Below are 144,179 nucleotides of genomic sequence, written 5' to 3' on the forward strand. Positions count from 1 at the left end.
AGTAAACACCTGCCTATTAAACTGTGAATAAAAAGAGCCCTTTTCAGAAATGGCGGGGGGGGGGGGAAAGAAAGGGAAGCACGCAAACAATACCGTTCCTTTCCAAGTCATCATTCAAAAACCCAGGACAATCAAAATAATTCATACAATTTTGCACACCGCCCCAGTACTTAGAACATTTCTCCCCCCCACTCCGCCAAACTTTCTTACAAAGAGAAAGAGACAAAGGAATGCAATTGTTCCCAAATCTTTTGAATCTTGAGTATTAAAGCGAGAAGACTGTTAAAGCATATAATTTTCAAAGCGTAGTTAAAGCAACAGGCCAGAATATGGGAGAAGCGGGCACCCCCAATTTCCCCACAAAAACTGCTTTTGAAAGCTCGTTTCCTCCCTTTGGGAACCTGTACAAGTGGAAATAACCCCCACCTAGGAAGGAAGAAAACTAAAAGCCTGAACATACATTCTAGAGGTGTTCCTAGTTGTTTGCATCAAAGACAAAAATGAAGACTCGTGGCCTGTTAAAAGCTCATTGATTTCTTGTGGACCAGAAGCACTTCCTGATGTGGACTTTTGCCTGTGGAAGTCTGCACCACAAGAAAAAAAAAAATTGCGCTCATGGTAAAAATGACAGGTTTTTTTTAGGGTGGGGCTAAAGATTCAAAATTCAAAACAGCAACTATTAATTGCATGTTTATTAGAAATCCAGTTAAAACTATTTTGATTAATTCAAAAATAAAAATGGATGAACTCAATCCAGTGATACCAGTTTTTCCAAATCTGAGTCATTTACACCTCCAGCATCCCCCCACAACCCCTTGCCTCTTAGCGTGCCCCCCCCAGGATGGTACCACCCACTTTGGGGACTTCTAGACTAGATTAAGGTCACCAGATGTCCCCGTTTCCCAGGGACAGTCCCCAGATTTACAGATCAGTCCCCATACAAAATCCATTGACGTTGAAAAGTGTCCCCATATTCATTGAAAAAAATCTGGTAACCTTAGACTAGATGGACAAACCTTTGTCAGTTTTTCCTTTGGCATACATAGAAAACCAGTCCTCTGCTAAGTAGCACTGCCCCATCGCCTTCCTAGGCGAAAATGCTGGCTGTATGTGTGTTGCAAGTGCAAGGAAAAGGAAGGTACTTTTTAACATACGTGGTGGTCCTGTAGAAAAGCAAAAGACTTCTGGGAAATGATATACAATGAATGTTTTTTTAAAAAAATGTTTAAAATAACTTTTGTTAAAAAACCAGAAACCTTTTTGCTTGGACTAACAGGTGATGGAATACCAAGGGATCTAAAGAGATTATTTATGTACGCAACAACAGCAGCAAGAATGTTATTTGCCCAGAAATGGAAAAAATAGAAGGCACCAACTAAAGAAGAATGGATAACTAAAATGATAGACTATGCTGAAATGGCAAAGATGACTGTGTAGATCAGAGACCAGGACGAGGAAAAGTTTGAGCAAAAATGGGAAAAAAATTATGGACTATTTAAAAGACCATTGTAAATACATTAAAACACCAGCAGGTTGGATATAACATTTATGTTAACATTGGAAATCAAGGCAAATAAGAGGATATGAGTTTGAAAATAAAAATGAGATGCAAGAAAATAAGGGGAGAAAATTGGAATTCGGAACGGGGAAAGGAGGAAGTTCATACAGTATCTGACATTTTGGAAAAAACATTAAATATGTGAAAAATTGTAACTAAAAAATTTGAAAATAAAATATTTTTAAAAAGAAAAGAAAATGCTTGCTCTTTCCTACTGCAAAGATATCTTGAGTCATCCTTGGGATAGTTACAAGGATAGGCAAACCAGGACTCACTTTACTACTGCAAAATGCATAATCTTACGGGAGGTTATGGAAGGTTTACTTTGCTGTAAACAAAGTATCAGATTAGATCCTAGGGCTTAGTGGAAATGATTTTATTTATTTAACAGGTTTAATAACATCGATAAAACACAAAGGATGTACAAAGGATAGAAAGGTGTTTGAAACACTGCGGGAACATTCATTTATATGGACGCATTTCTCACACTCTCTTGTTTAAAACAACAAGGATCGTTCCTTCACACACACCCAAGTCTCAGGATGCACAAACTGCTAGGAATAGTCACTCCATCCCTTGGAAGCAATACATCAGTGGCTCCAATTTCCAGAAAGAAAGAAGGAAGGAAAAAGGTTCACAGGTCAATTGTTCCTCTTCCTTTGAACTTCTTTGCAGAACGCTCGCTGGCTCGGAACTGAATCTTGCTCCCGTAGATGTAGGAGATGAAGCTATCGATCTCCAGGCTGAAGACGCTGTTGAGCTTCGGGATGACTGGAAAGAGGGGCCAAGAAGATGACAGGCGTCAGCGGCTGCAGTGCAAATGCAGAGCCTTATGTGGTTCTATTGATGTACCACCTTATTTATTTATTTACTGCATTTAGATCTCACCTTTTCCTCCAAGGAGCTCAAGGGGGTATATGTGGTTCCGTCCCCCCATTTAATTCCCACAGTAACCCGATGAGGTAGGTTAGGCTGAGAGGCAATGACCTGCCCTGAGATTACCCAGTAAGCTTCATGGATCAAGTAGGGATTTGAAACCGGGTCTCTTCCAGGTCCCAGTCCAGCACTCTTAACCTACTACAACAGCATTTTCAACTTTATCGAGTCCATGGCTCCCTTGACCAACTACATTCTTTTTGCGGCACCCCTGTGGGGCTCAGGAACCCAGTATTGCCTGCAGAGCTGGCAGCCTCTCACCGCATTTCCAACATCCAACACCCTCCCTTGTGGAGTGTTCCCTCTGCCTCTTCTTTTCTCCCCTTTCCTTGGGAGTCCTCTGGGCTGCTGCCGCCACTGCCGCCTCTGAACTGCCCCCCCTCCGCCCCAAAGAGAGGTGCCTCTCAGAAGCACCATTCACCTGTGGAGCATAATAATAATAATAATAATAATAATAATAATAATAATAAAAAATATATATTTATACCCCGCCCTCCCCAGCCAGAGCCAGGCTCAGGGTGGTTAACACCAATAAAATCACAGTACAAACATAATGGGGGGGGACCCCAATTTAAAATACAGGTTAAAATGCAATTAAAATGCAGCCGATAAATCAAGACCATAAGGGGAGGGAAACATAAGGGTGAGACTGAGTCCAAACCAAAGGCCAGGTGGAACAGCTCTGTCTTTCAGGCCCTGCAGAAAGATGTCAAGTCCTGCAGGGCCCTAGTCTCTTGTGACAGAGTGTTCCACCAAGTTGGGGCCAGTACTGAAAAGGCCCTGGGCTTATAGCCACTGCTGCTGCAATAAACAGCTGTGCAAGCCTTTGGGAGGCAGAGATGCAAGAGGGCATCAGAGGAGGGAGGGAAGGAAAGAGGGACAGAGGCCAGTGTTGCCTGCAGCAACTCTGACCATCATTCAAGGCACCCCAGGGTGCTACGGCACACTGGTTGAAAACCACTGCAGTTCACCACATTGTATGGGGTGCTTAACTCAGAATGAGGGGGGTAGACCCCTGTCTTGAGGGGCTACAAATCAAGACTGAGACATAAGCAGCCTAGGACAGGGAGAAACATTGATAGTTTAAAGCCAAAGGCCTCATTAAAAAGGAATGCTTTTGCTGGTGCCTAAAGTACAGTACAGCATACTCTGAAAACAGATCTTAATTGTGATTTAACAATATCACTTTTTTTAAAAAAAAACACACCAAAATCTCAACTCTGTAGCAACTAGCCAAGACCCTTCCAGGGTGAAATGAGACAAATGGCCATTAGTGAAGGAGGACCTGCGATTCATTGTGCAATTTGACGGGGCCATTAACAAAGCAAGTTACAGTAAGGAGTGTCCGGTACCTTTCATCTTGTCTTCTCTTGTGATAATTTTGAAAACATGTTTCATTTCCTGCAGGACAATGCCCGTGATGCCAACATAGGAGGGACATTTTGATTTAGTCACTATAGCAAAGAAAAGCAGATTATTAGGGCAGGACAGTCAGTTTTCGCATTACACTTATAGCAATACTCTACCTGCCTCTGTGCTTCCCCTTACAGTACAGAATGCAACTGCTTGTGTAATTGACAAGTGTCATCCAGCTGATGTCAGTGTCTGTTTATTTACAACACTCAGCGGATTTGCACCAACAAGGGGTAATTGATCTGGCTTCCAATTGTGAAGTTAATGTAGCATGGAAACCATAGTTTCCCAGTTTGGACATCACAAAGAACTGTGGTTTGACGAAGCAGGATAAAAGTGCAAAAGCTAGGCACATGGCTTATCAGTCCAAGATTGTTTTGCTGGAACCAGGACCAAGTGTTGCCCCCAATTAATTGGGCAGCCTATATATTTTTGTTTAGCAACCAGGCCTTTCCAATATAATGTTGCAGTGTATCCCTAGTGTGTGTTAACTGAGTCTGTGGCTAAAGGGATTAGAAAGACAAAAAGTTAGTTTTGAAGACAGGGATGTATACGTGGAAGGCGAGTCACACATTCAAGTAATAGTAATAAAAATATCATCATTCGGAAGAGATTTCCGAAGGCACGTGGGTTTGCAGGGAGGAGGCAGAAACTGCCTATTCTTATCCCCATATTAATGAATACCTCCTACTGGATCAAAAACCCTTATAGCCCTTGGTCTGATCCAGAATGGCTCTACTTACGTGCAGCCCATTTGAAAACAAAAGAAGTACATCATTTCCTTTGAAGCTATTGATCCCTCCTATGCAAAATATGCAGGTTTTGTCAATCAATCACTTGCTCAGCTGATCAACTCAAAACTCACAGTGTCAACTGAGATCTGCTTAAGTAGGTAACATTTGACTTTCAGCCTTCAGAACTGTCCCAAGTTAAAAGCATCCCTGCATTTAGGATTGGAAGTCAAATACCTGTAATGAGAGCTCCGTGAAGATCAGCTTTCAGCAATTTGGCCTGAATCATCTGTGGCTGCCTGATAAAAATAACATATAATACACTAATTAATGTTAGAATTCTTCAAAGTATTAAAAAAGCAACAATATTAACATTACAGTGCTAAGAAACATTAAGTCATTCAAATACTGAAATACTCAATTTAAAGCAGCCTTGCAAATAAGCCTTTGGCGTCACTAGCCTGCAAGTGGTTGGCAGAGGGATGAATGTCCATGCAGGGTGCAAAGGAGTGGGCTTGCCTTGCCATTCTATGGCAGGCATAAAGGAGAGATGGTGTGATTCATCTCTTCTCTAACAGCCTCTTCACTGTCCCATGCAACCAGGAACTGCATGCAGCTATTACCTTACAAACACAGGGTTGCATTCAACGACCTTTTACTCAGAATAGCTCTATTGAAATTAATTGCCCTATGTTATTCATGCCCTGTAATTTCAATGGGACTGATCAGAGTTATGACTAGCACTGGCTACAACCCATAAGTGCTGGACCTTACCTAAAATAACCCTACAGGCTCTTAAATGTCAGAAAGCATGTAGAGAAAAGCCTCTCCTCCTCCAAGAGGGGAGGTGTTATGGGCAGGACGCAATTTCTGCGTCACACAGGGGACGTTACGCCCACTGCCCCACTCACCTGGCTGGCACACCACGCCCACAGGTAAGCGCCCAACCGGGCGACTTGGAGGGGGCGTGGTTTGCAGTTTAACTTACTGCTGCACCAGCCATTCCGCCTCATTTTCTGCCTTCTCATCGTGAGTCACCCACCCTCCACTCCCTTAGAGCTTAGGGCTTAGTTTTTCTCTTGACCTTGCTATGGACCTTAGGTTGGTCGCCCAGGTTGCCCAGGGGGCCTGGTAGGAATTTTTCCAATTGGCATTAGGCCTTTTGGATTTTTTGCCTACCTCGTAGCAATCGTCACAACTTTCTTGGTATTGGCAGTTTGGTTAGGCAGGGGAATGTGTTGATGGTGTGTGGAAGGGCTAGGTGTGGCCATCGCCTACCCCTTCAAATTTGGGTATTCCGTTAAAGGAACCCGGCGGTCGTGGATCCTGTCCGATGCCTGTGTGGCGGGGGGCCATGGCACGACCCTCGGTGACATCAGGGGAGAGCTTATAGTTGTATTAGCATCAACAGGCTCCACCTTCTGGTGAATAAACCCCCTTTGGGCTCACCCCTCTCCGAGTGGGTGGAGTCAATCTGTCGTGGTCCAATGCCTAAGCCAATACCTTCTCACTTGCTGTATTCAATAAAGTTGTGGCCTTTTCTTGCCCATTAACCTTATACTCTGTGTCTGTGTGTCTTCATTCCACAAAGCGGAGATCGGGTCCTCGAACCACAAAATCACACTGCACAGACTTTTCTCCCCCCAAAATATTTTAAACAGTTGTCTTTAACTGTTTTTGCTGATAATTCCATTGCTTTATTCTTACTTTAAACTGCTTTGAGGTTTATTTATTTGGTGGTGCCCAATAAAAAATAAAATAAAATGATAATAAGTAATTCGATTTGGGGCTAACACAGCGATAGGGGAACCTGTGGTGAAAACACCGAACCGGCATCATCCATGACCACTAGCCAGGCTGTTTGCTGGGGCTGATGGAAGTTGAAGTCCAACAACATCTGGAGGGCCACAGCTTCCCCGTACCCTGATTTCCTGAGAAACGGCACCTGATCACTGCTATGCTCCCAACGTAAGTCTCCAAATGTGATCCAAGCACTACTTAAGCCTAATGAACTTACGCTTCCGGCTTGAGCCCATTGCAGAGTTCTCTGATGTACTGCTCCCACAGCTCATGTAATGGCACAAAGATCTCGTACCTGCAGAACAAGTAAAAAATGACTTTGTTAATTCCCCATGTATCAACAATGCCCTGAAGCATCTATTAAATCTAAGAACGCAAGAAGAGCCCTGCTGGATCAGGCCCCAGTGACCTATCTAGTCCAGCACCCTGTTCTCACAGTGGCCAACTAGATGCCTGCAGGAAACCAGCAAGCACAAGGATTTGAGCTTCTAGCAACTGGTATTCAGAATCATTGCTTCCTCCGACTGTGCCATCACAGTGAGCAGCCATCGATAGCCCTCTCGTCCGAAATGGAAACTATTCAATTTAGGATTTCAGAAACGGTTTCCCTCCTGATTTTATGGATGGAATACTATGAGTGGGACAAAGGCAATTCACAAAAAGATAGCATAAAAAGGATGAAGTTGTGGATGAAGTCTGGGCCTTCCTGTTCGGAAAGCGCTCAAAGTTTTCAATAGCTGCCAGCTGTAAGGGAAACAAGATGGCCATCCAACGGCTTTAATGCTGTTCAAGGGCAGTGATCACATTGGAGAGAAAGTTACGATCTGAGTTGTTTAACCACCAGCTCCCTTTTCAGAAGGAATTCTGGGAATTGTAGCTCCGTGAGGGGAACCGGCATCTCTTAACCTCTATATATCCTTAACGAACCACAGGATTCCCATGATTCTTTGCAGGAAGCTCTGACTTTTTAAAGTGGCGAGACACTGCTTTAATTGTATGTTTAGACGAGGCTCGATAGCGAGTCATTTTTATTGAAGTTTAAGTCAGAGCTAAATTGGATCTGAAACATGGCAAACATTGAGTGTTGCTGAAAGTTTTGGTCTGTTTAATTTTGGGGGCTAAAGACAGCCTTATTCTCCGCTCCTGAAATGCTGAAGGGAATCACCTGAGCTGCTTGTCTTCTGGGTCATAACTGCATCATACATTTAAAACACTTATTATACCACTCAACAGTCATGGCTCTCTCCCCCCACCCCCCAATAATCCAAGGAACTGTTTAGGCTACTGAGAGTTGCTAGGAGACCCCTACTCCCCTCATAGATCTACAATTGGCAGAGTGGCTTAAAAATCCATCCTTCTTCCCAGGGAACTCTGTGTACAACACCAGAAGGTGATGCTATCTGATTATTGCTATCGGAGCACAGCTGGGCCTACACACCAGCTCTGCCGTTTGAAAGTCTTAAAAACAAAAGAAAAGTGCACAAATTTGAAACAAGGCACCTTTTGGAATAAAAAGGTCACAAGTTGCCCTCTAGTGGCCAAGTACCATTGTAGAATTATTTTAAATGAGAAATCTAGTGCTTTGAATATTCTAGGAAGCTGCCCTAAACTGAGTCAGATCATTGGTTCACCTACGCCAGTGCTGTCTACATTGACTGGCAAAAGCTCTCCAGGGTTTCAGGCAGGGAATCTTTTCCAAACCCTACCTGGAGATGCTGGGGAATGAACCACCTGGGTGCTCAGGCATGTTAACTTCAAAGTGAAGCCTGTCGTGCCAAAGGCAAGTTATCTTCCTTGGTTGTGAACCAACATGGCGAAAAGAACCTGTTAACTCATTGCCTGTGTTAAAATCAGAATGGTACAGACCAAACACATTTCCTTACTGACATCCCAATTTCCAAAAAGAAAGAAACCAAGCCTCCTTCTTAAGGAGGCTTGCTATCAGTTGTTAACACAGCACTGTAAATGAGCCCATGCAAGTTACTAGCCTGGCTTAACTGGCCTGTGTTAGACTCTGTCCTGGGATGGAGTCCACCACCCCTCCTCCATCAGTCCCTTGGGCCCAGGCTCCTTGAAAGATCATATATCCATATCCAAATCTGCCTGGGTGTTAAGATCCTCAGGAGTGCAATTTTTCTCGGTCCCAGCAACTTCAGAAACATGGTGGTGACCCGAGAGAAAGAGAGCCTTTTCTGTGGCTGCTCCCCCATTATGTGGAATTCCCTCCCCAAGAGAGGTCAGACTGGCTCCCTCTTTGCTAGCTTTCCGCCAGCAGGCTGAGACCGATGCTGACCGCTGGGCTGCTGTCTAGGTTGGTGATCATTGCTGTCTCCTGCAGGAGCGAAACCCGCAGCTTGACTATTTGCTTCATGGAGAAGTACGTACCTCTGGTGCTCTGGTTTAATGTCAAAGAGCTTCATCTCTCTCCTCTGCTTGGCAGAGAACCCCTTGCCTTTCCTCTTCTTCTGCCTTCCCCTCCTCTTGTGCAGGTGTTCAAGGACCACCGCTTTTCGGGTTAAGTGGTCCTGGATGTCTTCATCGCTCTTCTGAGGCATGCTGCGCTTTAGGAAGGCTTTCACAAAGGCCTCGGCTTCCTTTGACCCTTGAGGCTACAAAAAGAAGAAGAAGAATTCACTGAGTCACTGCGACTAAAGTGTACACTTCTTCACAAAGCATAGGCTATCTGAAGGACCATATTCTCCTGCCTGGCCTCTGAGATCTTTGGGGGAGGCCCTTTTTTGAACCCTACCACCTTCACAGGCATGCTTGGTGGGGATGCAGGAGAAGAGCCTTCTTGGTGGCTGCTCCCAGCCTTTGGAACTCCCTCCCGAGAGAAGCTAGACTGGCTCCCTCCTGGTCCTGCAGACTGTTTTATTCCAAGAGCCCTTTGCGAACTGACTGGTTTTAGTTTTAGTTTTTAAGAAAAGGGCTTTTAATAGCGCTGCACTGTTTTTGTTACCTATATTTTAACAGATTTTTCTTTTTATGTCAGCACCACCCATGAACCAACAGAGGCATTGCCAAGCTTGGGAGGAATCCCTCTCTTTGCCCCTTGTAGCAGGTTTGCAAACACATATAGAAGCAAAACAGTGCAACGAGGACCGAAACATGCTCAGTGATCACAGAATTCTGAGTGACAGGAGGTGAAACGGAATGGAGTATTCTGGTTCATGCTACAGCATTTTGTTGCATATGATAACAACAACATCATCATAATAATTTATTATTTTTACCCCACCCATCTGGCTGGGCTTCCTCAGCCACTCTGGGCGGCTTCCAACAAAATATTAAAATACCGCAATACATCAAACATTAAAAGCTTCCCTAAACAGGGCCTTCAGATGTCTTCTAAAAGTCTGGTGGTTGTTGTTTTCTTTGACATCTGGTGGGAGGGCATTCCACAGGGCGGGCACCACTACCGAGAAGGCTCTCTGCCTGGTTCCCTGTATCTTCGCTTCTTGCAGTGAGGGAACTGCCAGAAGGCCCTTGGCACTGGACCTCAGTGTCCGGGTAGAACGATGGGGGTGGAGACGCTCCTTCAGGCATACTGGGCCGAGGCCGTTTAGGGCTTTAAAGGTCAGCACCAACACTTTAAATTGTGCTCAGAAATGTACTGGGACCCAATGTTGGTCTTTCAAGACCATATGAACATCAGAATCACACCAATGGCCCATCTGGTCCAGCTTCCTGTTCTCATAGTGGCTAACCTGATGTCTGTGGGAAACCCACAAGCAGGATTTGAGCCCAAGAGCCCTCTCCTCTCCTGTGGTTTCCAGCAACTGGTATTCAGAAGCATTGCTTCCTCCCATCAGTAGCCTTCTCCTCCATGAGAGGAGGTCCCTCTTGTATTAACTGGCAGGCTGAGGCTCCTACATCCAGGTCTTTTGCTTTCTATCTATCTATCTATATATATATATATATATATACACACACACACACACACACACACACACACATATAGTCCTGCTTCCGCCTTGCCTTCACACCAGTTCCATGTCTTTTGCCCCAACGCACAGAAAATACCTGTATGTTCAGGAGCGTGGCTGTCTGCTGGGGTAGCTGCCGATATAACACACCTGGAAGAGATTAGGGAGAGGTTTCTATACATCCTTTCCAAACACAAACATCGCAGGCTTCATGTTCAATAACCAAGCAGCGGCATTCAAAACAGGAGCAGACTGGTCTAAACACGTGGGGCGTTTTGTAATCTTCCGTTTCACATATGGAATCCAGAACACTGTTCCGAATAAGACACCCCCAAAACCAGTGTAGTGGTTAGAGTGTGGGACTGGGACGTGGGAAATTGGGGTTCTAGTCCCTACTCAGTCATGAAGCTCCCTGGAGAAAAAGGTGGGGTACAAATGCAATAATAAAAATATATATCTTATGTCATACAACCCTCCTCACTCATGGACTCACGTTGAGGAAATACTAAAATTCCAGACCTGCTTTTCAGCATAGCCCAGATCCTGATGGAGATGCATTTTCTGATGGGTCACGTTCAAAGGGGACACTAAGCCAAATCATGGGTGAGTGGGAACATGCAGGCTCCCAGGAAGGAGACCACAGCCTCTTTAATCCTCCTTGGGTCCTTTTAGCTTAGCATAACACTGGTTGGCAGCCATTCACTCATACAGGAGAAAGTAATGTCCCCTGGATCATCCTTTACAATAGGGTCATAAATCTGCCCCTTGTTCTTAGTAGCACCAAATGAAGCAAGCATCCCCTTTGTTCAATGCTGGGTTCTGGTTCTTAGGCATTCTGATGGAATGCTAGGAGAGTAGGAGTTGGAAATTATTATTATTACTATCACCATAACATTTATTATATTATTTATTTATATCCCTTCTTTCTCCCAGACCAGGAGTCTGGGACTCAACTTGATGCATTTGCTATTTGATACACTGGTTTGCTGTTACTGTTTTATTCTGCAACTCTGTATTACTTTTTCCTCTGTTACTTGGTTTTGTGTTCAGGTAGGTAGCCGTGTTGGTCTGTCGCAGTAGAAATATATATAAAAAATAAAAAATTGTCCAGTACCAAGAACAAACTTAGTTGGTTTCTAAGGTGCTACTGGACATTTTATATATATTTATATATATATTTTACTTGGTTTTTTTGTTTGGCTACATGTTCTTGTATAATAATAATAAATTGTTCTGAGGTGGGGAAGGTTTTTTTTTATTTGCTGGGATCGAGATTTAATTTTGGAGATGTTAATTTTGCAGTTATTGACGTTCATTTTTTGTATCTTTATTTTTTGGATCTTATTATAACTTATTTACTTTTGTTGTGCACATTTTGATACGTTTTTATTTATTGCTTATGACTACTTGTCTCATACTTTTGCAACTATGTAAATTCTTTCATGTTGCAAGCATGGTTGAAAGGCGGCAAACAAATAAATGACAATGGTGATAAACAACACAGTCAAGTCCCTGTTTGGCAACTTGCAAAGGGAAGGATAAATAATAATTGAAGGGAAATAAGGCACATGAAAGTGAGAGAAATCACCTTAGGCCTCTCTCCCGATTGATAGGTCTATTTGGACTCCCTGTAAGTATACCCCCAAAATATGTATATATTATTGCCAGAGGCTTGTGCCTGAATTTAGATTACTTGAATTCCATTCCTCTCTCGCTTAGCTTGCCCCATGCCTGAGCCCTGAGGGGAATCTGCTGCTTTAAGGTCATGTTCACAAGATCAACAGACACGCGTCTTGCGCTACTCGCAGAGAAGGTGGGCGAAAGAGTAACAGAAATTAGTTTCGCTTCACTCCCTGCTCGTCGGGAAGCTGGCAAAAAAGAAAACAAAGCAGACTTCAGGTCAGTCCAGACCAGTTCCAGAGTAAAATAGAATGGGGGTTTAAGCACTCTGCATCACGGGGCGGGTGTGGGTGAACGCGTCGGGGAAAAGGTAGCTCCTCCACCCCAATTCCCAAATGGGTAAAATAGGGCAGCTTTAATGACCGCGAGGCCAGAACCGGAGTCACTCCGGATTAATCATCCCGGAGCAAAACAGTAAGATACGCGCCCCCACGCCGATGGGAAAGGAGCAAAGTGACCTGAGCACACCAAGCACACTTACTCTCCATCTTGCCGGCCGGATCCTTCTCCGCACGGAATAGGCGAAAGCGATTCAGTCCGCTCACGCGCTCCTCTTCCGCCTCCACCGCCCACAAACTGAAACGCGCACGCGCTGCCTTCACCCTCTGGCTGGCTTGATAGAGGGAGAGACGCATCTCCGCTAGCCCCACCCCTAAGAACGACTGTAGAGCTAGAATAGGAGAAGCAAATTCGGATCAGTATTTTATCTACGCACGCGCAGTTATGCCCTTTGCAGATCCTTGATGCGTCGTAGAAACAGAAATAACAGGGGTAAACGAGCAAGATGCAGCGCGCTACATTGCAGGGCTGTCGTTAAGTCAGTCTGAAAAGAATGACGGATTATGCATCTGCCGGACGTTTTGAACTATGTAAACTTCGAGAAATATGCATTAGCAGCACTTTTTTTTGTTAAAGGGGTTTTTGTTTTAAACGCAGGCTTATGGTATATATGGTGATTACGTTGTTTCCTCTCACTTTCTTCACAAAATGAGACCTGAGCGAAAAGGAGGCCGGACTGCTCTATCTGCTTCTTCTACCTCGTTGGGGGTCTCTTGTCTAGTCCCGGTTAAGCAACACTCCTAGACAGCTGCCCCTTTCGTATCTTTGCAGGCATACACAACCTTAGCGTCAAATGAAACCTGGAAGTCTTATCTACAGACAATGTAACTGGTCCCTCCTTTTAGGAACACACATATGGCTGCCTGAACTGGCAAGGAAGAAGATTTTTTGAACAGTGGACGCTGCTCAGAATTTTCTTAATTCTTGTAAGGAATGGACTCCCTTACTCTGTGAAGAAAGGTCGCCGCGTTTGGGACTTTTTCAGTTCAGAGAAAAGGTGAATAAGATGCTGTTTATACATGGCATGCAGAAAGTGGATGGAGAAAAGCTTTTTCTCCCTCATAGCACTGGAACTCGCTGCCGTCCAATGAAGATGAAGGTTGGAAGATTCAGGACAGAGAAAAGAAAACAATTCTTCAAGCATTGCACACTTGAAACCATGCGACTCCACAGGAGGCAATGATGGCCACTGACTTGGATGGGTTTTGAAAAAAAGATAAGGCAGATTCACAGAGGTGAAGTGCATTAATGTTGGAGGCAGTAATGCTTTCAAATAGCAGTTGCCGGAATCCACAGGAGGGGAGGGTGCTTTTGTGCTCGAATCCTGCTAGTGGGTTTCCCCTGGAAGCATCTGGTTGGCCACTGTGAGAACAGGATGCTGGACTAGATGGGCCATTGACCTGATCCAGCAGGCTCTTTACACCACTGCTTGATTTATGATTGGCATACAGAGCGATAGCCCAACAGTGGCTCAAATCTACAGTGGTACCTCTGGTTACGTACTTAATTCGTTCGGGAGGTCCGTTCTTAACCTGAAACTGTTCTTAACCTGAAGCACTACTTTAGTTAATGGGGCCTTTCGCTACCGCCGCACCACCGGAGCACGATTTCTGTTCTCATCCTGAAGCAAAGTTCTTAACCTGAAGCACTATTTTTGGGTTAGCGGAATCTGTAACCTGAAGCGTATGTAACCCGAGGTACCACTGTATATACAGGGCTCTCTTGCTGGGCCTTGATGGTGGTTGGACCTCAGACTTGGGAGCCCAGAGTTCAAATCCTCATTCAACCACGTGGCTCCCCCGGTGACCTTAGGCCAGTTGCTGTCACTCAGCCTAATCCTACCTCACAGGGTTGCTGTAAAATGAGGAGGGGGAGAATCATGTATGCCACCTTGAACCCTTGGAGGAAAGGTGGAATAAAATGTAAAAACTAAAAATATAATAAATATTTCAATGCAACCTCCTGCAGAATTCTGTGGCAACGTCTTCCCACCCCTTGCCAATAAGTGTGGGGGAGAAACTTGTCACAGCCAATTTGATCTCTTTAAAAAAATCAATTTAACCCCTCAAATTTCTGCCACCGTTAAGCGAGGCGCCGTTTTCGTGAACGAAAGATCAAGATAAGTGAGATAGGTCTTTGGAGCCACATGAGGGCCCCTTCATCGGATTTATGTCATAATTCGCAAAGCATTTAAGGCATTAACCGTCAAACCAGCATTGGCGATACTGGGCTGTAAATCCAATGATCCAAGCTAAACTGGTGCCTGGGGGAAGATGGTCTCTTTTGCCAATTTCACGACTTCGTTTTAATTTTCTTGTTTTTTGAGCTCGAGGTAAGAATTCATTGTTGAATGAATGATGATGCATTTCCTCATGTTGAGACTGAGGATTCTGTAACAACACAGGAAAGAGAACTGTGGCGTCCAGCGTTAATGGAAGGAACATCACCCATGGGCACGCACAGGGATCTGGGGGAGTAAGTGAGTGAAGAAAATGTGGGTAGAGAGATAAAAAGATAGGTAGATCAGAGCCGTAGCTGGAGGGCTAGCCAGGGTTTCTGCCCCGGGTGAAGCCTCCAGAGGGGTGCCATCAGGGCTCCCAGCCACCCAGCCAGTGCTGGATTTATGTATAGGCTAAGTAGGCTGAAGCCTAGGGCCTCAAAATCTAGGGGGCAGAATTCATCATGCGAAAGGCTGGGCTGGATGAATCCCTAGCCAGAATTCAGATTTCCGGAAGAAATATCAACAACCTCAGATATGCAGATGACACAACCTTGATGGCAGAAAGTGAGAAGGAAATTAAAGAACCTTTTAATGAGGGTGAAAGAGGAGAGCGCAAAATATGGTCTAAAGCTCAACATCAAAAAAAGGAAGATCATGGCCACTGGTCCCATTACCTCCTGGCAAATAGAAGGGGAAGAAATGGAGGCAGTGAGAGATTTTACTTTCTTGGGCTCCATGACCACTGCAGATGGTGACAGCAGTCACGAAATTAAAAGATGCCTGCTTCTTGGGAGAAAAGCAATGACAAACCTAGACAGCATCTTAAAAAGCAGAGACATCACCTTGCCAACAAAGATCCGTATAGTTAAAGCCATGGTTTTCCCAGTAGTGATGTATGGAAGTGAGAGCTGGACCATCAAGAAGGCTGATTGCTGAAGAATTGATGCTTTTGAATTATGGTGCTGGAGGAGACTCTTGAGAGTTCCATGGACTGCAAGAAGATCAAACCTATCCATTCTGAAGGAAATCAGCCCTGAGTGCTCACTGGAAGGACAGATCGTGAAGCTGAGGCTCCAGTACTTTGGCCACCTCATGAGAAGAGAAGACTCCCTGGAAAAGACCCTGATGCTGGGAAAGATTGAGGGCACAAGGAGAAGGGGATGATGGAGGACGAGATGGTTGGACAGTGTTCTCGAAGATACAAACATGAGTTTGACCAGACTGTGGGAGGCAGTGGAAGACAGGAGTGCCTGGCATGCTCTGGTCCATGGGGTCACGAAGAGTCGGACACGACTAAACGATTAAACAACAACAACAAAAGCTTCACAATGCTAAATGAACATAATTCCAGCTCATAAACAGCTCATAAGAAAAAATAAATAAATCTTACATTGGTATCTCATAAGAAAAATCCACGAGAACCACAGATACACATCACATTTCTATTACTCAGGATCTGAGTGCTTTAAATTTGAAAGTTGGACTAAATAATAGCAATACACTTCTTTGACTCCTATAAACTGCCCTCTAAAAATACAATAATAATTTCTGACTCTAATTTCTCGTCTGTCCTTTACCCCCCAGCTTTCACAGAACTTTAGTTAGGCTGTAACCCATGCATCTTTTCACTAGAGGGCAGGGTAAGATCAGAATTGAAAGTGGGGAAAGTCATTTATACAAATATCATTTTTCTCCTCACAAAAGACGATGCTCTGAATCCGGGCCACAAAATCTCTGTTGATTACTGTGAGCATATATTTTGAAAAGCGTACCATTTTAACAATTAAAGAGAAGCCCACAGGGATGTACCCCCCAAATTTCATAAACCGAAGTTTGGTGTACAGTGGTACCTCAGGTTAAGAACTTAATTCGTTCTGGAGGTCCGTTCTTAACCTGAAACTGTTCTTAACCTGAAGCACCACTTTAGCTAATGGGGCCTCCTGCTGCCGCCGCGCTGCCACCGCGTGATTTCTGTGCTCATCCTGAAGCCAAGTTCTTAACCCAAGGTACTATTTCTGGGTTAGTGGAGTCCGTAACTGAAGTGTCTGTAACCTGAATCGTCTGTAACCCGAGGTACCACTGTATTTGGTAACAAGTCATAGGAACATAGGAAGCTGCCTTATGCCGAGTCAGATGGTTCGTCCACCATCCCAGTATCATATACAGTGACAGGCAATGGCTGTCCAGGGTTTATGACCAAGAATCTTTCTCAGCACCACCAGGAAATGCCTGACTGGGATCGAACCTGGGACTTTCTGCATACAAAGCAGACCTTTCTACCACTGACAAGCAGCCCTTCGCATAAAATCCCCTTGAAAGTTGACACTTAAAACTTTATTATGAATCAGCAGCTTTCTGCTGGTTGAAAGAATGGCTACTTCTTGAGGATACAGATATTTTAGATTTGGAAGGTTTTAATAATGCATAGGGACAGGACATAAGAAAAGTGTTCTGGATTAGGCCAATGGCCCATCTAGTACAGCATCCCATTCTCGCAGTGGACAACAGGATGCCCCAAAGGGAATCCACAAGCAGGACCTGAGCACAAGAGCTGAGTGTGAGAAATGGAGATATAAAACCTAGGAGTCAAATGGCGCCTTAAATCTAGGCTATGGTCACCACAATGATAAGTCTAGCCACTTATCTTTGTGAGTGAAATATTACAAAGCAAATGGTCTGTATGGCAGGGCGGCATCAAAAGACACACAGTGGTGCTGCACTGCCCCACAGACCAGCTGGCTGGTACTGCATCACAACCACACCAGTCAGATAGAGATGTTAGGTGCCAAACCTGGTGACCAGACACCTCCACTTCCTCGCAAAAGGCTGGTTGCCTGTCGCAAACCATGCCTGGAGCCCAGTTCCCCTGTCAGTTGCTACCAGGCATTTGGTAACTTGCCTAATGCCCTGCCTAAACTTATTTTTCTTCCTTTCTACTAATGCTGTAGAATCAAACAGTTTTTCCCCTACCTACATTTCATGTCAGTAATTCTCAAGGCTGGGAAGGATCCAGCAAACTGTGCCAGTTATGGGCTTATCTCTTTTATTAATGCAGAGTTGGAAAGCCTGACAGTGGTCCAAGCTGAGAGGCTGCAGACTGTAATATTTACTCTAAAACATAAAAATAAAGCGGGTTTTGATAGCGAAAGAGGCTGACAATATCAGACATTAACAATTATCAATGCCCCATGCTGCACTCTCGGACCCGGTCTCCTGGAAGTAAGCCTCGCTGAATTCAATTAAACTTCCTTTTGAGTAGACACATTTACTAGGATTGTGCTGGCTTCTGCTCTGATGGATTTCCATTCTTTGGCCCAGCCTAATGTGATGCAGCAGCAACCGCTGTGATTAATGTAGAGAAGGCTGTTGATACTGTTCATCGGCATTTTCTTGTAGCCTCCCCCTCCCAATAAGCCTTTGGGTTCATCAAATGGATTAACCTTTATATACCTCTGCTTACAATTTCACATGGTTGCCAGTTGCATAATCTCTCAGCCAGTTCTCTCCATGGCTACTAACCGCAATGGCTATTTTCCTGCCTCCACTGTTGGAGATGCATCTGAATACCAGTTGCTAGAAACTACAGGAGGGCTCTTGTGCTCAGGTCCACCACAGGCAGGTTCGCCACAGGCATTGGGTTGGCCAGTGGGAGAACAGAATGCAGGACCAGATGGACGACTGGCTTGATCTAACAGGCTCATCTTATGTTCTTGGGTCCAGTGCTTTTGCAATATGGACCCATATTGGTTGCCCCCTCCGCTACTTTTCAGTCAGGCATGTGTTTTCGGGCAAAGGGCAAAGATTTGAAAATTGGTATCATTGAGTACAAAGTTACATACAGTTGTACCTTGGTAGTCAAACGGAATCTGTTCCAGAAGTCTGTTCGACTTCCAAAATGTTTGACTCCCAAAGCACGGCTTCTGATTGGCTGCAGGAAACTCCTACAGCCAATCAGAAGCCGTGGAAGCCCTGGTGGGCATTCAGCTTCCAAAAGAACGTTCGAAAACCGAAACACTCCTGGTTTTCGATTGTTTGAGAGCCAGAATGTTCAACTCCCAAGGCATTCGGGAGCTGAGGTACGACTGTACTGATTTCAATGGATGGTCCCAACTTATGGAATTTGGTCTTTTGTACGATTAGACAATTCATTGGGGTTATCCATTCCATGGGATCCTGAACTGGAATCTGTGGGCCACTAGTGGTCTGTGAGCTTCATTCAGGTGGTCCATGGAGTGTCTGGGGATTGGAAGGTGGGAGGCAGCACACCCATTATGTTAAATATTCACATTGAATTTACGCATTGTATTTTATTCCTTCTTTTATTTCTTGCATTGTGTTTTATTGCATAATACATTACAAATAAAAGAAGCAATAAAAATACATCGGCCAGCCAGTTTTTGCCCTTGATCTGCCTCCAATGCTTCAGATTCCATCTAGTGTGCTTCTGCCATGACTCTCCACATTCTGTTTGGCATTTCCTGCTTAAATTTCAAATGTCTAGCAACCAATATTTAAGGAAAGAGTAAGGAATGTGAGCCTCCACTGTATTTTTTTTAAAGTTTGGAACGTCCTCTGTTTTAATTGCCTAGTCTTAAGTGGACCTGGTGTAGATAACTGTAGTCATCCCATTTCGGAAACTTCAGTGCTTCCTTTGAAAATAATAGAAGTTGGGGTGGAGAAAATCTTGCCTTAGTTTTGTGAAAGGGATCAGTTATATTCTTTTCCTTTTGTACTTCCAAAAAGTTTTGGTATTTAAGCAGAGGTCACCTTCCCTTCTTTCCTCCTTCACCTTTGAGGAAGAATGTCCTCTTGTCTTTCAATTTGATTACAGCCCATTTGCTAAACACTTCTCTCTGAATGTCTGACCTAGATTTGCAAGTGACATAACAAGAAGCCATTCTCTCCTCTCCCTCTCTCCCTGCTGGTGCCAGGAGCAATTGGTCCCAAATAAAATATTATTTAATAAAGCAATTAGTTCCAGCTGAATTTCCCCAATGGGAGGGGAAATATGCTCCCATTTTAAGTTGAATACGATGAAGGCAGGTTAAGGTCAAGAGGGAAGGCTGTAACATTGTCTCCAAAGGGCATCTAGCAAAACATTTTAAAATTTAATGTCTCCATAAGGGCACTTGGCTTCCTTCTCGTCCGCTTGTCAGTACCTTTTCTCAATCATGTTATGCAATGGAACAAAACCTCAGACAAGAAGCTCTCAGTGTAAAAGTTGAGCTTCCTCCAAACTCTGCAGGCAGCAGTGGTGTAGTGGCAAGGCCATGACAGCTAAACTGGTGTCAAACCAGCATAAATTTGTAGTGTATCTAGGTCTGATGTAATTGCATTGCATAGAATATATGTGGCTTGTGTTTTGTGAGCAATTGCTTGTTTTGCAAGTTCTGCCCCCCTACCAAGAACCACAACATTCAGTTTCTGGTTATCATAAATTGCCCATTACTTGGGATGTCAATTTTGCTTTTGTCCCTTGATGTCACAAGTTCAAGAGCAGCTGGAGCCTCTTCCATTGCGGGATGATTTACTTAATCCCTTAAGTCACTGGTCTGACCTTATAAATCATTCTAATTATTGCAGCTAAATAGACTGTAGAATGAGATGGGTTGAAATGATGGCATTTAGTCTCGCAATACTGTGCATTCATTATAGAAAAAAAAAGAATTATATTAGCCAACTTCGAGGCTAATTGTAATGCAAGAAGATAGAAATTTAATGGAAAGCTTTTGGTAAGGAATTGCCAACTAATACAAATTAGGAGATGCCTTCCGTTGTATGTTCTTAGACAAGAAGACGTAACGGTCTTTGAGACAATGAAAAATGTGACGAGTTGTCAATATCTCCATGCATTATGTACGTTTCGTTTAAAAAGCCAGTTCTCAGCAAAATTGCTGGGGTTTGGGGGCCACAGGGGAAGTGGTAGTGAATACCAGGGCCTTTTCCAGGGTAAAACAATTCAGGACCCTGGACAGCTATCAGTTCTAGCTGAAGTTGCAACGTTGTCTCAGTAAAGGCATACAGCAGGTGTGGGCAACCTTTGGCTCGCCAGACATTGCTGAATTACAACTCTCATCATCCCTGGCCATTGGCCATGATTGCTGGGGTTGATGGGAGCTATAGTTTAGCAACATTTGGAGGTTCCTACTGCTGACTTAGAGTAATCCTAACATGATTTGGCCTTCCAGTAGCTTGGCCTTCAAGGGAGATCTGCTTGCCATTTTTGAAGGGACTATGGCCTTTTCTGCCATTGTATCCATCTGTATGGAGGTGGAGCAGGAAAGACTGTGGTGGAATCAATAAGGATGATAAAAGAATCATGTCCTTAGGCTGGGCCAGTATACAAAGGGATGCTGAGCAGGGTGGCTTGTGCATTGGGGTAACGCTGAGACCCTGAGGCAGGGAAAAGGCAGTAACTATACCACCATCACTCTTCAACTGAATTGAATTGAATTTATTACAGTCCCTGACTAGACTCACATACCATATTAAACAAAACTAAGACACAATAAAATTAAGTTTGAATTAACAATCAGTATAACTATAGACAATACAATTATGGCAGCAGTTAAAATATGGTTTAAGTCTTAGTTTTGCAATATTATCTAAAATTTGCTTCTAAGGCCACAGTCTTTATAATAGCACAGCTTGTTCTCTAAGTTTTATGGCAACTGCTCAAAATTTGGCCACTTTTAACATGATCTCCATCCTTGTCCTCTATCAAAGATTTTAGACATTGAGGTTCGGGCCCACTTGGAATTTTTTGTATAACAGGGGTGATAAAAACCGTGTATATCCCTGTAAATCACTGCAGATCACTGCAGATGGTGACAGCAGTGGAAGACAGAAGTGCCTGGCGTGCTCTGGTCAATGGGGTCGCGAAGAGTCGGACACGACTAAACGACTAAACAACAACAACATCCCTGTAAAAATGGCATTGTAGCAGGACATGAGAGACGGTTTCCACTTCTATCAAGTCACAGGGGCAGACTTGTTCCAAGTATGGTTTACCCGCGTATCTCCACTGCAACAAGGTGGATGGCAGCACTTTGAATCTAGCGAGGGTAAATGACCATCTATATTTAGGTATTTGTGATTTTGACAAATATGCCACTGGGGTAAACCCTCTCCCATTATCTTTGATTGCTGGGTGCTTATTCATCTCGCTCACGTGACGCTGAAGTTCTACATCCCAGATTCGTTGGAGAATTGTTACTCTGGCTTTCTCATAGCCGATGGCTAGATCACTCTTCAATGAATGGGAAATAATTTGGCGCCATAAACCCCATGTACCCCAAGTGGATATCTCTTCCCAAGTATGCTAGGTTTCACAGATACATACATATGCAGCAATTAGCACTTGCAGATATAGATCACAATTTTTTGACTTTAATTCTGGAAAGTTTAAATTAGCACATGTGGGAATGGTGTTTGCAAGTTAGTCTTCAAGATGAATATTGTAATTTTCACTTCTTTCTTGAGAATATTATCACTGAGCGGTGTGAGATTCCAGGGATTCCAGACACTTATGGGTCTGTGTTTCAGTTGGAAATGAGGCACAGTAGAGCCTGTGCTGTTTTTATGATATATGGCTTATTTACACCTATAAACAGCCTAAACATTTGCATACTGAGAGGGTCCTTTTCCTCCCATTGCTGCAGTCTTGGATTCCAAAGAGCCCCCAAATATTGTGTCTGACCCTCTATGCAGCACAAAGCAGACCACCCGCTTTTTGCTTTCACTGCTAACAGACTCAAAGGGTCTCCCGCCACACCTGGCAACCTGCAACTCTAAACATGACTCTGCAGACTCTGACAGATCTGGAAGGGCGTCCAGCAGAGAGTAACTGTTTTGATAATCACCCATTACCTTTCTTTTATTCTACATGATGACACTTCTGCCAGGTGATTTCCTGAGCAGAGAAAAACTGGTTTGGCCTGGTTTTTTTTTTTGATACTGCTAAATTCAACATCTAGCACGTTCTCGTAATACCCCAAGTATTGGTTAAGTTCTAACGTTTACTAAATCTAGGAATTATGAGGAGGATCTGGCACCCAGGAATTTAGGGGATCCTTGCCCCCCCACCATTTATAAAAAAATATTTATAGATTTTCATCAAAATGTAGCACAACATACTGACATCAAGAGATCGAAGGATCTGCCAATTTTGGTTATCTTCCCTTCTTAAATTCAGTTCTTGATATTTTTGCTGGGATTTGTGATTTATTTATTTATTTTAAAAATATTCGTGAAACGTCATCAGCATTTCACTGTGAAATATCCCGAATAAACACATTTTTATATGCAGGTTTGACCAAAGAGGTCCAAAGTTCATCCCCCAGCATTTCCAGGCAGGGCTAGAAAAGATTCCTGCCCGAAACTCTGGAGAGTCACTGCCAGTCATGGTGGACAATACTGAGCTAGATGGACCAATGGATCTGACTCAGTATAAATCAGCTTCCCAGGTTCCTTGGTCTACTTTTCTCTCCCATTCGCTGTTTTGTATGGGTGGTTAAACCTTTCTTTAGATCCTCAAGCTCTGCAGCATTTGAATTACCCACTTCATTGAACCCCAATTAGGTGGGAATGAGCAGTGTAAATGATTTACCAGTGGGAATCATTCATGGAAGTGCCATGGTTTATATTGGGTTGAAAGCATTTCGAGACTTTCTAAACATTTGCTAAGCGACTCTTGTGATTACATCAGGCCCTTTTGAGATGAGCACAAAGTATTCTTTTCAAACTTTCTGGGCCTTGTTTGGACCCAACCCCTTTACAGTAAAGCAGAATTCTTAACAGGGCAGGGATGCCAACTTGAATATAATATTTTTTTCGGGGGGGGGGCAGGTAAGCCCTGCCTTGCATAATCAATCAAATGATGCGGTGCACACACACCATTTGAACAGCAATGCCAATCAACTTTGGGGGGCCCAGCCCCCTCAAATATTTTATAGGGAGGGCTGAAGCCCTGTCAGCCCCTAGGAGTTGGCTCCATTGTAACAGGGTAGGATTAGACCTACATCAAAAAACCTAAGAACATGGCCACTAGTCCCATCACCTCCTAGCAAACAGAAGGGGAAGAAATGGAGGCAGTGAGAGATTTTACTTTCTTGAGCTCCATGATCACTGCAGTTGGTGACAGCAGTCACGAAATTAAAAGATGCCTGCTTCTTGGGAGAAAAGCAATGACAAACCTAGACAGCATCTTAAAAAGCAGAGACATCACCTTGCCAACAAAGGTCTGTATAGTTAAAGCATGGTTTTCCCAGTAATGATGTATGGAAGTGAGAGCTGGACCATAAAGAAGGCTGATTGACGAAGAATTGATGCTTTTGAATTGTGGTGCTGGAGGAGACTCTTGAGAGTCCCATGGACTGCAAGAAGATCAAACCTATCCATTCTAAAGGAATTCAGCCCTGAGTGCTCACTGGAAGGACAGATCGTGAAGCTGAGGCTCCAGTACTTTGGCCACCTCATGAGAAGAAAAGACTCCCTGGAAAAGACCCTGATGTTGGGAAAGATTGGGGGCACAAGGAGAAGGGATGACAGAGGACGAGATGGTTGGACAGTGTCTTCGAAGCTACAAACATGAGTCTGACCAAACTGCGGGAGGAAGTGGAAGACAGGAGTGCCTGGTATGCTCTGGTCCATGGGGTCACGAAGAGTCGGACACGACTAAACAACCCCCCTGCTTGGCAGGGGGTTGGACTCGATGGCCCTTGTGGTCTATTCCAACTCTATGATTCTATGATTCTATGGTTCTAAGGATTAGACCTTGGTTTTGAAAGGCTTGATAAGGTAGGAAAGAGACAAGGGTGGGTGGTGGAGGCATAGGCTGAGCTGGGAGACAGGAGGTGCCATTAGTTCTTTAAATTTCCCCGGAGACCCTCCAAAATTTTTTTATTATGAAAACCTGTATCTCCATACATATGCCACTATTTATAACTCTATACATCTGTAAAACACATTCTTATTACACAGCCCACAAATTAGTATAAGTCTGTGGTTTTCTGGAGAATTCTCCCGCAAAGGTGTCTTTGTGCTTTGTTCCTCTTGCCAATCTTAACTGGTGAGTCAATTTTTCCGTAAGGGCAATAGGTTGTGCTCTCTTGTACCAAGCATACAAGTCTGCAACTTTTACGTCCCTCCAGAATGTGCCCGTGCCTTCGTCTCCTCAAGTCTCCTCCAGCTCCACCTCCAGCTCCACCTCCAGCTGAAGATGCTCAAGGATGGTTAATAATGGTGGGGATGGTGACGGTGATGCTTCTATGAATTTCGTCACTGTGCTTATTAGTAGCATCCACTCGTCCTTCTGCTCATTCACTTACTTGGGTTGGTGGTGGGAAGGCAAAATCAGGATTGTGGCCATACACTTCCCTTGTGAACTAGGTGCACTGCCTAGTGGATTCTGTGAACAGACCTTACACAAACTGCACACGTGTGTACTTTTTGCAAGGTTTCCAATGGAATGTCAAGCATGTGTGTTGGGTCTATTCACTGCAACGCACTGAATGCATGTATACTAGGGCCTAGGGGAGAAGCTACTGCTGTGATCCTGCTCCGTGTGTGTGTGTGTGTGTGTGTGTGTGTGTTTGTGTGTGTCAGTCTGCATTGACTGTCTAAAAAGGGTTACAACTGCTGTGCTGCACCATCCTTCACTATGCCAATTACTGTATATTCCTCGTCTCCCCTTCAAGCTAGCTCATAAGCAGGAAGTGGCTGTGTAAGGATGTAATCTCAGCAGGCCTACTTAAGGGAACCAACTAATTTCAAATACCAAGTTTTATTGTGCTCTCTCTTCCCATTTGCGGCTGTCAGATGCTGTGCTGCATCCAGGTAAACAGCTCCTGCGCTCCCTGTTTCATGATTTAATTGGCTTTTCCATTGTAAGCAACAAATCAGGTGGCTGCTTTGTCTCCAGCTCTGCAAATGCCACCGGTGGCGGTGGTGGTAGCAGCAGCAGCAGCAGCAACAGCAGATGATCGCCGAATGGAGTGAGACGCGCAGTGTGAGACACATGGCCTTTTCATGGCAGTGAGCATGAGCTGTACACTTCCTGGCACCACACCGCTGCAGCGAGGTTTAAATTATCCCTGGGTAATGATCCCTAAACTTGCTGGAATCACCCATGCGCATTTATGATCGTGTTGACAAATTCTTCTTCTTTTTTTGCAAAACAGAAAACCGCTGGATGTTTCCTTTGCAAAAGTTTGCCTCTGTACAAGCTCTGGGCCGTTGCACAAGAAAATGAGACACCCTAAAGAGACTGATAATAACCACATCTTTTTAAAACAGGGTTTGAGTTTTTGGATGAATGAAGTCACTGAAAGCCTGTTAAATCTCAGTGCCTACAATTCCAGGAGTCCTGGGATTGTTTCCATCTTTGAAGGTTGTAGTCTTAGGCATACTTATCTGGGAGCAAGCCTAGTAGGACTTACTTCTGAGTAAAGGTAAGTAGCATTGCATTGCATGACAGGGAAGAGCAATGGCACTGAACCAAGATCCCAATCCGTACCCCTATCCAATTTTTTTTCATGCACTACCAACACAGCTACTGTATATAAATATATGCGTTCTACTGAGTCAGACTCTTGGCTTGTGTTTGCATTACTGTTTACTTTGGCTCCAGAGTGTTTCTTCCGCTGGTGTTTGAAGCCAAGGACGCTTGATATTAGTCACAATCTATCCTGTAATTTCTTGAGAAATACTGCTGGTTGATGTGTCTTCCATTCGATTTTGAAACCACAGCTATGGTTAAGCTGAGGTGTCTACACTCCAGACAGCCATTGCACACATGACAGCTTCAGTGGAGTTTGGCCTGGAGAAACAAATTAAGTAAAGGGTGTTGGGTGAAGACATCCCCATCCCTTCTCTGGCGTGTACAGCAATGTAAAAATGTGTCTTGAAGTACAGCAGGGGTGGTGGGAAACTGACCTTGCTGTGTTTCAAGCCACTAATCTGTATGTAACCTTGGCCTACATTGCCCAGGGCTGCTTTCTCTGACACCTCTGCAAGTTCTCAGGGCCAAATGAAATGTTATGTTAAATGCATGACTGTATCCAACATACCTTTAAAAACTAAATTAAATTACTGAAGCTATGAAGGGATGTCCAAACAGGGTAGGACATGTGACATGCAAGATTATTTTTATTTATATACATATATTTTAAAAATATGATCTGTTGATGCTGCAGCCTGAACAATAAGATGCGATTAGCAACTTCCCTTCCACAGAAGCAGTATTGGTTTGTGAGTGCGTGATTTTCATCAGGAAATGTGATGCAGTATAGGAATGATTTAAATAAATGCATAAAGAAGACAAGGGGGAAACTTTGGGTGGATTTTGAAAGCCCTTTCGCGACGAGTGATCATGTAAACAAGCCGCGTAAGAAGCGCTGTTAATTTTAATGGACCTATTTGATTCATTGCTAGGTAAAGTAACATCTGGTTTTGCCAGTACCGGTAAAAATAAATGAAATAAACTAAAACCTGCATGTTGAAATACTGTAACTAAAGCTGAACTATCAATATGGAACAAATCTGGCAAAATTTGGTAGTGTATGTGATGTTACCTTGATCCAAGGCTAAGCATCCTTCTTTGATTCATGTTAGCTGGCATTCCCTCAGAATCCTACACTGCTTGTCCCCGCAGAGTGCTTATGGCCTCCTGTTGTTCCAACAGGTTGATCAATAGCTGCAACAGGCAATGCTTGTTCTCAGGCAATGCTTGTTCTGGATCGTTGCCCAGAATAGTTATTCCTCCAGCTGACTTCAAACAGACAAACACACAGGGGCAGGAGCTACTGAGTACCGTTTGCCCACAGGCCTCAATTATCCTGAACTGAAGTGTTAGCCAGAAGGGGGATAACATCCCCTGCAGTAGACGGTGGTGTGGTCCTTCAGCCCCTGCTGAGCAAGGCACTGCATGTTCAGCAAACGCCCTTATTATTCCGCTAACTCAGCAATAACTGGGAGTAAGACTATGGTCTTCAGGCAATTAATTACCGTAGCCAGTTCAGTTCAGATCTTTTTGATCACTTTTTGATGAATCAGGTAGCCAAGATACTTTCATATAAGTATACTTAACAGTGCAATCTTGTACAGGTCTACTCAGAAGTAAGTCCCATTGATTGCAACAGGGTTTACTTCTAGGCAAGCAGGTATAGGATTGCCCTCCCAAAGCTTCATCAGAGATTGAGAAACCCAGGCTGGATCTATACTGATAAAAAAACACACAACCTGCTATAGAAAAAAGCTCTATAAAAGTTCTCAGTGCAAAATCCCATTGGTGATGGATCACTGCCCTACAGGACCACCTGGTGTCTCATGTTTATGACGCAGTTATAACGATATAATTGACAAGTGTTTGGAGCTGCGGTCCAACAACATCCAGAGGACTGCAGGTTCTCCAGCCATGAATTGGACAGCTTTGCCTAGCCCAACTTGGGAATAAGCACCATTGAACAAAGTGGAATTTACTTCTGAGTAAAAGGGCATACTGGTACACAGTCAGAACTCTACTGATTTCCATGGGAGGACTGCATGTTCAACTCTCCTACTGAAATCAGTGGGATATAAAAGTACTTAAGGGATATGTGTTCTCACCATTGCCCTTTCTGGCTGACAAAACCCCTTAAACCCTCAAGCCTGCTTTTTAATTTTTATCCACTGTCTTTCATTACGGCTGCTAGTGTTTTATTGTATTGTCATTAGGTTTAAGCTAATTTATTTTCTATAATGCTGTTGTTCACATTATCGTTGAAAGAGGCCATGGGATCTGTTTTGATGAAGGGCATTTTAAGTAAATGAATAAAAATAAATTAAGGTGGCCACCCTGTATCCACTTACCTGAATTAAACTTGCTTCTGAGTGGACAGGAATAGGAGCATGCTATAGGCATTGGTTGCAGCTTGTCCATTACTTTTTCCTTTTTTAACTGCGCTGCATCATACTTTTTGAATTAATATTCTCACAGTTACCCTCCACCAATCTTCTCTTGGCTAAAAGCATTAATTAAGACATTAACATTTTTGATCCCATCAAATTTTTCAGTTCCTTTTTTATTAAATAGAAGTACTGAGGGACTTGCAATAATAACTGCCTGAATTTCAGGGATAATGAAAAATGAACTTGACGAACCTCTGGTTGAGCCTGAAATATATTGGGTCCTTGAGATGCTGTGGATACGAGCTTGCATGTTAACCACTAGTCTGCACCACCTCCTGCATGAAGAACTCCATTGTGCCCTCCTCTCTTAATCTTCTCTTTTCCAGGCTAAGCATGCCCTGCTCTTGCAATCATTCCTCACAAGTAGAGGTGCAGTGGTATAGGATCGTGTGTGTGTTTGTGTGTGTGTGTAGGTTATTCTTTCTGTAGCAAGGTCCCTTTCTCCAGCATCCTAGAGCCACCCACTTAACATGAAAGGGGAGCTTCTTAGCCAATGAGAATATGTCTTCTACCTTTCATGCCAATAGGAGCCAATCGGAGTGAAAAGAGGCGAGTTGGCCACTGAGGATGGGCTCCTAAGGTCCCTCTGGAGCAGGTGCAGGGGAAGAACTCCAAGGAGTTGTTGTTCTGCATGCTCGAAAACAAAGCATTTGGGAACATTGGTGGCATTAGACAAAGAGGATAAAGTTAACCCTTTCTCATCCAGCTGCTACCCTCTCAGGGTGTCCCTCCCCCAGTTTTTGAAGAGGGCATGCAGAGGGCTAACTCTTCCTTCTGCAGCTGCCCCCATACAAGGCATTTAGGCTTGGGATGGGGGAGGTCCCATTTGCACTAATGGAAGCTCACCTCCCAGCTGATGTTGGCAGGATTGGGATGAGCAGGGGCAGGGTGTGAGCTGAAGCCAGCCTGCTGGCCAGAGGTTCTCTGCCCCTACCATAGACAGAAGGCCAAAGCCAAAAAGATCTCTCTAGTTGTCACCCACTTCACCACTAACAGTGAGGCAACAGAGACAAACACACACACGTAAGATGGGAGGAGTCCAGGAAGGAACACATTCAGCTTCTAGAGGTTCCACACCTGTTTAAGCATTAACATTCATTTATCATTGTGTTTTGAAACCCTCTAACAGAGTGCATCTAACAGAGGAGCTTGCTGGTCAAACATTATTGTTTTTTTGTATGACAATGTCCTCATCAGTTTCCACAAAGAATGAGCTAGGTTGCAAGAGTTACAACTAAACAATGGTGCTGTATAGGGTAATGGGTGGGCCTTTCCTCCACATACCTGCTGCTAGGTAGGATAACAAAAGCCAGAGTGGTGTGTGCAAGCTAAGCAGGAAGCCGGCTGGAAGCAAGAGACAGCAGAAACATGCTCGCTCTGTGCAGGATCAAAAGTGGTGCCAAATAGAGAAGCCAGATCTCTTGGGGTGTTGAGGCTGGGAGCATCTCCATTTTAAACTCAGGTTTTATATATCTGCTAATAAAACCATATATTCTAAAGACATCACAGTCTCTGCTCACTTTCGTTTCATGGAAACAGAACCCCTGGAATCTCTCATGACTTGGAAACCGGGGTGGCATGCAACGTCACGTTCATAATTCCCAATTTGCAAACATTTTAAGAACAGTTGCAAGGCTGGGATAAGATTAGAGAATGGAGTTGGTGACGTCATGCGTGCTAGCCAATGCATGCTCAGCATAACTGGCTTTTCCTCGACATGCTAGAAAACGGTGGCACCATTCCCCCTCTCCACAGCTGAGCTCTCCAGGACAGACCCCCCCCACATGTAAGTGCATTGCAGGGCAGTGAAGTTGCTTCCCATCTACTTCTCTCGCTTTTTAAAGGACATCTATGTCATTGTCCTGAGTATCTTATGCCCCAAGGCACATAGGGCTCTGCTGGTTAAGAAGAGGCCATTGCTTTGTGCTTAGAATGCTTAGAAGAAGTCAATGTAGATTCCAGAGCACTGGTGCAATGTGCTTAAAATAGACACTCTCATCAAGATGCAGGCTGTTGGGTTGCCTGCTATGTCCTTTAACCCTGCGCTGCTCGGTGCTGTGGCACAGCCAGAGTTTGTGACCTGTTTTGATGCACACTGTCCGTACAAGTTAGAAACCGTCCACAGCACCCAGATGGCACTTTGATTTAATGTAGCACATCAAAGGTTCAGCTAACCCATTGTTAGATTCCGAAAGGCTTCAGAACTGAAGGAGATTAGGTTTGGGGAGGATACACACACACACACACACACACACACACACACACACACACACAACCACAAAGCCTTTGTACAGCTAGGCCAGTGTCCATTTCTAATCCACCATGACAGCCTGCACTGGAAAGAACATAGACTTCTACTGAAGGAGTAAGGCTTGCCCCAGGCCTCTGTCGATCAAAGTCACGGCAGATGCACTATGCCCAACTCTCGTCCTTTGCAAACAATGGTCAGTAAAAAAAAAGTAGGACTCTCAAAGCACCACGGGGGGGGGGGGGGAGGATTTCAAAGCTCCTCTGCCTATGACATGCACCCACTTGACCACTTTAGCACTATTTTAAGTGTTGCATAAGAACTCAATCATAACTGGATCTTTAAGTATGGCAGTACCTACATTTCGGAACTCCCTGCCTATTGATATCACGAGGGTGCCTTCACTGTAAACTTTTTGGTGCCAGCTCAAAACATTTTTGTTTAGACAAGCCTACCCAAATGTTTAGGAAGTAGATGCAAGTTTTAATCTATTGTTATTTTTAACTTTTCAAAAGTCTTAAATGATTGTTGTTAATTCTTCTTATTGGTAATTTTATTGTTGTATCTTCTTTTTCTGTAAATTGCTTCGAGGGCTTTTTTTTTTTTTACATTCAAATGGTATATAAATGTTATGAAGTAATAAGAAGTAAATCTAATCCAAATCAGGAAATTCACTGCTACACTTGACGAGCTGTGAAAAGCTGGAATTAACCTCACCGAAAGCAAGTATGTATAGAAAGGATGTTTTCACCACTTGGGGAGGCTCACATCACTCTCTCCCGTCTTTCATCACATGGATAAACTCTTGTGATGGTTAGAGTGCTGGACCAGGACTTGGGAGAGACCAAGATGGAAATCCCCACTTAGCCATGAATCTCACTGGGTGACCTCAATGGCCAGCCGCCATCTCCCAGCCCAGCCCACCTCACAGGGTTGTTGTGAGGATAAAAATGGGTTAGACAGAAACCCACGCACACCGCCTTGAGCTTGTTAGAGGAAAGGCAGGACATAACTGTAATAGATAAATAAAAAAAGAAGGTTGAAGTCAATATGGATGATAGGAAGATCAACTTTTTAGAGTGAGGACTGATTTTGTGAGTTGGGGGGAAAGGGGTACAGCAACATGCAAGACCTGCTTTCCTCAGCTGTGCTAGCCCTAAAGAAAATGAATAATCCAGTTGGGGGGGGGGAGGTAATTATGTCCCCAATAACCTGATGCAATGTTTCATCCCTGTCGTAGTTCCAGAGCGAGGACAGGACATCTTCCGTCATAGACACAGGAAAGCTGCCTCCTGTTGAGTCAGACCATTGGTCCATCTAGCGCAGTTCTCCCAACACTGACTGGCAGCAGCTGTCCAAGTTTTCAGGTAGGCAGCCTTACCTGGAGATGCCTGGGGAGGAATAGGATGGAACATGGGACCTTTGATACGCAAAGCATGTCCTCGGCTACTGAGCCAAGACAGTTCCTTTCATTTTTTAAAATTTTGTAGTTGCTGGATCATCCAGATGAATTCTGATTTCACTGTTGATTAACCCCCCCCCCACCTCTGCTTCTAATTCTTCCCTTTGTGCTCCCCCCAGCCCATTCTTCTAATGTGATTAAAGGATCATGCAGGGGAGATGGGGGGGGGGAGAATAACATCCCTTGGTTTTTACATACGGTTTCTCAGCACACACAAAAGCCTTTAATTGATGTCAAACCTTTGCACAGATAATTGATTGTATGACTAAAATGTAGCGAGTAAATGTAGAGGGAAGACAGGGAGTCAAGGGCAATGTCGCCAGCTCTAGTCATGTGATTCATTTGGACTGAATCGGTGTTTATCCACAGCTCGGAATTTCAGAGGGCAGCTTGGATTTAGAGGGGCCTTGGGAGACAGAATCTTTTTGTTTCAAAATCCTCTACCAAGTTTGCAAGGGCATGGCAAGAATGCATTCCTCTACAGCAGGGACAGATGGGAAATTCGATTCCGTTTGCATTTAAACCCAGTTTGATCCAGTTCACACTTCCGCAAACAATTCATTAACTGAACACAGCCATCCCTCTGGAATCTATCCAAATTTTTCCAATGCAAAGAGCATTTATAAAAATGCATTATGTTAAGGCAGCACGTGCACAAGAACTGAGATGTTGTTGAAAATGACATACACAAATGCATTGTGCTGGGAGAAATGGCTTGCAAAACTGTGCGCTTTTATCAAAATTGCATCCCTCCTGCCCCGAGTTCAGATCTTACAAGCTGCTGTGATAAAGTATAAAATGTACTTAAGAAGGCTAAGGAAACATCAACACAGACATGCACACTCAGTGGAACAGGAGTTTAATTTATTTCAAAGCCCAAATAGTCTAAAGAGTGAAAAGAACCACATGGAAGAGAATGAAGTTGAAGAGAGCCAGTGTGGTGTAGTGGTTTAAGTGTTGGACTAAGACCTGGGACAGACCATGGTTCAAATCCCCGCTTGGCCATGAAGCTCACCTTGGGCCAGTCACTGCCTCTTAGCCTAACCTACCTCACAGGGTTGTTGTTGGGATTAAATGCAGAAGGAAAGACCCATGCACAGCACCTTGAGATCCTTGGAGGAAAAGGTGGGACATAAATGCTATAAATAAAACAGCTAATAATAAAATGAAATCATTCAACGCTCCACCACCAAACAAATTTAATTCATGTTCATTTCACCCATCAATTCCGGGAACTACTAGCTGGTGCAGTTCCAAGATTCAGTGAACTTTGTGAAAGGGAACTAGTTCATTCCAAGCGCTGAGCTCAACTACCAAGTCCAGTACTCAAAATTCCCTCGCTGCAACCACTAGTTTGAAGAGAGGATTCTGAACAGTTGTGGCTCTGAAACAGCTCTCCAGCTCTACGCTATGCTTCCGAGAGAGGAGGAGGCAGTTAATCATAGTGTGAATCTGTCAGTGCTTTGACTGCAAGTTGCTGGCATCCTTTTAAAGCACTGGTCCTGTAGATTCTGCCATCTTCAGATTGCTTTGTTTGTGGAAACAATCAGCCAGGTTGCCCATTGTACAGCGGCAGCCTCAGCAACTCCTTAATTAAGTGCTTTGTTGAGGTATATTAGAGAGATGCATTCTGCCAAGGACTCTCACATCTGTTTCAGGGTTTTCAACCTCTTGAAATGGCACTCAGGGAACTGCGTCTTGGTGGGGGCTTGGAGCTCCCCGGAGGATCCAGACAAAGGAATAAAAAAACACACCCTCATTGCTCTGATATTCAGGCTGCTGTGCCAGCAGGGTAAGATCCATTCATTCCGTTCTTACGATGCAGTGATCAAATAGCGAGCGGACAGATTCTCTGCTGGAAGGCCAAAGGCCACCAGCTGCAGGCAAATATCAGAAGAGATAGTCCAAGTCAGTTTGGAGTGCCTGAAAGTTCACATGATGTGCCCCTCCCCTTAGTGGCACATCTATCATCTATCTATCTATCTATCTATCTATCTATCTATCTATCTATCTATCTATCTATCTATCTATCATCTATCTATATCTATCTATCTATCTATCTATCTATCTATCTATCTATCTATCTATCTATCTATCTATCTATCATCTATCTGTCATCTATCTATCATCTATCTATCTATCTATCTATCTATCTATCTATCTATCTATCTATCTATCTATCATCTATCTATCTATCTATCTGGCTATCTATCTATCTATCATCTATCATCTATCATCTTCTCTCTCTCTCCCCCCCCCCTCTATATATATCACCAATAGTTCACAATCTGACACCTTGACGTGCATATAAAAATCAGCTGCCTGAGATGGCCACTTGGATCTGCATGATGTGGTCCAGCACCTCAATTATGAACTGTAGAATTGGAAGGGACCCTGAAGGTCATCCATTCCAATGGCCCCTGTGATAAAGGAATCTTGCCTACAGCCATCCCTGGGTGGGCTCAAACCACCCACCTTCTAGTTAGCAGCCAGACACACCAAACCATTGCGCCACAGAGACAGAGCTGTATCCTCCTTGGTCAGGGAAGAGCTCCAGAGTCGAAGATGACTGGGTCCCCGGATGTACCTAGTAGTGGCATATGAGAGCTAAGAATATTTCCAATATATTTCACATCTGGCAACCAAGGTGCCCCCTTGGTTTCAAATAGTACATGGGTAGATGAGTCTTCAAAGCTGGGGACACCAATTTTCACAGCCCTCTAGCAGCTATGCACCAGAAGTAATATATTTAGCATTAACTCAGGCAGCATCTCTGCATGTATATTGTGCTCTGGGAGGCTTAGTTTGGCCAGAATTGAGTATATCCTTCCAGAGCGTAGCTGAAGTGAATGGGAAAGGCTGCTCGTGCAGGAGCAATGTGCTCACACAGTATGGGGCTGCATAGAAGACTCTTGCTTATAGGATTATAGGAACATACCAACACCCACTTTTGTACAGGGGAGGTCCCTCACCTCGAATGGAGGGGTTCATGGGATGGTGGGCTCCAAACTTAGCACTGTGTAGGTGTGTGGTTGCTGAATGGTTGGCAGAGCCCCGTGTCGGTTGCTGAGGTCATGTTCCCTCCATCATTCACATCACCTACACCTTCTCCACTGCCTTGCAATGTCCTTCAGCAAGCAGGTCATCTCATCCTGCCCCATGGATTTCTGTTCAGTGACAGATGCTGGTAGATTCCAGAGAACTGGTTTGCGAGCAACTGCTGGTTATGCTTAGAACAGATGTGGGGAAACTTTGGCCCCCCAGATGTTGCTGGGCTGCAACTCCCATCACTCCTGGCCACTGGCCATGTTTTCCAGGACTGATGGGAGTCGTAGTTCTACAACAGCTGGAGGGACACAAGCCCCTCACATCTGGATAGGAACAATGACCAATTCCCTTTATGGACCCATCTGAAAGCAGGGGAGAATGAGCATTAGGTCTAAAGATTAATGGTATTTATGCGTGCATCTTTACATGAGGAAAAAAACCTATAGGAAGCCTCCCTGCTCTAAGAAATCTAGCAGCACAATGTTGGATTTTTCATGGGTTGCTTTTTTTTTTTGGTGGAAATTTATACCTCAATGCAGAAATGTTATTTCAAAATCTCTTTTTTTTAATTCAACTGTTATTCAGCAATATACAATACGGTTTATAAACAAATGTCTTACCTTGTTTCCAATCTTTCTCTTTTTTATATTTAAAAATAAATATTATCGACAGTGAATATCCATTATGGTAAGATGTGCCTTTTTAAAAAATCAATAGTTCCCCCCAAAAGAAATAATTTAATTAAAAAAGAGGGGGAGGGGAAGGGAGGAAGAGAAAGGAAATAATAAAAATAAAAATAAAAAGCCTAACCACAATAATCTACTAAAAAATAGGACCCTTCCTTAGAAGGGCTTTGGCCCCCCCCCATGTCTTTACATATCATCATAAAAGCAACTGTTCAACAGTTCGTGCAAAATTAATTGTCAGAGGAAAGGTTTAGAAAAAAAAGGCGTTGGAAAAGAGAGAAATAATAGCTACCTTGTGTGGAACAGGGCATTGATACCATAGAATCTCGAAACTAGATGCATTATTTCAGGTGACTGACCTTTGTGTAATGTCCCAAAAATATGCTTTACCCCTCCCCTTGTTGAATGTGTTCATGCTTCTTTTCCAGTCTCTTTCTGTCCATCTTTAAGATTCTAGTTCTCATTGAGGGTTCTTTTTCCGTGTGTTTTTGTTTTAAATAGTTTCCTTCTCATTTGGCTGAGGATTATCAGATAAAGAAGTCCATCAGTGGTCTAAGAATAAGTGTACAAGCTTATGGAACATCAACAGGAACGAATAGAGGAAAGGATCTGTCACGTAAATTGGCTCAGTACCTAGGAGGGAACAAGAGGAAGAAAAATGAAGGAGGGAGGGAGAGAGAAAGAAAGAAGAGAAAGGTTTAATTTTTGCAGAAGTTCAGAATCATTGATAACTTTAGTGTTTTGGTGAAGCACTGAGTGGACACAGTGCAGGCATGGGGAACCTTTGACCTGTCAGGTGTTGCTGAACTACAACTCCCATCAGCCTTGGCCATTTCTTCTGGGGCTGATGGGAGTTGTGCTTCAGTAACATCTGGAGGGCCACAGGCTCCCCACATACCCCACAGAGAATGCCTTCAGTTCAGGCAGTTTAGAGCAGAGGTGTGCAACCTGTGGCAGTAGCCGGTTAGATGATGGACCAATAATGCAAGGACCATTTTTAGAAGTTTATGTCCATAAATACAACACATCCCATGTTCATTGTCCAGGCTGGGTGTCATTCCTAATCTGTATATAGGCGAAGGGAACTCTTGGATTGTTCTGTCTAGCCCAGGGGTAGTCAACATTTTTATAGCTACCGCCCACAAATGCATCTTTCTTTATGGTCAAATTTCCTTGCCACCCACCAGTGCTCAATGGAAGGAGGATTCAGCTTGTGCCGTAGAACACCCTACCGCCCACCTGGAATCCTGAAACGCCCACTAGTGGGCGGTAGGGACCAGGTTGACAACCCCTGGTCTAACCACTACAAATCTTTCTGGACTGATCTATGCTCACAACTGAGATAGGGCTGGCTGGCTCCATAGTCAATATTGTTGTCTAATGCATGCTGATTGTGAGCATGAAGATGCTGAACTCCATTCAATGTTTAGAGCTTCAAAGATATTCTTTTAAAAGAAATCTTATTTCCCCCCTGCCTTATTTATTTGAAAATAAATAAAGGCATACTTGGAACATAAATTCTACGGTTGATTACAGCTTGCGTGGATCGAAACAATAAAATATCTTATTGCCTAGATGATGAAAAGGGATAAAAAGCAAGCAAAAAGGTGCACTCTTCTCTGCCTCTATCAATCGATAACACTCATCCCCCTGTCTGCATCCCTGCTATTAGATTTCAGTGCAATCCAATTTGGAGAGCCCCAAAGAGCGTTCCAAGAAGCCACCTTGCAGGAATATGGCTGGCCTCCACTGTTCATACGCAATTGTAATTAAAAGCTCTGCATAAATATTTGTGTAGGGTTGCATCACCATGGATTAGCTGTGTGTGTTAAAAAAAGAAAGGTGAGCTCACACGTCTGAGCTTTTGGTACAAGCGAAATACCAGCCAATGTAAAGGCACATATAAAAGGTAAAGGGACCCCTGACCATTAGGTCCAGTCGTGGCCGACTCTGGGGTTGCGGCGCTCATCTCTCTTTATTGGCCAAGGGAGCCGGCGTACAGCTTCCAGGTCATGTGGCCAGCATGACTAAGCCGCTTCTGGCGAAACCAGAGCAGCGTACGGAAACACTGTTTACCTTCCCGCCGGAGTGGTACCTATTTATCTACTTGCACTTTGACGTGCTTTCAAACTGCTAGGTTGGCAGGAGCAGGGACTGAGCAATGGGAGCTCACCCCTATCACTGGGATTCGAACCGCCGACCTTCTGATCGGCAAGTCCTAGGCTCTGTGGTTTAACCCACAGCGCCACCCGTGTCCCCAAAGGCACATATACTGCTCCCTTAAAGCAGAACAATACTGATGCTGTGTAGATGGATGAAGAGGGGAATCAGAAGAAGCTTCTTCTCCTTTCTAGGGATGGAGAGAAACTGGGTTCTTTTCATGCTTCAATGAGAAATGACACAATTCACACTTTTTGCAAAAAACCCCCTCTGTGCATCAAAACTTGGTTCTCTCTCCAAGATTGCACACCTTCAAATTTTGCAATGTGTTTCTTCAACTGAGTGATGTATACTAAAAAGTGTATGGGGTGGGGGAGTGTGTGTATAAGAATCCATACATTCGTGGCAATAGTAAAAGGTAAAGGTACCCCTGCCCGTACGGGCCAGTCGTGTCCGACTCTAGGGTTGTGCACCCATCTCACTTAAGAGGCCGGGGGCCAGCGCTGTCCGCAGACACTTCCGAGTCACGTGGCCAGCGTGACGAAGCTGCTCTGGTGAGCCAGCACCAGCGCAGCGCATGGAAATGCTGTTTACCTTCCCGCTATAAAGCGGTAACTATTTATCTACTTGCACTTGAGGGTGCTTTCGAACTGCTAGGTGGGCAGGAGCTGGGACCGAAAGACGGGAGCTCACCCTGCCGCGGGGATTCGAACCGCCGACCATGCGATCGGCAAGTCCTAGGCACTGAGGTTTTACCCACAGCGCCACCCACGTCCCATTCATGGCAATAATGTACGAAAATATGCATTGCATCAGCAGATATAGTTTGCAAAAAAGTGCATAATAGGGAGAAAGTGCACAAAAATGCAGATGAATTTTCATGATTCGCTCGCTGATAAGGAAATGTGGAGAACGGAACTTAGAAAGAGAAATGCCTGTGGGAAACCCACAAGCAGGATTCGAACTCAAGAGCACCCTCCCCTCCTGTGGTTTCCATCAACTGGTATTCAGAAGCATTACTGCCTCCAACTGGGGAGGTAGAGCATGGCCATCACAGCTAGTAACCAATAGTAGCTTCATCTGCCATTAAATTGTCGACTCTTCTTTTAAAGCCATCTTTGTTGGTGGCCATCACTGCCTCCTGTGGGAGTCAGTTCCACTGATCCTTCAGTTTGTCTAATCCTGTTTTGTTTTGTTTTTAAAGCAGTCTAAGCTACTGGCCATAGTGATGTATTTGGAAACCCAAAGGTTATTTAATTTAATTTATTAAGCACATTTATATCCCACTTTGAAAGAAAATATATTCACACAGTGGTATGTAATTACATGTAAAATACACATAGTGCTACAGATTCCACCCCCCCCCCCAAATTTGGGAAGCAATCATACAACCTCATGGAGGAGAGGATGTGATAGCTTGCAGAGCCTCTAACCAACATGGCTTGGAGCAAAATTGCTTTCTGACCCCCCAGCAATGCCATGAGTACACACGGAAATCCCTGCAGCATGATGTATTTTTAGAGAGTTCCAGGCCTGAGCTCTGCAAAACGTAAACAGTAGAAGGAGTGCCTCTGTGCATGCGGTGCCTTTCTCTCACTGCTGGGTAATTCGCAAACAGCCCCCGCAGGTCTTAGATTAAATGACCAGACACTGTGCAGCAGATCCACTTAAATCAATAGTTAACTGCAGCCTAAATATAGTTTGAAGACACTCGAACTCAGGACGCAAGGGAGAAACATGCTACAAGGAAGGCATGCTTGGCAAATCTACAACGTGATCAGCTCCCACCTGGAAACCAATGTCCCCACTGTGAAGGACGTGTGGATCCAGAATTGGCCTCCACAGTCACCTACGGACTCATTGTTAAAACCGTGTTTATGGAAGACAATCTTACTCAGCTACGAGTGATCGCCGAAGAAGAAGATACTTTGAGATGCTTAAAATGTCAAGGCTATTATGATAGAAGCTCAAATCATACACCCTTAAAAAGAAAACCACCCTTCACTACAACCTGAACTTATTTCCAAGATGTGCTATTCATTAAATATATATCATCCCTGAAAGACTGATCAAACCTGAGTATGATCCAGGAAAAGTTACACTCCATTTCACACAGGCACACAGGTCCCTCAGTGACTGCAATTCTGGATGATTGGCAGCTGCACATAGGAACTAACAACTCCTCTGACTTGCATTGCAGACGATGCAGAGTGGAATAAAAAATGCTGTCTGTGGTGCAAATCAGGAGCGGATGCAAGCCATTATTTGGGTTTGCCCCCAAGCAAGTATCTATTGCTTTTGCAGCTTAAAATTGTGTGTGCCTGCAATCCAGTGTTCACTTGGGGAGCAAGCCCCACTGCAATTAAAAAGGCTTATATCTGAATAAACATATATGGGGATGCTCTGTTAAGTCCCACTTGTACCAATGGGATTCGAACATTTCAGCTTCTCTGCTACCTGGCTACCCTTCTGCAATAAAATCTGCAACAAATATAAAAATGAATTCATGATGATGGAAAAGCAATTATTTGCAGAATTGCTTTGCAAATTATGTGGCTTGGGAGTTGCCGCAAATCCAGTGGTTCACTAAGCGTCTCCATCAAGACTCTCTTAGAAACACGGTACTGTTGGGGAAGAGTCAAAAGCTCTGAAAGCATCCACTGCCAGGCAGCATGTAGGCAATAGATGGACCAGTGGTCTGGCTTGGGATAAGACCATTTCCTATGCCTGTCAAGTTCAATGAAGACAAAAATCAGCACAGATCACCTAGATTGACCATGGGGCAGGATGTAGCTCAGTGGCAGAACACCTGCTTTGTGTGCAGAAGGTCTCAGGTTCAATCCCTGGCATCTCCAGGTAGGGTTTCTGCCTGATACCCTGGAGAGCCTCTGCCAGCCATTGTAGACAACACTGAACAAGTTCTACTGATGGTCTGGGTATAAGACAGCTTCCTGTGTCCCTATATACCACATTTAACCTTTGCCATTTGGAGTATCTCAAAAGGAGCTGATGGAAGAGCATTTAGTACAGGCACAGCTGCTGCAACCAGTCTGTTTCAGAGCTGATCTAACCCCAGACTGTAGCTTTCTTTGCACTTTGCTGTGACCAGACAATGGCCTCTGCCCCATCTGCTTGACACATCTGCATTCTAAGTTTATTTAAATAAGCTTGAAGCCAGTTCAAATGTCATGGCTTCCAGCCCACTGGATAGAAGCAGCATTCTGAAAGAACTGACAATGACATGGCACAAAATTCCTGGCTGCTTTACAGAAGCACAACTCTCAGGGATGTGCAATCTCCAGCGGCTGTTAGTTAGGATGGCTTCATTACCTCCCAAATCAGAGAGATACTTTGACACTGATTTAGGGCTGAGTGATACCTGATTTTCAACATCACGATATACCACGATGTTTGAAATAAGGATGGAACTATGTAGAAGTGAACAGCAGGGTTGGGTGATATCTGGTTTTGAGCTTTGTGATATATCACCAGCTAAACATTGCAATATACTAATATATGAAATAAGGATGGAATTATGAAGAGGAACTGGCTAGGTTCATGGTTTTTTTTTCTATATTGTGATTTTTGCATAACACCCCCCCTCCCGATTTGCAATAAATTGCCAGGTCAAAAATTATGAAACCAGTACAGTGGTACCTTGGGTTAAGAACTTAATTCATTCTGGAGGTCTGTTCTTAACCTGAAACTGTTCTTAACCTGAAGCACCACTTTAGCTAATGGGGCCTCCTGCTGCCGCTCATCCTGAAGCAAAATTCTTAACCCGAGGTAATATTTCTGGGTTAGCGGAGTCTGTAACCTGAAGCGTACGTAACCCGAGGTACCACTGTATCATGATATGGACCTCAAACTGGTTTTGGACGATATGTTGATATATCGCTCAGCCCTACTCTGAATACCAGTTGCTGGGAAACACAAAGGGGGAGGGTGTGGGATAGTTTCTGCCTCACACTTTAATCAGTCTCGGCTCCCCCCAAAGAATTCTGGGTTCTGTAGTTTGTTATGGGTGCTGAGAGTTGTTCGCAGGCCTCCTATTCCACTCACAGAGCTACATTTCTCAGAGTTCCCTGGGAAGAGGAGTTGATTGTTAAACCACTCAATGCATATTAATCTTTTCCTGCATGCAAACTGCGGAAGTTTAAAAATGCAGGGCAAATGTTGGTTTACAACAGATGGCTTGTAGAATCCCCAGGGATATTTCCCTGTCTTTTGAGAATAATCTCTGATCTGTCTTGTGAGTAGGACAGCACAGTGCTAGATAATTAATCTTTAAAGGGATCAGGTCATAACCCTATAAAACGTTAGGCTTAGCATCATAGTTCAACACTTGGTCAATTTTTTGCAGACCAGTGGGTCAAACTGAGTTGAATTTGCTTCTTCTGTATGCCTGTGTGGATCTCTTAGATGTGTGGTGCAACGATGCTTAATATTTCTACAGCACTTTCCATTGCTTAGAATACTTCATGAGAATGCGAAAAGAGATGGATCAGATCAAAGGCCAGTATTTAGGCCAGTATCCCGTTTCTCACTGGACAGAAAGGTGCCTCTAGAAAGCCCACAAGCAGGACCTGAGGGCAATAACCCACTCCCAGTGTCGCTCATGAACCACAGGTATTCAGAAGCATACTCCTGGAGGTAGCAGGACACAGCCATTTGATAGGCTTATTTGTCACGAATTTGTATAATGCCTGTTGAAAGCTGGGAGCAGTCTTGAGGAATTTGGGGCCAATGTGCCATCATTATGCTGTTGACACTCAGCTCTGTTTCTCCAGAACATCTGAGTTAGGAGAGCTGTGCAGTCCCTGTATCCGTGTTTGGATGCAGAGGTGAGAGGGATGGCGAAAAGGAAGCTGAGCTTGAATCCCGGCAAAACAAGGCCAGTAGTTCCCATGACCAAGACATTGGTACAATTGCCTAACCTGGGTGGGATTCCCTCTCCCTGAAGGAGCAAGTCTGCAATCTGGGGTGGGTGCTTCTGCATCCAGTTTCGTCACTGGAGGCCCAGGTAGCCTCAATGGTTAGAAGTGCAGATTGAAGCAGATGTTTTACGTCACTGTTTTTTAACTGGTAATTTTGCTGTGTTGTTCTTTTTGAGGTCTTAAAAAATAATAATCAAACAGTATGTGCATTTTGTGAAATAATAATAAAGAAAGCTGCCTTAAGTCTGCAGCCATCAGCATGTCTTATGGCAGTGAATTCCACAGGTTAACTACGCATGATGTGAAGAAGTAGTTCCTTCCTTGCCTGTCCTGAATCTCCTAATCGTCAAGAAGTGGAGGAAAACATCTCTATAGACACTTTGCCAAATTTTATAGACCTAGGAGCATAGGAAGCTGCCTTGGACCAAGTCAGATCTTAGCTGATCTATTTCAGTATTGTCGACAGTGACTTACAGCTGCTGTCCATGGTTTAAGACAGGAGTCTGCAGAAGTACAGAGACATTTTATTATTATTATTGGGGGAAGGAAAAACTTCAAAAACAGCCATATGAAGACAGAGTGTGCTTTGTAGCTGCTACAGAATGCCAACTGTTTGGGGTGGGGTGGGGGATGTAAAACCAGTTGAGGGAGGAGGTGGAATGGAGTATCATTTCAGCAGGGCATGGCTGGCTGGGTGGCTGGAAGATCTCTGCCCTGCCTCTCTTCCTTAATAATAATAATAATAATAATAATTTTAAAAAAATTATTTATATCCCGCCCTCCCCAGCCGAAGCCGGGCTCAGGGTGGCTAACAACAATAAAATAATACAACATTCTAAAATCATTTCATTATAAAATTAATTCAAATCAAATTAATGGCAACCACTGGGCTAGAGTTCTGTGAGCATTACCAAAGGAGGGAGTCAGGCTGTGCCCTGACCAAAGGCCTGGTGGAACAGCTCTGTCTTGCAGGCCCTGCGGAAAGGTCTCAAGTCCCACAGGGCCCTAGTCTCTCGTGACAGAGCATTCCACCAGATCGGAGCCATTCCTTCATGGAATTCAGTGCGGCCTCAGGTTTCCAGCCAGTCTCCCTTGTACCTCCGTGTGTTCAGCAAGGGCTGGTGCATCGCATGCCTCCCAACCATCATTCTCTCCCTACTAAGCTTTGTCCTTTTGAAGTCAGAAAAGGTGCCGGACTGAATGGTGACACCCTTTCCTTGCCCAGAGCCATATTCGCAAGATACAGATTCCGCTGTTCTGCTAAAGTGCTCCACTTCCCTGATGACAGCAATTTGCCTCCCCGTTGGTAACAGCCCAGCAATGCAAAAATAACGGTTGCTAAGGACTGTTGTGACAAATAACCCCCCGTTTCACTGACACCCTGGCTTTTACCAATGCAAAAACCAACAGGAGCTGTTTAATATTGATGCACACAGTTGCTTTGTTCCTGCCTTGCTCGCAGGAACGCAGTGGTACATACAGGCATTGTGCACTTGCCACAAGACGCACTCCTTAAATTAAAAACCTATAATCAATTCATCTTCCTCCTAATACAATGCTGTCAGAGATTTGTACGGTGGGGGGGAACAACACAACAGCAACAACACAAACCGGGTCCTTTCAAAATACTCACAATTGCTGTGCTTTTCTTCTCTACTTCCAGACCTTTTTGGCCCTTGTTAATAAAAACGTTGGCTTTGCTTCACAGAAAAGAAAGAAGGAAAAAGACTCCAGCATGGAACCAACTCCAGTGTCAGAGACATCTTGCCTATGTATATTTGTGGCTGAGATTCGCAGGTGAGCAGGGTGCTCTTGTCCTGCAGGCTTCCCACAGGCATCTGACTGGCTACTTTGAGAACAGGATGGTGGACTAGACAGGCCAGCAGGCTCTTCTTATATTCTTAACTAAGGTTGATTCATGGCAGATGAAAGGAAGGACTTCTTTACATAGCACATAGTTAGACTATGGAACTCACTCCCACAGGAGGCAGAGATGGATTTAAAAGAGGAATGGACCAATTCATGGAGGAGAGGATTATCAATGACTACTAGCCACCATGCTCTGCCTCCACAGTTAGAGGCAGCAAGGCTTCTGAATACCAGTTGCTGGGAACCACAGAAGGGGAGAGGGCTCTTGAGTTCAAATCCTGCTTGCTGTTTTTTCACAGGCAGCTGTTTGGCCACTGCTGGACTAGATGGTCTGATCCAGCAGGCTCTTTTTATGTTCTTATGCTTTGATCTTTACCTGGGAGTAAGTCCCATTGAACTCAAGGGGGCTTGTGCCTGGGAAGGCATATACAGTGGTACCTCGGGTTACAGACGCTTCAGGTTACAGACTCTGCTAACCCAGAAATAGTACCTCAGGTTAGGAACTTTGCTTCAGGATGAGAACAGAAATTGTGCTCTGGCGGCGCGGCGGCAGCGGGAGGCCCTATTAGCTAAAGTGGTACCTCAGGTTAAGAACAGTTTCAGGTTAAGAATGGACCTCCAGAACGAATTAAGTTCTTAACCCGAGGTACCACTGTATAAAACTGCCCTGTTAAACACCTATTTACTGTTGCAGTTCCTGCTACCGTTGCTGTATTATGAAAGGAGCTGTCCAGCAGATCAGGAAGAAGGTTTTTTTTAAAAAACAGGACTTTTCCAGCTAAAGCAAGGATGAGAAACCTGTGGCCCTCCAAATATTGTTGTGCTCCAACTCCCATCAACTTCAGCCAGAGTGATCAAATGTTGGGAATCCAAACCATATCTTAAGGGTCACAGGGTTCTCTACCCCTGAGCTAAGCAGGAAAGCAGAACTAGGAAATGGGAAAGAAGGGGTGTTGCATTAGCAGTAGCTAAGCCTCACCTGAACATTTTTTTTAGTTGCCTCACCGCTTTCTAGAGCATCAGCATAGCCATGATACAGAGCATGATTCTGAAGTCATCTTCCCACATAGAACTCAGTATTGGAGACCTTGTGTTGCCAGATAGCCACTGAACTTCCTGGTTTGGGTATCCACTTGGCCTCAATGCTGCTCCTGTTGCCCCAGGGATTTTGGGCAGCGAGAGCAGTGAGGGTATCCTAAATTGGCAGCTTTCTTGAGGGCAGCACATTTCAAGGTAGTGGCCTTAGAGACGGATGCTGTTGTCCACTGTCGTTAGCCCATGGACAATTATGATCCTGGGGCTTCAGATTCCAAGCTGCTAACATACTATCAGTGACTACTATAGGTATATGAAAGCGACTGTGCTAGCAAAACTTTTGTTTTTTGGGGTAGACTCACAGCATTGATGGATGTATTTACAAGCAAATCTTGGGTTTGTGAACTCTCAGCAGGAACAGTCTCTTTTCTCAGACATTTCACAGTTAATGACTATATTGGTTGTATCTTCCAATTATTTTTTTTAAAGGAGAGAAGGTTTCACAGGGTGTCTCTCCCACCTACTACACATAATTATATATCTGTAAGTCGTCCCACACACATCTGGATTAGAGGAAAGACCTGCCCCATCAGATAATGACAAACCCTAAAGGCATAAATGTTATTCTATTACTGCAAACACCCCACAAAAGGAGCCTTATAACTTAATTTGTTTCTGTTGCAAACTGTTAGGAAGACCCCCTATGCCACTTACAGAACTACTCTTTGATTGCTATACAGATTGATATAGCAATCTGTGATAGGAATAGGAGTCTCCTAGCAACTCTCAGAACCCGTAACAAACTACAGTTCCCAGGATCCTTTGGGAGATGCTATGGCTGTTTAAAGTGGCATGCTACTGCTTTAAATGTAGGCCATTCTCCAGGTGCCTCTGTGGAAATAGGTAGCAAGAATTCAAGTAAGACTCCGGCTACCTCCAGGCTTTTGCAAGGGGGAAGTTAAGTGCAGGTTAGAAATCTAGGTTTGGATAATTAAAGTGGATCTGCTGCCCTGCTGCAACAAATCCATGTTATTTGTTTGTTTTTGTTTTTAAATGGTACCTTTGTGGTTAGGAAAATGAACTGAAATCACCATACAAACAAATCTTGATGAATTCACGACGAATGCTCATTGTCGTATAATCTCTCCCAGGGCCAGATTAAAACCTTTAGAGGGCCTAAACACTGAAAAGATGGTGGTGCCCCTCCATACATAATTCTAAATAAAAACAACACGAAACTGTAAAATGGAAAGAATTTTTTTTTTTAAAAAAATGAGACAAATCTACCATGCATGCTGAAATTAAAACGGCTTCTTTCTAGTTTTCTGATGGCAAAATTCTTGAAAAGTTCATTGAAGCTGACTCGACAAAGCAAGCTCGCTTCCAGACACAGTGGAGAAAGTGAATCAAGTCTGTCCTTACACATTGTTGTTATCTGAAGATTTTTTCATTTCAGCCAAGAAAAAGAGTGATCTGCGGAGCATTTAGTAATAATCAACATTAGAAGAATGATGACTACTTTGATGATTAAAAATAAAATAAAATGTCAAATTCTTCTTTTTTAATTAAAAAAAATCCTCAATTAGTTGGGTGCTCCTGTTTTGCTGGTGCCTTAAACACATGCCTAGTCTACCTATTCGGTAATCCAGCACTGACCTCTGCACAAACAAATCAGGATCAATGCTCAGTAAAGCCTGAATAGAGTCTAACCTCTCTGTAAACTTGGAGGAGCCCTAAACTACAACCTTTGCAGGTTTCATGTAGCACCCAGGGTTGCTGGAAAGATGAAACATACAGAAGCCAATCCCCTATTTTGGGAAAGATAAAATCCAACTCTCATGCAGATCCACCTCCATCTTTAAGAGGCAAATATTCTGTGTACCTGTGTAACTTTGGGGACTCCTCTTTTTGCATTCCTGTCTGTACATCAGCCATCTGAGAACAATGTTCCAGGCATGCATCAGACGAGATGAACTCTAATCTAGGAAAACAGCCACCACAATAAATCTACTAGTCCTTAAGGGACTCTTTTTTTTTAAAAAAAGAGTGTGTGTTCATAGCAGGGACTCCACATTCCAGGCACGTCTGAACCCTTATTTTAAGAATTAAGCACTGACACATATAGCTCTCGACCATCACAAACTTTCCAAATGAAGAAGTTCAACCACCTATCTGTTTCCTCTGGTGGACTCTAAGGACATTTTTCATACTCTAGGAATTAATTAACATCCCATTACAAAAAAACAACAACCCCTTGATTCAAGGGAGTCCTTAATAAGCCTGGCTTTAAAAACTCTAGTGATGCATGTTTAATAAAAAGTTCCTTTTGCATGTTTCTTGCCTAGTGACATTTAAGAACCCTGGTTTCAATTACGGCAAATATCCTTTGTGTTATTTAATATACCTAGGATAAGTAGACTAGCTGCTGGACCCAGATCTCTTCTACATCAGGAAACAAGGCTGTAGCCCTTAGTTGTTAAAATGGGCAAAGTTAGTGCACACCCTCCCACATTTCTCTGATGAAAAGAAGAATGTCCTATTTCATCATCATCATCATCATCATCATCATATTTATACCCCACCTATCTGACTGGGCTGCCCCAGTCACTCTGGATGGCTCCCAACATATATAAAAACATAATAAAACATTAAACGTCAAAAAACTTCTCTATATAGGGCTGCCTTCAGATGTCTTCTAAAGGTTGTATAGTTACTTATCTCCTTGGTTTGGGAGTTGCATAACTCTATTCCCACCAGCATTTCTCCGATGAAAATAGGGACATCCTAAGGAGAAGTGGGATATTCCGGGATCAAATCAGAAACCAGGGACAGCTTCTGTAAACCCAGAACGGTCCCTGGAAAACAGAGACACTTGGAGGGTCTGTTAGTGAAGTGACAGTACTGTATGTACCAGGGGTAGCCAATGTGGTTGAAATCCACACTGGCTGGACACTGCTGGACTACAATTCCCATCATCCTTGACCATTTGTCATGTTGGCTGGGACTGATGGGAATTGGAGTCTAGCAACCACACAGGCGCCTCCTATCACAGGAAGCTGCCTTATATCGAGCCAGACCATTGGTTCGTCTAGTTTAGTACTGTTGGACTACAACACTCATCATCCCATATCATTCACATGCTGGCTCAGCCTGATAGGAGCTGTAGGGTATCAGGTTCCACATCCAAAGTCTATTGACTAGGATAATTGGGGAAGAACAATATTAGCAACATGGGAAGTTGCCTTACACCAGGCCCATTTTCCCCGGCCATCTCACAGCCCTAGCCATATCAATAATTATAATGTATTATCAATTTTAATCCCATGCTTTGTTACCCCTAGGATGGTATACACAGCTATTAACAGTTGTCCTGTGAGCTTCCATAAACAATATTTTCCTCTAATTCTTGTGTTGCTTTGCAAATTTTGTATTTTGTAAAGGTCTTTGGCTATGCAAAATTAACTTGAGTGACTAGAGCCCACTGTAATCAGCTTTGAATGGCAGCAGCTCATTAAGAGTCTCAAGTTCCCATCACTTTCTACCTGATCCTTTTAAGACTGGAGATGTCAGAGATAGGGATGGAGAAGAAATTCAATTCAGTACACATGCAAAGCCAAATCACATTCTCAGTATGCAAACTGAAACACAGCAGTGCTTTGAAACTGGCATTTATCCAAATTTTGGAATTCAGTTGTCCAACCAATGTTTAGAAAAAACACATATATTATGGGAAAGTGTGCGTACCGATTGAAGATATTAGTGAAAATAACACGCAAGAACACATTGTATTAGGAACAACAGATTGCAAAGATGTGTTCATGAGTCAAAACTGCATCTAAAAATGTGTTTATAGGAGACATTCTCACTAAAATGCTGATGGATTTTAATGAGGATTTTATACAAGAAAAACCTTCCGATTGCTGCAAAAAGGCGGAGATCTGAATTTCAGATTGGAAAAAGGAGAAGCAGAGTCAACCAAAATTGTTAGGTCCTTCCATCCCAAAATAAACTGGGATGCACGCACACACACACACACACACACACACACACACACATATCACCACATTATCTTAGGCAAATGCATTAAAACATTTAATGAGTTTAGTTTTGAGCATCTATTTCTTGTACAGATGCTTTTAAACACATTATTCACAGAGTGTCTGCAAAAAACACACATTTTTATTAACCTCAGGATCAGAAAGGTTAAATCAAACAAATGCAGAGGTGCTATTAATGCTTCAGTAATTAGGCAAGGATAGAAAATGTACCGCAAACATCTGCTAGTACATCACAAAACTGAAGACCTCCTGGAAACTCCCTTCACCCTTCAATACAGAGACTTCCACTAGGCACAAAGGCCTAGTGGAAAAGAAATGTTCTCTCCCCCCCCCCCCAGCACCTGCAGATATGTAATGATGGTGCCAAGTGAGCCTCCCTGGGGGCAGCAGTCCACAAACAAGTCCATGATGCTTTCGTGGTGCACTTATAATGAACCATCCACTCCTCATTCCACCTTTTCCAGAGGCCAAAACTTGACGCACCCCTTTGCGCTGCATTCCCTGGCTAAGCAAGGCACTGGGTTTTGGGAAGGAGGCACAAGGCTCTGGCAGGGTCTTAAAGCCCTCCCACCCCCTTCCCAAAGCTGGGAAAGCACTAACTAGGCTTTGGGAAGGAGGATGGAGGGCTCTAGGACCCTGTCAGAGCCATCATGCCTCATTCCCAAAGCCCAGTGGGGTGGGGTGTCAAATGTTGCTGAGGGCCACCAGAAAAGGTCTCAAGGGCCACCTGTGGACTGCCCTGGGATAGACTGTTGATGGGGACAGAACTGACATCAGCACGTAAATCCGGTGCTTAAGAGCTTGCACCAGAACTCTCCCATTGTTTGCTTATGTGTTTCTTCCATTCACATGCCATTGTTTCACCATGATGGAACTCAGAGAAGGTGCCATGTTTTTCCTGTCCCAGCAGTCCTCAGAGCCTCAGAAGGCCTCATCTTTGCAAAGAACCTCCTGGAAGAGGCTTTGCTCTTAGAGTTTAGTTACCCCTTTGCATCACTGGACACCCCTCTGTTTTTGAGTCCCAGCCAGGGGGAAATGGGGTGGGGATATAAATAAACAAATAATTTTCCTGTCAGCTCTTCCTCCCCTCTCCTTCATTCCCTCCCTGCCGCTGGCCTCCCACTTTTTACTCTTTCACTTTTGCTCTTTCCCTCCTGCACTTTTCCCTTTGAGGTATCGCTTCGCTGTCTGTCTCTTCTGCCTCCACCTCCGTCTCCCTTCACCTGCCTCTTTTTCCTTGTCCTCTCAGTGTCACTCCTCTTTCACTCCTGTTTTCCCCTCCTTCTCCTCCTCCTCCTGCTTCTTGCTGAGGACTGAAACTGACTCCTCCTGGATGTTGCCTTTTCATATTGCTCTGGAACACTGGCAGCATCCTCCTGATGCCTGTTGAGATTGCCTCATAATAGGGCTTCCTCCCCAGAAGATGCCTCATGAAGGCACTAACCAGACCCAGACCTCCAAAGCTGTGCCTTCAGAACACATTCTGGGACTGGCTCCACCCACCACACACCTTCCCACTTTGCACTGAATTATCTTGTGATCTAAGATTGCCTCTCCGTTAATTGGCTGCAACATTTCCTGCCCAATCATCAGTGCAGGAGGCTTCAAATGGTTTTGTTAACACGGTGTCCCCTATTCAGGAACATGTCCAACCACCAGAGATATAGAGCAGATAGAAAAGATAAGGCCAGATTATCAGGGGCAGGGGATCTTTGCCCTAACAGACATATCAGACATGCTCTTTTAGCTGCAAATGTTTATGCCCATCTGTTAGAGTGGCTTTGTGCCCATTACAATCTGATCTGGCTGTTTCATTAGGGCATATGCACTTCACAACCCACAGGCGGTCTACGCAAGGCTAAATAAATCAGCTGTGCAGGAAGCTTGATTTTTCTCTTTGATAGTCGGAAGGCTCAGGCCCCATCTGCACTGTAAATTCAAAGCAGTATCATACTGCCTCTCCCCATATGAACCAACCCAGACCGTGCCATCGTCATCTGAGGCCATTCTTCATGTGCCTCCTTCGCAAGAGTTTTGGGGTTTGGCAACTCGGGAACGGGCCTTTTCTGTGGTGGCTCCCTGCTTGTGGAACACTCTCCCCAGGGAGGCTCACCTGGTGCCTTCGTTACATCTCTTTAGGCACCGGATAAAAACATTCCTCTTCTCCCAGGCCTTGTACTAAACCAACCATCTATGGCATTTTAAATGGTGGGGTTTTGTTCACTCTTTGTGTTTGTTATTATGTTATGCATTTTCATGTTTTTATATTGTAAACCACCCTGAGATCCTCAGGATGAAGGGTGGTATAGACATCTTAAAAATAAAAAAATAAAAGCAGTAATGGCTTCCTCCCAAATAATCATGGGAGCTGTGGTTTGTTAAGGGTGCTGAAGGTCGGTAGGCACAGTGGCGGCTAGTAACAATTTACTTGGGAGGGATGCAATTCTTTCATCACAAGAGGTTCTGCCCAACACTTATTTAGAAAAGTATGCCATTACACACACAGAGAGTGCCCTTGTCTCCTCATCTCTACCCCGCTATCAGTTAATGTCTGCACTTCTATGGACAGGGAAAGAGCTTCCATGTAAAGGACCCAAGTATGATTTTCATACAAGATTTACTCCATTCCTCTTATTTTAAAAATAAGCCATACCACACAATGTAATTTTCTGAATTCATGCATTGTTTACACCTGCTCATCCCTTGTGCAAAAACTAAACACAAAATAACCTTTTAAAAAGTGAAGAAAAGTTGCTTCCAGTTGCGTGCAGGAATGTAGATTCCTGCATCTGCCTCTCAGCCACTGCTTACCCATGGTGAGCATAGAAAACATGGGCTGTATCCAACTAACCTTTACTCAGAGTAGACCTATTAAAATTAAATGTCATAAGTTCGTTTTGTTCATTACTTGCAATGGATCTCTTTAGAGCATGGCTGACACTGGATACATGCTTTCATCTCCTAAAGGCACCTCTAGATGGAACAGTTTTCAACCATAAATTTCCATATTTGATGCATGCAAGCTGCACTAAATACCAGCTCTGACTCTAGCAGGATGAGTGCAGGCAGCACAGACCAAAAGAGGCATCAACTCAGTTTTACTCAAAAGTAGACCCATTAAAATACATGGACAACATGGACTAAGTGCCATTCATTTCAATATGTCTACTCTGATTCAAATTGATTACCTGCTATGGCGGCCCTAAATCTTTGCATCAGCAGTACCTGGTGCCCATTGTGACTGGTAAAGGTGAAATGCAGGGAGGCCAACAGTAGGTGGTGCCAAAGCCAGGCGGAGCCTACTAATTTGGTTGCCATTTTGTTCCCTGCTGAGGTCTACAAGGGCAATAGAAAGACTAAAGAGGAGGAAGCTGAACCGCCTAGATTTATTGCAAGTAGTAAGGCAGGCCAGTGGGTCATATTGAGGTTGGTGGGGCAGTGCTATCCTAATGGGGCAACCTCCATTGATGCAGCAAAAGAACAGCCCTGCTGGATTGGTCTAGAAGGGTTGGTCTAGTCCGCTACCACCAGCACCATGACCATCATCATGTTTACATTACTGGGTTCTTTCCATCCGTGTTCTACTTAGATCAGACACACTGAAGTTAATGGACTTAGCAATAACCATCAGTTTCAAGGGGTCTACCTATCACCACCACTATCATCATTTATTTGTGGCTTACAACAAAAATGTTTTAAAATGACTTACAATTCTAAAGGCATACACGATACAGAATTTAAAATTCATCAAAAAGACAAAAGATCATTAATTGACTAAAAGTGCTCATCCTGCAATACCATAAAAAAGAGGGGGGAAATCCAACTCCATCCTACTAAAAGATGAACGCCAATGCAGATTAGGATATCATCATTCCATGTGAACAGCAATTGAGAGTCAAACGACTGGGTGAACAGGAATGTCTTTGCCTGGCACCTAAAAGTTGTTAATGATGGCCTTTACCAAGCGCAACCAAGCACATTTCTCTTTGAAGAGCATTCCACAATTGGGGAGTCACCACTAAAAAGGTCTGTTCTCATATTACTACCCTCTGCAGCTCCCTTGGAGGGGGTAAATGGAGAAGGGGCTCAGATGATGAAAGCAGGATCTAGGTGGGTTCATGCAGGGAAAGGTGGTCCCTAACTTACTGGGGCCCTGAGCGACATGAGGCTTTATAGGTCAAAACTAGCACTAGGCAGTGGCGTAGCGTGGGTTGTCAGCACCCGGGGCAAGGCAAGTAATTTGCGCCCCCTAACCCGTGGATTTGCGCCCCCTAACCCGTGGATTTGCGCCCCCTAACCCTAACCTCCAGATGTTGTGGCCGGCCCCCCCTGCACCCCCCACGCTACGCCACTGGCACTAGGAATTGACAACCACTATTTCCAACACTTAAGCAAAATGCTTAAGGGAAGCTCCCCTCTAAAGCATGAAGTTAACAACCTTCATGGAGTCCGCTTCCCCAGTGGGTGATTTTCCTCCTTCCTTCCTGGAAGGAGAGGTTTTTCTCATTGTATCAAGCAGACACAGTTACTCTACTTCTAGGATCTATGCCACATTGATAGGAACCAGCGGGCAAAAAAGTACCACATACTCCTTCACAGCTCTCTCTGGAGTCAGCTCATCTATCATAAACAGCAACATGAACCAGTCTTGATACAGACAGAAATGACCTCTTGCTCTACATATTTGTGTGTAGAGGGGAAATGGTGGCCGAGGCATGAATAAAGCCCAGCAAAAATTTGTTGTGACAGTTTATGACAACATACAGCTGTAACCCTCTGAGCATAGCATGTCAGATCTGTCTCTGTTAAACATAGTGTGACCAGTACTGAACTCTGCTAAGCACTGAAATTAATGCAGTAAGAAATGTGATGTTGACTTAGAATGTACTCTCTTTCATCTTGCTGGAAGTTTTTTTTCTGGGATGTTTGTTTTGGACGTCTAGTACTCTTAATAGGGGGGAGGGGGCAGCATGGTGCCATCCATATATTATTGGACTCTCATCAGCCCCTGTAAACATGGCCAATGGTCAGAGATGATGGGAGTTGTAGTCCAACAACATCTGGGGGACACTCTGCTCTACACTATACATCATATTATCATTCAGAGTTTAAAAACATAACAAAATCATTTCTGGATCAGGCCAGTAGTCCATTTCGCCCAGCATCCACAATGGATGTTTATGGAAAGCACACAAGCAGGACCTGAGTGCAGCAACACTTTTCTCTCTCCAAAGTGGAGAAAAGTGTTGGAAAATGGAGGCAGCGTTCTATTGTTCTAATGTCACAACCTTCCAGTGTCCAAGAATTTCTTACAACAGCACTTTTTAGGAAAGTTCAGCATTATTGTTACCACTTCACAGATGAAACCAAGGCTTGAAAAGGAATGGCTATGAGCGTTCATAATGGAGGATTTTCTAGTTCAGAGCACCCATACTTTTACCCTCCAAAATGCTCTTCTATCAGCTCCAGTTGGCATGACCTGTGGTCGGGGAAAAGGCTGCAACTCAGGGGCAGAGCATCATCAGGTCAGTGACCCACCTATTCCAACATCCTGTTCTCACTTGAGCTGGTGCCAGTGGGAGACCAGCAAGCAGGAGTCAAGCACAAGAGCACCCTCCCATCCCGTGGTTTTCAGCAATCAGTATTCAGAAGCCTTGCTGCCTCCAACTGTGGAAGCAGCGCATACCAACCATGGCAAGTAGCCATCAATAGTTTTCTCCTCCTCCATGAATTTCACTAATCCTCTCTGAAAGCCATCTAAGTTGGTGGCTATCACTGCCTCCCGTGGGAGAGAATTCCATAGTTTAACCATGTGCTGTGTGAAGATGCTTCCTTTTATCTTTTCTGAATTCCAATGTTCAACTTCATTGGACAGAAGTACATGCATTCTAGTGTCATGAGTGGAGAGGGGACTTTTCTTCATCCCCTTTCTCTATGCCATGCATCATTTTATAAACTTCTGTCATGCTCCTCTAAACTAAAAAGTCCCAAAATGCATGCCACCCCCTTGAGGGGTCAATGGTCTGACTCATAAGGATAAGGAAGCTTCCTATGTTCTAGGTATTATAGGAGCTGTAGTTCAACAACATCTGGAGACATAGGCGCCGACTCCATGGGGCCTGAGGGGGCCTGAGCCCCCTTAAAAATTCGTTTGGGGGGGCTCTGCCCCCCCAATAATTTAAGAAAATTATTAGGCACCTTGCCAAAAACCGCGCAGGGGACTCCGGCGCGCGCCTCCCAAAGTGACCGGGAGCTCCTGAGAAGGGGCGGGCAGGTCGGTCAGTCAGAGGAAGACCCCCAGCGGCGGGACTTTAGAAAGGAATGGAACCGCGGGGCTGAGGAACGGCGTATTCGTCGCCGGCGAGGGACCGGGGTGAGGGGAGAATGGAGGGGACGGGAGTTCCCGCCGCCGGAGCGGGGCTTTTTTTCTGGGTTCGGCTAAGGTGACATTGGTAGGAGGGGGTGGCTGCCTCCCGGTGCGAAGCCTGGGGAGGGCAGGCCGGTTCTTGCATGCAAAAGCACCACTGCCATCCTGCCGCCAGTATGGACCCCGGTATGGGCCCCCCCAATATTTTTTATAAGTCGGCGCCCCTGTCTGGAGACCACCAGGTTGAGGAAGAATATGCTCTCATGCGGCAGACCAATAAACAAGGGATAGGTGATAGTTTGATCTTCAGAAGCACATATATCTTCTCTTTTGTTGATATGTACAGAGCTTGTTTACTATCTGCTCTAAGCACCCACTTCTCCATGCCTGCTACCTTTCCCACAAGCAAACAGTCTTGTGGAATTGCTATCAAATTCTTACATTCTCAATCACACCTGGAAATAAGCTTCTTTGAAATCAACAGGCCCTGCTGCCAAGGGAGTCAGTTCCAGCACGGGTGTCGCAACAAAACAAAGCATATCACAGAAAGAGTCAAGGCGGCCTCAGCAGGATCCCTATTACAAACATTTTCCCAGTGCTAATTTTTGCAGTGGGACAGAACTCTTTAAAACTGTCACCGAAGGCTTGTGTGAGAAAACATTTTTGCTTCTGCCAAATTGCAGTTGACAATAGTGTACTTTACAGGACTGAAAAAAATTCACATAAATTATCCCTATAATCGTTATAATAACATTGTAAGATAGTATAAACCTATTATCCCCATCATGTAGACTGAATGGCACCCAGTGAGGCAAAAATTGCATGGAGCCCACATTTTCAGTGGTGTATTACAACCACTTTCTAGTACTGAGCAGTAAAAAAATAGTTCCTATGAAAAGGTGTCAGCTTTTCAACTGCACTATTCAGAGCACGAATCATTCTGAGAATCATTAAGAGCTATTTGACAGTGGAACGGATTCCCTCAGAAGGTGGTGGACTCTTCTTCATTGGGTTTTTTTAGACAGAGGTTCAATGGCCATCCGCCAGGGGTTCTTTAGCTATTATTCCTGCATTGCAGAGAGGTGGACTAGATTACCCTTGGGGGCCCTTCCAACTCTACTTTTCTACAATTCTGTGAGAAGTTGCTCAGAAATATATCTGAACTCTTACAAAAATATTAAATGGTGGTGGTGTGGTGGGGGAATTAAATAAAAAAAAAACAGACCAGAGAATACTAAATAGGCATGAGCAAAAATGAATGTGTTGGGGAAATGACAATTTTCTATCCGTTAAGTTATTTCTGCCTACATGAGACTCAATTCTCAGAAATGTTACACAAACCAAGAAATGTTGCAGATCTAAGCAGTAAAGAGTTCACCTATCTATCTATCTATCTATCTATCTATCTATCTATCTATCTATCTATCTATTTCCTCCCGCTGTTGGAGGGTGATTAAATTCATCTGAGCCACCAAAATGAGATTTTAAAAACTCAGAAAAAATTAAGTCCCAACAGCAGAATTCTCATTCCGTGTGTACATTTTGTTATCTTTTCGCTCATGTAATACTTCTGACAATTTAGCCCGACATAGTCGGGAAATATTTTCTCAAGGAAGAAGAGGTGAACAAGGATTTGGCTTTTTCCTCCAATCACACCATATGCTTTTGTTAAAAGGATTAGCAGGAAGGAGCTGGGAAAGGAGACCCAAAGCGGACTCCAAACTGGCAATCGCCTTCTCTCAAGCAGAAAAGGGAGCCCAATATTTCCATTTCCCGGGAGATGCTGCTACATACACCCAGCCGTGTCCCGCCGGCTCACTTTTTGGCAAGGCCTCGACATGGTCCACATTCGCCGGCTACCAGATAAGGTCTTCCAGCAGCGCCGCGGGAAGATCCCTGCGCTTCTCGCCGCGCCCCGTCGGGTGTCGCTGCGCCTCCACCTACCTGATCCGTGCTGCTGGCGGAGGATGGTGGCTTTGCCCGGCGGAGGCGAGGCCGACGACGCTGCTGCTGCTGCCGCCGCCGCCACGATAGTCGTGGTGCTGGAGTTGGAGGAGGAAGAAGACGACGACGAGGAAGCCGCGGCAGGGATGGAGGCTGCTGACGAGGAGGAGGAAGAAGAGGCTGCTGCTTCGCCCTGCGCCGGCAGGAGACGCTTGTCCCCCAGGCGCGGCTCGGCCGTGGCTCGCCCGGGCGGGCTACTCCTGCGCGGGCCGCTGCTCTGGATGTGCGAGACCGCCTCGGCCGCCTGCACGTCGGGCGGGGAGAAGCGCGCCAGGACGCGCAGCTGCGCCTGGGCCTTGTGCTCCTGAGTGTCCTCGTCGCCGTAGTCCGACACGCGGCACTCGTACACGCCCTCGTCCTGTCGCCGTACACCGGACAGCCGCAGCCGGTGGGAGATGTCGTTGCCCTGGACGCGCACCGTCTGCAAAGAGAGCGAGAGAGAGCGAGAGAGAGACGCCTTAGCCGTCCAGTAGGATTGGTTTCCCGGGATGAGGAAGGAGCTTGGGGTCTGTTCCAGCGCACAGCTTGAAAAAGACCCGCGATGTATATAAGGCGCTTGCCTCCCACTTGTCCCCATCCTCCACTTGCTGGACTCCTGCCATGAACATATTTTTCTTTTGGAGAGCTGAACATGTGAGAGACAACTCGCCCCTCTAGAAATATCCTATATGCCTTCTGTATCCCCCCTCATTTCCCGTCCCCGTCTCGCCGGTGCCACCACTGAAAAGTCAAGATCGAAGCTGCAAACTTCCCTGGGTGTAAAGTTTGTAAGGAGGTGTGCAAAGGATTGCCCTGTTAGGTGCAAACAAGCAAAGCTGTATAATTTTAATAAAATACCCTCCTCGCCATAGAGGTGTGTTCACATGAACCCTCAATCCCTTGCCACCCACAGCTTACGGCTATATGGCGAACAAGCAACTGTGGGCGCACACCAGACCTTCTCTTATGCAATGTGCTCACATACCAGATTTCCAGCTATGACTGATTTACATGCACACTATGTTTCTAAATACACGTATGCAGAACTGCCTAGAGCTTGTAGTCACTGGGAGTTTGGGGAAACTATCCCTCCCTTGTATTTCAACCTCCCCCCCCCCAATTCCTAAGTAAGTGTGTGTACGTTTGCAGCCTTAATACTGCAATTCTGACATATATTTTTTATTTATTAGATTTATATACTGCCCTCCAGCAAAAGATGAAGGTGGTCCACAAGGTAAAATTGGGGACAAAGTCCCTCCTGCACAATGAAGCTATCTTCGGTAACTGCAGATGGGCTTTGCATTGTACAACATTGAGTGCCATAGTGTTTACATGTTTCATGTTTACATAGTGTCTGCCAATGGTACACTAGGTGGCTGTGCAGGATTTGGTCAATATGCACGCTGAAGATAAACCAGTCTCTGGTCACACTGTTTGGACAAGCACACACTTGAAGCTGCTTTGCACATAGGAGGTACAGTACCAGCAGGGAATTAATCTGAACCCGAGTCTGATTATGTGCATACATGTTTTTCTTGCATGCACAAGAAGTCTCAAAGCTGCCCATGTTTCTCAGGAAAATGCCAGAAACAAACCATGTGATTACTTTTAGTTGGTTGGCTATTATAAAATTGTATATCGCAAATGATGATCTGCAGGGGAAGGGCAGGTACTGTATAGAGCACCTTGTCTATCTAGCCCAGCATTGCCTAGTCTAGCAGGCAGTGGCTGTTCAGGGTCTAAGGCAGAAGTCATTCCTTTCACCTTTCCCCACAATCCTTTTTTTAAAAAACCTCAATAACTGGAGATGCCAGGGGATTGAACTTGAGATCTTCTGTATGCAAAGCAGCTGTTCTGCCACTGAGCTATGATACCTCCCATGAAATGCATATGTCTCATGAAATCATCATCAGCATCACCAGCTCCTCCTCTATTTTGAACCCTTCCCATCTCAATGATCTGTCAGAATGGCTTGTGGAGGGCTGGCAACTTCCAGTTCTGGACCTCTGGCTGGAAGCAATTTCCTATCCATGGGCTACAGCTACCACTGTCCCTGCCAACTGGCAAGAGCAGATGGGAAATGGAGCCCAGCAACATCTGGAGGTCTACAGCTCCCTTGTCCCTTCTGTAGAAAACACACACACAATAGTTTGCTCTGAAATCCAGGTTTCTCATCTGCATTCTGAAATAAATATCTGCTTCATCTCCTCCTATTCCTCTGTTTTTGAAACATGAGATGTATGTTTTCGGGACCCACTGTATTTTTTGTGATTGCATCCCCCCCCATAACGGCAATACCACCACCAATAAGTTATTGTGAAAAGCACAATAAAACTCTGTAAATCTCTAGTTGATTCTAATGCCCCATTAAGATACATAGGGAAGAAGTTGAAGGTAATCAGATTACAAGCAAGAGGGTGCTTTGTAGGTTAAACCAGAGCTCAGTTTGGAGCCTCAGCTAACCAGTCCTCGAACCTAGAAATACAGAATTTACATTGCAATGCATTAAATGAGAGTGTCCCTGAGCATGTGCAGAGCATCTTTCTTCGCAGGTCCTCACACCTGAGGGATCATGGATCTGGACTTGTAGGGGACCTGAGGCAGCTCCTCAAGGAACTTAAATCATAGAATCATAGAATCATAGAGTTGGAATAGACCACAAGGGCCCTCGAGTCCAACCCCCCGCCAAGCAGGAAACACCATCAGAGCACTCCTGACATATGGTTGTCAAGCCTCTGCTTAAAGACCTCCAAAGAAGGAAACTCCACCACACTCCTTGGCAGCAAATTCCACTGTCGAACAGCTCTTACTGTCAGGAAGTTCTTCCTAATGTTTAGGATTCCTAATGTAATCCTGCCCCCTCCCTTTGTCAAAAATAGACAATGTATGGACAGCATGCTTGACATAGTGTTAGAGGGACAACTCCTTGCAAAGAAGCTCTGTGGAATTAAACAACAACAACAAAAGCCTCTTTCCCTCTGTCTTAAAAATTCAATTTGTCTTCCTCCCGAAAATCAAATATTCCACTGCTGCAAGTCATTGCTTTTGGCCATTTCTATCCACCCCCTGCACCAAGGAATACTTCCAAGCATGGGGTCACTCATCCGAAATCAAATGCTGGCCACTAATTCCATCTCCTCCTTCCCTTAATTAAATGCATTTCTCCGTTGCAGTCAACAGCTAGCCACTAATCCTCCTTGCTCCCCCCTCTGCTTCCAGCAATAATGCATTTAAAATGTATCATCTGTCCAAAAGCAACCTCACTGTGCTGGCTCTCTCTAATCCTGCCCTCGTACTCTTGCAGAAACAAGTGCAGCCAACAGCACCCAGCCATTCATGCTTCATCTCTGATTCCCCAAAACAAATGCAGCCCTTCATACCCCTCACCTGATAATAATAACAACGGAAAACAGCTTCTGCATTTAATCCTCTGCAAAGCACACAAAATCCTGGTCAGAGAAAGGGGAGAGAGAAAAAAGATGCACCAGGTCCCTCAAAGTTGAACGCAGCCATGTTGCCATGAGTGAGTCCAAATCATCTTCCAAAAATAGATGCATTGGGACTAATATATTTTTCCCTTTCCCTCCCGTTCCCCCGTCTGAAATGCAGCCCGCAACATCTGCCTCTGAAATTCTGTCTCCAAACACTTTATCAATTTCCCTCTCCTCTGATCTTGTCCATATTTAGACATGCATATTCTCTCTCTCTCTCTCTCTCTCTCTCTCTCTCTCTCTCTCTCTCTCTCTCACACACACACACACACACACACACACACACTCCTATTGTTCTGTTTTCTATATTTTAATTATTCCTTTTTTGTCACCAGAAATAATAGTAGGATTGCCAACATGCCTGTTATCATCAGGGATCCCTGAGCTTGACCCTTATTTAAATAAAGCTCAGCTCCAAAGTGCTTCCTCAAAGAAACCCCAAAGATTCCGTTTCCTATTGATCTACGTTCCACACACCAGCAAACAGATTGTAGAGAAACCAATTACAGGTGGGTGCTCCAGATCTAAGGCAACCTCCCGTTTGCAATAAACAAATTTCATAGAGGCAGGCCAGGATGGCTTTGCCTCCAAAGCTTAAGATGCAATCAGTCCAAATAATCTAAAAACAAAAATCAATGTAGCAGGTGGGAAAGTGTGTGCGTCACCTCATTTGGGTAGGGGTGAAACGACTTCTGCAAGATGTCACAATGTGTGATGTATGAAGATAGAAAACTTAATTTTGGTCTCTTGTGCCAATTTAACAGTCACAACCTCTGATGAATTCTGGGAACTGTAGCTTGGTGATGGGGCAGGGCATAATCTATTAATGACTCTCCCTTCCACAGACCCTGGGTTCTTTGGGATGGGGGAAGTAAGAATATTGACTACAGTGCAGATATATACTTGGAATTAAGTTCTGAGTACATATTTAGGCAAAGGAAGTGGCAAAGCTCCTAGACCAGTGATTCTTGAAGGGTATATGAAGCATGCCACACTGATGTGGCAGGAGAGGATGGCAAATATGGAAGGAAGTTTCAAGGCAAACATTTCAGTGTAGTGTAATGTAGTATAATGGTTTTTCTCTCCAGAATATGGGTAGATATATTTTCAAGATGAGAGAAGGAGCATCGAATGATACTGAGGACAATCCTAGTTGTGTTTTCCAATACATCTCTTATCAATTAAACAGGTTGGTGTGGCACCGGCAAATTTTCATTCTGAAAGTGTGGCCCAGAGAAAAAAGTTTGAGAGCCACTGTCCTAGACTGTGACACTGCAGTCGGGGGGTTTACAGTGGTGCCCCGCAAGACGAATGCCTCGCAAGACGGAAAACTCGCTAGACGAAAGAGTTTTCCGTTTTGGAGGTGCTTCGCAAAACGAATCTCCTATGGGCTTGCTTCGCAAGACGAAAATGTCTTGCGAGTTCCTGCGTTTTTTCCCCTTTCCCCCCTTTTTTCTAAGCCGCTAAGCCGCTTATCAGCTGATCCGATAAGCCGATAAGCTGCTAAAAGCCGCTAATAGCGCTAATAGCGCTAATCCGCTAATCCGCTAATCCGTCAATGGGCTTGCTTCGCAAGACGAAAAAACCGCTAGACGAAGAGAATCACAGAATGGATTCTTTTCGTCTTGCGAGGCACCACTGTATATGTTTGCAAGTTCTGCCATGCGAAAAGCTCCCTTGTTGCATTCCTTTCATGGAAAGGGATATAGCTCAGTGGTAGAACATCTGTCCTCCCTGTTGATGTCCCAGGTTCAGTCCCTGGCATCTCCACATAGGGCTGGGGATGTTCCCTACCATAATCCAGTGCAGTGGGGGGACAGACCTGTGGCCCTTCAGATGTTGTTGGACCACAACTCCCATCATTTTTTAAAACATGGGTGGTGCTGGCTGGGAATGATGGGCATTGTAGTCCAAATAGGGTGACAGGTTTCCCCATCCCTGCTCTGGAGGGTTGACATGATGTGGGCAAGGAGGACATCCAAGAATTTGGCTGCATACCACGACGAATCAAGGCCCCATCTTTGTGAGGCCCCTCTCCAAGGACTCAGGAACAGGAGGGCTCCTCCAATCCCTGCTCCCTGAGATTCTTTAAGCTGGAATCGACAGGGACTTGTTTTTCCTATGTGCTCAGGCTGTGCCTACTGCTACCCCTACTCCAGCTAGATGCCTACAGAAAAGCAGAATGTACTGAGACACACTTACACTGATCTTTGTTGCATCCTTATTTGTTACCTGAAAAAGAAAAGAGGGAGAAATTAAACAGGGAGAATGGATGCATCAGAACAATATTTCTCTCGCACCATTCTCCCTCCCCCTCCCCACCTCACATGCACCCATTAAGCAGACAGTTCTCTTCCTCAAACAGGGTTAATGGCAGACCACCTTTCCTGGATTGGGGATACACTCAATTGCTTCTTAACTTACTGCGTATGTGGTTTGGGTGAAAGACAATCGGGTTGACTGGGTGGTAGTAAAACAGTTCTCACATTTTGCTATTTGATAACAGCATTTGAGGGCAGGGATGGCCACAAGTCGGTTAACTGACATATATCACAAGCAGCTGCAATTCCAAAGGCATCCTTGTAACGCGGAATAGCAATGGCAGAAGCAAGAAAGGGAACTTGGTGAACTGGCCTGAGGTAGTGGGTTTTGATCCATTGTATTTCCACACAAGTCTTTCTTGTTACTTATTATCCATTATTATCCATTATCCTGACCTTCAAATGCATGGTAAAGGTATCTGACAATGTCATATTAACAGTCTTAATCAAATCTACTCAGAAGTAATTCCTATTCCTACGGGAGTGGGGTTAGGATTGATATTAAAATAAGCAGCGACTTATAAAAGCAACATCAAAATAAAACCTCAATTGATGTTAAAAAGCTAAAAAGGCATAGGATTTTTTTTTAAGTCTTTGCCTGGCACTGGAGAGGCATCAGAGTGGGTGCTAGGTGAGGTTTTCTGGGGAAGACATTTCAAAGCCACCACTGAAAAGTCCATCTCCTGGCAGCTGCCCACTGCACTACTGATGGAAGGGGAACATGGAGAAATGTTCTGATCAGGGCAGATTGCCATGCTGAGAAAATCACCTTGTCAAGCCTAGCTCTACAACAGGGGATCATAGAATGCTGTAGCTGATGGATTACAAGAACCCAATATGGTAGCATATTGAATCACAGAATTGTAGAGTTGGAAGGGACCCAAAGAGTCATCTCATCCAATCTCCTGCAAGAGAAGAATCACAGCTAAAGAAACCCTGACAGATGACCATCCAACCTCTGCTTAAAAACCTCCACTAAAGAAGAGTTCACCACTTTCAGAGGTCATCTGTTCAACTGTTGAGCAGCTCATACCATCAGGAAGTTCTTCCTAATGTTTAGTCGGAATCTCATTTCTTGTAGCTTGAATCTACTGGTTAGGGTCCTACCCTCTGGAGCAGCAGAAAACAAGCTTGCTCCATCTTCCACGTGGTATTTGAAGAAATAGGTTTTTAACATGGCACCTAGAGTCAGCGGCGTAGCGTGGGTTGTCAGCACCCGGGGCAAGGCAAGTAATTTGCGCCTCCTAACCCGGGGCAAGGCAAGTAATTTGCGCCCCCTAACCCCTAACCTGCCGCCGCTGCCAGCTTCTTCTTGCTGCTGCCTGGTCTGGTCTGGTGTGGTTCTCTCCTGCGCTCAGCGCTGCGCTGGGCGGCCGCTGCACTGTCCCTCCCCCAGATAGTCCCTCGCTCTCTCTCTGCACCACACACCTGGCACCCACCCCCTCCACAGTGGGCGGCGACCCAGCAGCTCGGATCAGATTCGCACAGCCAGCACTGCAGTGAGAGAGAGTGAGTGAGCCAGGTAGGGGCAGAGAGCTGTGAGTGCGAGCGCCCCCCCGATGTTGCGCCCGGTGCGGCCAGCCCCCCCTGCACCCCCACGCTACGCCACTGCCTAGAGTGCAGTTTGCAAACAGCTCTGCCATTGTTAGAAATAGGATACTTCAGCTGGGCCTCTTCATTTACACCATCCATTTAAGGCCCTTCTATGCTACTTTAACAGCTGTGGCTCCCTGCAAAGGATCCTAAGAAGTGACGTTTGTTAAGGGTGCTGGGAATTGCAGCTCTGTGAGGGGTTTTCTAACAACTTTCAGTGTCCTTAATGAACCACAGTCCCCAGGATTCCTTGGAGGAAGCCATGGCAGTTTAAAGTGGTATGACGTTGCTTTAAACTTAAGGTGCAATGTGGATCAACGCTGCAGGTAAAAAAAGCTATCAAACATCTCAGGCTCAACGGTTGACAAAGGAGGCCCTTAGCAGTGGTGCCCGTTGGCATTGACCCACAACAGGACCTTCTCAGTGGTAGTTCCCTGTTTCTGGAATGCCCTGCCTGGTGAGGTATATCTGTCTCTCCCATTATTAACTTTCAGGAGGAATTTACAAACATAACTATTTTCACCCAGGCATTTGATGGCAAAAGGATGCTATTCATGGCGACCTTAGAATTACTAGCTGTGAAAGTATATTATTGTTTTAGAATTTTTTTGATGTTTCAATTTGCTTTTAGAGTTGTTTTTTTTTTACATGTTTAAAACATCTTTTTGTTTTTATTGCTTTTTAGCGGATGTGTCCTTGGGGTGGAAGAGCAGGATATAATGATGGTGGTGATAGTTAGATTGAAGATGGGACCAGCAATCCAAGCAGTCCCTTCCCCATGTTGTTGTGGTTTTTTTAGAAGAAAATGAGATGGGGTGGATGGAGCCCTGTCTCAGATCTCCCACGTATTGTCCAGTTTGTCTTTGACTTTTATTAAAAGGCTAAAGGCAACATGTAAAGCTCATCTATATATTTTCCTCTCCGTTGCCACCCCAGCCAATATCGCTGGGCGAGTGCATGTTTTGCAACTCCATTTGAGCAGAGCTGGCATGCTATACATTCAAAAGAAGCAGATTTTCAGCAATAGCTTTGTGACCTGGAAAGGACACTCTAACAAGAAACACTGTTTTACAGCTCCTGCCTCTGGTTCTATCATTACATCTATTTCCGATGTTCCAGTGGTGAGTGCTGTTCTTTTTGTGCCTAAAATAGCACCATCCAAGCACAAGAGGGAGGCTTCAGAAGATTTGAGGAAACCCTTCCAGAAATGAAAATACCTTCAGGGCAGTGGAGACACCAAACATGAGACCAAACCCTTAGTGTCCCTTCCAACTCTGCCATTCTATGTGTCTATGAAACATGGTCACTGGCCATGAAATGCTGGTTGACTTATTGGTGGTGCTGGTGAATTGTGTGTATTTCTGTGGAATAGAGTGCCTGGAATTTTGATTGATAGGGCTCTCCACTGCAACATTTCGTTGCAGGTCGCCTTGATCGCATGTAAAAGCCAATAATCTGCCAGACTTTACTGTGACAAAGGAACAGAACCCAGGGCGGAGCTATGCAGATGGCTACATGGGGCTTCACAAATGAGAACAGGCTTGGTTATCAGCGGCTCCAGCTAGGTTTCATAGGGAATGGTTGCAATTTGGGATGCAGCTGGAAGGAGGCTGCATGTCTTCCTTATGCAAGTCCCTGGGAGCAGTGCAACACCCTCCCTAAAAACTTAAGAAGAACCTGCTGAAAGAGGCCAATGGCATATCTAGTTTAGAATCCTGGCCTTGCTGTGGCCAACCAAATGCCTGTGGAAAACCTGGAAGCAGGACCTGAGCAGAAGAGCTCTAACCCCTTCTGTGGCTTCCAGCAACTGTTATTCAGAAAGGTTACTGCCTACTGTGTCTAGTAGCCACAGATAGCTCTCTTCCTTGAATGTGTCCAATCTTCTTTCAAAGCCATTCAAGGTGGTGGCCATCACTGCCTCTTGTGGGAGTGAGTTCCATAGTTTAACTAGGCACTGGGTGAAGCAGGAGGAGAAACCTATCCCATTCACTTTCTCCATGCCATGCCTAATTTTATGAACTGCCATCATGTCACCTCTTCCTTGCCTTTTCCCTAAACTAAAAAAAAAATCCCAAACACTGCAACCTTCCTTTGCAGGGGAGTAGGTTCATTTCCACTCCAATGGTTATTCCGAGTGGTCCCTTTCTGTTCTCCTTTTTAAGTGAACGTGCGCCATTTATTCCTACAAGGATTCAGAGTTGTAGTGGAGGTAAGGCATGCTCTGCACCCCTACAGTGGATGCCTTGCCCTTGGCCAACAGGATCAACATGCGGGAGTGCAATTTGTCTCCATTCAGAGAGCCACCTTATGCTCTTCCCTGCTGTATACAAGCCTTCTCTCCAACTGAGTGTGCACTTGTGCACACGCAGGCGTGCACTCATAACTTACGGGTATTTTTGCTAGTACCAATTCCCCAGCTGAAGCCCCAGTAAGTGGGTTGCACAGTTTTAGCCGATGTTGGTGTGGGCTTTAGCCATGGAACATCCCCCAACCCAGGTTCTCTTCTACATTTTAATTATTACGAGTCAGAGCAAAGATAAATCATTCCGCCGCAGAGTTATCCCGCAGCTTCTCCAGGGGGGGTGGACATATGCACAGGTCACATCCCACCGGAGGAGGATTGGAAGAAGAAAGAAAAAAGCTAACAACTATGAATCATCGGCAGAGAAAAAGTTCCCTGTGCCAAACAACCCACCTCCTAGATTTGTTTACTTGGCTGTTGGATAGAAGGAAATGGAATGTTCACTTGACAGCAGTAGAGCAGTGAGTCTGTGATGAGAATAAGGCAGTGGAGGCTGGTCCATTGGGGAGAATGAGGAACAGCACCACCAGCCTTAGCCTGTCCTCTGCCAGCCGCCTGGCTGCTTGCTTACATCCAGTCAGGAGGTGGCCCTGCCCACCAGCGTCCTCCTTCCTAAGTCTCATTGGGGTGGAAGGATGGGGACAAAACCAGAATTAGTCAGCTTTCCCTGTCATTGGCTCTGGCGCCACCTACTGTTGAGCTCCCTGCTTTCTGCCCCACCAGTCCAGATGGGCACCAAGTGCCGGTGGAATAAGGGGTGTTTCACACATGACCGTGGAGACAAAATTGGATGCCCTCAACAGAGAGCCATAGCTAAACCTGTATTTTTTCACAAGTGAACCTAGATAATGCACCTATTCTGCAAGCATGTGAGGCATATTCATGCATTACACTGGCATCATCTTAGATGTACACCCCCCCCCAAAAAAAGTGGTATACCATTCACCAGTGTTTCAGCAGAATCCTGTCTGTTCATATTTAATTGTTTGGTGTGATCCGTTTATCTCGCCATTAAGTAAAGCAGGTTATGGATTTAGCAGTGACTGGCAAATCTTATATGCATCTGATTACCAAAGAAAAAGGCAAATCAGTAGTAATTCTGTTACTAGCTCTACTCTTACTAGAATGAATAATAAGAATAATTTTCCAAGGACTGCAACATTTAATCAATAACTGTTAAATTTTTGAGGGGTAACTTAGACTGCAGTCCTATGCACAATTACATGGGAACGCAATAGAAATTCATTCTCAGCAGAGATTCATGAATTTTGCCATAAAAAAGTGGTGCCTTAATCAACCAGGTCCCTACTTAATTTTTTTATTTAAAAGTTTTCAGCACAAATACTTATACAAATTACAGGTGGCAAGGGCTACCTTAAAAGAGGCATTCCCTCCTGTATATGAGAGGAGGACGCATCTTCTAAGATAAAGTCGTCTGCAAGGAGAGTCGTACATCACTTGAAAACAAAGCAAGCCCCCTTTCTCCTTCAGAACAATTGCTTTTCTCCTGATATGCAAATTTAACAAATTAATTCCCATGCAATTAATGAACTGAAATTAACATAATCAGGCCCCAGTCCTATTAAATTAATGGCATTTTCATTTCTCCATAGTCTTGGGGTAGCTTACCTAGCCATCCTCACATTTTGTCCTCTCAACAATCCTGTGAGGCAGATGTCATTAAACTACATCTCCCATCATCCCTGCCCATTGGCCATGCTGGCTGGGGCTGATGGGAGTGGTAGTGCAAGAGATCTGGAGGGCACTAGGTTGGGGAAGGCAGCTGTTCAGTAAGACTGAGATTTAGCAGCTTGCCCAAGGAGAACTTCACATCTGCGTCTTCCCAGTCCATGTCTAGTTCACCACAATTACTCAATGCACCCCTTATGAACTCTGCATTTTCTAATGTAGATCAGCCTCCTACCTCTTAACTCTGAGTGCTCATCAGGTGATAGCTCAGCCAGTAGAGCATGAGACTCTTAATCTGAGGGTTGGAGCCCCATGTTGGGCAAAAGTTTCCTGCATTGTTTGACCATCATGGGCTCTTCCTATGATTATGATCAGTGGTTGCTGGTGCTCATTGGGACTGGTGGGGTGGACGGCAGGGAGACCAACAGTAGGTGGCTCCAGAGCCAATGACAGGCAGAGCCAACTAATTCCAGCTTTGTTCCCACCCTCCCTGCCTGCCTTCAGGTCCTTCCAGGGCAACACTGAAACAAGGGTGACCGTCATTGCCACCTACTGGAACTTTTGTGCAAGTAAGAAGGCAGGCAGATGAGAACCAGCTGAAGGCAATGTCCCATGGAACAACCTTCACTGGTGTCCATATAAGCGAGGAGAGAGGGAAGGTCAAAGGTGGCACAAAGGGTGGAAGGATAGCTGGGTAAGCAGAGGCACAGCAGCACAGCAGCACCCAGGCCACATTGCGATATTTTAAGTATAGCATTGATATCCCACCTTTCCTCTGAGGAGCTCAAAGCAGTGTCCATCGTCCCCCCCATCCCATTTTTATCCTCACAACAACCTTGTGAGGTTGGCTACATCTGTGATTGAGTGACAGGCCCAAGGTCACCCAGGGAGCTTCATGGCCGAGTAGGGATTTGTACCCTGGTCTTCCAGGTCCTAGTCTGACACTCTAACCACTACACTGCACTGGCTTATAGTCCAAGCATTCATCTCTAAGCCAAGAATGAAAGGGAAGTCCACCAACAATTACCATTCACAACAACAACAACAACAACTAATAATAATAATAATAATAATAATAATAATAATTCTACCCATATCCTTCCCCACCTTTCATCAAGGGCAGATTTACAACTTGATTCAGTGGGCCTCAGAAAGCGCTGATATGGGGACTTATAAACATCCACCCCATGAAGGTAGCTTGCATTTTGTGTGTCCGTTTCCCTGTGCCGAGAGAGTCCTTGTCATCTAATCTTAACTGTACATCATAAATACCCTTCAGCAACATTTGTCATGTTGCAGATAACTACTGTAATTATCACCAGCCCAGGAAACATGCTCAAGTTCCCCACCTGTTCCCCACCTGCTCTGAACCAAAAATGCTCTGCTACTTTCTGCTGTCAGTCCATCTCGCCTCCCATTCAGACAACCAGTTGATGTCCTCATGGGCTGATTCTTGCTTTTGAGTTCTGACTCCCTATGTGGCTGCTATGATGCATCATCATCAAAATGCAAAGGTTGTGGCTCACCCTGCAACCATTTTTTAAATATATATATAAACTGATGAACCTAGGGGTGGTGCATTGGAAATGCACCACTGAAGGCCTGTTCACACATGCACGTACACCTCTTGACTCCTTGTCATTGGAGAACTCGCAGCAGAGTGGCTGGATGTGCTGAAGAATCCTGCACCCTGGATGTGTGGCGACATGTGAGCTCCACAAGTGAGCTCTGATCGTTGGTCATTGCTCACATAGGCTCGCCACCGCTTGAAGGGGAAGGCCTGTAGCTCAGTGGTGGAAAATTTGATTTGCAAGCAGAAGGTCTGAGGTTTGATCCCTGGCATCTCCAGTTTAGGGCTGTGGAGGAACCCTGCAGAGCTGCTCCCATCAGTGTAGACAGTACTGAGCTTGATGAAACAATGGTTTCACTCTGTAAAAGGCAGCATCCTATCTCCCTATGTCCCCTTGATTCTGAAGCCACCAAGTCCCATCTGTGAACCAGCCATGGATCCATCACATTCCTGAATGTCCCTGCAAGTGCCCCCTCTGTGGCAAATGTTACACCCCTAGTGGACTGCATGCCCCACTTATTTGTCTGAATCCACTCTGTTACGTGCGGCAGAGATGGAGATAAGCAGAAGCAACCCCAGAAATACCGCTTTCTTGATGCATGTTGCCGGACCGCCTTTCTTTCTTTCTTTCTTTCTTTCTTTCCTTCTTCCTTCCTTCCTTCCTTCCTTCCTTCCTTCCTTCCTTCCTTCCTTCCTTCCTTCCTTTCTTTCTTTCTTTCTTTCTTTCTTTCTTTCTTTCAAAAAACCCATGTATTGGGTTTCTGTTCCTACCTCCCGTGGTCTGGATCAAACCTTGCTAATTAATGGTCTATGCATGGGTGGATATATATCTCTATTTGTGAGGATTTATTACCTTGGTTCTGCTGCCGGGGCCACTGATGGCTAATTCGTGAGCAAGCTCTCGTGCTGGTTCCTTAAGATACCACCATTGGATTTCCAAGGAGTAAGAGGTGGATCCGCTGGCCCGGAAAGCACAAGGCATCTCAATATCATCCCCCTCTCTAACAGTCACATCTTTAGGAACTTCTGTAAATGTAGCTGGAGACCAAAAATAAAAAAGGGGGGAGAAGGATAGGGTGGCAAACAGGGAGAGATGGAAAAAGACACAACAGAGCTGTTCTGCTAAGAGTCCAAAATTCACAGCAAAACGTTGCAGAAGGAGGGGCTTTTATCAGCTTTCCTGAACTAGCCAACATGCCATGGATGCCGCCCACGCTACATGGAACTGAAGGGTGGCAGGGACCGGGAGGGGGGAACCCAGAGGTCATGTTGTCGAGTCCATCTATCCCCTCAAGTGCCCGGAAATGGACTCATCTGTCAGACCCCAATTATGGTGTATCACAACGGGCAAGGTTCTCCACCCATCTTTGCTTGTTGACAAGGGATGGCTGCCATGCCCCCCACCCCCACCCTCTGGCACCCCCTGGTGATCACTGCAGTCTGGGCACCCATCCATATCAGACAAGTGTCAGAGGAGAGAATGTAAAAGTTTGCCGGATAAATTTCCCCCCAGCAAAAACAAAAGCCTGCAGGGAGACACATTTCCCCACCCTCTCCACTTTCTAGGGACCACCACATTTCAAGGGCTGTGTGTCTGGGACATGGTGGTACCCACCCCTACTGTTTTCACCCCCCCTTTTGCTCTGGCTTCTCCTCTGCAGCAAGAGTGCAGGCATCCCTCAGTCCTGCAGCCCGGGCTGTGTTCTCTTGCCTGCACCCTCTTCTTCTGTTCAGCATCATTCCCCAGACCCCTGCATTTCCAATGGCATGAGCTCACTTGCCTCTTTCTGATACAAGCAACCCACAAACCACTCAAACAGTGCAGCATCTACCTATCTCTCTCTCTCACACACAAAAATATATAATGGTGCATATATCAATTTGCCTGGCTTCCAGACATCAGATCAGTTCTGCATCTATAGCCAGCTGTCTGCACAGATTATGGAAACAGAAGTGAAAGGCAGTTAAAATACAGACACTTGCTGCAGACTGAGAACCAGATCCTTGATTTTGCTACCAAAATTAAAGCAAGCGCGGGGGTGGGGGTGGGGGGAGAAGTTTGGGACTTACCCTGGACCATGAAGAGCAAGGGGGCATTGAGCATCAGGTAACAAAGGGAGCCTAGAAGCCCTCGATTTTCCATCTCATATATGTGGACTTTGGAGTACAGGGCAAAGCGAGGGGATCGGAGGGGGTGGTCAAAACAACCAGGCTAAGAGATCTTCACATCCCATGGCAGTGCCAAGGCATTGGAGAGCCTGGTCCAGCGATAGGATCAATACGAAGAGGAATACTTTAAAAAATGAAATGAAATAAATAGCCACCGAGCTCGATTTCTTTCCTCCCCCACTTCTCTCTTCTCTCTCTTCTCTCTCTTTGGAAGCACATATAAAATCCACAGCCAGTTGGTCCAAGGGAGAAAAAAAAGATTGCTGTCGTGACGTTGGAAGAAATTGATCCTGAGAAGCCAAAGCGTAAATCTGCCGGTTTGATTGTAATTATTAATTCCCACCAGCCAGAATCCTCTTCTTCCTCCTCCTCCTCCTCCTCTAACAACTCTGCGGCAACCACAATTCAACTTCCTTGGTCTGAACGGGGTTTTCTGGAGCCCCCAAACGAGGAAGCAATCCCAGGTTTCCTGCCCAGACCCATCTGGGCTCTCCTCTTCCAAGGGAGAGTGAAGAAGCCGAGAGAGCGATTCCCAGTCTCCCCCCGCGTTATTTCCAAGGGATTTCCCTCCCTCCTTCCTTCTTCCTGACACAGCGAGGAGGAAGAGCTTCCTTCTCCCTTGTGGTGGTGTGTAGGGTCCAAATCAGGCGCAGGATTCGAAGGGTTGGATCCTTCTCTTATTTTTTTTAACCCCCTCTCAAATCAAGATGCTTTGCTCAACCTATAAGAGGAAATTTCACCATCTGACGTTCCGGCGTGGAGGCAGCGGTGGGAGAGAGACCAGTCCAGGAGACGGAGGGAGGGAGGGAGGGACCGAGAGAGAGACAGAGAGAGAGAGAGGAAAAATTAAGTTGTGTTTCCCTGAGATCAAATGGTTGGATTTTAAAGCTGCACACACGCAGACAGGCAGAGGACGGAGCAAGTCACCCAAGCAGAGGAGGCACGTTGTCAATTGCTATCTGCTTTGAAGGCGTTTGCTTGCGCGTGTGGTAGAGGAAGAACGCCTTCTATGACAGACTTAAGTCCCCCAAAGTGCAATTCCCCTCGTTCATCGCGACCGATATTTCCCAAACTGGGGGACTGGGGCGGGGTGAGAGAAGGGGATGGTAGAGCGAGAGTGAGAGAGACAGAGAATGGGTGGCAGAAAGAGAGAGAGGGGGGGGGGAAGCGGGTGGCAGAGATTGGGGGGAGGGAGGGAGAAAGCCGCCTCCACATCGTTTCCCGAAACTAGTTCCCTTCCCACCGAGTTTTTCTTCTTCTTAAGGGAAATTTACTCACATCCTACACAGACAGACAGAGGCTGGCGCCGTCTCCAGCTGGTCCCCACTTCCCCGCAAACGCGCAGCTGGGCTTCCAAGTGCCCAGGAAGTGAGACGCTGCTGTCCCCGAGCCAAGAGCTGGATTCGAATCCCACACACACATTCGCACACGCACCGCGTTTAACATTCCGGCGGCGTCCACAGGGCGTGGAAACAGTCCTTCTCTCTCGCCCTCTTCCCCCCCAGCCGCAAAACGATTCCGACTGCGCGCACACACACAGCCCACTCGGAAGCCACCACAGCCCCCGGTGTGGAAGTCTCACTTTTCCAAATATCTTACCTTGGTTCTTCTGTCCAGCCTTTCTGAGGAGGAGGAGGAGGAGGAGGAGGAGGAGGAGGAAGAAGAAGAAGAAGAAGAAGAAGAAGAAGAAGAAGAAGAAGAAGAAGAAGAAGAAGAAGAAGAAGAAGAAGAAGAAGAAGACCGGCGCTGGTCGAAAAGGAGGAGCGGCGTTCGGATTTAAAAGGAAATAAAATCTAGGGAGATGATGAGCTACCTCCCTTAAAAAAAGCAACACGCCAGCCAGAGTCCTTAGAGAGAAAAATGTGTGTGGGGGGGAGAGGCGTCCCTTGCAAATAGACAGTGATGGGGGGGGGAAGCCCCCTCCCGGCTAAAAGTCCGCAATGGAGACCGTGAAGAAGTGATGTCGAAAGGGAGGGGCGCGCGAGAGCGATGGGGCGCGCGAGAGCCGGCAGGTGCCTTGACTGGATGCAGGGGCAGATGTGGTGGCGGGGGAGGGGACCAGAGGGGGAGGGGGAGCTGGGGACAGACTAGTTGATTCAGAGCGAGTTCGATTTCCGGTTTGGGATTGGGGGTGGGCCGCTGTGTGTGTGTGTTGCGGTTAGAGCGTGCGGTGCCCATCCTCCGTAAAGGGAGCGGGGGTCTGTGTGTCAGAAACACAAGCTTTATGCTTTCCTCCTCCTGCCTCGATTCCGGATAGGGGTGGTGCCTGGTGGAGGGATGTGGGGGAGTCCTGGCAGGTCTCCCCCCCCCAATAGTTCACCCCCCCACCGCCCACATGGCCGGTTCCTCGGAGGGAAGGCGCTGCATCCTCAGCTCGGGATGGGGGTTGCGCTTGGCTGAGCGGCGCGGATTCCTACGGAAACTAACCGCTTCCAAACGAGGAGGGCTTCCGAGAAGAAAGGGTCTTCAGGACGGGGAGGGAGAAGGCGCAATGCCTTGATGGGATTGCTCTCGGAATTCCAACAGGTGAAGCTCGCTCCTCCCCCAAAATGCGCTTTCCCCCTTCTGTGCACCCCTCACATCCCCCCCCCCCCGCAACCCGGATCTCCACGAATGAAAAATAAGCAGGGATTTGTACTGGAAGTTGTTTAGTACTGAATTTCACATTGTCTGCTCAGGTTTCTAGTTCCTGCATTCCATACATTTAGGGACTAGAAACCTGAACAATGAGAAATATTGCGGGGGTGGGGGCCAGTTTGTTTCATCACGTGAGAGCACATTTACTGAGATAAGCTGTTTTAAAGCAAAACATAATTTCTCATGGTCTGTTCAGGTTTCTAGTCCTTAAGTACAAGAAATGTAGGGCTGGTGACAGCACTTTTTAATCCTCAAGTATGTGAAGGCTTCCTTCCTCCATGATGTTATTTCACAGTCTTATATCATTTTGATTGATGATTATTTTATGGTAAATTCTGTTGTGCGTTAAATATGTTGTGCAACAGTTTGAGTGTGTTTGGGTCCAAATTGTGGTTCGGATGTATGCAGATCTATCTTTTTTAAAAAAAATAATATTTATTACTTTTCCAACAATTTAAACACAACAACAACAAAAAAGACAATATCTATCTTCTATCTATTTGTCTATCTACTGATCAGTCAGTCTCAGTTTATTTGGTCTACAGACCATAAACAATAAACCAAAAACATGAACAACATCAGGCATGTCTGCATGCCAGCTGGTCAGAAGGAACAACTGTTTATAAATCAGTGCCTGAGTTTTGATTTTGATTTTCCTCTTCCCTCCATGTCCCCTTTCCCTTGTGTGTCTTTTTATTTTATTTTTATTTTTTAGATTGGAAGCCTGCGGGCAGAGATTGTCTTCTATGTAAGCCATCCTGGGAGACTTTTCCACTGAAGAGCAAGGCACCAACGCTTAGAATAAATAAATAAAGAAACAAATAAGCAAATAAATAAACATATGCATAAAACACAATGCAGCAAAGCAAAAACTCAGTTGTACATGCATACAAATAGGTCACAGTCACCATCAGTAGAAGAATCATTCTAAACACTGATAATGGCATTTGGAAATCTTCACATAATTTCACATCCAATCCCTGCTTCTAAAGAAGCAGCAATCAATGGCAGTGCTATCAGAATTACTATTGTAGAGTTGGAATTGATTCAGTCCAAGCCCCTGCTATGCAGGGATCACAGCTGCAGAACCCATCACCCCCTGGGTACCTGCTGGAGCCCAGGATCCATTGGTGTGTTCACTGGACCAATTCTGGGCACTCCTAGCTGCATGTTTATGGCTGTGGCCAATGGGCCTGCCAATCCACCTGCTGTTTAAAGCATGGGTAGGCCCAGGGGCTGGATCTGGGCCAATCGCCTTCTAAATCCGGCTGGCAGACGGTGCGGGAATCAGCATGTTTTTAAATGAGTAGAATGTGCCCTTTTATTTAAAATGCATCTCTGGGCTATTTGTGGGGCATAGGAATTCGTTCATTCTTTTCTTCCAAAATATAGTCCAGCCCCCCACAAGTTCTGAGGGGGAATAGTGGACCGGCCCCCTGCTGAAAAAGTTTGCTTATCCCTGGTTTAAAGTCTCACCTGGAGTCCCAGAGAGATCCTGTTGTTGGGGCATGATGGGTAATTTAAAAGGCAGTTGGCTCACAGCCACCTGATGCAGTGGCTGATGTATGGCACCTGCCTGATACTCACCCTGACCATAAACGCTAATTTGGGGGGAGGGCAAAAATATGATGGGGGTGCAGACCCCAATGACATTTTGCTGACCACCCCTCATAAACAGAGCCTTACAACAACATAGCCATAGAAACCTGTGGAACCCTCTCTGTACCTCGGGTTACAGACGCCTCAGGTTACAGACTCCGCTAACCCAGAAATAGTACCTCTGGTTAAGAACTTTGCTTCAGGATGAGAACAGAAATCGTGCTTTGGCGGCGTGGCAGCAGCAGGAGGCCCCATTAGCTAAAGTGGTGCTTCAGGTTAAGATCAGTTTCAGGTTAAGAATGGACCTCCAGAACAAATTAAGTACTTAACCCGAGGTACCACCATACTGAGTTTTGGACAGGCTGCCTTCCTAGCTGAACTTCAGGTACATGGCCAATAATTTCTTCTCATTTTAAGGCAGTGTTTGGGTTTCCAATGGTTTTATGATGAATTTTGATTGCTTCGTTTTCTGCATGGTTTATTTTTTATGCACACCGCTTATAAATGCTAATGACCAAGCGGTAAATAAATGCTAATAATAATAATAATAATAATAATAATAATAATAATAGTCCTTTAGACCTCAGCCACTTTAGGCTGACAGTTTGTGGTTGCTTGTCTTAGACATGCCACACCAGATTGTGATGCGGGAGGACAAGAAGACAGCAGGCAGCATCCAACTAAGTTCTACTCAAAGTAGACCCATTTACATTAATGGACCTAAGTGAGTAATGTCCATTTATTTCAGTGGGTCTACTCAATGAGTAGAACTTACATTGAACGTAACCCAATATTTCTAGGTTTTCGGAGTCTTATTATCCACCTTTTAATCTCTTTTCTTGAAAACCTTCCCAAAGGTTTTCTACTTTATTTCTGCAGTTTTAAACTCTCGTTGTTTTTTTTTTTTTTTAGTTTTGTGTACACTGCTTGAGAGTTTATAAATTCTGAAACAAACAAACAAACAAACAAACAAACAAACAAACAACTAAAACCTGCAGCCTGTGTACTTGCTGAGTTTGTTTTACTATTTTGTTTTGTTTTATTAGAGAAGTTGGCCTCTGGATTGCTTTCCAGCTCTGGTACCTGAGATCCTCTTTAAATTGGAGATGCTGAGGATTAATCTTGGGACCTTCTGCGTGCAAAACGTGCTTTGCCTCTTAACATTGTGAACATAAGAGCATAAGAAGCACCCTGCTGGATTTAGATCCCTTGATGCATCTAGTCCAGCATTCGCTGCTCACAGTGGCCAACCGGATGCATATGGGAGACTCACAAGCAGAGTATGAGCACGACGGGGCTGTCTTTTATCTGACCTCCAGCAACTAATATCCAGAGGCATACTGCCTTTGCCTCTGGAGGCAACATGACCATCACTGAACTATTAGCAACAGATAACTTATTATCCATGAATTTGCGGGATCCCCCTGTAGCAGTGAATTCCATAGTTTATGGCCCAGGCATGTCCAAAGTCCATTTCAGGGGCCTAATCCAGCCTGCTGGTCAATTTAACATGGCCCCTGTGGCAGTATATGTCCTGGGGTAAAATCCTAAAAAAACCTCATCAACTTCAATCCTAATAAAGCTCAACAACTCTGGGGTAAAATTGTAAAAAAAGCTCAACAACTTCAATCCTAAAAAAAAGCTGAAGAACTTCGGTCAGCCCTCACTCATGTTCACTTCATCAAATGGCCCTCTTTGGGCACCCCTTATGCTGTATGAAAGGGTACTTTTGTCTGAGAGAGAAAGAAAAACATGTCTACATGCAGCACATTGTTAAACTGTGGAACTCACTCCCCCAGGAGGCAGTGATGGCCACCAACCTGGGTGGCTTCAAAAGTGGATCAGGCCCATGGTCCATGTAACCTCTGACCTACCTCGCAGGGTTGTTGTGGAGAAAAAAGAAAGGGGAAGAAGAGAACCTTGCATGCCATCTTGAGCTCTTTGGAGAAAAGGTGGGGTATAGATGCTAATGATGAAGATGATAATAATCCAAAACACCTGGAAAGCATATTTTGCCTCTCCCTGTTTTGAGATCCCCAAGGATGTGTTCTGCAGGGAAGAAGCTTCAGGCACTAGGCCCATTGGCAGACCAACTTTGTGTCACAATGATGTCTGCACACGTGACATGAAGGCTGGCAACATCAACCCCGCCAGGTGGGAATCCCTTGCAGATGATCACAGTGCCTGGAGACACAGTCCTGTATCCACAGCAGTGGCCAGAGGAGGAAGGACTGTTCTGAAGAGTGCATCATCATCAGCATAACGGATGCCTTCATCTGCTCTAGCTGCAACAAAACATGTCTCTCCCCTATCACTCTCCACAACAGATGCTGTAACCTTCCAACAGTTTGACTTCACCCTCAAAGACACACTCTTCCATTTTCTCCAGAGACAGATGGATGCCAACCAACCTGTCCTAAGCTAAAAAAAGTTCCAAACCCTGCGATCTTAAGACTTGATCCTCCTGTATAGTTGCCCCCTAGCTTTCACAAATCAATGCTCATGTGTGTGTGTGTGTGTGTTCAGCCGGCTGACACGTCACCCCCCCCCTTCACTTTCTCCTGAAAGGAACTGCCAGGCTGCAATTCAGACGAGGCAGCAAAGATCTCCGGTGCTTTTACAGCCCCTGCCCAGTGCACGCAACCAAGCCAGGGCCTCAGAACCCAGCTGGAAAGCTGCAGGTGGGGAACTGCCTCTGGCTTGGCCCCCCGGGGGAACTGCCAACAAGGACCAGTCGCGCACACGATGCGACGGAGCCGGATCTGCGTGGGAGTTTTCATTAACTCCAGCAATGGATGGCTGCTCCGCACGGAGGGAGCGGGCCCTTGATGGCTTTTCCTCTGGCAGTTCCCCTATGCCCCATCATGTCACGTTCGGCATCTCAGCCATTGGTACCCTGAGCACGTCCTTGCACGGAGCTTATATTTCACTGGCCTTGGGGCAGGTAAATGAAAGCGCGGGAGGGATGCTGCCGGTTGTTGCTTGTGTTGTTCATTATGTGATTCCCTGTGCTTTTCATAAAGTGCAGTGGACCCCAACGGGCTCCAACGGGAGTTAGTGATGTTTCTTTAACTAAGATCCTCCCAGCCACCGAGATGGGGCAAAAGACGCTTTTGCAAGGAGATTGGCCGAGGGAGAGACAAAAGAATATTTTCACACACTGCAAAGATTCCATGTTAGGGATTTCTCTCTCTCTCTCTCTCTCTCTCTCTCTCTCTCTCTCTCTCTCTCTCTCTCTCTCTCCCCCCCCCCCGCCCCTCGCTCCGCTACATGTTCTTAGGCTGTGTAGTTTGTATATTATGTTGCTGCAGTCGGCTTAAAACACCACTTGCTTAAGTCTGCAGTTCTGATGCTTTTCTGGGAGAAGGGGAGGGAAAAGGAAAACGTCTTCACCTCCGAGTTTATAGTCGGCAATAAGTGCCACAAATTGTGAATGAGTCAAAAGGGGGTAATGCAGAGACGGTGCGCTCGCGCGGTGCATTCTTTCTCCTCAATCCTGCTTTACGCCTTGTGTCGGATCAACAAATGCTCTCCATATGTTCCATTGCAACAGTGCCTGGCTGCAGTAACGGGCTGGATGAGGGCCAACACACGGAAACTCAGTCCAGACCCAGATGGAAGTGTTGAGAGCGGGTGGTTCATCTGTTTGGGAGAGTGGCGCTTTCAACCTGTTCTGGAGAGGCTTGTGCTCCCCCTCCCCCCAAAAAAAACAGGGCTGCGGGTCCATTTGCAACTCCAGATGTTGCTGGACAACAACTCTGATCAGCACGGGGGAGCATGATGGGAGCCACATCTGGAGGTTCAAAGCTTTCACACACCTGTCCCAAAGAATCAGGTTTGTAGTTAGGCGTGCTCAATGACCCATCTTTGTCATCAGAGGCATAAGAGTTCTCTGTGGGGTGCTGATACCCCAAGCCTACTTGGATGGAGGTAGCTGGGCTTCAATGACCCTAATCCAGGGGTCAGCAAACTTTTTCAGCAGCGGGCCGGTCCACTGTCCCTCAGACCTTGTGGGGGGCCGGACTATATTTTGAAGAAAAAAAATGAACAAATTCATATCCCCCACAAATAACTGAGAGATGCATTTTAAATAAAAGGGCACATTCTACTCATGTAAACCATGCTGATTCCTGGACCATCTGCGGGCCAGATTGCGGAGGTGATTGGGCCGGATCTGGCCCTTGGGCCTTAGTTTGCATACCCATGCCCTAATCTAACATAAGGTTACCAGATTTTTTTCAATGAATCCAGGGACACTTTTCAGCTTCAATGGATTTTGTCAGGGGACTGATTTGTAAATCTGGGGACTGTCCCTGGGAGACAGGGATGTCTGGTAACCTTAATCTAACAACCACCAGAGATGGCCCAGAAGCTCTGGTATGGCTGCAAGAGTGGTAACCTGAGGTTCCTTGGAGCTAGAGGCGCAGGGGAGCACAGCTCCAGGACTTTTTTGGAGAGCAGTAACAACAGTGTCATCTGTTAGAGCGCATACTACCCATTGTCACCTAGCGTCAAGACCTTTTGTCTATTCTTAATTACATGCCCCTAATATCTGGCTTTTTGATGTGTCTTTAATGGGACTGCTCACCTGATGGGTTTTTCTTTTCTTTCTTTTCAGCTTTCCTGGATTAATTAATGCTTGCTATGATTTGTGATTTTTCTCTGATTGCACTGTTGTGCAGAAAAGTTGACGGATGTGCACTAGTGGTGTTAAAGTGAATTCAATTATGTTTTTGTGTCTCCGAGAGAGCAATTGCTGTGTGATACCCGCTAAGCAGAGTGTTAAGTAAATAAATTTTAACCCTGGCAACAGCAAATATAAATTCTGCTCTCAGAATAAATTATGGCCCTTTACAGAACCGGCCCAGCCATTAGGCAGGATGAGGTCACTGCTACAGGTGGCAGAAGCTTCCCAAGCTTGCTGGGTGCCCTGCCTGCCCTGTCCTTTCCTGAAATTGGTGCTAGTGTGCCCCAAATTGGCACCAGTAGTGGTGGTGCTTCTCCACCAGTGTCAGGACACATGGTGGCAATGGGCAAAGCAGCACTTCCCATTCTGCCTCAATAGCAAAACAGAATGTTCCAACCCTGTTGTTGTTGTTGTTGTTGTTGTTGTTGTTTGTTGTTTTGAGAATCTTGCAAGGAAGGCAGCCATATGCTCTGAGGCCATTGCTGTGTTTGCCCCTTAGGACTGTTCTTTACAATGGCTTAAATATTTGATTTCTCTTATGTGCACTGACACACACACACACACACACACACACACACACAGAGAGAGAGAGAGAGAGAGAGAGAGAGAGAGAGAGAGAGAGAGAGAGAGTTAATAAACCACTTTGGGTGACATACAGAAAAGCAGACCATGTCTGTTAAACCTGGGAAGGGGAAATTATGGCCTGTCAGATGCATTGGGGGGTGTTACTGGGTTGTTGTTTTTATTTTGATTATATATTTTGTGGTTTTATATTTTGTTCTGTGAATTGCCCTGAGACCTCTGGGTATAGGGCGGTATATAAATTCAATAAATAATGATGATAATAATCTGGACTACAACTCCCATCATCCCTGACTATTGGCCTTGCTGGCTGAGGCAGATGGGAGTTGTAATCCAACAACATCTGGAGGGCCATAGGTTCCCCATTAAATAAATAAGAAATCATAATGGGTATATGCTATCTCTAGGATGAGGGGTAGTTTTGCCTCTGAACGTCAGTCACTGGGGAACAAGAGTGAGAGAAGCCTATTGTGCTCATCAGGGGTGCCAACTTGAATAAAATATTGTGGGGGCCCAGGTAAGCCCCACCCTGCATAACTGATCACATGTCACAGTTCACACACACCATTTGAATGGCAATACCCATCAATTTTGTGGGGGCCCAGCCCCCTCAAATATTTTATTGTGGGGGCCAAAGCCCCCTCAACCCCTAGGAGTTGGCTCCTATGGTGTTCATGTCCTGGTTGTGGCTTCGGGTGGAAGCTGTAGGAGGTGAGGAGGAAAATACATAGATTATGCTATGCATTCCTTGCAATGCATGGGATGCACACCTATTCCAAATGAAGTAGGATGCCTGTTTTGTAGGCACAAATGTCATTGAAAGTGTAATTGTATATACGTATAACCACCCTGATAAAATTGTGAGTACAAGTAAGAGCATGTGTAAGAAGAGTCTGCTGGATCTGCCTGCCTAGTCCAGTATTCAGTTCTCACAGTGGCTTGCCAGATGCCTGTGGGAAACCCACAAGTACGGATAGCTCTGTTGGTTAGAGCGTGGTGCTGATAACGCCAAGGTCACAGGTTCGATTCCCATAAGGGACAGTTGCATATGCCTGCACTGCAGGGGGTTAGGGTTCCTTCCAGCTGATTCTAGGTCTGTCTGGAGTAGGACCCAAACACAAGAGCACTCTCCCACAACTTGTGTTCAGAAGGATACCGCCTTCAACCATGGAGACAGAGCATAGCCATCACGGCAACTCATTGGTGATTGCCCTCTCCTCCAGGAATTCATTCGATCCTCTTTTACAGCCTCCCAGGTTGGTGGCCATTGATGCCTCCTGTGGGAATGAGTTCCATAGTTTAACGATGTGCCGTGTGAAGGATTACTTCCTTTCATCTGTCTTGGATCTTCCAACTTTCACCTTCTCTGGATGCCCATGAGTTCTAGTGTTAGGAGAGAATGCCCCATAAAATAAAATCCCCTCCACCGCCTCTCTCTTGGACAGAGTTTTGTTTTGTATTTTAGCCTGTTGTCGCCAGCCCATTCTGTTCCATGCCCCATGTCCCATCAAGTTCATCCCGTCCTGTTCTCAGCAATTTAATTAGAAATGTGGGTCTGATCTTAGCACTGTGGAAATCCTTCTTCTTCTTTGCTTAACAGCAGCAGTTAAGCAATACGCTCCAGGCTAGAGGTGGGTTTTTTGTTTTGTTTTAGCCAAAGATATTGTCATTACCCAAGTTATTATAGGCACTCGTCTGTAGTTATTTGCTTCTTTATACTTACTATATCACCAGAGGGGAATGTATTGACTAGCAGCTATGCAAAAATAACCCTTCAAGCATGGAGTAACAGGGGGAACGCAGCTACTTGAGAGCATCTCCATAAATATCAGAGCCTGGCTGTCAAGCAAGAAAATGCTGAGGTGCAGGTTTGTGGCCAACAGGCTGGCTCTGTCAGGTTTAAAAGGAGGGGAGTTACTGCGGTCAAGCAAGAGTCAGCAGGCAGATTAACAAGCACCGGCAGATTAAGGCATGCTTTCGGTTATAAACTTGACTGAACTGGAAGTTTTCAGACCAAAACCTTTGCCTTTGAAAGTCAGAGCAGAGAAAAATTCCAGGGTGCATGTGAAAACTGGGAAGTTAGCTCAAGGCATTCCGCTGCCTGAGGAAAAAGGCAAAATGGCACCTGCTAGAGATTGGGAAGAAATGCAATTCAGTTTGCATTTAAAAGCAAATCTACCAGTTTATTCAATTATTGCATTTATACCCCCAACCTTTTCTCCAAGGAGCTCAAAGTGGTGTATGTGGTTCTCCCCATCCTCTCAAACCACATAACAACCCTCCTTTCAAACCACACAGCAACCCTGCAAGGCTGATAACCGCCTCTTTCAGTGGGTCTGGGAAGGCTCCCTCACAGAGAGAAGCATTCACCACCCTGCGAAGCCCATCGCCCAGCCCTTCCCGGCTAGCTTTTATAAGCCAGGATGGGCAAGGATCAAGGAGACAGGTGATTGGTTTCACTTGTCCAAGCAGCCTGTCCACATCCTCGGAGGTAACAGATTGGAATTGATCCCACCCAATTTGACTAGACAGGACTCTAGCACTCTCCCGCCCCGGCCCTGCTCCCACAGTGGAGTCTACCTCTTCCCGAATCTGAGCGACTTTATCTGCAAAAATTTTTGCAAAATCATTGCAGGAGATCATGTGGCCTGTACTGGGCCCCGATGGAGTAGGTGGTTCCGCTAAATTGCAAACCACCTGAAAGAGTTTCCTGCTGCTGTTTTCTGCAGATGTAATAGATGTGGTGAAGAAAGTCTTCTTCGCCGCCACTACCGCCACTTGGTAGGCTCGACACTGAACTCTAACCCGTGTCCGGTCAGCTTCAGAATGAGTTATCCACCACTGGCACTCTAACCATTTCAGCAATTGTTTCATTGCCCTCAGATCCATGGAAAACCACAGGGCTGTCCGGGCTCCATGCAATCGGAGAGGGCGCTTTGGAGCCAAACAGTCAATAGCCCTGGTTAACTCCACATTCCAGCAGGCCACCAGGGAATCAGCTGAAAGGCCATCAACATGGGATAAAGGATCCCCTACCACTCTCTGGAAACCATTTGGATCTATTAAGTGGCGGGGGGGGGGCATCCGAATCCGTCCCACCTCTATGAGTCTATGTTCTATGATTTTCTTATTGAGTGCTATCTTTGAATACATGTTCATGTTTCTTGCTTACCTGGATGGAGAGAGGTGTGTGTGCACATGTAGAAACCTTTGACTTGTGTGTGATTGGAATGCAGGCCACTGTCCCCAGGTAAGATTCATGTCTGTTGCTCTGCCCACTTTTCCCTCTGGTCCCGCCCCACCCACTGCTGGCATTCTGGTCTCTGGGAGTTTGTTCATGAAGCAATGTGGCCCTTGGACAGAAAAAAAGATCATGCCAGGTGTTGCTGAAAGACTCCCATCTTTGCTGCCTGCACTGCGACCTTCACCAAGGAGTTTCTGCTTCAGTGTAGCTCACAACAATAGACTGGCAAGTGTCAGTTTAGTTCTCTTTCTAAAATGTCAGTGGTTTAACATGAAATTGGGAGGTTTTATTGCATCACCATCTTTCCCCACCCTTCTGGGGGATTTCAATTCCAATCAAGCCCAAACTAGTGTGATGGGGGTATTTGTATTCCCATAAGAAGCTGGTAAAAGGTCATCAATGCAGAAAGTTCAAAAGGGTCACCGTTGTTTTTAATATACACTCCCCTCCCCATCCCTCATTCTTCCTCTCACTGCTGTTTGCAGGCAATAGAAGGGGATGTCTCTGTGGACTGAGAAGGATTGTAGAATCATAGAATTGTGGAGCTGGAAGGGACTGAGGGCAATCCAGTTCGACCCCCTGCACTGCAGGAAGCACAGGTAAAGATTCCCTGGCAGGTGGCTATCCAGCCTCTGTTTAAAAATATCTAATGAAGGAGAGTCCACCACTGCCAAGATTGTCTGTTCTACTACTGAATAGCTCTTACCGTCAGAAAGTTCTTTCTAATGTTTAGTTGGAATCCCCTTTCTTGTTGTTTGACTCCATTGGGTCCCGCCCTCCAGAACAGCAGAAAACAAGATTCCTCCATCTTTCATGGGACAGCCCTTTAGGTATTTTAAAATGGCTATCATATCTCATTTCAGTCATTTCTTCTCCAGGCTAAACAAATCCAGCTCCCTCATAAGGCTTGGTTTCCAGGCCCTTGATGTCTCTGAACTACTCAGCCCAGATAGCTCAGTTGGTTAGAACATGGTGCTGATAATGCCAAGTTTGCAGGCTTAATCCCCGTATGGGAAGCTGCATATACCTGTGTTGCAGGGGGTTGGACTAGATGATCCTCAGGGTCCCTTCCAGCTCTTATTCTATGATACAGTTGCCATCATAAGGATTCTGGCTAAGCCATAAAATTGACAGTATGAAGCACCTTCATCAGCAGTGGTTGCATGTCTTAGATTTCTGGCCTACAGGTGGTGTGTGCTTGCCTTTTCTTTTTTCTGTTCTCCTATCAAAGCATCACAACCCTCTGGAGTGCCTTGGAGGTTTCCAGTGGTCTTTCTACCATTCCTTGTCCTTTAATTTTTAATGTGCCTTAAATAAATGCAGCGTGAGTGATGGTGGGGCCAAGAGCGGTTTGGGACACACACACACACACACACACACACACACACACACACAATGTAAATGCATGGGGATTATTGCAACCAGGGTCTATTTTGGGATTTGAGTATACGGCAAAGCCTGTGGCTGAGCATTAGCATGGCAATGTCTTAATTAATGCTGCTGCTTGTCTCTGGGGGTAGCGGCAGAGACAGCAAGAGTAGGAAAGTGGGGGGGGGGGAGAATCCCTTAAAGAGGAATCTTACAGCACTGATGTCATCCAGGTGAAGCATGGCTTCGGAAATGGCGCAATCAGACAGCATGTGCCAACTGTTCAATCGGCCAGCATGTGCATGCGATCTGAGAAGGCATCTTCACCAGGCCTCTTCTCCCCTCAGCTGTCACCTGGGGGCAGCCATTCCATCAGTGGGGAAGGTGGGAAGCAGAAGGATCATCCCATCAACTTTGCTGGAGGCCCAGCTCCATCCTCTTTCAAAGCATTGGTGGTGATTACTGACTCCTGCAGGAGCAAGGTCCATAGCTAAACTATGCATTGCATGAAAAAGTACTTTCTTTTATCTGTCCTGAGTCTTCAGTTTTGTTGGATGTCCCCAAGTTCTTGTGATATGGGAGAGAGAGAAAGACCTTCCTTTGTCTACTTTCTCCACAGCATGCTTAATTTTATAAACTTCTATCATGCCACCTCTTACTGGCCTTTTCTCTACACTGACAAGTCCAGAATACCGCCACCTTTCCTCACAGGGGAGTTGCTCCATCCCCTTCATCATTTTTGTTATAATAAATAAATAATAATAATTTTTTATTTACACCCCACCCTTCCTCAGGGCGGTTAACAACAAATTTAAAACACTTAATTGATGCAACAAAAAACAGCATAAAATACAGTTTAAAATATGAATAAGAATAAATTCAGAATTCAAAAATCAGTTTAGGGGAAAAATCTATCCAATAAACATTAGATGACCACCAGGGCTAGCTGGCTAAATTAGTCCTATTTGGGCCAGCGAGGAGACCAGGGGAGAATTAGCTGTGGGATCCCAGAGCGGGTAATCTTTATAAAAAGGGAAGGGGGAGGGAAGGAAGGGGAATAAAAGATCAGGCTAAGTTCAAATTGAAAGCCAGGCAGAATAACTCTATCTTACAGGCCCTGCGGAAGGAAGTTAAATCCTGCAGGGCCCTGGTCTCATTGTTGCCCATTTTTGAACCTTCTCCAACTTGACAATATCCTTTTTGCGGTGAGGTGACCAGAACTATACACAGTATTCTAAACCAAGTCGCACTATAGATTCGTATAATGACATTATGATAGCCACTCTTCTAAAGGTGTCTTCTATGTGCCAACCAGATGCCGCTTGGAAACCTACAAGCAGGGCCTGAGCACAAGAGCCCTCTTCCCTCTTGTGGCTTCCAGCAACTGGTATTCAAAAGCATTCCTGCCTCACACAATGGGCTAGATGGACGGGATATAAAACAGCATCCTATTTGTAATGTTGATGACTTCTTGGATGAAAATCTGCATTCAAAATCCACGACTTTGCTCTGCGCTCATTGGATATCTCTGGCTAAAATGTCTCTGCCTAAGGCAGGGGTAACCAGAATGGGGCCCTCCAGATCTTTTGGACTTCAACTCCCATTAGCTCCAGCCAGCACAGCCAATTGTGGGTATTATGGGATTTGTAATCCAAAATATCTGGAGGGAACCAGGTTGAGAGAGGCTGATCTACACACATTGGCAAATCCATTTCATAGGATCAAGCAAACATCCATTTACATTATCATAAAGATATGATGATTCCCGGGGGAATCAGGGTGTAGCAAATTTACTTGCACTAAAATGTGGGAATGGCGTAGCTTGGCAGATGTACATTTTTCTTTTACTGAGCCGTTGCTACTCCTGATGTTGCTCAGGGGTACATCCTGCAGTGACTGTGGTACAGTTGTTCGGGAGTGAAGACAAGAGGAGAAAACCAGAATGTAGTTGATGAAGACACTGACAGCTAAGATAACCAGAATTAACCCAGTGGTTGTGATATTATTCAGCAGGTGAACTCGACATGCGGAAATCGAAAGAGGCGAGTTATCAGAGGTTTCTGACTGTGCAAAATGAGTATTTGTGTTATGGCCGTGGAGATCCCCGCTTCTTTTCTGCTAACATTTTACTTCTATCAATTTACACAGAAGCCCAATACAGGAAAAAAGAAAGATCTATTGAATATTCCTGCTGCAGTGTCCTTTGCTTGAGCAGGTAGCAGAACCAGAGAATGCTGTGTGAAAGCTTATGTTACTCTCAACTGGTGACTTTCAAACTATGTTCTGGGAAACTCTGGGATTCATTGGAAGCCCATCAGGACTTTTCAATGAGACAATGAGCTTGGTTGCTGCAACCAGTCTTCCCCTGAAATTCACAGGGGAAAGCTGAGTGTGTTCTGGCTTCAAATTATGTTGTTCTGCTTCTTTATTCTTGTGCCATGCACAGCTCTATGCTTTCTTGTATATCTCTATATTTTTCAAGATCCGTGGACTTTTCAAGAAGTGAGGCTGTCCAAAATATTGGCTGCAACACACTGAAGAGCTCTCTGGATGTTGTTGTTGTTAAAGCACAGCAGAAGAATTTTTTTAAAAAGTTAAAAGCTTAAAGGTTTTTTAAAATAAAAAATCCTACATTGTTCAGCTTTAAAAATAAATAAATCACAGAGCTCTTCAGAACTCTGCAGGTAGCATTCTGGACAGCCTCTCACATCTTAAGGCCTCTTGGGAAGTCCCTAAAGGCCTCTTGGAAAACACAAACACCTGCCAGAAAGAAAAGTGGTTGTGAATGTGAAGCTGTGATTTTTAAAAAGATGTACCACCAAGAGTACACACCACTTTGCCACCTCCTAATTATTTTACAGGAAGAAAGAAAGAACGCCCCCTCCCCCCACAAGCGATTAAGGAGAAAAGTGGATCTTTGTTTGCCTCCCTGCCTCTCCACCCCCTGCCATGCACTTCAAGCTATTTGTCTACAATTTGGCAGGATGAATCCACTCTGTAAGGACTCCTGTGCCTGCAAATTTCATCCACTTTGGCCAAAAAAGTCATTTTTCAGATTCCCCATTATAGTGAGTGGGGGAACACAAAGCTTCACTTTAGGCAGATCAGCTCAGGCCCTGAAACACAGATCAAATGAGAGAGAGAGAGGGGGGGAATGGAGCAACTCAGATTTGAAATTTTAAAAATAAGCAGATACAGATACAAGGTGAATCTTGAGGCCTGCGTACAGCTTTAATTTTTATGAAGAGGCAGAATGGCCACCTGTGCCAAGGATGCTGTAGTTGCATCCTGCATTACAGAACATGCATTGAATAGGGGATTAGACTAGGTGACTTCCTAGATCCCTTCAATCTCCATTATTTTATATCTATATTCCTTGCCTCCAAGTTCTCTCCTTAAATGATCCGGTCAATCTTTCTCACTTTGGCATTTTCATTTTCTCTTGTTGCTTTTTGGCTCCTTACCTATCATCCTTCTTGTTTCCAAGTATATTTTCCCGCATTGGCCTTGATCCCCAGCAACAAGAGAAGTTCAGTCTTCTTGGCAGCTCATTCTTGACCTTTTCTTAAACAACAGCTGATGATTTTCCAGGTTCCTTCTCTAATGGTCAAGGTTAAGAAAGGGCCAAGATGTTCATCTGATTTCACTTGAGCTGGACAACTCCTTACATATAAAATAGCCAGACTCTTTGAGTGAGAGGCACTTGCTTACTGAGAAATATGAGCATGTGGCTGTGTTAAAATATCCTATACTACTGAGGCATGCTGGGTGCCAACTTAGTCTCTAGCCCCCCACAAAGTCACTGTCAGTATTAGCATTTCATCAGCCACATAATGTGATGCCTTTCTGGAAATGCATAATTAGCAATGATAGCCTTGGAAAATGTGTCCTTATTTATAAAATTGGATGCATCAAAATTAAGAACTGGAGCGAATGACTTGCCCTTCGTTCCTCCAATGAAGTCCCTTCATTTTCTCCCCCTTGTGAATTTAGTACTGTAATCGAGTAGCTTTAGTATACTATGGCTTCTGCACAAAAGCACATTACGGGACAGAATGTTATTCGATGTAATGAGTCCACTGTTAATTATACAAAGGCCTTCTTGCAAATCTAGGATACCATCTGTCCGCAAGCTATCTTCTCGATAGCGTTATGCCTCCATGTGCCACATCTGTACATTGCCCTTACACTAGAGGAGCTGAGTAAAGAGAAAGCTGTGGTATCTGTTAATGAATAAAAGAAGAATTACTAAGGCTGTCCAAACAGATTACTCACAGTCTTATTTTCACAACAAGTCAGAGGGACAGCATTTTTCTACATCTGTGTAGCTCTTTGCTGGGTTTGCACTTTGTTACGATTCCTATTGACTAGTCAGACTTGCCGGAAAAACACTAGGATAACAAATTGTGAGCACATGCAGATGTCACATGTTTTCCCACTGCCCAGATTTGGTTGGCAGTTCACACTGGTGTTCCTTGATGTAAGAAGCCACTGTTTCCCATTCCGCCCGGCATTTGCCCCATGCAGCAGCACTGCTTCCGTTCAACTGTAGGTCACTTTCTGCCAAAAGCGATGTTATTCATCTTGCTCACTGAGGAGGGCATTTAGACCATCAGTTCGCCTAGCTCAGCGTTGTCTATACTAACTGCCAGCAGCTCTTCAGGGTTTCAGAAAGGAAGGCTTTCCTAGCCCTACTTGGAGATGCTGTTGGGGACTGAGGCTGGGACTTTTGTTTACACAAAGTGGATGCTCTGCCCCTGAGCCAAGGGAAGATGCTATTCTGCTGATACTTTGCTTGTAAGATCAGAGGCATCTGTTTGGCCACTGTGGGAACAGATATGTCAGACTGTCAGTGACAGAGACCTGGGCAAACAAAGGCCAACTTGCAAACCTAACCCAGCAGCCTAAACTTCTGGAGAAGCATGGACCTCTGATTCACACTGGAGTTGTGTAGGAGAAAATTCCCTTTGGGGGATTAATGCAGAGGCTCCAACCACATTCCCCATTAGTCAGGCTTTCATTCAGTAATGCATTGCATGACCGAGTCCAAAGAGAGTTTTCCATAATGATAGATAGATAGATAGATAGATAGATAGATAGATAGATAAATAAATAGTGTGATTTAGGCTGTTTCCCCTTCTCCCCAGCCATCTTTCGCTATCCCATTGTCCCACCATCTCCCAGACACCCCCTGTCCTTGGAAACACTTTCCATGAGCCATGGGCAGAGCCCTCCTTGTACCTTAACTGGAGTTATTTTTCACTCCAGGCAGTGTTAGATTCCCCTTAAACTGGTTCTTACCAGTTTTATGGGCAGGCTGCACTCTTGCACATTTGCAGGCCCCACTGATAATGGGTTTTGTGGAATTTCTACCTCACTTTCCAAGAGGTCTGCTGAATATATCCAGCTGTGTATTAGAATCACAATCGGCCAACAAGCAAGCGGTGGGTCTGAGGTACTACAACAAGCAGAGCCAAAAAAAAATCCAGGGACTGAATTCAGCTGATGCTGTCTTTGAAAAATTAATAAAAGAAAGAAAGAGTGGTGGTGTGTGACTCAGATGGTGATGCAACCCAGTTTGGGGTCATAACTAAAGACCAATGAATCAGGGAGTCTACTCTTATGTCCCTTTAGCATTGCTTTATGTGATGCTAAAGGGACATAATGTACTTTATGTGCTTTAGTATTGCCCAGAAAGCTAGAACTTTGGTCTGTAACCATGTCCTTTCCCCTCACAGCCACAATTTATGACGAGAGAAGCTGAATCGTGTAATATAAAGCGATTATATACAAGAGCCAGTTTGGCCTAGTGGACAAAAAAATTGGCTAACCAGACTGATCCAGCTTCAGATGACTGCTCAGTTGTGATAAGGGGTCAGTCCTTATCTCTCAGATCGATCTACCTCACAGGGTTGTTGTTGGGGCATGAAAGGAAATAAGGAGCATGAAAGGAGCTTCCAACCTACGCTCCTCTGAGGAAGGGTGTGATTGAGGCATAACAAAACAAGTGTGCAGTTACTTGATATTTTTCTTGTAAATATATCCCCCCTCCGCCCCTCATCTCACTTTGAATATAGCAAAAGTTTCAGAGCGGTCACACTGCTTCATGCCAATTACTACATATCACACTGAAATTTTGTAATTCTGAGACACACAGAGGCAGTAATGTTCCTGAATACCATTTGGAGTGAGGGACTACTGGAGGGGAGAGTACTCTGCTGCTTGAATCCTGCTCACAGGTTTCCCACAGGTTGTCTTTTGCGAGAACAGGATGCTGGACACATTGGCCTGATCCCGCAGGTTGTTCTCATGTTCTTATGTCAATGGAGAAGTGGTTTGGGATTGATGATCTTGAGGGAATTCAGCAAGGTCGAGGTAAGAACCTGGCAAGCATCTGAATTGCCAAATAGTTGGTCCATTCCACTACTAAACCAACTTCCCCTCCCAGAGCTACAATCTCCAAAGTGCTTTAACAATCAATCCCTCTTCCCAGGGAACTCTAAGAACTGTAGCTTTGGGAGGGGAATGGGTGTCTCCTAACAACTCTCAGCACCCTTAAGAAACTACAGTTCCCAGAATTCTTTGGGGGAAGCCACAGTGGTATGATACCGCTTTAAATGTATAGATGTGTTGGGAAAAAGCAGCAAGGCAAAAGCCAGCTCCAGATGGCTGGAATGCAAAACAGGATGTTGTGGTTTGCTACTATACTGTTGGAGAAAAGGAGGAGTTTATTCTTTCTACTGAGCACCGGATGTTAGCTCAGAGTGTCATCTGACCTGTGCTGGAAGTGCAGGGGTGGAGCATTGTGTCTCTTCTGATGGAGTCTGAAGGGAGCAGTCGCGTTTCTATGTACTACTGAATGACAGGAATAAAACATGTAAATAGGACTCCTGTCTGGCTCATTTCCCCTCCCTGGGGAGAATGCAGGGAGGGAGAGAAGCAGAGAGAAGCAGAGGGTGTGTTCTCTTCACATCTAATGAGGAGAATCGCTGATTTATGACCTAGCCTGTCGGGAGACGCAGCGGAGAGGTCATCAAGTATCTCACTCAGTTGCCCGGGGGAGGCCAGTTTACCTCTGACTGTGAGCTGAGATACTGACAAGATGGGGCCTTAGGAAGATAGTAGGAGAGCAGATACATTCACACCAATTTGCCTAGCTTTGGCAGGCAGCATCACTACAGAGCTGGGGAATGCTCCAACCTGGGAGTCCCAGGAACTCACTGCTGCAAATTTACAGCTCTGGGACAGTTGCTGACAAGTTAGGGAGTGATCTGAAGTGTAAAAGGATCTGATCTTTTCCACCATCTAATGCTGAATCATCAGATCCAGTAAACCTGCCTGTTTAGCACAATTTGATCTGCTCTTGGAATCTGGGGGTTGGTGATGAGTGTAATGTGGAATTCGAGACCTAACTGCTTGCATCAGTCTTCTCACTCGCCTACCCCAGCTGGATTGACAATAAAAATATAGAAAATGCATGCAAAGAGGAGACTGAGGTAGGAAGTAAGCCTGTGATAAAAGCAGAGAAGGTAGGAGGGGCATTGTCGCAAAGGTCTTGCTGGCTGTCCAATTTACAGAGGACCCAGTGAAAGATAAATTAATTTTCTAATGTTGCATCTTAGCACATCTTTTCACATGTGCTAAAAATTTCCAAGTAACCATTTGGTGTCTACTAAAGGATGAATCACAGTTAACGACCAGCTGTGTAAACAATAGATTCATTACTTTTCATGCTGCTTCAAAGCTGGGGATTTTTCTTCCTCTTGGTCAAAAGAAATCAACTTTAAATTTGACAAGTGTTCAGGGGCCAGAGGGAAGAGTTATTGTCAGCAAGCAAACCGAGGTGACAGAAACCTGCCCTCCATTGGCCCTCATTGCTATCACTGCCCAAGAAGAAGAAGAAGAAGAAGAGTTTTGATTTGATATCCCGCTTTATCACTACCCGAATGAGTCTCAAAGCAGCTAACATTCTCCTTTCCCTTCCTCCCCCACAACAAACACTCTGTGAGGTGAGTGGGGCTGAGAGACTTCAAAGAAGTGTGACTAGCCCAAGGTCAGCCAGCAGCTGCATGTGGAGGAGCGGAGACACGAACCCGGTTCTCCAGATTACGAGTCTATCTCTCTTAACCACTACACCACACTGGCTCCAAGCAAACATCAACTATCAGCAGTTGCTTTAAAGGGTTCAAACCTCCCTCTAGACCAGTGGTTCCCAACCTTCTTTGGTCATGCCCCACCTAAACATCTCTAAAATCCTGATGCCCCTCCCCCTGTGACATACAATTCTTATTATATTACCCTCACGTGGAGGAAGCCTAAAAGGCCATTAACTTGGTCTAAACAAGCTTCCAAATATTGCCCCCCTGTGGGGCATGTGCCCCATGTTTGGAACCATGGCTCTAGACCCATGATCCTTTGGTTGATAGATATTCCAGAGAAGCAATAATATTCATGTTTTCTATCCTCATGCTGCTGGGTCTCATCTAAACTGGGCAAGGTCTTCTTCCCTTACTCTATGGTCTCCTCCTCCTCCTCATAATAATAATTTATTATTTATACCCCACCCATCTGTCGGGCCTCCCCAGCCACTCAGGGCAGCCTCCAGCAGAATATTAAAATACAATGATTAATCATATATTAAAAGATTCCCTAAACAGGGCTGCCTTCAGATGTCTTCTAAAAGTCCGATGTTTATTTCCTTTACATCTGATGGGAGGGCGTTAAACAGGGCGGGCGCCACTACTGAGAAGGCCCTCTGCTTAGTTCCCTGTAACTTTGCTTCTCGTAGTGAGGGAACCTCCAGAAGGTCCTTGGCACTGAACCTCAGTGTCTGAGCAGAATGATGGGAGTGGAGACGCTCCTTCAGGTATACTGGGCTGAGGCCATTTAGGACTTTAAAGGTCAGCACCAACACTTTGAGTTGTGCCTGGAAACGTACTGGGAGTCAATGTAGGTCTTTCAGGACTGGTGTTATGTGGTCTCGGTGGCCGCTCCCAGTCACCAGTCTAGCTGCTGCATTCTGGATTAGTTGTAGTTTCTGGGTCATCTTCAAAGGTAGCCCCACATAGAGCGCATTGCAGTAGTCCAAGCAGGAGATAACCAGAGCATGCACCACTCTGGCATGACAGTCCATGGTAGGGTCTCAGCCGGTGTACCAGATGGAGCTGGTAGACAGCTGTCCTGGACACAGAATTGACCTGTTCCTCCATGGACAGCTATGAGTCCAAAATGACTCCCAGGCTCCACACCTGGTCCTTCAGAGGCACAGTTACCCCATTCAGGACCAGGGAGTCCCCCACACCCACCCGCCCCCTGTCCCCTAGAAACAGTACTTCTGTCTTGTCAGGATTCAGCCTCAACCCGTTAGCCACCACCCATCCTCCAACCACCTCCAGACACTCACACAGGACCTTCACTGGTTCCGATTTAAAAGAGAGGTAGAGCTGGGTATCATCCACATCATAGGATGCTAAGTCTATCTTCTCATCTTCGGTGGGACCCAGAATTATGGGGAGAGGAAGTACAAAGGACACATCCACTCCAGTATCAACTGTAACTATTGCAGAATACCAATACAGTGATCTGCCTTATACTGAGTCAAGACAACTGGGGTCCATCTAGCTCAGTATTGTCTCCAGATTTTGGGGGGGAGACATTCCCAGCTCTAACCTGGAGATGCTGGGGACTGAACCTGGGACCTTCTACATGCAAAGTAGATGCACTATGCCCTGAGCTACGGCTCTGTAAAAGGTAGCTGCTCACGTGGGGCTCCTGTTTGCTTTGGTTGGGCGAGTGTTGATTCAGATGTTGCCCTCATTCAGATTTCTCCACCCTGGACTACAATTCTCATCAGCCTCAGCCAGGACAGCCATCCAGAAGGCACCAAGTTGGTGACCAAAGCGCTACGGTGCCACAAAGCACATTGTTACTCAACAAAGTCCCAGCCCTGACATGAAACCCTTAAAGTCCTTCTTGCCTGGAAAAGCCCAATGGCCAGTAGGATACTGTGGCCTGCAGTTCTGGTGACTTGCCACATGGGGCAGCTGCTTGCAGAGTCAAGGGCTCCTAAGGTTCTTTTCCTTCTCTCTCTTTCTCTCTCTTTCCAGAGAGCAGGCTCAGCTCTTGAGCTGGCATTCAGGTCCCCCTTTTCCTATATGCATGACCTTTCCGGAGCAGCCACATTTACAGCAGCAATTAGCTAGAGGGGAGACCGAAATCCACTGGAATATTAACGTGATGTTGTTTGTAAATGCACAGCAAAACACGTGCTTTATTATGCATTGTGCTATAATCATATGCCTGGTATGTTTTGTTCCATGGCCGTCAGCTGGTGAGATGGTATTTTTATTCCACACTGAAATGCATAAAGAATATCGTGTCTACTTTCATCATACTTTGAATTAATTATCAAAGGATCCTGCCTTTGCAGCTTCCATTTTACAATCCTTTTGGAATTAATGCATTTCCCTCTTTCCCCAACTTTTTGAGTGCATATTTGTAGTGTGGTTATTTGTGGGAACACAATGAAAGGTTGATTTTTTTTTTTGGTGTGGGAAGGAGAAAAGCCAAGCAGATTTCACTGGCTGCTATAAGCTCCGTAATGCGCTTTTTATTGTGATGCACACACCCGCTCGCAACAAATAAAATGCATTGTATTTTGATCGCAAAGGAAAATGTGGGCATTAATACTCTTCACATTTCTTTGTGTTGGCTACACAGAAAAGAATAGCTGGTGGTGACTCCAAAGAGGGCTTTATGAATTCTTTTACATATTATAGATTATCATTGCCTCTCCTTTTCCTTCTCTGGCTCTGTTGCCCCACTGCCAAAATATAATGTGTAAGTTCCTTAAGGCAGAGACTTGGTTCCCTCACAACACTTTGCATCACTGTGAGTTGCATTCAGCTGAGACTACTCAGATCAGACCATTGGAAATGAATGGGAATGACTGAGTTAGGCCCATCAATTTCAATTGAGTACAGTGATACCTCTGGTTACGTGCTTAATTCGTTCCGGAGGTCCGTTCTTAACCTGAAACTGTTCTTAACCTGAAGCACCACTTTAGCTAATGGGGCCTCCCGCTGCTGCCGTGCCACCGTCGCGTGATTTCTGTTCTCATCCTGAAGCAAAGTTCTTAACCTGAGGTACTATTTCTGGGTTAGCGGAGTCTGTAACCTGAAGCGTATGTAACCTGAAGCGTATGTAACCCGAGGTACCACTGTAAATGTTACTGGAATAAACACCTCTGAAAATAGCCATGTTCATTGATGGCACTGTATAAATTGAAATAAAACTTAAAATATCTCTCTATTGTTCCATATTAAAATGGCATTTAATGGTCCTAAGCGTATCTGCTGATTTTAAATTATATTATGCTGGTTGATTCTTACTGTGTGTGTGTGTGTGTGTGGATAATTGTGAAACTTGATTTGAATAATAAGAATAATTGTATTGCATTTTGAAATTATTTTTATATATTAATTTATTTTACATAGTATGTTTTATTGTTGATGTTTTAATTGGTAATCGAGACACTATGATTCATAAATGGAATCAAATTATAATAGTAGCAACAACAACAACTCCTTATGTGCAAAAAGGGATAATGGGTAAGGGTGTGTCACTATCATCTTAAACCATCTCTCCCAGATGCTGGGAGTCAATTGTGGTGCCTACACATCATTGGGGATGTTGTTCTGAATAGCCCTTTCTGTGCCAAGAATTGTCAACCTGTGCATGTGAAAGAATGCCCCATTCAAAAGGTTCTGAGCTCTCTCACAGGCTCAGTTGTAGCACAACCTGCTACTGCAGGTTGCAGATTCTCAGGGCTAAGGTGGGCTGGTTTTGGCCCAGATGAGGCTAGCTGCAGACTCATGATTTGCAGGGCAACTGGAGAGCCATCCTGATTTGTATGTTTTCCAGGATCCAGCAAATCTGACGATAATTAATTTAGCGATTCCCCCTCCCCTCCCCTGCTTGCTTCAGCACAGAGCTTAAAACCTTTAGACGTGCACCAAATCTCCTTACCAGCATCCTCATTGTTCAGGTGACAATTAAAAACAAGGAGCAATATTCTGCATTTGGCAGAATAACAATGCACTACTTAATTTCCTTTCCTAAGGTAGCCTGGGCCAACAATTGCTTCTTGCCTTTGGATCTAAAAATATTTCTCTCTCTGTGTGTGTGTGTTTAAAAAAATTTAAAAGCTGCTCCAGAGCATTTGTTGTTGTTGTTGTTGTTGTTGTTTAACTTCATTTGTTACTCTAGAATCAATACAAGCTATTCCAAAGGGCCAAGATATCAGAATAAAAATGACCTTTAAGGGAAAGGGCTATAGCTCAGTGATCACGCATTGCTTTGCATGCAGAAGATCACAGGTTCAATCTCAGGATTTGAGCTGGCATCTCCAGATAAGAAGAACCTTGTTGGATCCTTTCAAAGGCCTGTCTCGTCCAGCATCCTCTTCTTACAGCGGCCAGCCAGATGTCTCTGGGAAACTCACAAGCAGGACCTCAGTGCAACATCACTCTTCTCATGTGTGGCTCTCAGCATCTGGTATTCAGAGGCCTCACATAGTGGAGGCAATATGTGGCTAGTAGCCTTGGATAGCCCTGGCCTCTATGAATTTGTCAAATCCTTTTAAAGCTGTCTGAGTGAACGGAAACATATGTCAATTTTGGTTCTTTCGCTTTCTCATTTCTGCCAACTTAAATCCAGATCTCCCCATTCTTCAACAGCTTGCAAATGTCTTTTCAAAAACCCTCATGGAAATTATTCAGCATTCTACTAGTAAACACATTTTTTTGGCATGCAGTTTTGACTAACACACACAATTTTTTTTGCAAGCAATTTCTCATAATGCATTTTTGTGTGTCACATTCACTAATTTATCATTTTTTTATGCTCACCTTCCCCAAATAAACACATTTTTGCAAATGATCTTTGGTTGGAGAACAGCGTGGCAAAAGCTGGATATGTGCAAATTTTGAAGGATGGCTGAATTTCAGTGCAAATTTGATAAATTCAGCTTTAAACACAAACTGAATCAGATTTCTCCCCTCCCCCCAGTCTTCCAATATTCTGTTTCATTGGATGGTTTTGGGTTCTAGAATTGTGAGAAAGGAAGAAAACATCCCTGTGTCTACTTTTTACGTACCATGGGTTGTCCCAGCAACATTTGGAGAGTTGCAGGTTCCCCAGCCCTGCACTGAGGTGAAAGACTATAACCCAGTGGTACAGTATTTCCTTTCTATGCAGAAGCCGTAACTCAGTGATAGAGCATTAGCCTTTCATCTAGAAGGTCCTAGATTCAATCTTTGGCATCTCCAGGTAGAGTTCAGAAGGACTTCCTGCCTGAAACCAGGGAGGGCCTCTGCCAGTCAATGCAGGCAACAACAACAACAACAATTTATTATTTGTACCCAGCCCATCTGGCTGGGCTTCCCCAGCCACTCTGGGCAGCTTCCAACAAGGATTAAAAATACATTAAAATGTCACACATTTAAAACTTCCCTTAACAGGGCTGCCTTCAGATGTCTTCTAAATGTCAGGTAGTTGTTTATCTCTTTGACATCTGATGGGAGGGCGTTCCACAGGGCGGGCGCCACTACCGAGGAGGCCCTCTGCCTGGTTCCATGTAACTTGGCTTCTTGCAGTGAGGGAACTGCCAGAAGGCCCTTGGAGCTGGACCTCAGTGTCTGGGCAGAACGATGGGGGTAGAGACGCTCCTTCAGGTATACAGAACCAAGGCCTTTATGGCTTTAAAGGTCAGCACCAACACTTTGAATTGTGCTCAGAAACGTACTGGGAGCCAATGTAGGTCTTTCAGGACTGGTGTTATATGGTCTCGGCGGCCGCCCCCAGTCACCAGTCTAGCTGCCGCCTTCTGGATTAGCTGTAGTTTCTGGGTCACCTTCAATGGTAGCTCCATGTAGAGCACATTGCAGTAGTCCAAGCTGAGCTAGATTAGGCATAGCCACGATGAATCTCTCCACGTGTTTCTCATCAGTCTTAGCCAGCATCATCAGTTGTTAGGAGTGATGAAAATTGTAGTTCAAAGGATCAGAGGAGCACCAAGCAGGGCACCTTTGGGCTAGATGGATTAATCATCTGAAGATGCATCTTATTTCTTGTATTCATTTATTTATTGCAGTATTTATACGGTACCTGCCAGGGCAAAGGTGGCCTACATAAACAATTACATCAAAAATAGGAAAACAATCCAGATGCAATGACAAATCTGCATCCATTTAAAACAAAATGAAGCAATCACTTTGTTCTTAATTTTTCTTTCTTCTCATGGGTTGTTTTTATAGCTGTTCTGAATGATTAGAAGCACCTACTACAACGAACCCACAGGAGCTAGCAGCACACATTGCATGCAAACACATGTGCCAGAGCATTGATGTGGTGTTGTCTGGTGTTTTTTCTTTTTTTTTAAAAAAGGAAAGGAAAACAGCTTTTGGAAAAGGAAGGGTCCCCTTGCCCCCACCATCAGTTTTGCACTCCAAATCAGAGGTGAGCAAATCCCACCCAACCCAATCCGTTCCTTTATTGCTCATCTTACTTGCTCTGGCTTACAGTCCACAGCCCCTGAATACGGGTTTCACCAAATGAATTTCTTTTTTAACATTTTGTAAAGCCACTTTGAGGTTTTTCTTACAACCAAGCAGTACCTAAATTTTATAGAATAAAAATTAGAAACAAATAAAATCAGTTATTGAGGCAGAATACAGACATTTTGCAACAGCTTTCTGTATCTTTCTGTTCCTTCTTTTGCACCTCTTTTCCACCCTTCCTCATGACCAGTGTACATGAGCACTTTGATAAAAACAATGTTTAAAAAGCAACCATGAACTGATCTGATGGCTGACTGCATCAGGATTCTTTTTGTGCAGTGCTTTTGATGTGTGCATGCAAGGATTCCTACACATTGGTAAAACACCACTCCAAAAGAATCTCAATGCAAGGCTAAGCACAATGTCATCAAGTTTGCATTTATCTTCTTTGCTTAGCAGTCTTCTTTTTTATTATTAAACTTTATTTGACAAACAACATTTAATTACACAACAAACCACACCACTCCATAGTATACTACAGAAGACAACTATACACAACTATACACATTGTATACATCACCATTAACTAATTTACAGAACAAAAAGAAAAGGAAAAAAGAAAGAAAGAAAGAAAGAAAGAAAGAATCAGAAGTAGAAGAAGAAGAGATTAAGAAGAAATAAAATTGACTTCTGATTAAACCCATTTTTTACTGTCACTTATTTTGATTTTATTTTTATGATTTTTGTTTGGCAGTGTTTCATCTGTGTTTCATCTGTGTCCCTATTTTCATAATTGACAATTAGGTCCCCCAGACCACCAGTATTTTGCAGGAGAGATTTGAGTGCATACTGGGAAATTGAAGTTTGTGGAATTAAAGTTTCTGCCCCTTCCCTGCAAGGCTCAACAAATGCACTTTAAAAAGAAATGGTGTTTTTGCAGCAATGGAAGTGACAAGGACCATTAACAGGAAGATGTATAAAAAATACCCTACAAGCAAATCAGAGGGAATTCAGGAGCAATGCTCATTGTCACACAACCTCCCTGCAAACAAATCAGAATGAATGCCCCAAAACAACTGGATATAAGCTAACATCTGCATAAGCACTGTGCAAGCAAATCAGGATGGATGCTCTATAAATAGGTCACCTGGAGAAGCCATCAAGGACAGGGGTGTGGGAGAGCTGGAGAAACGAATGGAAAGCTTCAGCCAACTGTGTAAGTCCAGTGCTTTGCCCCTGGAAATATAAAACATAATTGCAGAGCATTCCTGGTGCATGGATCCCACTTCATTAATGAAAGCAACTAATGTCAAAACTTGGAGAAACATTTTAAGGAGAATCTCAGATGCCTCCTTTCTCTTGAATTAATTTCTCCTGAAGATGCTTTTCTGTGAACACTAGATCAACCTCGTCCATGCCAGAGCCTCCTGGATTCCACACACGGGAATGCTGTTATGTTAAGAACATTTGCATTTGGTCCCCTGGGGTAGAACACATCACAAAAACTTAGTTCTTGAATGTATTAAACCTTGGGGTTTCCTTGAAGCCAACAGGATTAATTTACAAGTTTATATGTGGGTTTAGCACTGGAGTGTTGGATGTTTAATTTCTTTTTTTTAACTCCTATTTTTTGACAAGACCTGTAAGCAAAGCTGTTCTAAAAAAAGTTAAGTTCAAAGAGATCAGATGAGTTTCCCCTCCATCATGTGCAAATCTTAGCAAAACGTCTAGAACACCTTGGTGTAAAACAGTTTCAGAGGGTGCTCACCAGCTACTTTTTGCTATGCAAAGTCTATGTAATATTTTTAGTAGTTCCTTCTAATGCCAGCTTTCAGGGTGAGATAAGGTATCTTGGCTGTTTCATATGGCATTGAGTGGAAATCCAGCATGCAAATTACAGCCTCAGACAGGCATATTTGACATAAAATTATTTAAATTTGCTAAGCTGTTTCCATTGTTACAAGGAAGAAGAGGAGAGGATTATTTCTGGTTTTCAGATATGTGCTTCGTGAAAAATGTGTGTGTAGGGGGGGTGGGAATAAAAAAGAAGGAAGAGGTTCTCTTTTTCAAAAGCAAAATCATATGATATTTATGAGCTATTCCCCTGCCACACCTTACTTTTGTTTCAAAAGTGACCAGGGCAGCCTTGATCATACTCATCCAAAATATGCAGCGGCAAGGTGCATGGTTATGAAAATATGTTTGGTGCACTTATTTGGCAATGAGCTGAGTTCTTAGTCTGGATTATTAGGAATGAGGTTCAAACCCATCTCAGAACAGTGTTGGATGTCGCAAGGAAGCATTGACATTGGTCACAGAGATGATCTGTACACAGGTCCAGCTCTAGACTTTACTTTTTATTGTCTGATGACAGGACAGACATCCCACAGCCCATTCTGTGAACAGAAGCTGATTTGGTTGGCAGGTGAATCTTGCTTTAACGCTGGTGTTGGGGAATGGTCCTCCACTCCCTTTAAGGACTGCAGATGATTTTAACACAGGTGTTGGTGGTGGGAACCAAGGGCAACCTTGTGGAGGCTGCGTGCCAAATGATGGGCAGGGCTAGAGGCAAAAGTGGGTGGACCAATAAATTCACATTTTTTTTTTAAATAATAATTTTTTTATTGCTTTTTTTTCCAAGGTCAAAATACATCGTCAATAACACAACAAAAGTGATTTTACAGAAAGAAAGAAGAAATTAAATAAAAGAAAATTCACTTTCTGGATCTTTTTTCATAATCAACTGGACTTCCCCACGTCTTCCATCCCCTGCTTTCTTTACAATAAAAATAAACAGCAAATTGATACCTTATTTCATGTGTTTTTGTACTTTCATCTAATTATGTATTCTAAAATTTAAACTTTTCACAGTCATAACTTAATTTCCTTCATTTTCAAATCTCAATACTGAAGCATGTTTTTCCCAAAACTTAGCAAATTCTCAACATTCATATAACTTATAATGTTTTTGTAGATAGTCCTTAAATTTTTTCCAATCCTCTTCCACTGCCTCTTCTCCCAGGTCTCGGATTCTGCCAGTCATTTCGGTTAGTTCCATGTAGTCCATCAGTTGCGTATGCCACTCTTCCAGCGTGGGTAACTCCTGTGCCTTCCAATATTTGGCTATAAGGATTCTTGCTGCTGTAGTTGCGTATAAAAAGAAGGTTCTATCTTTCTTTGACACTCTCTGGCCTACAATGCCCAGGAGGAAGGCCTCTGGTTTCTTATGAAAGGTATACTTAAATACCTTTTTCAACTCATTGTAAATCATTTCCCAAAAAGCCTTCACCCTCGGGCATGTCCACCAGAGGTGAAAGAATGTTCCTTCAGCCTCCTTACATTTCCAACATTTATTGTCAGACAAATGGTATATCTTTGCAAGTTTGACTGGGGTCATGTACCACCTGTATATCATTTTCATAATGTTTTCTTTTAAGGCACTACATGCCGTGAACAATAAATTCACATTTTACCTTTGTACAGTAGGCTCTTTTCACATGCCCCTTCTATCCATTCAGTCAGGAAAGATGTACCAGAATTCAAGAACCAGACAAAAACATCCAGAGCAAAGGAAGACCAGTGAGAGGCAGTGGTGGAGGAAGGGGTGTGTGGTAGGTTCCGTCTGCCCCGGGTGTCACCACTGAGGGGGGTGACAAAATGCTGGGTGGCACTCACCACGGGGCCTGCAGCACAACCGAGCAATGCGTCTCTTCTGGCAGTGGCATGGTGGTTTGGGCGGCTGAGTGGGAGGAGGCAGGCAGACTCTGGAGGCCCCAGTCGCCCAAGCGGCTTCCTGCATTGCTGGTGAGATGTGTGGCCCAAGAAGAGTTCTGAGGGCCAGAGAGAGACAGCAAGCCCCAGAGGCTTCATGGCCCTGAAGTTCCCCACTCCTGTTTTAGGGGGATGCAGAGTAAACTGCACAGCATACACCTCACTTCTGCTGGCATCGTGGTCTGCCTGCTGCCTGCTGCTTGCTCACTACCTCCTCAAACAAATGCAAAGCAGTGGTAGTGCCTGTGTCATGTGAGCACAGCCCTGGTGGTGGGACTAGATGGGCAGCAGGCAGGGAGGCCAACAGTAGGTGGAGCCAGAGAGCCAATGACAGGCAAAGCCAACTAATTCTAACTTTGTCCCTATTATAAGAAACCTTGCATGCCTCCCACCAGCAGAGGGCAAGATTGAGAGTAACAGACCATTGGGGGAAATACACCCTGTGGTTTTTCCTGCCAAATTCCCAAGCTTCACCCCTTCCCTTCTTTCCGGCATGAGGCAGCCGTAGACCTTGCTGCCACCATGTGAGCTTCATATTCTTGTAAATATTCTGCCAAATAGTAGGGCCAGCTCTGACAGTGGCGCATCTGATTTTGTGGCTGAGGTGTGAGATTGTTCCCAAGGGAGAATGTGAGTGTGTCTCCCATGATGAGCTGTGCGAAGTGGACCTTATCAGAGCTGGTTCCAGAGTTGAGGGTCTGTGGGAAAACTGTCCTCCGTGGCCACTTCTTCTCATTTCTGATAATCCAAAGCTCATTCCCAGACACATTTCCACCATCACATATGCCACTGCTGTGCATTTGGGATGTGCATGGTCTGCCAATGGATTCTGGTAGGTGTGTTGCAGTGCTGGTCCATGGAGGTGAGCTAGAGGCAGTGCCAGATTTATGTATAAGCTAAAAAAGCTATAGCAAAACAAACTATTACAAAAAAAAATGTAAAGGAAAAAAATTGGATGTACATTTCCAAAATATAAGATAAAAAAACAAACAAAATAAAACCTACATACACAATTGTATTTCAGTTCAACAATTACTTTGATAAAATAGTTTTTTTGTTATGTGCAAATGGCTTTAGATACCTATTAAAGATAAAGGGACCCCTGACCATTAGGTCCAGTTGCGGACGACTCTGGGGTTGCGGCGCTCATCTCGCTTTACTGGCTGAGGGAGCCGGCGTACAGCTTCCAGGTCATGTGGCCAGCATGATTAAGCCGTTTCTGGTGAACCAGAGCAGCGCACGGAAACGCTGTTTACTTTCCCGCTGGAGCAGTACCTATTTATCTACTTGCACTTTGATGTGCTTTCAAACTGCTAGGTTGGCAGGAGCAGGGACCGAGCAATGGGAGCTCACCCCGTCGTGGGGATTCGAACCGCTGACCTTCTGATCGGCAAGCCCTAGGCTCTGTGGTTTAACCCACAGCGCCACCTGCATCCCAGCAAATACCTATTAGGTCCATAAATTAAAATATAGCATATATTCAACACAAAAAACAGGGACAATTTGTTGCTGACAAAGAGCAGCTGGACATATAAAGAGCCCCATTACCTTCAGTAGCTTAGGGCCTCATCAAACCAAAATCCAGCCCTGGCTAGAGGTGGCTACCATTTATATTTCTTATAATGCCCCAGAGGGACAATGTGTTGGGTAGGGATGGGGAATTCAGTTTACAATTAGAGGTGGATTTATCCAATTCATGCTTTCTGAAACAACATGAAAACTGACACACAGCCATCCTTCGAAATTTGCCCTTATCTGAATTTTGCAATGCAGTTCTCCCGCCAAATAATGTGTACAAAAATGCATATAGCGGTGTAAGATGGGTACAAGAACAAATGCATTACTGAAAGTAATACACAAAAAAGCATTGTTAGAGAAAATTGATTTGCAAAAATGTGGATACATTAGTCAAAACTGCATCCCAAAAATGTATATTTTGAGAAATCTGACACTAAAATGCTGGTGATTTTTCACGAGTGCTTTAAAAAGAGATTTGCAAACCGATGTGGAAATGTGCAGAACTGAACTTTACAACTGAAAAATGAGAAGTTGGGAGAAACCGAAATTGATAATACTAGTCCATGCCTCATGTTGCGGCATTGTGGGAATTTAAAATGGAGTCTAGACTCCAGTATAGAAATAATAATAATAATAATAATAATAATAATAATAATAATAATAAGGGTCAGAGCAGGTATTGCTCTGATTTCAGATACCCTTTGGAACACATCTAAGGCTTGAACAAATCATATGGCCCTGCTGATCTTACCTAGCAGCTAGATTCCAAGCTCTTCCACCCCCAGGACAAGTACAGTCGTACCTCAGAAATCGATCACCTTGCGACTTGAATGTTTTGGCTCCCGAATGCTGCAAACCCAGAAGTGAGTGTTCCAGTTTTTTTAACATTCTTTGGAACCCAAACGTCTGACGCGGGTTCTGTGCCTTGGTTGGTTTCCGAACGTTTTGGAAGGCAAACAGACTTCCGGAATGGATTGCGTTTGACTTCCGAGGTACCACTGTATTGTATTGAGATAATAGAATCATAGAATTGCAGAGTTCAAAGGGCTCCCTAATGATCATCTAGTCCAACCCCCTGCAATACAGGAATGACAGCTACAGGATCCCTGGCAGGTGGCCATCCGAACTCTGCTTAAAAACCTCCAATGAAGGAGAATCTCCCACCTTCGAAGGAAGTCTGTTCCACTGCCAGAAAGTTCTTCCTAATGTTTAGTTGGAATGTCCTTTCTTGTCATTTGTATCCATTGGTTGGGTCATACCCTCCGGAGCAGGAGAAAACAAGATATTGAGTTTTAAAATTTGCCTGCTTCTGAAGAAAATAATACCACCACCACCCTGGTCTGGTGATTAAAGAAGGGCAGCCGCTATGGCGTCTTCAAGAAGTTCCAGGTGAGAGCAAGAATTGGAAAGTCTAGATAATGTCTTCAGATTCATTCATGGCTGTAAGCAGCAGAGTAGTTAATGTAACTGATAAGTTCTGCCCTTCTGCTCTGGTGTGTATGTCCTTTATACATTTGTCACATTGTAGGAAGGGTGGTTTTTATTTTATTTTAATGCTCTTTGTACATTCAATTTTTACTATTTGAATCTATCATCTAATTATTCTTCCTAGCTAATTAATACTGATGGCCATGAAGTCAGTTAGGAGCAATGCTAACTCTGTAGATGGGGTCTAAAATTAAAATCGGCAATCTCTGCACTCTTGGCTTTTATAATTGCCATTAATTACAGTTCTAAATCCACCATGGTTTAGCTTGTTAAAAATAATATGGGTATGGAAAATGCTTTAAAAAAAAATCTTTTAAGTAATCCCCCCTCCCCCGCTTTACATGTTCTTCTTTAAAGGAAAAGAGAGGGAGAGTAAGCTAATTATTTTTATACATACAAGAGGATTATTTCGCTTAATTTAATATGCTAGATTAAGTTCTTAGAGAGAGAAAAGGCCCCCATTATCCTCACAACTAGAAAAGAAAGCGGGGAATTTATTTAGCAGTGACTCATTCATAGTTCCAGTATTATTATTTTTTGCATACCGCTTTATCTAGTAGAGCTATATATTTTTTCACTATTAAACACTTATCTCATAGTAAATGTATGCATATTTTTAGCGTGTTTTTCATAGAGCAGAGAGATTCATCCTGTCTATAGCATATACATACATATATATGGACTACTGCAATGCGCTCTAAGTGCAGCTACCTGTGAAGGTGACCCAGAAACTACAACTAATCCAGAATGCGGCAGCTACACTCGTGACTGGGAGTGGCCGTCGAGACCATATAACACTGGTCCTGAAAGACCTACATTGGCTCCCAGTATGTTTCCGAGCACAATTCAAAGTGTTGGTGCTGACCTTTCAAGCCCTAAACAGCCGCGGTTCTCTATACCTGAAGGAGCGTCTCTACCCCCATCGTTCTGCCCAGACACTGAGGTCCAGCTCCAAGGGCCTTCTGGCGGTTCCCTCACTGCGAGATGTGAGGTTACAGGGAACCAGGCAGAGGGTTTCTCGGTGGCGGTGCCTGCCCTGTTTAATGCCCTCCCATCAGATGTCAATGAAATATACAACTATCTGACTTTTAGAAGACATCTGAAGGCAGCCCTGTTTTTAGGGAAGTTTTTAATGTTTGATGTTTTGTTCTGTTTTTAATCTGTTGGGAGCCACCCAGAGTGGCTAGGGTAATAACAACAACAACAATAATATACAGACTGAGCTCTCTCTCTCTTTCTGCACCCTTAGTAAGCAGGAAAGAAGCATCAGGACTGCAAACCACCACCACCACCTCTCTCTCTCTCTCTCTCTCTCTCTCTCTCTCTCTCTCTCTCTGCCACTCATCTGGCTGTGTTGCCCCAGCTACTCTCGCCGGTTTCCAACAAATTATAAAACCACAGTAAAACAGCAAACATTAAAAAAATTCCCTATGCAGGACTGCCTACAGATGCTTACCTCTCACTGACTCCCCTTCTCTCTTTCTGCCCCCCACCCAAGGTCCTACCTCTCCTGTTCTTGCAGTCCCCATTTGTTAAAAACCAGAGCACTCTGTTACTTCCAATACAGGGAGTTCTGAGTTAATAAACCAGAACCTTAAACAAGGACCAAACTCTGGTTTTAGATCCCTGTTAGTAAACTGAGGTTAAGCCCAAATTCCCAGTTCAGGTAAGGAACACTGCTGTAAACAAAACCACACAAGGGCAGGGTGAAAGGTGGATGATGGAAGTAGGTGCAGGCCAGGAGTTCATTGTCTACTTAATTTTGTGAGACAAGGGCCCCACCTGCACCATACATTTAAAGCACTGTCATCCCACTTTAAACAGTCATAGCATCCCCCAAAGAATCCTGGGAACTGGAGTCTGCTAAAGGCACCAAGAGTTGTTAAGAGACCCCCGTTTCCCTCCCAGATCAACAATCCCCAGAATGGTTAAACAATCAATCCCTCTTCCCAGGGAATTCTGGAAATTGTAGCTCTGGGAGAGGAATATACTGGAATAAACCATCAGGGAGGCGGGCACCACTGCATATGTTCGTGTATTTATACTTGAGAAACCACAGAAGAGGTCTGGGGAAGTTCTCCCCCCACCCCCGTCCTAGAAACGAAAAGCTGCTCACACTCTCTGTATATTTTAAAAGGGTTTTTTTATGTTATGAAAGTTTCATGAAGGCAGGGGGAAATGGCAAAGATTACTGTGGGGGAAAATTCGCAGTCCAAAGCCAGTTTGAGTTTATATATTCTGGGAAGTTTGTGGAACAAACCATGTTATCAACTGTACTTAAAGGGAATTGTTGACAAGGTTGTCCACACCGACAGCCATGGCAAAGACTGGCCAACTTTATGATGATCTCTGCAGGCATTCAGCTCAGATCCGCTGAAGAATTAATGACAGGCTGAAGATGACAAGAGGAGCCCTGTTCATTCATGAGAGATCCATGCCAGTGTCCAATAACACATTTGAGAGCTAGGGACAGGTGAAGTCGCCAGCTTTGGTCTCTCTCAATTTCTCATTTGTCCAGTTCTCCACATTTCCACATCAGTTTGCAATTTTCTTTCAGTATTCATGAAAATTCACCAGCAATTTGCCTAGCTGGACTCTGATAATGCTCTTCACTTGCCTCCCTATGGAGCATAGAGAAGGGTGCATGAGCGTGTGTAGAATCTTGCCCACTGAACAGAGGTACATTCCACATTCTGCCTGCTTTTGCCCTTCCCACTACTAAAGTGCGGCCTCCAGAAGGTTTTCCGGGAGGGAATGTGGCCCTTCAGTTGAAAAAGTTCCCCACTGCCAATTTAGCCCTTACATCTGAAATGGGATTCCATGAGGTTGTCTCCAACTAAGTCAAACTCAAAGTAGACCCACTGAAATCAATGAACCTAAGCTAGTCATGCCCATTAACTACACAGGGTCTACTATGAGTAAGACAAGCATTGGATGCCACCCATTGTGTGCATTCCAAATCCTGGATCCCACTAGAACTGACCTACATTCTCTCTCTGACTCAACACAGGCAAGGATCTCTAGGTCCACGGTGTACCCAGGACTCTGAAGCACCGTAACTTACAGAGCACCGTGATTTTATCCATAAAGCTAGAACTGGCTTGGCCTATTTTAAGGGTATCAGGCAGCCTCCATCGAGAGGTGATAAACAACTGCAACAGCTGAATGAATTATGGGCTGCAATTGTTTTCCAGCCAGCTCCACTTTTGATACCATAATATAACCGTTGTCATTCTGCTCATGACTTGTCAAGATTTATGGTCCCTTAGATTAATTCAAAATATGGAGAAAAGCAAATGCTTCATTCAGGTTGCTATATTTCGCTGTCAGCCTACATCTGGAGAGAGAGAGAGCAAACACTCTCTGTGTCCTCTGAGCAGCACAACCTTGTATACTCAAATTCGCAAATGCATTGTTACGGCTACTGGCTGACCATTCCTTTGTTAGCCATATTTCTGGCTAAAGCAGTGCAGGAAAATCTGCCTCCTGATAGGTGATGATAATCTCCTGATAGCTGGGGCTCTCTCTGTCTTTTGGAATGTGATGCCCCATAAGGCAGGGGTGGGGAACCTTTTAGGACCTCAGGGCCACATTCCCTAGTATAGGCAACCTTCCAGGGTTTAACTGGCAGTGATGGACCGGGCCAGAAGCAATAAATACAAATTTTGCTTTTTACTAATGTTTTCACATTCACACATCCCCCTCTATCCTCCATCCAGGCAAGCCAGAAGCTCAGCCTCCCTTACTACAACCTTGCAAGGGAGGTTTTTGCCAACATCTGTAAGTATCTATTTCTGGGAGCCCAAGCCATTCCTCTAAGGAGAAAGACAGAACCTCAGACCAGTCACAGCCTGTCTTTTGTGGTGGTTGTCACTGACAATTGCCATTTTAACTAGTTTAAATCTCACCTGTCCAGGGAACATTTATTCCTAGGCCTTCATAAGGCTATTGCATGTTCAGGCTCCTTTCAGCTGAGAAAACTAATTGGCCAAAGTTGGCAGGAGACACTCCACACCGGAGGCAGTAAGCTTGGGGGAGAAACACGCTGGCGTGAATCTTCCTCTATTTTTGCAAGCGTGATGTTCATTTGGCTGTTTCTTGCTTACAGCATCCATGCCGAAACAAGTCCTTTATCTTCTTTATCTCTCCACATCTGACCAGTTCTCACTGACTGGGGGGAAAAAGTCCTGGAAAACTAATTAAACAGAATCATATCCCCCCCCTCCCCACTAATTGAATTGCATTCCATACATCCATTGACCACTTCCTTCAGGCTTCAGAAAACAGCAACGGCTCTTTCCCATTGGATTTTGATTTGGTTTGTATTCATCTTTGCAAAAAAGAAGAAGAAAAGGGGATGGGAAAAAATCATTTTACCTTGTGCGCTCTCAGTTCCAGGTGGGGTTTCAGTGTTTACTTGCCACACAGACACATTATCTCATTCTCAGCAGCAGCATTGACTGAGCACAGAGGAAGGATTTCTGAGAAGAGCCTGGAGCCTGGAACGGTTTTTGCTGACACTGTGTAATGGCTGCCTTTGTGTTCAGTTACAACAGCTAAATGCTGGGCCAGGGGGTGGGGACTGGGGGCCACATTCCTTCATGGACAGCCTTCTAAGGGCCATGTTGTATTGGTGAGCAAGGCCAGAGGTTTCTAAACCCTATGCTCACACTACTCAATTCCCCATGCAGGTAAGAGATATCTTCCCTGTTCAAGGAAACATTTCAGCTGGGCAAATAGCATGCAGCAAGGCTGGCAGGGAATGTGGTCTGCAGAGAATCCAAGGGACCAGATAGTGGTCACAAGGGCCACATTCAGTCCCAGGGCCTGAGGTTTTCCATTCCTGGTCTAAAAAAACTTTAAACAGGGACAGCTCCAGGGCCCCACCTGCTCTAAACATTTCAAGCAGTATCTTACAACTTTCAACAGCCATGATGGTTCCCTCCTTCAAGAATCCTGGGAACTGTAGCTGGTCAAGGGTGCTGAGAGCCATTAGGAGACCCTTATTCCCCTCACAGAGCTGCAATTCCCAGAGTGGTTTAGCAATCAATACCTCTTCAGTGGGAACTCTGGGATCTGTAGCACCAAGAGGGGAATAGGGGTTGCCTAACAACTCCCAGCTCATTAAAAGATAGCAATTCCAGCTCACAGTGCTGCAATCAGCCAGGGGAGGGTAAGATCATGAATGGAAATGCAGAACACACTGAGGAATGGTGAACGTGCCCAGGAAAATCACTGCTGCATTAATGAGAAACCCAAGGTATTATAGCACATTTAACATGCACATTTCTTTACCAGCTTTAGTGATTGCATCTAGTCACTTAGGTCCATGGTTTTATCATACCACGTAGGGTAGGTTAGGCTAAGAAATCATGGCCACACCACACTAGATCTCTTGGACATCCAATGAAGCCAAATTTTGGAAGATTCAGGACACAGGAAAGACACCTGCCTGTCATTCACCTGACACCACAGTGACATCGAGTGACCCATTTCTGCTTGCTTAGTTTGAAATCAAACTGTGTTGGGCAAAAGCACAGCATGTTGCAGGCCCCAATGACGTTCTGCTTCTATTAGTAAGATTGTGTGCTCCCCCCCTTCCCCAGGATCTGGCACTTTTGAAACTTGTCCATAAAATATCTGGAGTTAGGGATGAGCAATGAGGTGGCCAAGTTTTCAGAGTTCACAAAATCATTCAGTCAAGAAGTTTAGGAGGACCAATCTAAATGCACACATTAGGCTCAAACTACTTTTCTAAAACCGGGACGCGGGTGGCGCTGTGGGTTAAACCACAGAGTCTAGGACTTGCCGATCAGAAGGTCGGCAGTTTGAATCCCCACAATGGGGTGAGCTCCCATTGTTTGGTCCCTGCTCCTGCCAACCTAGCAGTTCAAAAGCACCTCAAAGTGCAAGTAGATAAATAGGTACCGCTCTGGTGGGAATGTAAACGGCGTTTCCGTGCACTGCTCTGGTTCGCCAGAAGCGGCTTAGTCATGCTGGCCACATGACCTGGAAGCTGTACGCCGGTTCCCTTGGCCAATAAAGCGAGATGAGCGCCACAACTCCAGAGTCGGTCACGACTGGACCTAATGGTCAGGGGTCCCTTTACCTTTACCTTTACTTTTCTAAAAACATGCTAAGGTTCTATTATTATTATTATTACCCCTTAACAATAAACACCACTTTCTTTACAGATAAATAATACACACACACAACCCTCTCGGGCCTTCTGGAAGCCAAGAACTGCATCGCTAAATGCACTCCCAAGGATGAGTCGAACTAAGCCTCTTGTATCGCTAAATTGCAGAGGAATTTTCTCAGCGCACTTTGGTTCAAGCAATATAAAAGGTCAGCACACACATATTGAGAGGTGCAAGCGTGAGGTGAGGAAATACTTAAGCTTTTATCTTGTTTCCGAATGCATCAGGATTAAGCCTTATAACAGCTGAGAGCTTTACTGGTTATATCTACTGAAATATATTGTTAAATCACGGCTGTACTGATGGGGCCTTTAGACCACTTTCCACCCCTGACTTGTTGTAGAAAAAGGAAAAGCAGCAGTAATAGGATTGAGCCTGGGAGAGGGAGGGAGACCTGCTGGTTTCTACCTTTGTGAAATGAAATAGGTCAGAAACGTTCAGCACTGTGTATAAAAACTGTGTGTTTCTGTGTTGTTGTTTTTCTAGACATAAAGGAATTCAGTAGGGCTGTGTGGGGAAAGGGTGTGATTCCAGAAGGGGGCTAAAGATTGTAAATGGACCATTCAGATATTGCAAATGGGTTGTTGGCAACAGGGATGTCTTTCTTTCTTTCTTTCTTTCTTTCTTTCTTTCTTTCTTTCTTTCTTTCTTTCTTTCTTTCTTTCTTTCTTCCTTCCTTCCTTCCTTCCTTCCTTCCTTCCTTCCTTCCTTCCTTCCTTCCTTCCTTCCTTCCTTCCTTCCTTCCTAAAAAAAGTTACTGGATTATTTTTCTCAAAAAGTGAAAAATCCATATTAAACAGAGGGGGAAATGATAGGTCTTTCCATGCCAAATTCATGTGGGTATTGTGAAGAAATTGTATACACCACTTGCACCCGCACCACAATCAAAACCCAAGGATATTAGCGAGCTGAAACGTGTGCAGAGGAGGGCAACCAAGATGATCAAGGGTCTGGAAACCAAGCCTTATGGTGAGTGGTTGAAGGAATTACCGTATTTTTTGCTCTATAAGACTCACTTTTTTCCTCCTAAAAACTAAGGGGAAATGTGTGTGCGTCCTATGGAGCGAATGCAGGCTGCGCAGCTATCCCAGAAGCCAGAACAGCAAGAGGGATTGCTGCTTTCACTGCGCAGCGATCCTTCTTGCTGTTCTGGCTTCTGAGATTCAGAATATTTTTTTTCTTGTTTTACTCCTCCAAAAACTAGGTGCGTCTTGTGGTCTGGTGCGTCTTATAGAGCGAAAAATACGGTAGGTGTGTATTGCCTGGAGAAGAGGAGATTGAGAGGTAATATGACAGCCATTTCCAAATATCTGAAGGGCTGTCACATGGAAGGTGGAGCAAGCTTGTTCTCTGTCGCTCCAGAGGGCAGGACCTGAACCAATGGATTCAAAAGACAAGAAAAGAGATTCTGACCAAATATTAGGAAGAACTGTTCAACCTTGGAAGGTGATGGATTTTTCTTCAGTGGAGGTTTTTAAACAGAAGCTGGATGGGCAGCTGTCAGAAATACTTTAGCTGTGATTCTTCCATTTCCGGGGATTAAATTAGATGACCCTTAAGGTCCCATCCAACTCTACAATTCTATGGCTCTATGATTTCATCAAGAAGCACCCAGATTCTTAATGTATGATTGCTGTGAAAGTGGCACATTTAAATCTTGCTTCCTTCCACCATCAAATTCATATATCATCCCTGGGCAGTCTCTCACCAAAACATTGACCAGACCACATTAAGAATATAAGAAGATCCTGCAGGCTCAAATCAATGGCCCATCTTGTCCAGCATCCCACTCTCACAGTGGCCAAATGGACGCTTCAGGACTTGAGCACAAGAGCCCTTTTCAGTCCCATGGTTTCCAGCAACTAGTATTCATAAGTATTACTGCCTCGGAAGGTGGAGGCAGGGCATAGCTGTCATGGCTAGGAGCCCTCAATAACCTCCTCTTCCACGAATTTGTCCAATCCTCTTTGAAAGCCATCCAAAATGGGGGCCGTCACTCAGTGGAAGCGGAGCATAGCTATCATGGCTGGTATCACGGAAGTTTGGTTTTGAAAAAAGGAGATCTGCAACCACCTTGTGAAGTTGTGGTTGGGGAAAGAGCTTTTCTGGTTACATTTTAAAAAGCCATTTCTTTATTTATAGCCCACCTGACCACCAAATGGTCTCAAAGGTAGCTTACAGTAAAGTGAATAATATGTGTGTTTGCGAAATTTACCAATTTTCTGGAAAGGTGCTTCCGTATATACACATATATTAGCAATAGGCTTAGGCATAGGAATGCATAAGGCATAGTAGGCATCTATCATCTATCTGTCATCTATCTATCTATCTATCTATCTATCTATCTATCTATCTATCATCTATCAATCATCTATCAATCATCTATCATATCTCTCTCTCTCTCTCTCTCTCTCTCTCTCTCTCTCTCTCTCTCATCTATCAATCTAAAAAAATGGCTACAGATGCATCTCCAGTGCTGTTTTAAGTATTAAACTTGCATTTCAAACTCTCTGGTTCAGGATTCCTGACCCGAGTTAGGGCTCAGTTGGCATATTATTGTAAAAGGCAGAAAGCAGAAAACATTTACTTCAACAAAAGTCACACCGTATGACGAAGGATGGCAGCTGTGATGAAAAGAAGGAACTTGGGAGTCTTTGTAAGAGATTTCTGGCCTGCAGAAATCCCAGCCATCAGATTAAGTAAAGGTGTGTGACAAACAGCTGCCATTGTTAGGGAGGAGAAATTGCTCACCCAATCAAGTTAGCATGTTTAGCATCAATGAATCTGATGTAATAATGGGAGTTTCCCACAGGCATCTGCCTGGTTGCTGTGAGAATAGATGGGCCATTGGCCTGGTCCTGTTTTTATGTGGGATACAGATGAGCAAACACACTGAATAGCTTTAGCTCACTTAAATTTGCTGAAATTCAGGTGGTTTCAGTGTAGAAGGCCACTGGCATCCCTGTTAAAAACACGATCTTGCTTGAGGCAGGGATCTGAAGCAGAATGTCCCTTTTGCTGCAGATTCAAGTATCTCCTGTGTGGATCCTTAAATTGCTGACATATTGCTGTTGTTTATAATACCATGACCCAATTAATTCACTTTTCATAATACTGCGCAACAAGGAGAGCGAACTTCCTTTCTCAGTGCCTCCGATGAGTTACAGCTTGCAAGCTGTCTCACTTTGCCAGTTCACGACAAGCAACAACGTCAAGACAACTTGTCCAGATCAAATCCCTCATGACACGTTTTTTTCCTGTACTGTATCACAAAATTAGGGCCAAGGATCTGTGCATTGAAATTCAATGGGAGACTCACATTATGCTATCCTCAGCGCCTTTGGATACGAGGCATTTTAATTATAGCAATTGTTATTCAAATGGCATAAGCTTAGCTTTCGAAATCTGAAATTATCTTGTAAAGTAGGGTTGCGGACACACTCATTGCGGGTAGGATATTCTCCAGTTTGTTTGTTTTTTTAAAGTAGTTGTGCATCCCTGGTGAGGCTACAAAATATGGTTTGGGCTGTTTGGGCAGCAAATGCTGTTATGGAAGAAATGGGATGAACAACTGGGATCAGGGCTATATCCTATACTTTCTAGGGAGTAAGTCACACTGAACACAATGGTTCTTATTTCTGAGTAGACATGTATAGGATTACACAGTAGATCTACTGTACTTCCAAATATGCTTTTTTCTACTTCCAAATATGGGGTTTTTTTGGGCTGAGGGGTATACTATGCCTCTGAAACTGCCTTACACCTGGTTATATTATTTTCCACCTAGCACAGTATTGTTTACAGTTTTCCAGCTTCTCAAGTAGGGATGAGCAAATTCATCTATTTTGTTTCCCTCCTCAGTTTCTCATTGTTGCGTTCTTCACACTTCCACATTAGTTTGCTTAAAAAAAAGAAGTCCTCACAGAACTTCATTGGCATTTTCATATTAATTTCCTTCAACAAGCACATTTTCACGCACTTTGGCCTACTTTTGCACATGTTTGCAAAGCAATTTTCCTCAGTATAATGCATTTTGGTATGTTACTTTTCCTAATATATGTACGTTAATGCACATTTTACTCTACTCAGTGCATTTTATGTTCATATTACTTGGCTGGAGAATTGCAATGCAAAATTTGGAGAACTGTGAATGGGAAAAACTAGCTGTGTTTTGTTTCCCATGTCCTTTCCCATTGTTGCTTGAATTCGCCTTTAAATGTCCCCTGTCCCTAATCTCAAGAAGAGGTCCTTTCCTTTCTCACCATCTGCTGCCTTAGCCTTTTAACTCAGAGATGTCAAAGACTGAACCTGCCTGCAAAGAGCGCATGCACTACCTCAGTCTTCAGACTGCTAGGAAACCACATTTTGGAATCCTGCCATACATTTCATGCAAGTAGAAAACTAGCACAAGAAAGTGAGAGGTTCAAGCTCAGCCTTTTTGGCTAGGTTGTTACTTGCAGCACTTAATTTCTGTTTGCTTATTTATTAATGGAAGTATTAAAAATGTGACACCTCCATCTGCAGTCTGAGTGGTAGGATTCATTTACCCACTTTGAGAGCTGGCCATCCTATTCTCACCTCACCAACAGATTCAGCTTGAGAGGCAGTGTTGTGTAGGGCATACTGCTTTTGATTATGGTCAGCAACACTTGGGTTCAAATCCTTGCTAAGCCATGAAGCTTAATGGATGATGTTGGGTTGTTCGCCATCCTGGCCTACCTTGCAGTGTTGCTATGGAGAAACAATGAGAAAGAGAAGAATCTATGAGATCCCTGGAGGAGGGGTGGGGTGAAATTGCAACAAATGAGCACCCTCTGTAGCAATGCCCATTTGGAGCCAGAACGGTGGATTTTCAGAACCAGTTGAGAATAAATTATGTTTCTGGGCCATGAAAACACAAACATTGTGCTCGTTATTGCAGCCAGTCCTTCTGCATATTTAATTAGTGATGGATTGGCAGAATTAAATCAGTTCCACTGTGGTCAGGACTCATTGCTCTGTTTACAGAGCAGATTGAATAACCATACCATTGCAAGAGGCTGCAAATGCATTACCGTAGGTGCTTTGGGTCCCTGTGTTTTTCGAAGGTCTCCCAAGACAGAGAAACTGCTAACACCATGTTATACATTCAGTAGGTCCAGAACAGAGAAGCACTGGGGAAATAATAATCCAATGAAGTATAAAGGAGTAAGTGTAGTTAGGTCTCAATTCAAAACCCACGAGGAACTAACTGCCCTTGACAGCTTACTATTCAACCCCCTATTACTGTTTCATTCTTGCCTTCATCACCCATGTGGATTCAATGTGTTTAGGTCCAGTACGCCTGCCCCCTTCTGATGGTTACTACTATGGGAAGTGAGCAACTATCCCCGTTCTGCTTCTGTGCAAAGGCTCCTTGATAAGCCTGGAGCTAGACAGGGTGATGCTTCTTCGCCATCCAACTCATATGTGTGGATGGGAGAGAGATCACACCTGTACTTTCTGCCTGACCAGAATGCCTGCTCCACCTCCAACATCTTGGGAACATAAGAATAGGAGAACATAAGAGCAGCCTGCTGGATCAGGACAATGATGTCCCATTTAGTCCAGCATCATGTTCTCACAGTGGCCAACCAGGTGCTTCAATGGGAAGCCCATAGGAAGGTCCTCTTGGATCAAGACAATGGCCCATATAGTCCAGCATTGTGTTCTCACAATGGCCACCCAGAGCCTATGAGAAACCCTCAAGTAGGACCTGAGAACAAGAGCACTCTCCCCTTCCCATGGCTTCCAGCAACTGGTGTTCAGATTATCAAAATTATCAGATTCTCCTCTGTGAATCTGTCCAGTCCTCCCCTAAAGCCATCCATATTGGTGGCCATCACTTCCTGCTGTGGAAGGAAGTTCCACCATTTAACTATGTACTGCATGAAGAATTATTTTCTTTTATCTGTCCTGAATCCCATAGGGGTCTTCAAATGCGGCCTGCATGCATAAAATCTAAGGTGCTTAGGCCCAGATCACGAAGTTGGTTACAGGATCTTTTCTGGGAAACTGACTATGCAAATCCAACTTACACACACTGGTTTTTATCCACATCAACCACAGCGAAATAATACCAGTATGGATGGGGGAGAAAATTGATTCAGTTCCCATTTAAAGGCATCTTTACCTAATTCACACTTTCTGAAATGAGATTAAAGACAGAGAGAATCAGAGCAACCAGAACCTTAATGACACAGCAGGTTAAAAAAAAGCAAATGTTATAGTTAGTTGATGGTACAACACTGGCAAAAAGCAATCATCTCTTGGAGCAGGCATCTAGTTTCACAACTAGGGGTGGAGAAGAAATTCAATTCAGTTCTCATTTAAAGGCAAACCTACCTAATTCACACTTTCTAAAATAATACACGAACCAAAATGTAAACCATTTTTTTGAATCCGTGCTTCTTCCTCAGAAAACAAATCAATGTAGAAAAGGATCTATGGAGGTAGGAAGTTCAGTTGTTAGGTAATAATTTTATTTATTTAGCTGTAAGCCTTAACAAAGCAGAAAGAACATTGAGAGTTGAGCCACAAATTTAGCCAGCAGTCAAATAAAGAAACAACTAAGCTCCATCAAATGTTTTATGTGGGTATCTTTATAAAGTGCACACTGAGTAATATAATAGCCAATATCCTCTGTAATAGGTTTTAAACACACACAAAGATGTTGTTCCAAGAGTGAAACCCCTTACCTAGATGGGCAAAGGGTTATCCTTCCTCCATTAGGGGACTTTGCTGCTTGGACTATATTTTGTTCGGCTTGCAATATAATTGGTTATGTTGCAAAGCCTCTTTCATGGTTACATTTTGAATACATAAAAGGGTAAAGGGACCCCTGGCCATTAGGTCCAGTCGTGACCGACTCTGGGGTTGCGGCGCTCATCTCGCTTTATTGGCTGAGGGAGCCAGCGTACAGCTTCCGGGTCATGTGGCCAGCATGACTAAGCAGCTTCTGGCGAAACCAGAGCAGTGTACGGAAACACCGTTTACCTTCCCACCGGAGCAGTACCTATTTATCTACTTGTGCTTTGATGTGCTTTAGAACTGCTAGGTTGGCAGGAGCAGGGACAGAGCAACGGGAGCTCACCCCGTCACGGGGATTTGAACCTCCAACCTTCTGATCAGCAAGTCCTAGGCTCTGTGGTTTAACCCCACCGTGCCACCCGCTATTATAACCTATTATAACCACAGTATGGCTTCCAGGGTGTGATGGCAACACAAGTTTCAGAAAGTTGCACAAAGATTGTTGATCTCAAACAAAAACTTGGGAAGGAAAGGGGACACAAGTCCAACAATCTGTTCTAAGAATCAATCAATTTAGGAACAGATGTTTATGAAAAAAGCACCAGTCACTTAAAAGAATTAAATCTGACAGCCAGTTGCATCTTCTAATTCCCACAACTGTGCAGAATATAAACTTTCATTTGTCATTGGAAAAGTTCAGTGAGGGGGTGGAAGAGAGGAGGCTCTGTAGAGTTGGGCCCTTGCTTTCATTTGATATTAGTCAATGTGATCTGGAATTGCCTTTGGCTAACGTGCTGTAGGTTGTTAGGTGATCCCTATTGTCCTCACAGAGTTCCCAGAGTTGCTTGGGAAGAAATTGTAGATCTGTGGGTGGGCAACAGAGGTCTCCCATAGGCACCAACGTCTAGGAGCTGAGGCAGTTTTGGCCCCCTCAATGTATTTTTTAAGGGGGCTAGGCCCCCTCAATTTTCAGAGTATGTTCGAATCCACTCCCTGGCTCCTCATGATGTCGGTGCTCCCCTCAATCATATGGAGAATTTGGCACCTCTGGTGTCCCCTAACAACTCTTAGCACTGTTAACAAACTATAGTTCCCAGGATTGTTGGGAGAAAGCCGTGACTGTTCAAAGTTTTACAATATTGTTTTAAATTTATAGTGAAGATAGGGCCTTGGTAGTGGTGGGATCAAAGGCTGGACAGAATGCTCCTTCTCTTGGTTCCAGACTATGCATGCGGAGAGGAGTCAGTAACCTCCTCTAGCTGTAAATATCCACACAGGGATGTAATTCTAGAGATGGGCAAATTTGTTCTCCCTTTTACTATTTTTTTTTTTTAATTATTGGGTTCATGTCTCCACATTTCTAAATCAGGTTACTATATATCTATAGCTGCATCTGTATGTGTATTTATATCTGTATCTATATCTGCATCTGTACCTATATCTATATATCTCATTGTGAAAATTCACCAGCATTTTAGTGCAAAATTCACCTGATATATTTTTTGTATGCAATTTTGCCCAATATACACATCCCCCCCAATATAATGCATTTTGTGTGTGTTGTTTTCACTAATTTGTGAATCTGTGTGCACACTACCCTCATATATGCATTTCTGTACACTTAACTTGGTTGGAGAACTGCACTGCAAAGTTCAAAGAAGTCTGAATTCTGGAGGATGTCTGTGTTTCGATTTGCATATTGTTTCTGAAAGTGCAGATTAGGGGAATACATCTTGAGATGAAAACCGAATCAAATTTCTTCCCCATCCTCAGTGGTGATGGGCATTGCCAATGGTACCAAGAGAGGCAGAGGCAGAGAAAGCATGAAGTCACTGCTGCAGCTGATTCAAGCAGGTTGGGAAGGGTTTGGGGGAGGAGTCCCCATTATGGGCTTCATGCCACAGGCCTCCGTAAGCCTGGTACCAGCCCTGGATACAGGTCCAGCTTAGTCACCTCTAGAGATGGAAGGATCTATCAATTTTGGTCCTCTCATTTTCCCCATGTTAAATGCCATTCTCTACACTTTGCAGTAATTTATATTTATTTATTTATTTAATTTAAAAAATCACCACGAAAGTTCATAAGCATTTTAGAGTGATTTTTTAAAAGAAAATATTCTCATTTTCATCTCCAGTTGGGACTAAAGTTAAGCTTTTTGCAGACAGTGTCCCCTAGTATAAAACACCCTTAAATGTTATTTTAATGCATCTATTCACTTCCCTCAAACATATGCATTTCTGCAAGCTGGAAAACTGAATTGCAAAATTCAGATAAGTGCACATTTTGAAGGGCTGCCGTGTTGTGGTTCACATATTGTTTTGGAAAGTGCATATTTCATAGCTTCATAGCTTCATCTTTGAAAGCATCCAGAATCGAACTTCTCTCCCCCCCTAACCCACCTCTCAGAGTTGTATTTTAATCCACCGCTTTTAGGGAGGAAATCTTTTTCTGTGTGGGGAGACATCAGGAATTCCTTCTGGCTGCCGTCTCCACTCTTGTTAAGAATTCAGATGTGCCCATCAAACTACAAGTGGCAGATAGAAGGAGAGGAAGAGCAGGGGGAAAGAAACAGCCTGCAGTCCTCAGCAGTCCCAAATGCTTCCCGTGCAGCTGGTGGAGAACCTCTTTATTTATCTTCTTAAATCCATATGTCAGCTCCCCACAGGGATGCTTGGGAATGTTAAACTCCTCCTGTTAATGCTTTATGAGTGATACCCTGATTGCTTAGCACACATCATGGCTCTAGGAGCTACTGTACCCAGATGCAAACTAGAGTGTTCATTGAAGCAGATACCGTTTGAGAATTTCAACAAGAGTCCATGTTGTTTTGCAAGAAGCATGTGAATATGGTATGTATGAGTGAGCAGTTCATCTGCTTGAGCATAAAAGTTGGGTAATGCATTTCTGAAAATTGTGATGAAGTAATAAGAAATATTCAGAAAATGAAATCATGGGGCATATGCTTTGAAATATGCTGTTCAGTGGCATATCCCAAATGATTATGTAATTACTTTTGTGAATGTAATCTGTTGGGGGTATTATTCTAATTATAGACCACAATCCTTCTTAACAGCTTTCAGAGAAATAATTTGTGTAATAAAATAAAGGTTCCGGTTGCAGGCTTGAAGATGACAGATACAGATTCCTGGTCCATTCAGAGTTGGTATCCATATCCAGATTTATATGTGTTTTATGAGGAGGTTCCTGTGGGTCGCAGCATCTCAGGGTCATGGAAGATGGACCATTTGTAAACTTCATTGCAAAGGGTTCATTCTGATCCAACACGTTGCATATGGAGCATCCAGGATTGTACAAGTGTAGGCCTTTAGAAATATCTAAAACCCTGCTGATGAGCTGTTTTTTGAAAGAAGGGGAATGGAAGACCGTGTCCATCTCCCTGCCCAGCAAATCAGCATGGTCCAAGACCCTTTCACATTTTAATCACATTGGGTGATTAAATAACACTTTTGGTGATACTCATTGCCTTTCAGCCTAGAGATGAAGCTAACCAGAAATGTCAAAACTGTAGTATCTCATCAAAACAAGGTTATAGAATCGTAGAATTGTAGAGTTGGATGGGATCCCAAGGGTCATATAGTCTAACTGCCTGCAATGCAGGAATCACAGCTAAAGAATCCCTGGAAGATGGCCATCTAACCTCTGTTTGAAAATTTCAGTAAAGGAGAATCCACCACTTTCTGAGGTAGTTTGTTCCACTATCAAACAGCTCTTACCATCCGAAATCACTAAATACCAGCAACCTGTAATAGAAAATAAGTCACCCAAGCAGCAGAATTAAATGAATATATAAAAATAAAAACAGAAGTCATTCACTAGTCACCAATCTGCAACCACCACCACCCCAAGCCACTATGGGGGAGAGCAAATTGTGTCTGTCTGGTAGAGGAACAGACTTCTGCCTCTTCCTTTCCCCCCTGCAGGCCCCTTGACAAAAGCTCTTTGTAAGGGTTGAGGGACCCTCTGAAGTAAATTTGTATTGGGAGTCCACAGGGGAGAGGAGAAGGTAGTAAAACACACCTGAGCCCAATTGTTGGAGACTTGGACATTCTCACCACATATGTAGCAATGGCTAGAAAGCTCTTAGATTCATAGTTTCTGGACATGACTACCCTGTTTTGTTTCTTCAAGATTTCTATTTGCAACAATCCTGGACTTAAAAACTCATCCACCCTCCCTACTGTCCCAAAGCTTCTTGATTCATGCATTTTTTAAAAAACACACACACATTGTTTTCAAATGAGATTTGATGAATTGTAAGACAGTCCTGAGCTGCATTCTCTGATGGTGCTTGGAAACAGATTGCTATCCCTTGGTGAATCGACAGTTTGAAAGTGGGGATATTATTGCAAAGGAAGATGATCACAGCTGGCCAAATACAAATAATAGCACACCCACTGCTTCCTTTCCGGTGTGCTACATCTGAATACGCCGTGTGCACACGCCTTGGTGATTCTCATTATCTTCCATATGAACATCATGGTTTAGGAATCGGCGTAGTGGCGCTTCCTTCCTATAGAGGCGACAGCTTGTGCCGTGGCTGATGAATAATGTGGCACAGTGAGCAAAATTACATACTACAATCTTCCGAGTGAGAAAATAATGCCTGTCTCAGCGGGCACACAATGTGCGCGAGGAACCGGATGCATGTATTAAGACAATAGCTTTATCCATGCTGGATTATTCATTGTTTGGCTTGGGCAATGTTCTCTTTCAAGGCAAAGGGGGTTCAGAGGCATTTTCCTGGTCCCCTAGTGCTACCTTTGTGGGAGAGAGAGGTCTCCTTCCCTCCCCGTTCTCGATCTTATTCATCCACTTGCAGCATTTCTACAGTGCCTTTCTTTTGATGAACTCAAGACAACTTGCTGTTTAAAAGAATGGCTTGTCATTGAATAGGCATATAGGAAACTGCCTTGACTGAGTCAGGCTATCGATCCTGCTTGCTCAGGATTGTCTGACTTGCAGCGACGCTCTGGGGTGTCATACATGGGTCTTTTAGACCCCTGCTTGGAGAACTGAACCTGGAAATTTTGCGGAAAAATTTTTGCTCCAAAACAGCTCCAAAACACCAGGTGTCTCCGGCTGCGAACATTCCAGGAAGAATTAGCAGGTGCTGGGAAAGGATTTGGAGAACGTCTGCCAGTCTGTGGAGAGCTCTGGGCTAACCTTTGTATGAGGCAGGGATGGGGAACCTGTGACCTTGCAGATGTTGTGCGACTCTGATTCCCCTCAGCCCCATTCACAATGGCCAATGGTAAGGGATTATAAGAATTGGAATCCAGCAACATCTGGAAGACCCCATGTTCCCCATCCATGGTGTACGGTATATGGTACAAGGTAGGCTTATGTGTACATCCTTTCCTCGTACACAGGTGCCCACATCCAGTGTAGCTTTGGGCACACTATTAGCATTAGCAGAGTATCAGCAAGAAGCAAGGTTGTAGGTATTTGACATTGCAAAAACTTCTTTATTTGTTGTTTAGTCGTTTAGTCGTGTCCGACTCTTCGTGACCCCATGGACCAGAGCACGCCAGGCACTTACTCCTGTCTTCCACTGCCTCCCGCAGTTTAGTCAAACTCATGCTGGTAGCTTCGAGAACACTATCCAGCCATCTCGTCCTCTGTCGTCCCCTTCTCCTTGTGCCCTCCATCTTTCCCAACATCAGGGTCTTTTCCAGGGAGTCTTCTCTTCTCATGAGGTGGCCAAAGTATTGGAGTCTCAGCTTCAGGATCTGTCCTTCCAGTGAGCACTCAGGGCTGATTTCCTTAAGAATGGATACGTTTGATCTTATTGCAGTCCATGGGACTCTCAAGAGTCTCCTCCAGCACCATAATTCAAAAGCATCAATTCTTTGGCGATCAGCCTTCTTTATGGTCCAACTCTCACTTCCATACATCACTACTGGGAAAACCATAGCTTTAACTATATGGACCTTTGTTGGCAAGCTGATGTCTCTGCTTTTCCCCCTTTATTTACAGCAGATCAAAACAACAAACATGGCTGTGTGCGAGCAGCAGCTTCACATACGTCTCTTCTGTCTGAAAGCAGAGAATAAAGAGAAGGTACAAAAGCACATAGAACGGAAGTTGAGTGTCTGAGTTCCGTTCCCACACTCCTATCAGTATGGAATGTAAACAGTGGATCATGAGTTCAACAGCAATGAGAAAATGAAATTACTAACAAGGCTAGCCTAGTGTATGTTTCTGTATATACCCACCTACCTACCTACTGGTTAGTCTAAGGCCATTGAGTGAGTTTCATGGCTAAGGCTCCCATTCTGAGCCAAGATCTACTGGGATGAGTGAGTTGGGTGTTACACCAGCGTAACTCCCCCATTCTGGCTCGGCCAGGACTGGCTAGTTGAACTAGCTGGTCTTACACTAGTATAAGCATTGAAAAAGGGTGTTCCAGGGAAATGGTGTGGGCAGGAACAGGCTAGGGGTAGAGGTGGAAAGCTGGATTCTAATTCCCATTCACTCACCTGGCAACCTGGCATATGTTCTGCTGGCAAAATAATGATTAAGAAGGTGGTGTAACAGAAACCATGCAATGGAAGTCAGCTGAGTCACCCAATCCTTAGAAATTAAGTCCCAGTTCAAATGACCGCCCTGACTTCACTGCTCTGATAGAGAACTTGGGATCCTGTCCCCCCAGAGCTATAGTTCTCAGAATGGTTAAACAATAAATCCCTCTTCCCAGGGAACTATGGGAAGTAAGTACAAATTTCAAAGCCCCTCTCAATAGGTGTGGTCTCAAAGATCATTCTGAACCTCTTGTTGACTAGCTGGATGTGCGTGTATCTGTTTATATTAAAATAAATAAATACATTTAGTATTCAGGGCAACTATTCCTTCCCTCCACAGACACCCAAGTTTCAGTCCAAGTCTGAACATCCCAGTCACCTTTCGATGTGAGTGGACATTCACACTATGACATGAATATTGTAGGATGCTAAACTATAAAGGAACCCCTAAGGCGGATTCCTGAGGTGGAAAGCAGGGCACTCAACACAGCAACTGCCCATGATGCAATCTTAGAATGAGCAAAGGCATCCTATGCAAAGTCCTGGCACCGTGAGTTGATTGTCAAGTCCAGACCTGGTCTGAATGCTCACTTGTATGTGTGAAGGGGCTATCGCAGATCTGACATCCCAGGTTGAGCGTTCCCATGACCTCAAGTGCCACCCATGCTTTTGAATGGAGTTATTCAGCTGCCAGTCATCAGGTGAACGTTAAACTCAAGCTTAGAGAAATCCAGTGGGATATGCACATGTGTGAACCAGACCATTAGCCCAATGCAACACCAGTTTCTTTTAAAACCTTTGCGGTCATGCAAGTCGAACATAATGCACGGGGTGAGGAGGAATGGACCTTTCTTCCCCCTGTCTCTCTGCTTCGACACAAACAGTGACGCTGTTCAGACCCAGTCGCTTTGAATTGTGTTCTGTCCATCACATTATGCATGCAAATGAATTCCTATTAATCTTTGCAACGTTAAGCTATTGCTAAAAATGTTCATTTAAGAGCCGTCTTTGTTCTTCCCTTCCCCTAATTTCAATTCCCTCCTGTCCCCCTCCCTCCATGTCTCTAAGTCCTTTATTAATTTGGCCACATTAATCTGATCAAGATTAAAGACGCCAACATCTCTCCAAAGCCTTGAGCCATCAAGCTTAGCGACAGTGGCAGGGCTAACAAAGAGCTCCGTATGAGCAACGGTCTATGCGACCCACCTTGTTTGGGGGTCTGAAAGCAGATGGAAGCAATGTATTAAGAGTTTAAGATGGAGATTGGCGAAAGGAAGGAGGGGTTCTATTGTGGCAAAATTAAGTGAGATGATGTCCTCATATATCTATGCATGGGAATACTAAGAGACAACAGATGCAAAATCCTCATTAAAATAATAAAGGAGACAAGATGAGGTGGGGGGTGGGGGAGATGGGAGGGAAAACTTTCCCTGTCGTTCAATGTTTTATTGACTATCAGGCCTACGAGCAAAGAGGATTATCTATGAATGTTGATTACTCAGACGTCGTATGTCAGAAGACTGTACCTGCGTCTGTGTGGAAACTGGGATTAATTTTGAAATAGATAGGATTAAAGCAGAGCAATAACTAACAAATGAGAACACACAGCTACCCTTTTTACTAGATGTACACATGTCCTCGCCGCTTGCAGGCTTACTCAGGAGGAAATGCTACTGGACTCAGTGGGACTTAATAAAAGAAAGTACTTCTTCATGCAGTGTATTGTTAAACTGTGGAACTCGCTCCCACAGGAGGCAGCAATGACAACCAATTTGGATGGCTTTAAAAGCGGATTGGACACATTGCTGGAAGACAGAGTGATTGGCGGCTGCTAGCCATCAATGGGTGTACTCTGTTTCCACAGCTGGAGGCAGTAATACTTCTGAATACCAGTTGCTGGAGACCACAGGAGGGGAGAGTGCTCTTGTAATCCGGTCCTGCTTCTAGGTTTCCCATTGGTTGGCCATTGTGAGAACAGGATTCTGAACTACATGGGCCCCCTGTGGTCTGATTTAGCAGGCTCTTCTTATGTTCTTGCTTTTGAGCAAATAGGGATAGGATCAAGCTGTTGGGGTGGGTTTTTTGAGGCTCTAAAATGTACAGCAAAGAACCACAGCAACACACACACACACACACACACACACACACACACACACACCATGGGAATGGTTGCAAGTAAACATTCTAAAGTGGCCACCATTGCCTCCTGTGGGTCAGCATGGTGTGGATGCATTGGCAGAGCCAATCTGACACTATCAGCCACAATCCTGTCCTGGTCACTCTGCCACCTCCCCTCTCCTCCCACAATTCTCAGTAGGCAGCAGTGACACCGCTGCCTGGAAGCTAGCATTGGAGCTATACCCCACTGAGTGAGAAGCTTCTGGTTGAGGATTCAGTGGCTCCACCTCCTCTTCTACCATGTCCCCAGGCTGCTGCCCTCTTCAGTGTTGGAGTTCTGACATCAGAGTGGAACCAGTTGTGGGTCTTTCTTCAGCCCCATGGATGAGGCATCCAAAAATGGATCTCTCTCTCCAAGGATGGGCCTCCAACTTTGGAGAGGGAGATCAAAAAGTTCTTATGGCCCCTGGACACCATCCCTGGGGCCATAGGATTGTAGCCTAAACCAATGTATATAACTTTTACTGAAGTTCATTGTATGTATTTTTTTTTAATCTGTCAAATGTTGTCTGCTGCTTCATGTGAGCTGTCAAATACTGTCAGATATTGACTTGGGCGTGTCGGATGCTGTTTACTGACAATTACAGCCTGTCATCTGTCAAACCTAAGGAAACATTCACTACTCTAAGTGAGATACTGTCAAAAATTGACAGTTGCAGTAGGCCTGGTGTCTGATACTGTCAGACATTGACTGCTACATGTCTGTGTCAAATACAGACCAGTATACATCAAATTCTGTCAAAGAAAGACTGCTGTTGCATGCTAGCTGTCAGATACTGATAAATTTATTTATTTAGGTACTTAATTATGCCATATTTTCCAAACAAAAAGGCTTTTTATCATATCAAACCAATAGAAATACAATTAATCACAACAAAAAAATTATATAACATATAATATGATGAAATATCTCTATTTAATTCAGGAGCCTAAAACTTACAAAATCTTCAGCTCTCAAATATAGGCACAGAATGCCAAATATTTGTTGAATATACACATACCCAGAGAATATTTGGAGAATATTCACCATTAAGATTCGCTCAGGAGAATTTTGTGGAAAGCATGTGGATCAAATTGACTCCATTTGTAAAAGCATGAGTTGGCAGGGCATTGTACATGGGATAGAATTGTGTACTCATTAAAAACTTGGATTGCTTTGGAAATGTGATTGGTTGATGGATGCACCACATATCTGAATATTCCGTATGGCAGAAGCTTCCAGCACGCACGCCCCCGCTCTCGTAAACTAAAGCCAAACGATCAGATTAAGCATAATCACTGTATACAGCAAATTAGCAATTTTAGGGTAAATTCTCCACATTGACCTACATTGCTGAGCTCTTAATCACAGGATCAGAACCCAGTCAGTGCATGTAAATAAGCAGCCTCCATTAAAATAATTGGTAACTGTATATACGTAATAGGCATCTGTGATTGTGTGTGCATAATATATTGGTTTTATTCCAATGAAATTTGCAGTGCAACAGCACGGTGGGAGGTGGGAGGTTGGGATTTCATAAGTCAAATGGAATTTTCCACAGGAAACAGGGTTGGGGGGAGGGAAAGGGTGGTATTATTTGTTACTTGCATTTATATCCCACCATTTTCTACAAGGATTTCAAGGTGGTATATGTGGTTCTACCCCTCCTCATTTAATTACTCACAACAACCCTGTGGAGGAGGTCAGGCTGAGAGGCAGCGACTGGCTGAACTTCACACACAGTGAGCTTCATGACTGAGTGGGGAGATTTGAACCCTGGTCTTCCAGGTCCACGTTCAACACTCTAGCCACTACACTGCGCTGGCCCCAAAGCTAGTCTTACTCAGAGCAGACCCCATTAAAGTCCCCAAGCCAGTTATTGTGTGTGGTTATTTGTTTCCCTGACCACACTCTAGATACTGAAGAATTTCAGCTGGTGGTTCTGGACGGAGATGTTCATCCCCATGGACATCAAAAGAAATATTTGCCCAGATCCATGGAATATGGAGCATCATCATTATGTAAATAGGGATACACACCCAGAAATCTTTTTCCTCCCATGGATCTCTCTTGCTGGATCAGTGCATTTGTTCATTTGTTCACCCTCTTCTTCAGCCTCTCCCCCCCTTTCCCCCCTTGTTGTCCTTGCCCCCCCCCTCATCTCTTTCCTCAGAGCATTGTGGAAAATCTCATCCTGAAGACCAGACTATGGACCCTCTGAAAGGACACCTGTCTAAACCCAAAACAAAGGGAATCAAACTGCCACTATGAGGATGCAATGGGCAGACATTGGCTTTTCATTATTTGGTAATGTTCGTAATGATTATTAATTCATCTTCCATCATGCTGAAGGGATGCCGAAGTCGAGGCATATTGGCCGATGCTTGCTAGTCACATCTCTAGAATCTAATTGCACCATATTTGCAATCAATACCAATCAGCCAGCTAAATGAATCAACACTGAGCCTGCTTGAGAGAGGCTGTATCTCTCTCCTAGAAGCCAGAGTTACTTGAGATTTTCCCCAACTTCTCAGATACTTGGTTGCCTGCCTTATATACCCTTGGAGCCCTCACTTCAGACTCCATTTCTTGCTTCTTTATCTTTCCTTTGCACATTCTAACTTGTTTACTGATTTACTAAGCATTTTTAAATTAGCTCCCACCCAAAGGACCACTGGAAGTGCCCTGAAGTATTTGCTTTCAATCAGACAGCCCTGGGTTTCATTTGTTTTCTTGACATTATCTGTACCTAGTGATGAGGCAGCAATACACCCTTAGCACCCCTAGTGAATGCACATTTAAATCGCAAAGAGAAGAGGAATGAAAGAAACCGAACCTAAGGGAGCCTGAGAAACATTTCTGTATAAAATGGGTTGCTTCATCTCTTTGAATATGGACTAGACTTCTACTGTTTTGGAGAAAGGGGGATATGATTTGTGGTCAGAAAGGAGCCTTCCCTGATGAACTTCCAGGGCCTATGGAAGACTTTCTGAATTGCACCAGACATTTTAACTGTTTGATTTAATAGTTTTAACTGGTTATTATTATTTTTATTGTATCTCCGTAAACTGCTTGAAGACTACTGTAGTTATGAGGTGGTTGTTGTTTTGTCGTGTCCGACTCTTTGTGACCCCATGGACCAGAGCACACCAGGCATGCCTGTCTTTCACTGCCTCCCACAGTTGTTGTTGATGTTATTACCCAAAAAATCTTACAATGTGAGGAAATCTAGAATCCCATCCAGTGAAGGAATCTGCTCAGGTATATAGATTCATTGCTTGTTTTCATTCATAGACGAAATAAAGTCCATCTTCTTGTTCCTACAAGAAGTAGTGATGGCAACCAGCTTGGATGGTTATAAACGAGGATTAGACAAATGGAGGATAAAGTTAGTACCAATGGCTATTAACCCTGATGGCTATGCTCCGCCTCCCCTACTGGAGGCAGTAACTGCGTTTGAATACCAGTTGCTGGGAATCAAAAGTGGGGAGAGTGCTGTTGTGCTCAGGTCCTTCCTGTGGGCTTCCCAGAGACATCTGGTTGGCCACTGGGAGAGCAGGGTGTACTGGTAAGCCCATAGTCCATCGGTTCGAAGTTTCTGTATACTGCAGCATTCAGCTAGATGTCTCTAGAACCTGAGAAGTAGGGTACCAATAGCATCTTAAATATATGGCTTCCCCTTCCCCTTCTTTTTCTATTCTGAGCCACAACTGGGACCTTAACAAAATCTTGCAGTTCACAGAACTCCTATTCAGGCACCCAAATAAGTAAGACATGCTCTTCACCAGAGAATGCAGTGATGGAGAAGTTTGATTCATTTTGCTTCTAAAGGTGAACTTGCCTAATTCACACTTTCCAAGACAAGGTGCAAGGTCACCAGTAATTCAGTTGCCACTTTGAAAATAACTGTCTATTTTCTGCTACCAAATGCAATATTAAAAATTGAGTGGATTGTCAAAACAGAGTCTCTCAGGTAAGGATGGATAGATTTCTCAATTTCTAATTTTCCCGTTCTTCAGTTCCTACATTTCCTCACTAGTTCATGATTTTATTTTGTTTAAAGTCCTCACGAGCATTTTAATCTGCTTTTCTCCTAATGCACGCATTTTGCATGTAATTTTTGCCAATATACATAAATTTTTGCTGAGCAATTTCCCCCATATAATGCATTTTTTGGATATTGTTTTCACTCATATATACCCTTTAATGTAAGCTTTACCTTAAATACACACATTTTTGTATGCATTTTTTTTGTTTTGTTTCGAGAGCTGCATTGCAAAATTCAGAGAAGTGTAAAATTTGAACAATAGATGTGCTTAATTTGCATACTGTTTCTGGGGACATGGGTGGTGCTGTGGGTTAAACCACAGACCTAGGACTTGCCAATCAGAAGGTCAGCGGTTTGAATCCCCACGATGGGGTGAGCTCCCATTGCTCGATCCCTGCTCCTGCCAACCTAGCAGTTTGAAAGCACGTCAAAGTGAAAGTAGATAAATAGGTACCACTCCGGCGGGAAGGTAAACAGCGTTTCCGTGCTCTGGTTTGCCAGAAGTGGCTTAGTCATCCTGGCCACATGACCCGGAAGCTGTACACTGGCATCCTTGGCCAATAAAGCGAGATGAGCACCGCAACCCCAGAGTCGGCCACGACTGGACCTAATGGTCAGGGGTCCCTTTACCTTTACCTCTGGAATTGGAAATGAGATAAGTTCCCATAGAAATGAGAAGTGAGCTGGATTTCTCCCTGAGGAAGGCAGGGGGACAGACTGTGTAAGCCCCCTTATGCTCCTCGGAGGAAGGATTAATTTACATGGATGCCAGCTTTCACTAATTTTAAACCAGCTTAATTTCATGACTTCCCCAACTAAGCTGGAGATTGTAGGTTGCCCTGGAAAAGGTGTTGTGAATTTTCTTTTTGAGATCCTTTAATTCCCAGGGAACCAGAATGACCACTAAATAATTATTCTCTGTGTTGATACACTAAAAAGGATAGGAGGGTATCAAACCAGCCTCCTTTAGAAAAGGCTTCTTCAGAATTCAAATCTACACAGTCAAGGAAGTCAGATCTGACAGCGATAGGCTGCCCGGATTTATAAAAGAAAACTGATACTGATAACTCACAGTCTAAAACTGACACCAATTATAAGTGATCCTTACCCATCAGCCGATCCCCTCTAGAAAACACACAAGAGAGACTCAGAGCTCCTCATCTCGCCTATTTTCTTTTTCACCCAACCTTCTTTTTCTAAAGGAACAGGGAGTATTAATAAGTTGAGTTCAACAGTCGAAATGATGGCTCTGAGCAGTCAGCTTGTGCATTCTGTTAAAAAACAGTCAGGTTGATGCTTTGTTCTTAGGAGATGCTACACACTGGCCTGGGAATAACTGTTTCATTTTCCCAGCCTTCAAGGACTGCTTGGAGTTAGCATCATACTTGGTCTTTGGGATTGGGAGGGGGGGACATCAGTGTAACCAGTGGTTGGACACACAGGAACACAGAAAGCATAGAAAGCAGCAGTATACTGAGTCAGACCATTGGTCCATCTAGCTCAGTACTGTCGATACCGAGTGGCAGCAGCTCTCCAGGGTTTCAGGGATCTCTTCCTGTCCTACCTGGATATGCTGGGGATTGAACCCAGGACCTTCTGGATGTGAAGCAGATGCTCTACCATGAGTCCTTCCTCAAACTCACTTACTCCCCTTTATGAAACTCACTCCCCTTTTATGGAGATCACCCTCTCTGAGACCCCACAGCTAATTCTCCCCTGGTCTTCTCACTGGCCCAAGTAGGACCAATTCAGCCAGCTAGCCCTGGGGATTATCTAACGCTTATTTCCCCTAAATTGATTTTTTAAATTTTATTGTTATTCATGTTTTTATACTGTATTTTATGCTGCTTTTATAATTAAGTGTTTTAAATTTGTTGTTAGCCGCCCTGAGCCCGGTTTTTGAACCAGGAAGGGCGGGGTATAATTAAAATTTTTATTATTATTATTATTATTATTATTATTATTATTATTATTACTTCTGGCCAACGGGAAAAAGGAGGTGGGTAGATAGTTGAGGCCCTAAGAAGACGAAGGATTATTTCATAAATGTGCATCTTGGAGCATTGGGACCTGGGGACCAAAGAGTGGAACTCCTCTGAATCTCTTAGTAACACATACTCAGAGGTTTTGAGTTGATGGGGCTGGGTCTCAATGATGAGGAGAGACAGAAGCAGAGAAGGAGCAGCTTCTCATATTGTGGGTTAGGGCTAAGTTTGGTTATAACCAGCGGTGTCGTGGTCAGGGGCTGCAGGGGGTCAAAGATTCATTACTATTTCTGTAGCAGAGTCCTAACAGGGTCTCTGTCTCCAGCATTCCCCAATCAGCATGAAGGGAAGCTTTCTGGCCACTGAGAAAAAGTCTTCTTACCCTTTGTGCTGATTGGAGCCAATCAAAGTGAAAGGAGCTGAGTCAGCCACTGAGGATTGACTCCTAGGATCACTCTGGAGAAGGTGTGCCAGAAAAACACCGAGGAGGAGTTGTAGTGTATGCTCCAAAGCTAAATGTTTAGGGACACTGAAAACACAAAGGTGCTTCAGTTTCAAGAGAAGGGTGTGCAATTTCTGTTATGTATGATGGAACATTAAGGAAAACACAACATAAGTCACTACCAAAAAGAACATTGGAGGACCCCAAATCATTGGCAGTGCAGAAGATAGATCTAGCTGAAAGGCAACTCATGGGGATCTGCAGTGATTATTGAAACACATCCCTAATTATTATTGTTGGATAGTTATAAGATAATTGTATAATCTTAGGAGGCTGTGCAATCTTAGAAGGGTGTGTGACTGTGACAGTCATGAAGGACCCCTGCATTTATGAATTTGCCACTACGCTACTGGTTTGGGGGAGGAAGGGGGAGGAAGATTTGAACTGGCACAGAACCAATGTTCTCTTCTGTCGCTAGCCAAGCTGCCTTTAAAAACAAAAAAATGGCTAGTTGACTTATCTCTTACTGCTCCTTGAACTGGATACAAACTGCTTTCACCTTCACCTCTGCTACCTCACTCTGCTTCAGTCTTGACAAGAGCAGGGTCTGACAGCTTGTATATAGCTCCAGGGCTTACCAAATCGAGAAAATATCTCAGGGAAGGGAGCCAAATCCAACTTCCAAAGCTTAAATCTCTCTGGTTCTTTTTCTTTGACTATTAAAAAAAAGGGGGGGGAAACACCTAAAACACACACAATTGCCATGTATCAAAATTTCTGCTGCTAAGAGCCTGGCAAAATTTTTCATTGTGACAGCATATTCGGGGAACGTGGCTGCAGCAGGCAATGGAGTCACACTGAAAAATGTTTCCTTATATTTCCTCCCCTTGGCTTCCTTCACCCCCACTGCATTGTGCCCCTGGTTTTAGACTTCAAAGAATTTGTGATGAAACAAACAAATAGCTTTCCCTTCATTTGCTTTCTAGTTCTTTTGAGGCATGAAGCTCCGTCACATTTCAAATGTCCTCGGCTGGAATTTTGCATGAATTCTTAAGGCCTACCCTAACATTCAAGCATGCTTGTAATTTCTTGCTACTGGGTCTTAACAGTGAAAAACAGATTTGGGGGCTTTTAAAATCATTTTTTACGTATCCACACTCATGAGGGCCTGTGGGCCGAGATGGGACCATAGGTTACATGGACAAGCTGAGGGCAACTCCGAAGGGCTGTATAAGTATATACGACAGTGAAAGCGGTTCCCTTGGTGAGGTGAAGTCACTATGTGAGCTTCCTGGCAGGTGGAGAGCTGTTGTTCACTGAGAGTGGTGGGGAGCATCTTATTTCCCTCACCTGCGTGCTAGCTCTGCCTTGACTTCCATGCCACTTAATCCCTCTCCTTACCACTCGAGAACAGCGCCTCCACCTGGTGGAAAGCTAACATAGCAGCTCTACCTCAACCAGGGAGCCGCTTCTGCATGACAGGTAGAGAGAACGACTGGGCAGGGTCTCTGAGGTTGAGGGAGCACATATTCTCTAACTGTTCCCTTTTACCTGGTTTATTTAACCTCCCCATTGCAGGAGATGGCAATTAGATCAGTGGGGTTTGCAACCAACTGGTGCAGTGTGGAGTGTGTGTGTGTGTGTGTCTGTGTGTGTGTGTGTTGTGGAATCCCAGTTCCTCCCATGTATTGGACATTACACTCCCATCAGTCCCCACCAGCCTTGCCAGAGATGGTGACAGCTGGAGTTCCGCAGTATCTGGAGGGCTACAGGTTGCCAACGCTTGCTATGGGAGAAAGTAAAGAGGGTCACTTAGGTCAGTGGAGGCTGCTCCATTAGGGCATGGGAGGGGGCACTGCCCCACCAATCTCTCAGCTTTGGCCTACTGCTATCTTAGAACCAATCCAGGTTAGGAAGCCCTGCCTATTGGTGTCCTTCACTCAGTAGTGCCCTTGTAGAACTTTGCAGGGAGGAAGATGCAGACAAAACCAGAATGAGTTGACTCTGCCTGTCATTGGTTCTGATTCCACTACTGGTCTCCCTCCCTTCTGCTCTACCAGCCCCAATGGGCACCACCCACCAGTGACGTTGTTCAACCCTTAGTGCAGGACTTCCTACTTCTGATTGCCCTGGTTGATGACCAGTGACCCCTGCCATCAAGCATGTGCATTATTTCCCCAGCCCCATCCTTCATTTGCACAGCCCCACCCTGCATTCGTGTGTTTCAGCATTCACAGCCTTCCTTTGCTGAGCCTAAAGCGTCATCAACAAGGTGTTGAACACCTTGAAAACCAGGTAGTAGTTAGAGCATTGGAGTGGAGTGATGAGCAGGGCCAGAGACAAGAGAGGAGCAATGGACGTCACTCTTCCCTTTGCATAGTAGGTTACATTCCAGCTATACAAAATAAATAAATAAACACACACACACACACACACACACACACACACACACACACACACACCTCTCTATCCAGGCATGCAAGTGGCATTATTACAGTCCAAGGACACATTACACCCAGGCAAAGGCACTCAATGAAGGGGCATAGCCAGGCCAGTGATGGGTGTGGCCTAGGGAGAGGGGTGTGGCCTAGAGAGAATTCCAAGGGGCAGTGTTGAGAAGGCCGTGCTCAAATAAACTTATCACCTTTCTTCAAATGGCAGGAGGACCTGGAGCCAGTCAGGAAAGCTCAGGGTGGACAGAGTACCAGGAAATATTGCCCACCTTCACAGGCATCTGGAGTTCTTCCATCCATGACCATTGACTTTCGATCTTTCCTCCCTGGAGATCCTGTCTATGGAACTAGGAAGCCTTCCTTGAAAGATGCCTCTTTTTGTTGCCTTCGGAATCAAACATTTCAATCCTGATCAGCCACAGAGACACAGTATGGGGCAGGTGCAAGTGTCAAAAGCCTACTCCTTTTCATTTACTATTCGTGACCAGTCCATGGAGCATTTAGGATAGATGTGTGTGCTTGTGTGTTCCAGAAGTATTGATGTTTCTTCCTTCTGTGGTTCAGAACCAGGGTGCATTCCGCACTTCTCTTTATGAATTTTCTTCTCCTCCCCAAAAAGATGAGAAATGATACATTTTAATAGAAATTGCCAACAGAATCCCCACAAGGCTGCACAGATGGCTTTCAGAATAAAAAAAAAACACCACACAAACAAACAATTGGATCCATTCATCCATATTTCACAGCAATAAGCTGGAGATGGAAAGTATACTGCAAGATGAGAAAAATGTGTGTGTGTGTGTGTGTGTGTGTGTGTGTGTGTTTAGGGGAAAGCGCCATATTCAGCAAATACCCAAACGGAATCCAGGTCAACGCCTTACTTAAAATCCAGGGTGTAATATTCTTGAACATGGCTAGCCAAATCGGGATGACAGATGTAGAGCCTGATACTATGCAAAGCTGCAGTGAGCATGACATAGGATCAAGCTCAAGGGTCCCAGCACCAGCAGAAGTGAAAGCTTTATCCTTGTGGTCCATTTACAGCTGGGTCTACCATGCTGGAGGAGAGAAAGGCATTGATGCTGACCCATCGACAATCCAAGGAAGGCAGTGGAGGCTGGTCTGCCAGGGCAAATTAGTTTAGCAGAGGGCAAACAAACTTGGAAGCTGAATATACTCAGGCCCATCACTGCCTAGTCTGTCTTATTCACACATCACTAAATAAAAATGCCCAGGTCCCATTGGTAAAGAATAAAAAAAAAATACTTACAGTTTCTTCATATGTAGAATAGCTTCAGATTGTAAGCCTACATGGCAGGAGCTAGTTTCATGGTCACCTTTTGCAGGAGAGAGAGAGAGAGAGAACAAGAGGAAGGAGTGATCTGGAGGGTTTAGTGGGAAACCACAAAGTGTATTTTCGCCGGACTATCTGTTAGTGTTAACCCTGCCTTCTACTGACTGGAAGCATGTAGCTAGTCAATTGAATATAAATATGAATATCCACCTGGGGCTCCAGCTCCTGGGGGCTGAGCTGTTTTGGGTCCTCTCAACATCTTTTGAGGGGGAGGAGGCTGAGCGTGGAGCTGAGCATGGGGTGACTCCAGTAGTCAGCTCCTCCTCCTCCTCCTTCACCGCCGAGGGGAAAAAGGGTGGAAGCAGCCTCCCACCAGTTGCAGTGCCAGGAAGAGGAGGAGCTGCTAGCCATTGAAGCCACAGAGCCACAGTGTTTGGCTCCATCCCAGGCTCTTTCCAATGTCATGGTGTCATGTGCACAACATTGCTCCCCCCATCACCCTCCCAATCTGGCGCTTCCGACATCCACCATGTGGCTGCATAATCCATTGGATTGGTGCTACCTTGGGAGACTCCTAATGAATGAGTCAACTTTTCAGATATAGTGCTATATGAGGCCTTCTTGAACCCAGTGTCAAGTGAGAAAAGCCTGAAGCACTCCCCTGCCCCTGAGCAATGATCAGCCGAGAAGCTACCAATAAATGAATTATAATAGGCTCACATATAGTGCATGGTATAGATAGATGATAGAGAGATAGATAGATAGATATATAGATAGATGATAGATATATAGATAGATGATAGATAGATAGATAGAAAAATGGCATAGTAGGAATACTTCGTATATAAACGGGATAGAAAGGTTCTCTTGTGTTTTCTTTTGCTCCCTTCTTTTAAAAGCATGTTCAAATTTAATGTTCAACAAAAGGCATATTCTATTCCATTAAGTATTCATTGAGAGCCTCGTGGGTATTTCTCCCTTCCATGTAGCATACTTTGCATGCCCTCACTTTAGAACCTCGAGAGCAATTCCACTTCACAATGCCAAGGACGTCCCTCTAACACATTCCTTTTATATCTGCCGTGTTCTGGATTCTTTTTACAGTTAGCTTTGCATGCTTCCGGATCAGGTCACTTTAAAGGGCTACCTCCCACTGAGGCTCAACTACTGCCACTACTATTACTGCTACTGCCCTTGCTATTCAAAACTAGACCCACTGCTGCTGGGACAAAGTGGTTCCGCATCTCAGAGGCAACATATAAAGTGTTGGAAATATAATTAAGAAAAGGAGAAATAAGATTAATAGGACAAAATATGGCAAATCACACTGTATGCATTAATTTGGTGCTTTCTGAGCAATTTAAATATCTAATTTGTTAAAATTACCTGCAAGTGTCTGATAATTAAGCACACATGAGTACTATTTAATTTGCCTCCGGCTTAATTTGGAGGCACATCAAATCATGTTTTGTGCTGTATGGGAGATGCTTGACAATCAGCTCATGTTGTTGAGGTGGATGAATAAGTTGCACCCCGGTGACAGAGGATAGTGGAAGTTCCAGGAGGCCTATTATTAACGAATGCCTTCAAAGTGCTTTGCATTCCTGTTTTCTAGCAGGGATTTCTGGACTCTCCTCCAGCCATAACAGGTGCCACAATATCACCATGACGTAATCTGCCCTGACCTAATGTGAATTGGGTGTGTGGTACCATGGCTGTTTCTTTTTTCCTTCTTAGTTTGTTTAAGAGAAGGAGGGAGAGAGAAAGAAGAGGAAAAACATATATGGGAAAGGGAGGAAAATTGTATCTGAGTGATGGAGAAAGGATACTGAGGATTTACTGAGTTTTGTGGGTCTTTTTGGAGCCTGGGAAAATGGGACTCTGGAATTCTTCATTACAAAACTGAATTTTGAGAATGATGCAGGCTACAGCCCACAAGTATTGTTTGAGATGTACAGCTAGACATTTATTTTCTACATATCTGAATTCCCTTCACAAGGGAAAGCTCAAGTACCACCCAGTATCTAATTCCCCCACAAAGCTCCCTCTTTTTTTAATGCCCCTTCAAAAATGAAACCAACATCCTTTGAAAATAAAGATAGGGTAAGTGAGCTACAGGCACTCAGTTTTGACCTTCCTGTGCAAAACATTTTCCTGTGAACTTTTGACCTTCCTGTACAGAAGAGCATCCTCAACAGCAACAAAAATGCTAGCTTTAACAACCTCTAATTTCAAAACCCAAGCTTTAGAATCCCAAATCAAAAACTAAGGAGTTGAGTTGTTTCAGTCCTGCCACAGGCCCCCACAACTTGGTGACGCACCAAGCTGAATGCATCTCAACAGCATTGACTTGTGCTTGGCAACCCCAATGCTTCTTCCTTCTCAGGCTGTCAATAATAGCAGTTCTTTTATTTTAAAAAATCAAACCATCGCTGAATTGCTACACGCAGCTGGTGATCCACTTTCAGCTCTGTGGTTAGCTGCTCTTCTCTAAAGGTTGTCAATTGGTACTAATGTGGAGGATATTCCACAATTTATAAAACATTTTAATGAAGTACGCATTGAACGTATTCTGGCATGAGATAACTCAGAACAATCAAGTTAGAGGTGCTTTAAATCCCCGTCATTGTTTTTCTAAATCAGGATGAGGACCCTTTTTCAGCTGAAGAGTTGCATTCACTCCTGAGTAGCCTTTTTCCAGAGGGAAAAGTGAGTGGAGCAAGAGCTGTGACCTTGGTACAGTAGACTACATTCCAATCATACAAAAGTCAGAGGTTTACACACACACACACACACACACACACACACACACACACACCTCACCATACAGGCAAGCAAGAAGGATTATCACAGTTCAAGATTCCAGCCAGGCAACAGCACTCAAGAAGGGTGCAGAGCACAGCCAGAGAGGTGGGTGACCTAGGGAGAGTTGCAAGAGTCAGATACAATGGCTTCAAGCACTATGTTGAGCCTAGGGCCAGAGATGTCCTCAACCCTAATGTATTTAATTGTTTCTACCCACTGAAGAGTCCTGTATTGCAGGGGGTTGGATTAGATGACACTTGGGTCTCAACTCTACAATTCTACGACTCTAAGAAGCAATTAAGTATATGAAAGCATTTCTACAATGAACTTGGCCACAGTACATTTGGTGACCACACGTCTCCGTTTCTTTGCAGGCATGTAGCCTTTCCTTAAGGTCACCGTGGCCAAATTGTTATCACTAACTGTATCTAAGGAAAATGGCATTTAATGGCTCTGAGAGAAATGTGCTACAGCCACTTTGAAACAACGTCTT

At 44.5% G+C, this 144,179-nt stretch overlaps 2 protein-coding genes and 1 long non-coding RNA gene across 4 annotated transcripts; all 3 read right to left on the reverse strand.

The window, feature by feature from the left end:
* Positions 1–1,919: 1,919 nt before the first annotated feature.
* POP4 (POP4 homolog, ribonuclease P/MRP subunit) lies at positions 1,920–12,682 on the reverse strand. The gene is made up of 7 exons (XM_083511326.1): positions 12,526–12,682; positions 10,462–10,514; positions 8,824–9,047; positions 6,656–6,733; positions 4,876–4,937; positions 3,847–3,948; positions 1,920–2,329 (listed from the first exon to the last, which is right to left on the reverse strand). Exons 1-7 carry the CDS (start codon positions 12,677–12,679, stop codon positions 2,193–2,195), a joined length of 810 nt encoding a protein of 269 aa, XP_083367452.1. The 5' UTR covers positions 12,680–12,682; the 3' UTR covers positions 1,920–2,192.
* A 23,796-nt stretch (positions 12,683–36,478) lies between these two features.
* On the reverse strand, positions 36,479–75,574 carry VSTM2B (V-set and transmembrane domain containing 2B). 2 transcript variants are annotated; one of them, XM_083513818.1, is made up of 6 exons: positions 75,139–75,574; positions 73,441–74,282; positions 72,224–72,408; positions 64,098–64,127; positions 58,366–58,846; positions 36,479–36,628 (listed from the first exon to the last, which is right to left on the reverse strand). In XM_083513818.1, exons 2-6 carry the CDS (start codon positions 73,511–73,513, stop codon positions 36,540–36,542), a joined length of 858 nt encoding a protein of 285 aa, XP_083369944.1. In that variant the 5' UTR covers positions 73,514–74,282; positions 75,139–75,574; the 3' UTR covers positions 36,479–36,539. The 2 variants fall into 2 exon arrangements, with proteins under 2 accessions (XP_083369944.1, XP_083369943.1); XM_083513817.1 differs by lacking the exon at positions 75,139–75,574 and adding an exon at positions 74,818–75,025.
* Positions 75,575–139,554: 63,980 nt separating this feature from the next.
* On the reverse strand, positions 139,555–141,937 carry LOC310710437. The gene is made up of 3 exons (XR_014528064.1): positions 141,876–141,937; positions 140,858–140,924; positions 139,555–140,194 (listed from the first exon to the last, which is right to left on the reverse strand). It is a non-coding gene; the product is annotated as an uncharacterized lncRNA (long non-coding RNA).
* Between the last annotated feature and the right edge of the window lie 2,242 nt (positions 141,938–144,179).

This window comes from Podarcis liolepis, assembly GCF_965112155.1.
Source record: "Podarcis liolepis genome assembly, chromosome: 7".
Lineage (NCBI taxonomy): Eukaryota > Metazoa > Chordata > Lepidosauria > Squamata > Lacertidae > Podarcis > Podarcis liolepis.

Bases quoted from the DNA above. Each gene is read 5' to 3' on its own strand.
- POP4 (XM_083511326.1), bottom strand. From the start codon at position 12,679: ATGCGTCTCTCCCTCTATCAAGCCAGCCAGAGGGTGAAGGCAGCGCGT. The intron at 10,515-12,525 runs GTAAGTGTGCTT...AATCTCTTCCAG, and splicing joins TCCGGCCGGCAAGATGGAGA to GTGTGTTATATCGGCAGCTA. The intron at 3,949-4,875 runs GTATTTGACTTC...TCTTTGCTATAG, and splicing joins TCACGGAGCTCTCATTACAG to TGACTAAATCAAAATGTCCC.
- VSTM2B (XM_083513818.1), bottom strand. From the start codon at position 73,513: ATGGAAAATCGAGGGCTTCTAGGCTCCCTTTGTTACCTGATGCTCAAT. The intron at 64,128-72,223 runs GTAATAAATCCT...TTTCTTTTTCAG, and splicing joins GCCCCGGCAGCAGAACCAAG to GTAACAAATAAGGATGCAAC. The intron at 58,847-64,097 runs GTAAGTGTGTCT...CTCTCTTTGCAG, and splicing joins AGGATGCAACAAAGATCAGT to ACGGTGCGCGTCCAGGGCAA.